The following is a 121,896-nucleotide window of genomic DNA, read 5'->3' on the forward strand; positions in this document are numbered from 1 at the left end:
ATTTTTTGTAATGGGTTATCTGGCTTGTATTGTATTTTACTCTAAACACATATTTAACCAATATCTATAGAAACTGTGCTAAATGCATAACTCATTCTAACGTGGTCATTTTCCCCATACATAATTCTCTGGTGGTTTATTTAGCAAATCAAAATACGCCAACTCAAACTGCTACATCTTCTTCTCAATGTCATTTTTATATCCAGTGAATACAATGGTTGGGACTTGTAGTATCGGAGAGGAACTCAGCATGTCCGTCCTCTGCCCAGTGTGCACGGTCCTGTAGATTTATGTATGGAAATGCATATGACTGAGTCTTGAAGAACCAGATGAAATTGTCTAAAAAGCTAGTGTCTTAAGAAGTTATGGAATTGGACTTAGATGTAAATAAGGAAGCGAAAGGAGAAGTTCCTAGAGCACAACTGATACCACTTTTGAGATAAAGGATAAAGCAGCAAGTTGAATATTTCTAGGATCGCCCCATTCTCAACCCGACACGCTGCTGGCGATGATGCCCGGCCACTTGCAGGCTGCCTCTCCCAAAGCCAGCGGGAGCCCTGGGCCACGGGCTGTGAGGGCTCACAAGGAGGATTTAGAAACAGTTTCCTTTACTGTATTCTAAGAGCCAAAGCCCCTGGCTTGAATGACAACCAGGGCCAGCATTTCTTCTCCTCTGTTTAGGCCCGCAGTGTGAAGGGTTCTGTGCTCACTTCACGGTCAGCCTCGCCCAGAAGGTGTTCCTGACGACTGTGGCACCTGTGGCCTCCCCCAAGGAGCTGGGCCCTGAGGGAGAGGACTCGCATTTGCCCCTGGTTTGCCACGTTAGTTTGATGCTCAGGCAGAAGTGATGGTGTGATTTGTGTTGGTTTTTCACGCAGCCAAACCTGTGGGAATACAGATGTGCGGTGGCTGAGATTTTAGTTTTTGGATATACTTGGATCCACTGTCTTCATCACCAACAGTGCCAGTGTTATTACTATGGTCTGCAAGGCTGGCACTGTGGCATAGCAGGTAAAGCCACCTGCAGTGCCGGAATCCCATGTGGGCGCTGGTTCAAGACCTGGCTGCTCCACTTCTTCTTCTTCTTCTTCTTTTTTTTTTTTGACAGGTAGAGTTATAGACAGAGAGAGAGAGAGAGAGACAGAGGGGTCTTCCATCCTCTGGTTCACCCCCCAAATGGCTGCTTTGGCCGGAACTGCGCTGATCCGAAGCCAGGAGCCAGGTGCTTCTTCCGGGTCTCCCATGCAGGTGCAGGTCCCAAGCACTTGGGCCATCCTCCACTGCCTTCCCGGTCAACAGAAGAGAGCTGGACTGGAAGAGGAGCAACCGGGACTAGAACCTGCACCCATATGTGATGCCAGCGCCACAGGCAGAGGATTAACCAAGTAAGCCACAGCGCTGGCGGCTGCTCCACTTCTGATCCAGCTCTCTGCAATGGCCTGGGAAGGCAATAGAACATGGCCCAAGTGCTTGGGCCCTTGCACCCACATGGGAGACCTGTAGGAAGCTCCTGGCTGCTGGCTTCGGATCGGCACAGCTCTAGCTGTTGTGGCCATCTGGGGAGTGAACCAGCAGATGGAAGACCCCTCTCTATCTCTCCCTCTTTCTCTAACTCTGCCTTTCAAATAAATAAATAAATCTTTAAAAAAATTACTCTGATCCTCAAGACGACACCACCCTAGCCGAAGGTGCCGCCAGGCACAAAGGAGAAGCTTTTCCCCACTGCCACGTGGCTTCTGCCAATGGCTCATGTTTCCAGCTACGGGAAGAAAACACCAGACTATCACCTCTTCTTATAGCTGTGGCTGCCCGCTCACGTTGTAGGATTGTCTGTACACAGGTTTATGGAGGGCCATGGTTTAAGGAGCTGGACTACATTTCAAGAATATTCATTCTTGAGGTTTGTTACTCCATAATGAACCAATATTCAAAGCACCCTGTATACAGTAAACACTCAATAAGAACTTGTTGAATGAATGAATATGCGTTACTGGGGAGATAGAGTTCTCTACTGTTGGTACCATTATTATTATTTTTAAAGATTTCTTTATTTATTTGAAAGGCAGAGATAGAGGGAGAGGGAGAGGGGGAGAGAGAGAGAGACAGACAGACAGACAGAGAGAGAGAGAGGTCTTCCATCCTTTGCTTCACTCCCCAAATGACTGCAACAGGCAGAGCTGGGCTGATCTGAAGCCAGGACCCAGGAGCTTCTTCTGGGTCTCCCACTCAGGTGCAGGGGCCCAAGGACTGGGCCATCCTCTGTTGCTTTCCCAGGCACATTAGCAGGGAGCTGGGTCAGAAGTGGAGCAGCCGGGACTGGAACAGGTGCCCATATGGGATGCCAGCACTGCAGGCAGTGGCTTTACCCGCTACACCACAGCGCCGGCCCCTGGCACCCTTTATTAAAAAACATCTGCTTTCCCCCTTTGCTGCCACCTGAAGTGTGAGAACGTCTGCTTTGCTTGTGGCCAGAGGGGGAGAGAAGGTGCAGATGTGTGAAACGGGTGTTAGAGGCCACACAACTTGGGGAAGGGAACTCAAAATGTGTGTCTTCTGTCTTTCCCTCACCATTTATGGAAACAACCTACCGAATGCTGGCTGACGCTCATATACTTGGTATGAATAAAGTCCAGAATCTTACGGTCCTCCACAGTCTGGCCCCAATGCCCCATGACAACCTTACCCCAAGTCCTTCTGCATCTCCCTTCCTGTGCTCGTCAAGCCGGGCTACCCCCCGCCCTCACACTTGTCTGGAAGGATTCTACACGTCCCCTCCCTTTGTCTCTGCTCTCCACTTCTCACGTTTTTTCCTCGTCTCCAATTCAGAGATTTTTCTCTTAATTCTGTCCGACAGAAGAAGATCCCAGGAGGAATCTCCGTGTCCTCCAAAATCCCACTGAGCTTACTCTCTGTGCCATTTGTTAGTCTCTATTAGGTATGCTGTATGTCAGGTAATTGTTTTCCCATGTGAAAGTGTCCTGGAGAACAGGCCTCTCTGGGTTCCAGCAAATGCCACCTGAAATTCTTGGAGGTGATGGTCAGAAGTTCACCTCCGTGTTTCTCAGCACGGGGCTCTCAGCCTCAGTGCTATTAACATTCTGTGTGGTAACTGCAGTGGGGCCGAGGCAGTGGGCTCCATCTGTGCCTTTTTGGCTCCTAAGCTGCTGTCCAGGAATCCCCACCGCTGTTTTCTTGAAAGCGTTCTCTTGCAGATTTCCTTCCACATAATCATCACAGGCTAAACTGTGCAGCCCTTCAGTTTGCCTTGCACGGATGGACGCACGGATGGACGTGACCCACCAGGTCCACTCTGGGAACATTGAAGGTGGAACTGCTGACCAGAGGAGGAACTCTGGACTCCAAGCATGGCTGACAGGGACATTTATAGATGAGCCTACCTCGGAGGATGTGGATTAAACTCCTGAGTGATTTGGGCTGGGGCCATGGCAGCCTTTAGCAGCCAGGAACTTCTGTGCTACTGTGCGTGGGCCCGTAGACTTCGGAGAATGCCGGTGCTCATTTGGAGAGCGGCTGACTTGCTGCTCTGGGTTGGCAGCTCACAGGATGCGGAGGTTTCCAATATCCATTAGCGAGACTGGAAATGTATGACATCTCGCCTTGTTAGGCTGTGGTTAAATTACGATTGTGGAATTCAAAACTGAAGCCTGAGAGCGAAATAAAACAGCGCGAGGCAGATTGCTAGAGCGGAGTGTCTCAAGATGTCAAGAGAGGCACAAATGCGATGTTCTCAGACGTGGGACACGTGGGATTGACAATCCTGAGGGCACAGTGTGGGTGGAGGCCATGGTCTTCAGTACCTCACGGAGAAATCATTCTCAAAAGAAGACAAAAAGTGCCCCCAAGTTGTTTTACGTTAACAACTGCATGCATTGCCACGTGACTTGACTCTATCCCACGTCCTCTTTCAAAATACAGAATTCTGAAGGACACACACAAAAGTTCGTATTTTCCTCCCCTTAAATACTACCAAGTTCCACGAGTTTGTGATTTGAAGGAGTTGCAGGAATTCAGACTAGCAGCTTTGTATATTCGGTCAGCTAGTCCTTTGATTGTTAGGTCACGAGGCAGGGACCTGTGTTTCCCAAGGAGATCGCTACCCCAACCAAATAGTATTCCAGCTCACTGCAGCATGCAGTGACCACAGTGTTTCAAAACTTCCTGAATTCCAATGTTGGAAGAACCAAGTTCAACAACCGCTTTCTAGAACCTTACGTAATTAGGAAAAGGGCAGCAGGCAGAGCAGGTGGGAGCTGGCGTTAGAGTTCAACAGGCAGCCACGGGGATTCAGAGGGTATTTTTTAAGCTCTAACTACTTACAGAAAGCAAAATAAAATCAAAGTTTTCTCTTTTTAAAAATATTTATTTATTTGAAAGGCAGAGCTGTATGTAGAGAGGGAGACACAGAGACAGAGAGAGGCAGATCTTCCATCCACGGCTTCACTCCCCAAGTTGCCGCAATGGCCAGGGCTGTGCTAGGCCGAAGCTGGGAGCCAGGAGCTTCTTCTGAGTCTTCCACATGGGTGCAGAGGCCCATGTATTTGGGCCATCCTCCTCCGATTTCCCAGAGGGAGCTGGATCGGAAGTGGAGCAGCTGGGACTCGAACTGCGGCCCATATGGGATGCTGTTGGCAGCTTAACCTGCTGTGCCACAGCGCCAGTCCCCAATCGACATTTTTCTTAGCTCATATTCCCAGTCAATACACGATCTCTTAGTTATTGATCAATAATGATTAAAAAACGAATATCCGTGGGGGAGACCAGATCCCAAGATTTTTAATGCATCCTGGGGCTGGTGCCATGGCGCACTAGGTTAATCCTCTGCCTGCAGTGCCGGGATCCCATACGGGTTCTGTCCTGGTTGCTCCTCTTCCAGTCCAGCTCTCTGCTGTGGCCTGGGAGGGCAGTGGAGGATGGCCCAAGTGCTTGGGCCCTGCACCCACATGGGAGACCAGGAGAAGCACCTGGCTCCTGGCTTCGTTCGGATCAGCACGGCTCTGGCTGTTGTGGCCACTTGGGGAGCGAACCAATGGAAGGAAGACCTCTCTCTCTCTCTCTCTCTCTCTCACTGTCTGTAATTCTGCTTGTCAAATAAATAAAAAATCTCTTAAAAATTAAAATAAAATCTTAATTTAAAATAAAAATCTTAAAAAATTAATATCTTCTTAATGAGGAGAGAATAGAAAGGAATTATAATTTTGAAGTTCCTGCAGCTTCTTGCTTCTAAGTGGGTAGAAGCTTGATTGAGCCCAAGTGTCTCTCTGTGAAACCACTCCAATGGAGACTGATCCTCTCTGGGAAGCAAATACCACGTGACGCCAGCTTCAGGGAGCTGAAACTCCTGCTTTGCAAAATGCAAGTGTTGTAGTACTGTGGTCAGAGCTAGTGTTTCTGCAAACGGCGCTTCTTTAGACTTTTCAGAATAACTTTCCCAATATAGATTTAGCGTGCAATGTGCCAGTACTTCATGGCTGTTTTCCCGCAGTTGGCGCATAGCTCCTCACAGGCCGTCCTGAGCAATGACCCCCAGACTGTAGGAAGCCCACGCAGAGCCGGCCTCCTTGTCACTGCTCCACTCTGCAGGGAGATCACTGAAAAAGAAAATACTGTAGGAAATGTAAGGTATATTCAGGTTCAGAAAAGAACAGGGATTGTAAGGCCGGCGCCGCGGCTCACTAGGCTAATCCTCCGCCTAGCGGTGCCGGCACACTGGGTTCTAGTCCCGGTCGGGGCGCCGGATTCTGTCCCGGTTGCCCCTCTTCCAGGCCAGCCCTCTGCTGTGGCCAGGGAGTGCAGTGGAGGATGGCCCAAGTGCTTGGGCCCTGCACCCCATGGGAGACCAGGAAAAGTACCTGGCTCCTGGCTCCTGCCATCGGATCAGCGCGGTGCGCCAGCCGCAGCACGCAGGCCGCGGCGGCCATTGGAGGGTGAACCAACGGCAAAGGAAGACCTTTCTCTCTGTCTCTCTCTCTCACTGTCCACTCTGCCTGTCAAAAAAAAAAAAAAAAAAAAAAAGAGAGAGAACAGGGATTGTGGATTTAAACAGAAACAGGTATTTTTTGTTTTTAAGATTTATTTATTTGAAAGGCATTCCTAAAAGAGAGAGAGAGAGAGAGAGAGATGGAGAGAGAGAGCAATAGACAGATGTTCCATCTTCTGGTTCACTCCCTGAATGGCTGCAACAGCCTGGGCAGAGCCAGGCCAGACCCAGGAGCCAAGAGCTCCATCTGTGTCCCTCACATGCATGCAAAGATCCAAGCACTTGGGCCATCTTCTGCTGCTTTCCCAGGCACATCAGCAAGGAGCTGGATTGGAAGAGGAGCAGCTGGGATTCACACCAGCACCCATAATAACTCATTAGGAGTAAATGTTCTAAGCACTCCAAATGAAAGTTACAACTTGTTAGATTGGATTTTTTAAAATGTGAACTCCAACTGTGCTTTCCACAGGAAACTCACTAACATATAAAGAAACAGACTAAAAGTAAAAGATGAAAAAATATACTCAGAAAACATTCAAAACAAAGTTGCAGTGTCTGGCCGGCGCCACGGCTCACTAGACTAATCCTCCGCCTTGTGGCATCGGCACACTGGGTTCTAGTCCCAGTCGGGGCACCGGATTCTTTCCCGGTTGCCCCCTTCCAGGTCAGCTCTCTGCTGTGGCCAGGGAGTGCAGTGGAGGATGGCCCAAGTGCTTGGGCCCTGCACCCCATGGGAGACCAGGAAAAGCACCTGGCTCCTGCCTTCAGATCAGCGCGGTGCGCCCGCCGCAGCGCGCCGGCCACGGCGGCCATTGGAGGGTGAACCAACGGCAAAGGAAGACCTTTCTCTCTGTCTCTCTCTCTCTCACTTTCCACTCTGCCTGTTAAAAAAAAAAAGTTGCAGTGTCTACAGTAATATCAAAGTACACATCAGAGGGGCGTTTTATAATGAAAAAGGGTCAGTTATTGAAGGAGACTTACTGATCCTTAATGAAAATATACAATTTCAAAAGTACATGAAGCAAAATCTTGCAGAACTGGAAGGAGAAACAAAGGGGTCTACGTTTATAGCTAGAGATTTTGGCACTCTGAATAACGTGGTAGAAGAAGAGTCAGGATGCAGACGCAGCCACAGTACAGACAATAACGGAATTGGCACAGGTGACTTATAGAAGGCTCCAGTCACCAACAGCACGGTACATGTTTTTCACAAGTGCACATGAAACATTCTCTAAGATAGATCAGGTATTAGGAAATAAGGTACGTCTCAATACACCTAAAACAAACGACCACAGTGGAATTAAATTAGGAAGCAATAACAAAAAAATACAGAGAGAAGCCACAAATATTCGGAAATTAAGCAAGTTTCTAAGTCGAACTTGGAAGGTATTTAAAGCAGAATTAAAATGAAAGTACAAGTTACAATTGTGGATCCAGGCTTTGAGGGACATTTATAGCCTTGTGTGCTTGTATTAGCAAAGAAAGATGTAATGTCAATCATCTTTGCTTCCGCCATGTCCAGCTGATTCTAGATCCTGCTCGTCCTACTCCTAAATAACTCTTGGTGAACTTTATGCCGTCATTCAGCCACACCTAATGGATTCCCGTGTCTTGAGTCTTGACTTAATCCCAAATCTCTGGTTACTTCTCAGCCGCATCTCTCACCACCCCTCCTCCCAGCATGCCAGCCGTACTGAACTTTTGAGTCCCTTCCAACCATCAAGCTCTCCTTTAGGTCTTCTCACACCATTTCCCTCTGCCCAGACCACTCTAACGCGCGACAGACTGTCATGCCTCGCCCCTAGTCCATCCTCCCCACTGGATTGAGGCAGCAGTGACTAGACTTGTAGATCTGGCTCTTAGCACAGTTTTTGGCACTTAGTGGGTGCTTAGCTTAACAAATGTGTGGCAAACGAGTGAAAGCCCACTTTCGTGGAGGGACCACCACTGGGTTTTTCACAGGTGGAGAAGGTCAGGATTTCTGGGTGACACCCTGCAGCACGGGCTTGTTCTTCCAAGAACAGCCCTGGATTTTTTGGGGGGAACCTTGGGGTTTCCCTGAAGCTTATGCTTACCCTGTCCAGCGAGCAGTGAAGTATTCGCAATACGAGGAGACGGGTCTGCTCTTGGGGCTTCAAGTTCCTAAAACTGCAGTTTCTGCACTAAATGCATCATCTGAGGTCTTCCTGTTACGCTGCTCTGGGAGGCCTGTCTTCATTTCAGCTTGCTGTGTTCCAAAGGATCTGGGTGATTACCCGCTGCCAGGAGCACATTCAATAGCGTGCCACGTGTCTGCGAGGAACGTGCCTAAAGCCGTGAAGCTACAGATGATGCCAGAATAAAAAAAGACAACCAACATGGGATTAACCTAAACCCCCAAGCTCACACTATCACTCCTGGGACATTTTTGCATACTTCAAAGAAAAATAGATGGTTGTTTGGCCTAAAGGAATAATGCCATAGCTTGCTCCTTTGATTTTTAAAATAATATGAATTCTCTTTTATTGATAATGCAAGTGATTTGTGCTCAGTGTAGACAATTTGGGTATTAAAAGGGCACATAGAAGGAATGGATTGCCCAAAATAGCACACCAAGTAGCCAGTGGTAATGTCTTGCTGCCTTTCCTCTCATGAGTTTTGTGCATGTAACACTGATGTAAATCTTCCTTTTCAAAATTCAACTATGTGCCTTGTATACTACCTTTTCTAGTGCAGTATAACTCTCCAAAGTGATTTTATAAACTCCCATTTTGTGAGTATGCTCTAGCTCTTTGAAACTGAGGAACCAGGGCCGGCGCCGCGGCTCACTAGGCTAATCCTTCGCCTGCAGCGCCGGCACACCGGGTTCTAGTCCTGGTTGGGGCGCCGGATTCTGTCCCGGTTGCCCCTCTTCCAGGCCAGCTCTCTGCTGTGGCCCGGGAGTGCAGTGGAGGATGGCCCAAGTGCTTGGGCCCTGCACCCCATGGGAGACCAGGAGAAGCACCTGGCTCCTGGCTTCAGATCAGCGTGGTGTGCCGGCCGCGGTGGCCATTGGAGGGTGAACCAACGGCAAAAAGGAAGACCTTTCTCTCTGTCTCTCTCTCTTACTGTCCACCCTGCCTGTCAAAAAAAAAAAAAAAAAAAGTAGAAACTGAGGATCCTGCTGCACGTCCGGGCAGTTCCGGGCAGGTTCTGCTGTTATCACTCACCGGGGATGAGCACAGTGAGGAGAGCTCCCGTGACCTCCCCTGCTGGACTCACAGGCAGACTTCACTTGGCTTCGGACCCTCTCTTGCTTTCTCAAGGACGCAGGGGCTGCACCTGGCCACTTTTTCTCCTGCTCCACTGCTGCTTCCCTGGCCCAGCACTGCTCCGTCAGCACAGGCGCATTCTGCTAACAGCGCCCCCTTCACCAGAAGCCTCGTCCCTCCCATTCCTCCCCAGCCTCTGCCCCTAGTTCTCCGCTTCCCTTGATGGCTAAGCTCATGGAAAGACTGATCTCTGCCGCAGTCCCCACTTCCTCACCTGCTATTCGCTGTGCCCACTCTGGCCAAGTGTATTTTCTACCCTTTATTTAGGCTGCTGCTTCTGAGGTTGCCATCTACCTCTGCTTTCCAGTCCACGTCTGTCCCGTCTTACCTGACTTACTGGCGACATGCGGAGCGCACACCCTCTCCCAGAAGCAGTCTGATATCCTGGCTCGCAATACCACACTTCTTGGTTCCCTTCTCACCTCCAAGTCTTTTGTTGGCTCTTGATTTGTCCAAAAAATGATGGTGTTACCTTAGGGTTAGTTCATGGACGCCGCCTTTTCCATACTTTCTCCAGGTGTCTTGTTAACTACCAGCAATATCCTAATGACTCCAAATTGACTTTTCCAGGCTAGACCCTTGGTCAGACTTGTAGATCTGCTTCCAGGCTAGACCCTTGGTCAGACTCGTAGATCTGCCCGCCAGTTTCTCCCTCTGGATGTGTGTCAGAGCATCTCAAACCCAGCCTTACCAAGACACAGGGAGTTCAGTCTCCAACCTGGATTACTGAGAGCTCGGTTTTCTGATTGCCCATTGTCATTCTTTAATCATATAGGTTGTTGTGTAAACTCCTTTGAATCCATCACATTTTTCATGATTAAAAAAACCCTTTTTGTTTTAAAAGAACATGATGGGACTCCAAAGGAACATTATTTTTCTCCCTGATTATTATAAGAATGTGACCTGCATGTGATCCCGTATTCCAGCGCCTCGCTGTGCAGTGATGTTGAGAATGGCCTTGCTCTCCTGACACTTGGAAACTCAGTAAACGGCAGGCAGGTCTGAACGCATCCGCGGGGCCATCTGGTCAATCTCCATACTGTGCAGCGGAATTACCAGTTAATTAAAACCAGTCCAGGCAAAAGTGAACCCACTTGATCTGGAAACCCCATCCCTCCCTTTTCTTATGAAGAAATTACACACCCTTGTTACAGAATTAGCTTTAGACATCTGAAAATTCCTCGGCTTACACAGATTCTTCACTCACTGGGGCCTCGCTTCGAACAAGGTGATGATGCACGTTCCAGGTCGGCAAAGTTTGAGGGGACTAAGTCTAAACGGAGCTGCCTATCCGAAGCATCATGGCTCCCAAACAAGATGGACATTTCTGCCTTCCCAGACACAGCAGGTCAGAGGTGCTGTAGGGGGGTGTGCGTGAGGGGAGGGGACGCTGGCTACTGGCCTCCCTGGCTACAGAAGCGCTCAGTCATGTTAATGTGTGAATGCAGCATTCACCAACCTCTGGGTAAAACCTGCCCGCTGTGTGTTAATGCTCCTGTAAAGCAGGGAAACTCAAAGCCATGTTCCAATATAAATACTTTTTGATAAAGTAGAACAAGTGTTCTGTTTCTCACAGCCCTGCAATTGAACTGCACTTGGAATCAGGTTAACTGGAGCTAAATTTGATCATTGTGTGACCGGATTGGGCACATGCAACCTGGGGTATTGAATATCCTATTTTATGTTGTTTTTACTCTCAATTTCATCTGCTTATTTCCTTAGGGGCCATGGGGAAATAGTAGGCAGCAAAGTAATGAAATGTGGTAAATCTGGTTAAAGAGAAATATGACCAAAAATGCTGTGTTCATCTCAGCAGCCCCGTGTGTAGTGTAGCTCAATTTGGTCTATAAAATACTAAAGCTAGTTCTTGGCGGGGGGGGGGGGGTGCTGAATTTATTGCTGGGGGAAACAAAGAGCTTACTAAATTTTATAATATAGAAAAGTTCTTTGCTTTATAGATATGCCATAAAAATCTAGGCCCTCATCATTCACTGCCGTTTACCCGATTCCCTGGGCCTCAGTAAATAGGCAGAGGGCTCTGCCAGTCCCACGACTTCCTCACCTACCCGCCCACGGCACAGCCCGGGGAGACTGAAGCGATCTTTGATCATGGTAAGTGTTGAGGGCCAGTGCTGGTGGCTGAGAGAAGCTTAGCCTTGTTTCTCAAGGAGTTCTCAGCGCTGCGAGCTGGGGAGATTTCTGGGCACTGGCCCAAAGCAATTCAGAATGATTCTCTGGGGACGTAGAGGGGAGAACTTCCTTCCAATGCAGCTGGCTCCTTGAAGGCCGTATCAAATGCCCAAGTGCCGTGAACCACCCCCAAATCTCACTTGCCTCTGAGTGATAAGAGCACCCTCCCTAAAAGAAGCAGGTTTTCATGAGAATGGTGAAGGAGAGGGAAGATGGAGGACTACTGATTTGCAGACAGGTGTTTGAAGGAGTTGTACGTACACGGAGACCACGGACACACATGAAAATCGCCACATAAGCACGTTTCCTATCACTCCATGGAAACAGGGCCCCACTGCTGAGCAGAAGCTGCGCCACGGGCCAGCGGCTGAGTGAATTGCATGAGGTGAGCTGGCCTCTCGTGCTATTGGAGTCTTCCAAGGCTGCTGGGTAAGGGCAATGCCACGCAGCCCTCACAAGACAGGGCCTGGAGCCCAGCAGAGCCCTGGAGACATCAGGGTGATTGGAAGGTTGAAGTGCTATGAAAGGCAGGGTGTAGGGCCAGACTCGGGGCGCTCAGCCTGCACGAAGAGGTCAGGAGGAAGTAGTGGGGGTGGGAAAGAATCATGGGAGCTCCCGCGGAGGGCGGGGTTGTCTGTGTGCATTCCCAGCTGAGAACAGGGTGCCGGGTGTGCTGGCGATGAGATCCCCCAGACTGGCTGGGGGTCCCCCTCTGGCACTGAGGCTTCCAAGCTTCCTTCTGCTCTTCCACAGGGCGCCCGCGGGCGTGAACCCAATCTGATTCCCACAGATACTTTCTCATGATTCTCTTATTAAGCGGGTCCGGTACCTACTGAGCAATCTGGCTGTGGCGGCTGCTTCTTGGCCTTGTTTCTACACTGTCCGGTGGTATTCGTTAGTTATTGCAGTGTAACCAATTAACGCGGGCACTCGGTGGCTTCAAACAACCGTGAATGCTTATGTCTTGCAGTTTTTCTGGGTCAGGAATTTCACAGTGTCTTGGCTACAGAAGGAGATGACGCAGCCCACAGGTAGCAGAAGGCAAGATTCGTGGGATCTGAGTGATGCCCCCAAGACACTGAGCCAAAGCTGCTTCCGTCTCTCTCTCCTTCCCGCTGCAATTTGAATGCGGCTCCCCAGGCTTCTCTGGGTCCCTTATGCTTTGGGGGAGGGGGCGCTTCTCTCTTCACTCTTTCCATTCGTCAGGTTTTTGTTGTTGTTACTGCTGAAATGCCCAGGACACGCTATTTATGACGGTAGGAGGTTTATTTTGGCTTCTTGTTCTGGGGCTTCACAGCCCAACGTCAGGCAGCTCCATGAGTTTGCATCTGAGTCCGAGGCAGCAGAGTGTCACAGGGCAAAAGGGAACACGTGTCTTAGTCCCTTACAAAGCCACTAGGATTTAATTGTAGGAGCTGCATCCTAATGACCGAGTCCGATCCAATCAGCTCCCAAAGGCTCTACCTTCAGACAACACCATTGCAATTAATGTGCTACAATTAATGTGCTACAATTGATGTGGTATTTTGAGGTTTAACATCCACACTTGTTCAAACTGTAGCACCTTTAAAGTTCCGATTACCATTTCCTGTTGCACAGTATTCCTCACGTTTGCTTTTCACATTACTATTCTGATGTGCTCCTGTTAATTACAGTTAATCTCGGAGTAGAGGCACACAACATACAACAATACGTCGGCTTTGTGTTGGTCACAAGTAGCTCCACCCTACAGCTTCTCCTGCCTCCCGCCCCTTTATTCGCATGCCTTTTTTCCAGCTCTTCATTATGTGGATAAATATTGAATTAAACTGAATTGTGGGCCGGTGCCACGGCTCAATAGGCTAGTCCTCCGCCTAGCGCCGCCTGCACACCGGGTTCTAGTCCTGGTCGGGGCACCGGGTTCTAGTCCCGGTCGGGGCACCGGATTCTGTCCCGGTTGCCCCTCTTCCAGGCCAGCTCTCTGCTGTGGCCAGGGAGTGCAGTGGAGGATGACCCAAGTGCTTGGGCCCTGCACCCCATGGGAGACCAGGGGAAGCACCTGGCTCCTGCCATCGGATCAGTGCAGTGCGCTGGCGGCGGTGGCCATTGGAGGGTGAACCAACGGCAAAGGAAGACCTTTCTCTCTGTCTCTCTCTCTCACTGTCCACTCTGCCTGTCAAAAAAAAAAAAAAAAAAAAAAAACTGAATTGTAAACAGAGTATAAATTATTTTTTCAGAACTCCCATAAATTGTAAAAATGAGGCCCAGAAGAAAACACACAACAGTAGGCCAGAGATTGCAGCTCGATTTGCTTTCTCTCCATAACCATTTCTAATTAGAGTTCTCTGATGGCCTCATAGGATTAGACTGTTTAATTTTATGCTATTGCAGGTAACATGTACGACTTATATTCTTCTTCTACTAAGCTGTGTGTATTCACGTTGGCAACCACATTTTCTGAGAATTCTGCTTATTTGTAGAAATTTTCCACTCATGCAGAAGTTAGAGGACTGCAGGCTTGTCTCGCTCGGGGGAGCATTCGATTTTGTCATCAACGTGATCTCCTCTCTCTGAAGGAGACGTCTCTTCTGATGAACAGATATTTTCCTCCACACACAATGTGCCTGGAGGACAAATCATTCCTTGTTCCATGTTGTGTACTTCCAAAAAAGAAACACATGGCGTTGAGATCACTCTCAATCTCTCCCCTGCACAGCAGATGTCCAGAGGAAGACCGGAACCTGCCTGAACGAGAAAAGCACCCCTCCAGGGGAGAGAAGCCCTCAGCGCACCGGACACAGGAGGCCCTGGTTCTCGGCACCAGTTACGAGGGCCACGCCAGCCGGGTCTCCCTTCCATTTTTCATTCTTCATTTTTCTTACTTTAAATAGACTGCTGGCTGGCTAGCCAGAAGGAAAGGAGGAGAAGGTATTTAAACTCAGACTATAAGAACACATTTGATTTTTGACCGCTCTCACCAGAAGAGAGAAAGAAAGGATAGGAGGAAAGTTAGAAAACCTGTGGGGTGGCTCAAGTGGGGTCGGCCGACATGCTGTGCACTGTCCCGCCCTCAAGGACAGACTCTTACTTTATTGAGCTCAGGGGGTTAGCCTCCTTTTTTGGTGACTATCAGTTTCGAGGAGTTTAGGAGGCATAGACATGTAAAAACTAAAACAACCAAACAAAAAACTAGCAGCCTACAGCCTGGCTTATAGCCCAAGCATTGCCATTTACTTTGTTGTATGATGCAAATTTCATAAACTCTCTGAACATCAGTTTTCTAAACCCAGAAACAAAAATAGCAATCTCATGATATCCTGAGGAATAGTAAATGAAAACGGTTGTGAAAGTTCCCCTTAATAATACAATTTTGTAGGTATTTAACATTTTATAATTATGTGTACTTTTTTTAGGATTTGCTATAAATACACAAAATTCAGTAAAAAGCTGTTATTTTCTAATCTTGAAAAGCAACTGTAAAGATTTGAAAACCTTTTAGATAATAAAAATATTCAGGGCCTAGAACAGTGCCTGCAAATAGTATAAACTCTAGTTTCTAACCAAAATTCTCATAAAAATAAACGACTTAAAGGCAGTGAATTTTACTATATTTATTTATTTTTAAAGATTTATTTATTTATTTGAAAGGCAGAGTTACAGAGAGGCAGGGGCCGGGGGGGGTCTTCCATCCTCTGGCTCACTCCCCAGATGGCCACAATGGCCGGAGCTGCACAGATCTAAAGCCAGGAGCCAGGAGCTTCTTCCGGGTCTCCCATGCAGATACAGGGGCCCAAGGACTTGGGCCATCTTCTTCTGCTTTTCCAGGCTATAGTAGAGAGCTGGATCGGAAGTGGAGCAGCTGGGACTTGAACTGGCACCCATATGGGATGCCAGCACTTTAGGCAGCGGCTTTACCCACTAAGCCGCTGCACTGTTCCCTTGTGTTATTTTCAAAGTAAAAGGAATTCCAATGTGCCTCAGTTGCTGACAGCTCATGAATTTGCCAGTATAATAAAACATGATTGACTAAAGCAGTATCACTATCCCTTTTTGTTTTTTAAATACGGGATTCGCCTATTAAGGTGTGTGTGTGTTTGACAGGCAGAGTGGACAGTGAGAGAGAGAGACAGAGAGAAAGGTCTTCCTTTGCCGTTGGTTCACCCTCCAATGGCCGCCGCCACTGGCGCACCGCGCTGATCGATGGCAGGAGCCAGGTACTTCTCCTGGTCTCCCATGGGGTGCAGGGCCCAAGCACTTGGGCCATCCTCCACTGCACTCCCTGGCCACAGCAGAGAGCTGGCCTGGAAGAGGGGCAACCGGGACAGAATACGGAGCCCCGACCGGGACTAGAACCTGGTGTGCCAGCGCCGCAGGTGGAGGATTAGCCTAGTGAGCCACGGCGCCTGCCGCCTATTAAGGTTTTCTAATCGTTCCTAGATCCCCTCACCCTGTCAGCAGTAGCAGATATGTAAGAAGGGTCGGGTGGAGAGAGTCACACACACACACACACACACACACACACACACACACACAGAGTGTGCTACCCTGCACTCCTGATGGCCGGCCCTCACGCCTGAGAACTCCTAGGACACCAGGGAACCCTGTGGTTGAAAATGTTTACTAAATCTTCGTTGTCAAACTCCACAGCTGCCTAAAAAGAATCAGATAAAATACCACATTGGGGCCTATTCATCTGAAGCACATTTATACGTTTTTTCAAATGTTTCTGAAGCACATGTTGCAATGTGGGAGTATATAAAACAATGGTAACTGAAATAATTCAGGTGCCAAACGGGCAGTATGTTTTCAATTTTGTAAGAATAAATATAGGCATGTGCACATACAAAGGGGTTTCTGTAAGGAGAAATGCCCTGGTGGTGGGGTTTGGGCTGATTTTACGTTTTCTTTACATTTTTCTGTATAAACTTTATAACTGGAGTGTGTACTAGTTATTTCCTAAGACACAGGGGCAAATAGTCCACCAAAACTGGCTTAAAACCAAAGAAATTCTTTCTGTCCCCGAGCCTGAAGAGCTGGCTTCCACGCGCCTCATTGGGACGCAGAGGCACGGGACCAGTCCCTGTCTTTTTGTGTTGGCACCCGTCTCGGGCTGCGGGGTGGAGGTCCAAGTTCGGCAGAGAAAGTGCTGCCTGCCTGCTAACAAAGGCCTCCTTGCTTCTCCTTGGCTCCGGAATGAGTTATGACCCCGCCCCCAAGCCTAATCCTGAACATGATTTAGCTCTCCTTTTACTTTGATCCTTAATGCCTTAAAGTAATGTTTAGAGTTCTCCTAAAGGGTTTTGGTATTTCTGGTACTATTTTAAGCTAAATTCTTGGGTGAGGTTCCTTGGATCACTTTGGGGATATGAATTTAGGCAGAAACCCATGGGGGGGGGGCTCTCGGGGATGCTCTCCCCCTACTCTCTGCCCCCAGGGACCTCTGGAAGGGAAGGAAGGCAGGGGTCGCCTCTGGCTTACCTTGGCTCTTCAGGCAGCCCATCAGGGGTCCAGCAACCACATGTGGTGCGTGAAGGCTATTGTGGGCAGCTCAAGTTAAAGCCCACCTTGAGCAGGCCCTGGGCTTCATTCTGGTCCCTTTACCTGTCATGTCATCACAACGACAGCTCAGTTTAGCATCTGGATTATCACGTCTCTTAACAAAAGTGGTTTTGAATTTTCTGCTTTCTGGTATAATTTTCCCTTAGGCTCTTTTTTTTTTAATTTATTTTTTGAAAAAATTGGTTTGAAAGGTACTGGTTCACTCCACAAATGCCTCTAACAGCTTGGGTTGGGCCAGGCCAATGCCAGGAGCCCAGAACTCAATTCAGGGCTCCCTCGGGGGAGTAGTTGAGCCACCACCTGCTGTCTTCCAGGAAGTGCATGAGCAAGAAGCTGGAACTGGGAGCAGAGCCGGGACTTGAACCCTGGCACTTCGATATGGGATGCAGGTGACCCAAGAGGCATCTTACCTGCTGCAGCAAATGTTCACCCCGCTGTTGGGTTTTGGGCTGGTAGCTCCTCATATCACTTGGTTCTCTGATGTTCTGTGAACTTCTAAACGTTGACCCAGCATTGTCATTTGCTCTCTGTGAAAAGAAACGACTAGTGCGTAGCCTGGCCTTGAATGCCCTACCCTTCCAATAGCTCTATCAAGGAGTTTTCAGGTTCTGAACAGACCAAGAGGAGAGTTTACCAAGTTTAGAAGAGAAGAGGAGAGAAGGAAGTGAGCCTGCTTTTGCTTCATGAACTTTCTGAATTTATTTCAGCATGGCACTATAGCTAAGGAGCAGAACTTGGAATTACTTGGAAAAGAAAATGTATATGCAATCCTTATTCTCAGAAATAAAACTATGGAGTTGCATTTAATCTAAATGATTTTACTGACACATGTTCCCCCTAAGTACAGCCTGAGATTTTATTTTAAAGCACTTGATTCATCTGCTTCAGAGATTTAAAGATGCATCGCAAAGTTATGTTGGTGGCGAGGTCTGTGGCCGTGTGCTAAACCAGAGGCAACTCTGCTTTGCCAGTTTTCTCCTTTACTATGACTGCGGATCAGAACAGGGTGCCAACTAAAACTGACTCCTCCTGATGCTCTGGAAAGAAGCCAGTGGAACAAAATAAAAATACTATGTGTATTTTTAAATCCCTGAATGTAGATAGCAAACTATCCCCTGAATATTTTTAAATTCAAGAATTTCATAATATAACGAATACATAGTAGTAGAAAGATGATCTTTGTGTAGTACAAGATACTAAGGAATTTTATTTTTTGGTGGAAGCTGGCAATTTTACTGTCAGAACACAAGAGGGGAAATACACATTTACTATTTAAAAATCAATCATCACTCATCTTCAAAAAACGTGATCAATTCAGATGATTGAATCTTTTTTCCTATTGATATTAGGTAGCAGCAGTTTCTAGAAATTTAACAAACCAGAGAGGAAATCTTAAAGTTGAAAAATCCTGTCCACTTGAAGTCTCACCAGTATTGCTTACTTCCTGGTTAAATTCAAGTGTTCATCCTTTTGTGCCACCTCACACGTAATCCTTTGATCTTGCGATCCCTGAAACACTGTCCATCTGTCCTCCCACCAACATGACTCTGAAATTAGATGAACCAAGTCACAACTGCTCGTAGAAGACCCCCGTGCTTTCTTCTTCCACACCTCCACACCTCCACACTCTCCTACTTCTTGGTAAGTGTTTGAATTGTGGTAGCCATTAGGAACCTCGGACTCCAATTCTGCCTTTTCTAGGGCTCTTTTCCCTGGGCTCGAAGGACCTGTCCTTGGCAGTACTCACCTCTTTAGACCTCTCTCTTCTAGGCTTCAGTGACATGTACCTCTGCTCTCCGATCTATCCTGTGGATCTTCTCCATCCAGCCTTTCCCCACTCCCTAAATGATGCTATTGTTTCCTCAAGATTGTCATTTAAATTCTGTTAGCCCACACTTCTAGGCAGATGACTGCTGAAACTTATCATTTCCTGGCTGGCGCCGCGGCTCACTAGGCTAATCCTTCGCCTGCGGCGCCAGCACACCAAGTTCTAGTCCCGGTCTGGGCACCAGATTCTGTCCCGGTTGCTCCTCTTCCAGTCCAGCTCTCTGCTGTGGCCTGGGAGTGCAGTGGAGGATGGCCCAGGTGCTTGGGCCCAGCACCGGCATGGGAGACCAGGAGAAGCACCTGGCTTCTGGCTTCGGACCAACACAAACAAACAAACAAACAAAAACAAAAAAAAACCTTCTCATTTCCCATGCGAGATTCAATCTATCTCTTGGCTACCTTTACCTGAATCTTCTGCTGATGATACCAACCCCATTTATGACACATACACCAGTTAAATTTTTCATGACACTCCCTCATTTTTCTGTGTCTTTGAAGGCAACACTCTCTTTGCAAGGGCTCAAGCTTGAAAATCTAGCTTCATTTCTGCTCTCACATTTGCATGCTCCAAGTACAGTCAGTTTCCAGAACACACCATTTCTTTTCTTTTTTCTTTTTTTTTTTTTTTTTTTACAGGCAGAGTTAAGACAGAGAGAGAGAGAGACAGAGAGAAAGGTCTTCCTTTTGCCGTTGGTTCATCCCCCAAGTGTCTGCTATGGCCGGTGCATTGCAGCTGGCGTGCTGCACTGATCCAAAGCCAGGAGCCAGGTGCTTCCTCCTGGTCTCCCATGCGGGTGCAGGGCCCAAGCACCTGGGCCATCCTCCACTGCCTTCCCGGGCCACAGCAGAGAGCTGGACTGGAAGAGGAGCAACCGGGACAGAACCCGGTGCCCTGACCGGGACTAGAACCCAGGGTGCCGGCGCCGCAGGTGGAGGATTAGCCTAGTGAGCCGCGGCACCAGCCCAAAACACACCATTTCTAAGTCTGTTCGAACTGTCTGATTTTTCCATTCTCTGCCTCCAGGTGGTTCACCACCCTGGCCCAGGACAACTTCTCAGTTTCATCTGTGGTCATTCTGGTTCCCACATAAGACACACGTTAGGGGGTCACCACCTGCAATGCTGGCATCCCATATGGGCACCGGTTCGAGTCCCAGCTGCTCTACTTCCGATCTACTTCTCTGCTATTGGCCCAAGTCCCAAACACCCATGTGGAAGATCTGGAAGCAGCTCCTGGCTTTGGATCAGCGCAGCTCCGGCTATTGTGGCCACCTCATGGGAAAAGAGTATCAACAAAGGGAGAGTCAGAGGACATTGTTATTTGGGTGAAAATGAAAGTAAGCGTTTTAGAAGAGCCCACTGATGACTTGTGGTTTCCGATGCCCACCCTCCCCACCTTGAATCCATTCCAGCTGGGCTTTCCCCTCCATTGGTCCCCAGAAACTGCTTGTAAGGGTCGTCACTGGCCCTGTGCTGCGAAGTCTGTCTTCTACGCCTGCTCTTCTGCATTTCAGTTAACAGTTCCATCCTTCTAAGTGATCATGTCCAAAGCCTTGCAGCCATCATACACATCTCTCTTTCTCTCGAATTCTTAAGCCTCAGAACGTATCCAGACTCATCCCCTCTGCTGCCACAAGTGGGCCCAAGTGTTACCATCGTCTGCCTGGATTCTCACCTGCTCTCCCAACCCTAACGCCAGTGCTCTTACCAGCAGCAGCCAGGAGAATCCGGCTGAAACCTACGTCAGATCATCCCGCTCTGTGACCCCAACTCCACGTCAGTGAGTTCAGAGAAATGCTCTAAACCCAGCCCGGTCCAGAGGCCCAGGGTGATTGGAGCTCGGGTCCCCTCTCCTCTGGCCCCTTTACTCCAGAACTCTGGTCTCCCTGACATTTCTGTGACATACAGGGTGTTCCCAAAGCCTGGAAAGCGAGTCCTTCCGCCATCCACGCCTCCCTCACCTGGAGCACACCTCTGCTCCGGCAGCCGACACTAACCACCTCCCTCACTTGGCTCTAGTTTTCCTCTTTTCATTTTACCTGCCACTTTATAATAGTTATATAATTTGCTTATTTGTCACATTTATTGTTATGTCTTCCTGCTAGACTGTAAGTCTGGTGTTGACTGAAATATCCCAAGCTATTACAATATCCGTAACAGTTCTTGGCACACAGAAAATGCATACAGTACTAAATATCTGTTGAGTGGGAGAACAAAAGACTTTGGGAATAAAAATTCAGAAAAAGGCCAGGACCCAGGCCAGTTCATGTACGTATAGCAGCAAACCACGTGAGGACTGGAACCACAGAATGAAAGGAATTTGTGATGTATCTAAGTCTTTCGATTCCTATATGAGGGGGCTTCAAAAAGCTCACAGAAGTGTGCACTATCTTCTAATTCCACTTTCCACAAACTTTCTGAAGTCCCCTTATATACAGGTACTCTGGTATGTGAAAGACGTCTATTTGAAACACTTTTATTGTTCATTTATTTAAAAGACCCTAAGTAGTACAGGATAGCATGAACGTTTGACTATGGGCTTGTCTAAATAAGACCAAAGTTGGCGAACTCAAAAGGCTTCCATAGCCTTGGCAACTCATGACAAGAGCCTAGGGTGATTACTGTCGCCATAAACAAGAGAGTCAATTTGTTAAGTCAACAACAGGAGTCACTGTGCACTTACTCCCCATGTAGGATCTTTGTCCTTAATGTGTTGTACAATGTGAATTAATGCTATAACTAGTACTCAAACAGTACTTTACACTTGGTGTTTCTGTGTGGGTGCAAACTGTTGAAATCTTTACTTATTATATACTAAATCGATCTTCTGTACATAAAGATAATTGAAAATGAATCTTGATGTGAATGGGATGGGAGAGGGAGCGGGAGATGGGAGGGGTGCGGGTGGGAGGGAAGTTATCGGGGGGAGAAAGCCACTGTAATCCATAAGCTGCACTTTGGAAATTTATATTTATTAAATAAAAGTTAAAAAAGGCATCAATATTGAAAGACCATAATAACATTCTTGAATATTTATAAATACTGACCATTCTTAAGTGTCAATTAATAATATATTGGCAGTGATAGAATAACACCAAATCATATGTAATTTGAAAATAGACAGTAAAAACTGGTTAGGAAGCTAGTTGGTCAAATGAAAGCTAAACACTGACAAGCCCAAATTTTTTCATCTTTTTTATATATTAAGCAATAAAGTACACAGTTGATTCTAACATGAAAATACAAATAAAAATTTACTGGTAAGCCACAAATACTGAGAAACTTAATATATGAGCAGTACATGAGAAGCATTTTTTACATTCTATAAATATGATTCTTAGCATTGTTTTGGCCCTTTGCCAACGGCCTTTTAATGCAATGACTGATTTCTTAATAAGAGTGTCTGGATGTATGAAAACAAAATCACTTATTTATGGTTAAAACCATAATGCTTCTAAAAATAATGTACATCTGGAATGTGAAGAATTTTTTGAGGGGGGAAAGGGATCTGTTCTGCATATAAATCATCAGATCTTAGACAACGAAGTAAAACTTAGCTTTCCTTAATTAGAATTATCTTGGCTTTCAAAATTGCAATTTTAAAATGAACCAACATCTTCACTGATTTCTCTAGTAAATCTAAGCAGAGAAATCTGGACAGAACCTCTTCTGAACATGGAATTTTTTTAAAGATTTATTTTATTTATTCAAAAGGCAGAGCTACGTGGGGGAGAGGGATCCTCCATTCATTGGTTCACTCCCCAAATGGCTGCAGAAGTCAGGAGCCAGGAGCTTCATCTGAGTCTCCCACATGGGTGCAGGGGCCCAAGAACTTGGGCCATCTTCCGCTGCGTTCCCAGGTACATTAGTGGGGAGGTGGATCAGAAGTAGAGAAGCCAGGACTCAAACTGGCGCCCACACAGCATAACGGCACTGCAGGCGGCAACTTAACCCGTTATGCTACAACGCCATCCCCTGAAAATGGAATATTAAAATCAACAATCAAGCTATCTACCAATCTATATTAAATCACATAAACATATACACACTTATACATACATGCATACCTTAAAAAACTTTCATTAGGAAAGAAGATAAAGCTATGTAAGAAAACACAATGATATTAACACTTTAGGTTTTGTCATGTAGGTTAACTTTAAGTAAAATACATACTATAAATCCTAAATTTCAAACATTAATGGGTCGGAGGAGAGGTTATCAGGATTATCTGAAGCACTGAAAGAGAATGCGTATTAACTTCAGCAGTGGGCTTATCTTTATTCTGCACAGCCCAGTACTAAAGTAAGTCCTCACCCTGTAAGGCATACTGCCTGGGGACAGGCAGGCTGGTTTTCACGTGCTGTAGGTGACCAGGTTGACCATATATGCACAAGTATTAGCATGGCTTTCACAAATATTTTCAATATAGCCTCACAATGAAACACCATTCTCTACCAGACCAGCTTCAGGAGGAGGACACACTCAACTGGTGAATACTTAAGTGTGTGTCCTGGGAGAATGGTGAAACAACTGTGAAGTTGAGATAATTCTGGAAACCAAAAATGCTTACAGTAAAGGAATACAACAAACTAGTCAACCAGGCACAAGTTCAGGAGCAAGAGTCACGTTTACAGTTTTGAAGTAGAGTCTGTGTTTCTTTTTACACTTAGCTGTAATGTTTAGTGAAGTGGTAGAGACTGAAAACCAAATTAAAAATCAAAGTTCAGCTTATACTTGGTCCTCTATGGCTCTTTTCATTCAATGAAGGATTGTTTCAGTGGAATCTTTAATGAAGATGTTTATTCTCTTTTAAATAGATTACAAAATTACATCATATTTTATAAACTAAATGTTTGAAAAAATAATACTTGTTAGGTAAGAAGCTCTATTTCTGTTTCTCTTTTTTTTCAAATATTCTTTATTTGTAACAAGGGCCGGAAGATCACTCTGGACATTTGCGTCAGTGAAAAATAGCCCTAAGTCTGTGCTTGAACCCAGAGCAGAGATGAGACCACCAGCCCTCAGGGCTCAGGCCTGAGTACACATGGCACTTCCCCACTGCCTGGCACACGGCACAGGCTAATGGCTATCACCAGACAGAGACATTTCCACTCCAGTAAACATCGAGTGCTACTGTGAGACAGGTTTTAAGTTTACTCAGGGCTTCCGTTAGTTTTCATGGGAAAACAAAAGAGAAATTAAGTGAGCCAACAGAGACGGACGCCTCCAGAACATGACGTGTGCACAGACTCTTCTTTACGGTATAGTGTACCTTACGCTAGGGGATATTCTGAAGTGTTATGGGTGAAATTATATGGTGTCCTGGTTTGCTTTAAAATATTTCAGGAAAAACACTGTGTATGTGAAGAAGAGATGAAACATGGCAGAACCTGAGCAACTGGTCTACCTGGGCAGTTGGTACTTACAGGTTCTTTCTACTGTTATCTGTCCTTTGGTTTGACAATAAATAATAATGAATTAAAGTAAATTTCAAATAAAAATACTAAGGGAAAAATAAACGTATCTTCACCTGTAACACTGCTGTTTAACTGGATATTTTGTAAAGATCTATACAAGACTATCTGATGTTGTTAAAATAGTTAATAGTTGGGAACACCTTAATCGTTGATCAAGATGCAAATAGTGAAACACACCACAAGACTCCAGGCAAACATTACAGAGCAAACTGTTGAGTGAAGGAGGTCCCACAGCAGCGCAGAGAGACCCACAGCTGCTGAGGGAACCCTCTGAGGAGCCTTCACCCAGTGTTCAGATGGCGTCTCTACAAACGGGAAATGCAAGTGGTTTTCTAATTTTTTCTTGAAACTAAAGTATTCAAACTTTTTATAGGAGTAGATACTGATCTTATAACTTCAGAAACTTTTCTACATCCTGTAGTTTTTCTCATTTTGTTATTCTTTCTAGCTGATGAAATTATTTTCTTTTACAAAAGTCATGCCATGTCTTAAGTGAGAAAGTGAGAAAGTGCTGTACTTCTAAAATAATATGAAATCCAGGATAGATTTCATTTATTTCTAAAAATGCAAAGGACAGTTTTTAAGGCCATACATGATTTTCCTTGACTGCTTACTGAGTACACTAAAACGTAAAATGTCAAAAACTATATAAAACAAAATATCATAACATATACAAGAATAGACTTAAATATCTTTTGGTTAATTCTAATCAGGCTGAAAATTCTATTAGTTATAGAAAGCAATATCATTTGGAAGAGAAAAGAAGAACATGTTTTCTACTTGGTTCTTAAAGAATTTGAATTGAAAGTATCTCAACAGTTCTATGCAAAACTATATTTGTAGATATTTCAGCATAGAACAGATAACAGAACAGAATAAAACGTAACTTCTAGATGCATGATTTTGTAAATTCAGTGCCATGAACTAAGCTTTATTCATTAAATTTCAAGTTTAAACTTAGCACAGCAGCACCTTTGGAGTAAATTTTAACTTAATGGTAAACCTCTGAAACATTTTAGGTTTACTTCCTTGGGTAAGAGTACAACAAATTAGATACTCTAGTAGCTGTCAGTTTCACACATCTAGGCAGTCTGCAGCTGCTGTGCCTCCACAGTCAGAAAAACGTCTCCTCAGGACGGAGGGGAGGAGCCCCGAGGTGGGACTTCTCTCCATGCCGGCCCTCTCGGGGATCGTTATGGCAGAGAACGGTTGCTGTGTCCACTCCTAAGTCGAGATGTGTACTGTTCCCACCACTTCTTACTTCCTTGCTGATTTTAAGGTTTCAGGGAACTTAAAAATTACCCTTTCTTATCAAGAGATCAGAGAGCTCCAAGTGTGGCAATCCCATTTTGGAAAATGTAAGGAAAAATTAATCAACAGATACCTGGTAGAAAATTTCTTTCTTTATGTCCATGATCTAAGCTTTAGGAATGATGCGAGATTTCTTAGGTTTTGATTTATCCAACTCATGTATCTGTATCAAAATGAGGAATAATATTTTATTAAAAAATAACTGTATTCATATATACTTATATTTATGCTAGGGTAGACATTCTGTTCTTTATCATGTTTCTAGATGATCTTGAGCCAATCTCTTAAATTTTCTTACTTAAAATGTTTTAATGGTTTAGCATATGACGAATAGTCCCCGGTTAAATTTTTTACCTGGTTCCTAGGAGAACTGGACTGCCCATAATGGGTAGTATTAGAGTGATGCTTCTTGGGTGGTTTTGAAGATTGTAAACGTAATTTCCTTTTAGGTCTGTGGACTGGTCTGCTATCAAAATCCTCAGTTTGATTTGCTGACTGTTGATGTAGTATCTGTGAATCATCTGTTTCTGTGTCTGATTCAAAAATATGTGGTTGTCTTTTTATCTTTAATGACTCATGGCCCTTCCCTAAGATTTGTGCTGTGTGTTTGCTTGTTAAATTTTCTTTTCCGTTCAATGGGAAGTTAGTAGCACTTTTTATCACACCTAAATTATTTGATATTTGAAATACTGCATTACTAGGTGGCTGCTTACTTTGATTTAAATGAACACTTGATGTTGCATTAGAAAAAGAATACTTGGTCATCTTTAGGGACTTGGTGTCTTTCTCTGGCCGAGGTGTGGAACTCTTCTGATTTACATTTCTTGCATGCATCTGAATGTTACTATTAGACCCTTTTTTAATAGCTGGACCTAAATTCAGCTTATTGTCCTGGATCATGGTAGTTTTAATTGAAAATGATTTATATTCTGTAACAGTGTGTTTTGTTTTCAGTTTGCCAAATGCTGACTCGTTTTTGTTTGTCTGTAACAATTTGGTTTTGAAAATTGGCACAAATTTAGGGGTGATTTTACTTTGGGAACTGAGATTGGTGTGGTTAGCTTGAGCATTTTCTCTGCTGGGCTTTGACATTTCCAAATGTTCTTGTGGTACCTGGTTAGACCCAGGTATCCTTCTCCCAGAAACAGCCTCTGGCTGAGAATGTGAAGCTGAGAAAATGCCTGGCTTTGGCTGGCTGCTCAAAAGTGCCCCCTTGTGGCCCACTGCTACTGAACATGGTGGAAGAGTTGGAGCCAGGGCAGGTGTTCTGGAAGTGGCTTGAGTCACACAAGTCCTGAACAGATGTTTAGTGGTCAAATTGGGTGGCTTGACTTTGTTTTCCTGAAAGGATAGAGATTAGGAAAATTTTAAAATGTAATAAATGTCCTTAATGGAAGGTAAAACATAAAATATTCATCACAATAAAAATGTAAAGTAATACTACCATACGCAGAACAGGTGAAGAAAAGCGAAACATAAATGGGCCTTCTGGTGGAAATGTGTACATTTTTTGACATTGCCTTCTTTTTGTAGTTTGGCCATCTTTTCAAGATAATGTTTTAAGATGAATGTATCTTCTAAGAGCAGTATCAATCAACAACTAACCTGTACACATAGCTTGCCCACTGGCCTCCAGAGTGTGGTTCTTGTGGCCATTTGGATAAATACTGCACCCTCTGGGGCTAGCACACGGACACTGGTCTCCTTGGAGATGAGGAGGTTGTGAGACCATGCCAAAAGAGCTATTAAGCTCTTCCCTCTGACAAAAATGAAAGAGAGTTTTCTCACACCCAACTAGGGTGTCACCTTGGAAACCCCTCTCCCTGGTGCACTGAACACAGCTCCCTGGCCACACCCAGCACACGCTTCTGAGTATTCAGTGAAAGAGCACACACTCCACTAACCCACTGTAGCACAGTTCAAAGATAAAGCTGTCAGAGGGGGAAAAAACCAAACCAACAAGGATCTCCACAAATGAGTAAAACTAAACACAGAAATTCTAGTAACAAGAATAAGAAAGACAACATAATGTCCCTAATGAACACAACACTTAAATACCTGAATGTGAGGATGAAGAGATTGAAGAAATGCCAGAAATTTATTATAGGATTAATCAGAAGTAATCATAAACAAATCCACTAATTAAAATATTCATACATGACATGAATGAAAATTTTCCTATGAAATTGAGATTTTAAAGCAAATGAAGAATTCAATAGATCAAATAAAAATTGCAGTGGAAGCCTTAACAACAGACTCGATGAGGCAGAAGAAAGAATATCTGAGTTAGAAGACAAAGTTCCAGAAATTTTACAATCAGACCAAAAAAGAAAATAAATAAAGAAGAAGAAATTAGAAAACTTAAAAACAGTGTTGGAGATTTATGGATACTATCAAATGACCTAACATATGGGTCCCTAGGAGTTCCTGAAGGCGGGGAAAGAGAGAATGGATTAAGCCTTTTTAGTGAAATAATAACAGAAAACTTCCCCAATTTGGAGAAAGAAAGGGATGTCCAAGTACAGAAAGCACATAAAAATCCTAATAAAACGACCAGAAAAGATTTTCACCACGACACATTGTAAAACTTTCCACAGTAAAACATAAAGAAAAGATTCTAAAATGTGCACAAGAAAAACACCAGATTAGTTTCAGAGGATCTCCAATTAGACTCACAACAGATTTCTCATCAGTAGCCCTACAGACTAGAAGAGAATGGCGAAATATATTCCAAGAGGAAAAAAAAACTGTAAACCTAGAATACTGTACCCTGCAAAGCTCTCACTTGTGAATGAAGGTGAAATGAAGACTTTCCATAACAATCAGAAATTGAAAGAATTTGTCAGCACTTGTACAGCCTTGCAAAAGATGCTTAAAGATGTGCTACACACAGAAAAAAAGAAACATGGTCATCACTATGAAAGAAGGTAAACACAGAAAAACTCTCATTAAAGTACAAAGGAAATCCAAAGTAAACAACAGGGATATTTATGGGAAAATTGTAGGTCCAAGTCATTACTTATCAATAGTCACATTGAATAGTAAATGGCTTCAACTCTCCAGTTAAAGATATGGACTGGATGAATGGATTAAAAAACAAGATCCATCTATTTGCTGCCTACAAGAAACACATCTCACCAAACAAAGATACATGCAGACTAAAAGTGAAAGGATGGAAAAACATATTCCATGCTAACAGAAACCAAAAGAGAGCTACTATAGCCATTCTAATATCAGACTAACTGGACTTTAACACAAAAACTGTTAAAAAAAGACAAATAAAGGCACTATGTAATAACTAAAGGCTCAATTCAACGGGAAGATGTGACTATAATAAATGCACATGCACCCAATTACAGGGTACCTGGCTATTTAAAAGAAACATTAACGGATCTAAAGGGAGACATAGACTCCACTACAATAGTAATGGGGGACTTCAATACCTCACTTTAAGCAATGGACAGATCAACCAGACACAAAATCAGTAAGGAAACAACAGAGTCAATTGACACTATAGACCAAGTGGACCAAATGGATATCCACAGAGCTTTGCATCCTACAGTTGCAGAATACACATTCTTCTCACTAGTGCATGGAACTTTCTTTAGGATGACCACAGGGCAGACCATAAAGCAAGTCTCAGCAAATTAAAAAAAAATCAAATCATACCATGTATCTCCTCAGACCACAATTGAATGAAGCTGGAAATCAAAAACTCAGGAATCTCTAGAACATATGCAGACCCATGGAGATGAACAACATGCTCCTGAATGAATAATGGGTCATAGAAAAAAATCAAGAGATTAAAAATTTCTGGAAATGAATGAAGATGACAATATAACACATCAAAACTTATGGGATACATATAACAGATACCACAGAAATAAAAATAATAATCAGAAATTACCACAAAGAGCTGTATGCCAACAAACTGGGAAACCTAGAAGAAATGGAAAGATTCCTGGACACATACAGATCACCTAAATTGAGCCATGAAGACACAGAAAACCTAGACAGAACAATAACAAAGATGAAAGTTGAATCAGTAATAAAGACCCTCTCAACAAAGAAAAACCCAGGACTAGATGGCTTTAGTGCTGAATTCTACCAGACATTTAAAGAAGAACTGACTCCAATTCTTCTCAAGCTATTCAAAACAATTGAAAGGGAGGGAATCCTCTTAAACTCCTTCTATGAAGCCAGTATCACCTTAATTCCTAAACCTGAAAAAGATACAACAGAGAAAGAGAAATACAGACCAATTTCCCTGATGAACATAGACACAAAAATCCTCAACAAAATACTAGCCAATAGAATCCAACAACACATCAGAAAGATCATTTACCTGGACCAAGTGGAATTTATCCTTGATATTCAAGGATGGTTCAACATTCACAAATCAATGAGATATATCACATTCACAAACTGAAGAACAAAAACCACATGATTATCTCTACTTTGATAAAATACAACATCCTTTAAGCAAATTGGGCATAAAAGGAACATTCCTTAGCATAATCAAGGCAATTTATGACAAACCCATGGCCAGCATCCTATTGAAGGGGGAAAAGTTGGAAGCATTCCCACTAAGATCTGGAACCAACAAGGATGCTCACTCTCACCACTGCTATTCAATATAGTCCTGGAAGTTTTAGCCAGAACCATTAGGTAAGAAAAGGAAATCAAAGGAATACAAATTGGGAAGGAGGAAGTCAAACTATCCCTATTTGAAGATGACATGCTTCTATATTTAGGGGATCCAAAAGACTCCACTAAGAGACTTTTTGAACTCATAAAAATGTTTGGTATAGTGGCAGGACATAAAATTAACACACAAAAATCAAAAGCCTTTGTATACACAATGCCACAGCTGAGAAAGAACTTCAAAGAGCAATCCCATTCACAATAGCTATCAAAAAATTAAATAACTCAGAATAAATTTAACCAAGGACACCAAAGAGCTCTATGATGAGAATTACAAAACATTAAAGAAAGAAAGAAAGAAATAGAATAAGACACAAAAAAATGGAAAAATCTTCCATGTTCATGGATTGGAAAAATCAATACCATCAAAATGTCCATACTACCAAAAGCAATTTAAAGATTCAATGTGATACCAATCAAATACCAAGGACATTCTTCTCAGATATAGAAAAAAGGATGCTGAAATTCATATGGAAACACAAAAGACCCTGAATAGCCAAAGCAATCTTATACAATAAACATAAAGCCAGAGGCATCACAATACCCGATATTAAGACCTATATAGGGCAGTTGTGGTGGAATGAGGTGAAAAGTTCATGGCAAGATGGCTGCTGAGTTGAAAAGATCATGCCAAGATGGCTGCTGACAACAGAAACTGCCTGGCAACAGGCCGTGATTAGATGGCTTCGGAAACCACATGACAACAGAGGAAACCACATGACAACAGAGCCTGACTAATGGCAGGCCATGACTGGATGGTTTCAGAAACTGCCTGGCAACAGGCCGTGATTAGATGGCTTCGGAAACCACATGACAACAGAGGAAACCACATGACAACAGAGCCTGACTAATGGCAGGCCATGACTGGATGGTTTCAGAAACTGCCTGGCAACAGGCTGTGATTGGATGGCTTTGCAAACTGCCTGGCAACAGGCTGTGATTGGTTGGGGCATAGACCGCCCCTTGACCGGATTGGCTGGTCTTGACTATATAAGCTGTTGTACTAACTGAAATAAACGAGTCTGCAGGCTGCTTGCCTCAAGCTCACTTTCACCTGACTCCTGGGGTCTGTGTGATGACTCCACGCCTCTTGCCCCTACCACGCTCCTCCTCTCAGAAAGGAATACACTGCAACATTGTTGAGAAATCACCTGCAACAGGCAGTTATATTCAAAACAGGCTAGTACTTGCACAAAACAGATGGATACACCAATGGAACAGAATAGAAACTCTAGAAATCAACCCACACATCTATAGCCAATGTATCTTTGACAATAGAGCTAGAATCAATCCCTGGAGCTAGGAGAGTCTCTTCAACAAATGGTGCTGGTAAAACTAGATCTCTGCATGCAGAAGCATGAAGCAAGACCCCTAACTTACACCTTACTCAAAAACCCACTCAAAATTGTTCAAAGACCTAAATCTACAACCTGATACCATCAAATTATTAGAGAAAATTGGGGAAACCCTGCAAGACATTGGCATAGGCAAAGAGTTCTTGGAGAAGGCCCCAGAAGCACATGCAATCAAAGCCAAAATTGACAATGGGATTACATAAAATTAAGAAGCATCTGTACTGCAAAAGAAACACTCAGCAAAATGAAGAAGCAACTAACAAAATGGGAGAAATTATTTGCAAACTATGCAACTGATAAAGGATTGATATCCAGAATATATAAAGAACTCAAAAAACTTAACAACAACAAAACAAACAACCCAGTCAAGAAATGGGCATTTTTCAAAAGAGGAAATCCAAATGGCCAACAAACACATGAAAAAATGCTCAAGATCACTAGCCATCAGGGAAATGCAAATCAAAAACCACAATGAAGTTTCACCTCACCTCCATTAGAATGGCTTTCACACAGAAATCAACAAACAACAAATGCTGGTGAGGGTGTGGGGAAAAAGGTACCCTAATCCACTGTTGGTGGGAATGCAAACTGGTACAGCCACTGTGGAAGACAGTATGGAGATACCTCAGAAACCTGAATATAGACCCAGGCATCCCACTCCTGGGAATGTACCCAAGGGAAACGAAATCAGCATATGAAAGAGTTATCTGTACTTCCATGTTATTGCAGCTCAATTCACAATAGCTGAGATATGGAATCAACCCAAATGTCCATCAACTGAAGACTGGATAAAGAAATTATGGGATATGTACACTGTGGAATACTACACAGCAGTAAAAAAAAAACCCGAAATCCTGTTGTTTGCAACAAAATGGATACAACTGGAAAACATTATACTTAGTGAAATAAGCCAGTCCCCAAAGGACAAATATATGTTCTCCCTCATCTGTGGTATATAGTATAGTTTGACACTATTTGTTGAACTCTTTAATAGGTATAAGGTTAATCTTATGTGTATAAAGTTAATTAAAAATGGATTTTAATAAAAAATAGGAATGGGAATAGGAGAGGAGGAAGAGGATTGAAGAGCAGGTAGAGTGGGAAGAATCACTGTGTTCCTAAACTTGTAATTATGAAATGCTTAATGTTTGTATTCCTTAAATAAAAGGTTTCTGGGTTAAAAAAAAGTCAATAGCAGGACCAGCACCATGGCTCACTTGGTTAATCCTCTGCCTGCGGCGCCAGCATCACATATGGGCACTGGGTTCTAGTCCCAGTTGCTCCTCTTCCAGGCCAGCTCTCTGCTGTGGCCCGGGAAGGCAGTGGAGGATGGCCCAAGTGCTTGGGCCCCTGCACCTGCACGGGAGACCAGGAGGAAGCACCTGGCTCCTGGCTTCGGATTGGCACAGCGCGCTGGCCATAGCAGCCATTTGGGGAGTGAACCAGCAGAAGATAGAACTTTCTCTCTGTCTCTCTCTCTCTCACTGTCTATAACTCTACCTGTCAAATAAATTTTAAAAAAAGTCAATAGGACCTCACAATATGAATTGGGGAGGGCATAATTCATTTACCTCTAGAGACAGTAACAATGTGTTTGTGTGTTGTGTGTTGTAGCTATTTGTCTTAAGACTCTATAAGGGACCTAGGATAAAGCTAAAAATTATCTTGTACAGCATCTCTGTCAAGATACAATGTGAGCAGAGACCACCAACCCCAGAACAACCCAGGTTAGGAAGTGAAGGTTTTCCCTCCTTTCTCTCATCCTGCTGTGACTGAGGGTGACTGGTATTCAACTTCCATTCCACTTTTCTGCTGTTTCTGGACTAGTGTGGGGAGCAACTCGGACTAGACTGTTACTGGAATTAAGACTTATTCTATGCATCTGCTCTCCCACAATATGGCGCTGGGAGAGGAGGAAACAGCTTCTACACAGCTGCCTCCAGTTCAACCAATAAACAGCAGGACCTGCTCCTGATTGGAGGAGAGCAGCGTACTCAGCGTGTGGGTAGCAGAGTTGGGATTGGTGGAAGAGGACTATAAAGGAGGAGAGAGACAACATGCACCAGGAACACCTGGAGGAACATCTGAGCAGCCCCCGAGAGAGCCGGCCAGCGGTGTGCCACTCCCCCGCGGAAGTGGGGAAAGTGGCAGGGGGAACCACCCTTCCACGGAGGTGGAAGGGTTGGTAGCCAACCCGGGAAGAACCAGCAGCAAACCCGGGGAGGGCCGAGAAGACAAAAGAACAGCGCAGGGTCCTGTGTCGTTCCTCCACGAAGAGGGAGAGCGACAGACTAGAGCCTGGAAATCTAAAATTGTTATTTTCCCCTTTGCAGCCAGAGTCTGGATATGATTTAGGACCAGCTAATTAGACACAAATACAGTTTTTCAAATAAACCAGTAAGGGAAATTCATACTTCAGTTGGTTTTGAAAATAAAAAAATAAAAAAGCAAAAAAAAAAAAGTAAATAAACTAAAGTTTAATTATCAGTGCCTCTGATTTTCAGTTGCAGGGTTAGCAGAAGCTCAAGCGTCCATTCATCAGCTTTGCAGTGTTGAGCGTGGAACTCAGGGCATCTGCTCCTTTGCCGTATTAGACCGTATTAGGCAAATGTTTCTACGTACTTCACCTTACTCTATAGCAGAAACATAAGCACTTAAGGATACTGCTAGAAGAAGGATTTTGAAATTTGATTGAAATTCCACCTGAAAGATGTTTTGTCCAAAATGATGGAGTTATCCTAAAGTGCCAAGATTAAATTTTTCCCATCTGATTAAAAAAGGATTTAAGAACTATGTTGAGATCGAATTTATAAAAACAAAGAATATGGCTGGCGCCGTGGCTCACTAGGCTAATTCTCTGCCTGCAGCGCCGGCACCCTGGGTTCTAGTCCCAATTGCTCCTCTTCCAGTCCAGCTCTCTGCTGTGGCCCGAGAAGGCAGTGGAGGATGGTCCAAGTGCTTGGGTCCCTGCACCCACATGGGAGACCAGAAGGAAGCACCCGGCTCCTGGCTTTGGATCGGCACAGTGCCAGCCGTGGTGGCCACTGGGGAGTGAACCAATGGAAGGAAGACCTTTCCCTCTGTCTCTCTCTCACTGTATGTAACTCTCTCTGTCTCTGTCTCTCTCTCTCTCACTGTCTAACTCTGCCTGTCAAAAATTTAAAAAAATAAAAAATAAATTAAAAAATGAAGAATACACATTTTTTGATCCTTGGGTTTCATAAACTTTAGTAATTTTTAAACAATGTACCTACTTCTTGAGATACCAAAAGAAAAACTTGCTCTAGGCAGATTCATGTAAGAAAATTACTTGCATTCAGACATAGAAATTGTCTAGAACATACGTCTTGAGTCTGAACTACATTTATGTTCACATCTTGTTTCCTCTTCATCTGTCTCTCAAATATATACATCTGGTGGAATAATTTCCAGGAGCTTTCTTTTTGCCCCCAGCCTCTCAATATATTATTTACTCAATTCTTTCAATTTTTAAAACAGCATAAATAACTCAAAGGGGTAAACCTCTAGGCTTATATTCAAAATTTATAAAAACACTACAAAAAGGAACTATGTAAACAGCAGATGAGATCATAAATAATTCATAGTACTTAAATATACTTAAATGATCAACAAACTAAAACTATGACATCACAAGCAGACAAAAATATGCTTTACTACACATTATTATGATTATGCTAGGTGTCATTGGCAAATGTAGCTTGGCTGACTTTTTTTTAGATTTTTAAAATGTATTTGAAAGACAGAATGACAGACAGAGAAGAAAAGACAGAGAGAGATCTATTTGCTGGTTCATTCCTCAAATGGCTGCAATGGCTGAGGCTGGGCCAGGCTGAAGCCAGAAGCCTGGAGCTCCATCTAGGTCTCCCATGAGAGTGGCAGAAACCCAAGAACTTGAGCCATCTTCAGCTGCCTTCCCAGAAACATTACGGGGAGCTAGATGAAAGTGGAGCAGCAGTGGCTTAACCCATTGCACTACAACGTTGGCCACACTGGTTGACTTTTAAGTTTTGAATTTACCTATAATTTATGTAACTTTATACATTAACATAAAACAAAAAACTCTAACCTGTTTTTTGACATGAATGGTATTGAACAGAAATCTAGTACTGTGGTAATGATGGAATGAAACTTGGGAAATTATCAAAATGACTTATCAAATGTGCTTTATATAATCTGGTTTGTATGTTACACCACTTTAGTGTGTTCTTTGCCTAAAACTGAACCAAAATTCAGTTAAGCTAAGATCTAACCATAGGCTTATAGGAAATATGGGGTTTAGGAGACTATGTTTGCTTTAAAAAGACATGACATAACAAGGAAACAATCAATCAAATCCAGATTATGGGAAATCCTCAAGGGGAAATGATGCAATTTTCTAGCAGTAACTGGCATAAATAAAAGGGAAAGGGAAAGGGGTTTGGGATGTTACAATAAAACAGACTTAAGAGACATAAAAACAAATGAAATTATTCAGTCCTTTTTTAGATTTTGATTTAAATAAAAATTTTAAATCTTTGAGATGAACTGGTGTGAACTGGTATTTTATTATATTCAGGGACCATTGTTAATTCTGTTAGATATAATGACATGTTAGGTAAATATTTTTTTTAAAATGTTCTTAAGAGATAGAAAGATGTATGACTGTCTTTACAGGTGAAATACCATCATAGCTGGGATTTGTTTGAAAACACTGAAGTTTATTCCACTACCCAAAAACATGTCAAGAGGGAAGATAGATGGCAGATGCATAGGCGTTTCTTATATGTATCTTTGAAAACTCCATAATTTATAAAAAAAAAAAACTACTTAGGTAAACACTCCTGCTAATATAATTCTTAAAAAAGTCTGCTGAGTTTTAAACACTCAAGAGAGGTTATAACGGCCTGGCTGTGGCCATTTTAGCCATAGCACTCCTTATGTCAGCCAAGGCCATCTGGTGCCTGCTTTGCTTTTGTCTTCTTGCTTTACCCAATCTTGCTACCTTCCCACCTTCTGCAGGTGTTACTTAGAAGGACAGCCACTAGCAACCATGTGCTTTCAACTGCATCTCAGAGTTCTATCCAGACCACTTAGTTTGTGACAAGAGCCATCATTGTCACCACTACTCCCTCAGCCCGTTTTTAATCTGAGGAAACTAAGGCATAGGAAATGAAATTACCTGCCTCAAATTATATTAGTACAGATACAAATCCAGGCAGCCTGTTCTTGGAGCCCGCTTCTAACCACAAACCTATAAACTTAGTTACAGAACTAAGAATCTAACAATATGGGATTCAATTCTAATTCTGCAATGAATTTAACGGCGTGGCTTTGGTTAAATTACTTAAATGCTTCAATTTCCTCTTCCACACACTTGAGAAAACAACTCTTTATCTCAGGGGTCAATTCTGATGATGTTATGAGATAATGCACATAAAGCAGTTGGCACACAGAAGGCACTCAATAGACTCAAGTAGGCTAACTTCTATTATCATGTTCAATCTGTCAGGAGGAAAACAAAGATCAGATTTTCCATTCTGAATATTTTTTGTTATTTTGCCTATACAAGGCAAAATCTAACAACTATTTTGTCCTGATTCAGTATTTCTGAAACAGATTTGAGCTGGAAATATGTGATGACATATCTTCCAAATCCCTCAGATTCAGACTTGACTAGCAACTAAACTTCAAAAAATGTTATGTCTAGTCAAAATGATAAGCTCCACTATCACAAAGATGTCAGTGGATATTTGTCCCCCTACACTCCCTTCTAAGGAAGTGGTCTTGCCTATAGTCCTGATAGCCAGGTTGTCACAGTTCTGTACTATGACAACTAAATCCACTGCTGGCTAGTGACTGATGCTGTGGCCCGGCTTGAAAGATGCCTGGAATGTTGAAGATACTGGCTCCAGATGAAACAGACAGCAGGGCAGCAAACCCTGAGAGCACGCCCTGAGGCACAGTGCGCGGACCACAGACAGCCGACACCACTGGAGTGGTGGAAACCGCGATGAGCAGGGTCCTTGCGAGCGTCCGAGCAGCCGACACCACTGGAGTGGTGGGAACCGCGATGAGCAGGGTCCCTGCCAGCGTCCGAGCAGCCGACACCACTGGAGTGGAGGAAACCGCGATGAGCAGGGTCCCTGCCAGCGTCCGAGCAGCTGACACCACTGGAGTGGTGGGAACCGCGATGAGCAGGGTCCCTGCCAGCGTCCGAGCAGCCGACACCACTGGAGTGGAGGAAACCGCGATGAGCAGGGTCCCTGCCAGCGTCCGAGCAGCTGACACCACTGGAGTGGTGGGAACCGCGATGAGCAGGGTCCCTGCCAGCATCCGAGCAGCTGACACCACTGGAGTGGTGGGAACCGCGATGAGCAGGGTCCCTGCCAGCGTCCGAGCAGCTGACACCACTGGAGTGGTGGGAACCGCGATGAGCAGGGTCCTTGCGAGCGTCCGAGCAGCTGACACCACTGGAGTGGTGGAAACCGTGATGAGCAGGGTCCCTGCCAGCGTCCGAGCAGCTGACACCACTGGAGTGGTGGGAACCGCGATGAGCAGGGTCCCTGCCAGCATTCAAGCAGCAGAGCTGGCTCAGCAATGCAGAAAACCCCTCTCGCCCATGTGCGTGATCTCTAGTGTGTTCTTGTGTCTGATGGATTTGGAAACCCTGTGCCAGTATGTGTGAATCCTTATGAAACAAAACACTTCCTATTCCTAAGTAATGGAGGGGTTCTCTTTTCCATGAATGTGTTTTTTTTTATGTATATATTTTTTTATGTATATATTAGTTGGATAGCACCACACAAAAGGTTTTATTAGCACGATCTCTATAACTTTAATGGAGCATTGACACTTTCCCAAGGAGAAGTCGTGGGGGATCATGACAAGCCATTGGTCTCCTACTGTCTGTTTCCACTGCACTCACTGGAGGGCTCTTTCTCTGCCTTTGGATAAAAATCCAGGCAGTCCCACAATTCTTCCTATCACTTTCAGGTAACAAAAAGTCCAGCTATGCACAATATCAGAAAGTTCAATTCATCAGGATAAACAATTCTAAATCCTAAATATACATGTGCCTAGTACTGAACTCAGAATACATAAGGCAAATGCTAAAAGCAGGAGAAACAGACAAATCCACAATCCTGGAAATTAGAACACACTTCATCAGGCAGTTAAGCTAGAAACACACACAAAAAGATAACCAGAAAATTCCTATGTTAGGAAATTAAACACATATAAATAATTCATGGGTCACAAGAGAAACATAGTGAAAATATTTTGAAATAAATGATAAACATTTAAAAATACATGATTTATAACATTCTAAAATGTTAGGTACGTAAATAACCTAATAAAAGTGCTTAAGACTGACATACATATACTATAAACTATTATTGAGAGGAACTAAACAAGACATTTAATATGGGGAGAAATATGAAATACTCATGGATTTTAAGCCTCAATGAGATTACAATCAACACTGCAACTCTGTATGTGTGTGTATATAACTTGAAAAACTGAAACTAACTGTATGGAAATGCAAAGATGAAGAATACCTAAATTGTTTTTACTAGATTCCAAACATTATAAAATTTAATGTTATTACAACATTGTTTATAATGAAAATAAAGTTTAAGATTAATTATAACAACTCAAAAATTAGTATTGCTGCAAGAATAAACAAAGACTACAGAAAGAGATTAAGTAGTTCAGAAACAATATCACGTATATAAAAGCACTTATGAGAAAGGTTGTAATGCAGAGTATTGAGGAGAAAAGGATTTTTCAATAACTATTGCTTGGACACTATGAGAAACAGTGACTTGATCAGCTCTTGTCCTGACGGTTGATATACAATGTAATACTTTATCCATTTTAGTATTTTTTTTTGTTCTAGTACCATTGGTTGAACTCTGTAATTAACACACAATTATTCTTAGGTGTTTAAATTTTAACTGAAAAGTGATCCCTGTTAGGAATTTGGAAAACATTATGCTGAGTGAAATAAGCCAATCCCAAAGGGACAAATATCACATGTTCTCCCTGATAGGTGACAACTAACTGAGCACCAAAAAGGAAACCTGTTAAAGTGAAATGAACACTATGAGAAACGGTGACTTGATCAGCCCTCACCCTGACTGTTGATGAGCAGCTTAATATGTTATCCCTCTTAGTATTTTTTTGTTTGTTCTACTTAATACTTTTGGTTGAATACTGTAATCAATACACAATTCTTCTTAAGTGCTGAAACTTAACTGAAAAGTGATCGCTGTTAAATATAAGAGTGGGAATAAGAGGGAAGAGATGTGCAATTCGGGACATGCTCAAGCTGACTTACCTCAAACGGTAGAGTTAGAAACATATCAGGGGATTCCAATTCAATCCCATCAAGGTGGCATGTACCAATGTCATCTCACTAGTCCCAGTGATCAATTTCTGTTCACAACTGATCATAATGATAGGACTAAGAACCAAAGGGATCACATAAACAAGAATAGTGTCTGCAAATACTAGCTGATAGAATAAAAAAGGGAGAGAACAATCCAACATGGGAAGTAAGATACACAGCCGACCCATAGAATGGCAGATGTCCTAAACAGCACTCTGGCCTCATAATCAGCCCTTAAGGCATGCAGATCTGGCTGAAAAGCCCATGAGAGTATTTCAGGCATGGAAAGCCAAGACACTCTGGGGAAAAAAAAACTAAATGAAAGATCTCCGCGAGTGAGATCCCAGTGGAAAGAACAGGTCATCAAAGAAGGAGGTACCTTTCTCTGAAGGGAGGAGAGAACTTCCACTTTGACCATGGCCTTGTCTAAATATGATCAGAGTCGGTGAACTCAGGGGGCTTCCATAGCTTTGGCAGCTCATGACAAGAGCCTAGGGTGATTACTGATGCCATAAATAAGAGTGTCAATTTGTTAAGTCAACAACAGGATTCACTGTGCACTTACTCCTTTTGTAGGATCTCTGTCCTTAGTGTGCTGTACATTGAGATTTAATGCTATAACTAGTACTCAAACAGTATTTTTCACTTTGTTTCTGTGTGGGAGCAAACTGTTGAAATCTTTACTTAATGTATGCTAAACTGATCTTCTGTATATAAAGAGAATCGAAAATGAATCTTGATGTGAATGGAAGGGGAGAGGGAGTGGGAAAGGGGAGGGTTGCGGGTGGGAGGAACGTTATGGGGGGGGAAGCCATTGTAATCCATAAGCTGTACTTTGGAAATTTATATTCATTAAATAAAAGTTAAAAAAATAACTATTGCTTGGATAAATAAATACACATATTAAATAAATAAATACACATATTTCGGTAACTATTGCTTGGATAAATAAATGCACATATCATCCAAAAATATGTGATTGTGCACAACATAATATTACAAAGCAATAGATTGTAGACCTAAATGTGAATGGAAAATAATGAGCTTTAGTAGATAATATTATAGTAAAACATCTTCATTTGGGGTAGAGAAATATTTTTAACAGGACACAAAAAGTATCAGTAAAGAGAAAAGCCTGATTCTCTGAGTATTAAGATTGCCAGTTAAGATACCACTAAGAGAGTAAGGAAGTACGTCATGCAAAGGAGGAAGATGATGTGACAGTACTGATAAAGAGGGCCTGGCATGTGCAAAGAACACATTTAACTCAGCTTTAAAAGCAGAGGAAAAGTGACAGAGGGACACAACAAGATATTCAAATGGCTGATATACACCTGAAAAGATGTTCAACCTCATTAATAATCAAGACAAATACAAATGAGACATTCTGGAAGATCAGCTGAAATAAAAGGCTGGCAATATTTACAGTGGGCAAGGATGTAGAGCAACATAAACTCTCCCACACTGCTTGGGGGAGAGTGGAAGTACAAACTGACCCAGCCACTTGGAAAGTTTGGCACAATATAGATGTGGAAATCTGTACTAACTCCAGTCCTGGAGTGCACTGGGAGGCATACAGAGGAATGTCTACTGCAGCAGTACTAACACCTCAAGCAGCACCAGTTCAAATATTTACCAGTAGTATTCCGATAAACTGCAGCATAATCATGTAATCAATTATTATACACGGAAATGAAAATGAGCTGACCATAGTTAAGGAGAGCAACACAGAAGCATGTCACAAACATGACACTGAGCAAAATAAGACAGCAGTTTCCTTTGCATAAAGTTCAAAAGTGAGCAAAATTCAAATAGATATTTAAGGGTGCAGTCTTGATTGATCAAAACAAAGAAAGCCAGGAGTAATGCCCACAGAAGTGAGAACAGTGGTTACCTTTGTTGGGGAGGGGCAGTTAGGATTAGGAAGATAAAAGCAGGAGGACCCTAAAGCCGTGGCAGTGCTCTGTTTTTTACCTGGTGATGGTTACATGGGCATTTGAGTATTATTCAGTAAGTTGTACATGATGTAACTCTGTGTGCTGCATAAGCAAAGATTTGAAAAATGCAGAGGGACAAAATCAGAAGAAAATTTTTCCCAAAGTTTTCAGCATCAGTAAAAATCAAAACTCTGAATATATTTCCAGTTAAATCTACATCCCTTTGTTCTGACGAACTCTAGGGTGTGGGCCAATCCCATCAGCAGACAGCCAGTTACATTAATTTCTTAATAAAGGGCCAGCACCGTGGCTCACTTGGTTAATCCTCTGCCTGCGACGCCGGCATCCCATATAGGCACTGGTTCTAGTCTCGGCTGCCCCTCTTCCAGTCCAGCTCTCTGCTGTGGCCCAGGAAGGCAGTGGAGGATGGCCCAGGTGCTTGGGCCCTGTGCCCGCATGGGAGACCAGGAGGAAGCACCTGGCTCCTGGCTTCAGATTGGCACAGTTCCGGCCGTAGAGGCCATTTGGGGGGGTGAAACAATGGAAGGAAGATCTTTGTTTCTCTCTCACTGTCTATTATTCTAGCTGTCAAATAAATAAATAAAATGTCTTAACAAAGGAGCCAGACAGTGGCCCACTGCCCCCTGCATACCTCAGATTCCAAAGAAGTCCCTACTTACTTACCTTGGTGAGTGGCATGCACCCTACTTTCTGCTTAAGTGAGCTCATACTTACAGCTCAGTCTTTCCAAATACTCTTCATCACGTTTGCTCCCTTTAGTCTCCAACAACCCAACTCATTTATGTCCTTGATGTGGGTGTAACATTTTAGTAAACAACTACTCTAATACTACAGTAATGAAAATGTCAGTGACAAATGTAAGGTATAATAATAATAAGTAGTAACAGTTAATGGAGGAAAAAGTTATTGCACAGTGCAGTACTCCATCACAGAAGGCAAGAGATCTAAGACAGACAGGTGCACAGTATGTCTTGGAGAACCAGATAGGACAAAAAGTCTCTTACCTGGAAATGAGGTTTAATTAGTTCCTGTGTGTAGTAGCATGGTTTATTTGTCATCTTTATGGGAAATCCACATATATGAGGCAGTTTAGATTTCAAATCTGAAAGAAAACTTTTCAACACAGTTTCCAGGTCTACCCTTGGAAAGAACTGTATGGGCTGGCTTCTGATGCAACTGAGAGGGTATCTAAACATTGGTTAAAGAACAATGTAAATTTTTCTTCTTACTTAAGAGATAGTAATTTTGATGGAATTAGAAAATTAAAATAGGCACATGTAAGGAAAATCTACTTATTTTTGTTGTTTTTCCCATACTGTCCAAAGTTAAAGTATTCCTTATAGTACCTCACAGCGATCTTTACTTCTTCTATTTTTAAATTTTATTTTTAGTTGATAAACAATAATTGTAAATGTTGGTGCAGTATAATGTGATGTTTAACATTCACAATCAAGGCAATTCATTGTCTTTAATATATAGCTTTCTAAATGCACTGGCAAATTAATACATTCAAAAAATATCTATAAGGAAGATACTATGGCCCTTAGAGATAATAAAAATAAATGTTCTAGAAAATAATGACAAGTTGTATCTCCAAAAGCAGTGAAAACCTCAGTATAGAGAACTCCAAAAGTAGTTTTTTGAGAGGTTTTCTGCTGAAAAATATTCTGAAGAATTGGAATGACATCTGCATCTAATGAAAGGGAATGACTGCTAAAGGTCAACCTCAGTTTTGCTGTGAATACTTGGGTTAGAAACGCAACTATGGAAAGGGAGCACTATGGCTCTTCCTTCTGCTTTCAAATTCCAGCTGGTCGGAAGACAAGAATAAGAGAGAGGAATGGAAAAATCAGGGCTAAGATTTGTTTCACATGGGCACTTGAGCTCTTTTTGTGTGTAGATTTTTAAAAATCCTGTTGAGAAAAATATTTTTAAAATCAGTGTGGTGCATTAAGAGCACATCAATCCTCTAAACTTTGTAAAATAAAACAAACTTCCAAAATGAAAATCTTTATCAATTCTTTTCAATGATATTGAAAATGCCACTGGAGGGAGCTCTTGGCTCATAATTGTTTCCTTTATATTAGGAAATTTTATTTATTTATTTATTTGTTTATTTTTTACTATTACAGATGTCAAAATTGCTGAAATAGTGTTTAAGGAAAAAAATTATGCTTATTAACTTCATCTTTAAATAAAAGCTGGGGAAAACGCTGAGCAAAACAAAAAACACGCACATGGATAAGAAATAAAAGAAAAGCAGTTTGACCTGGACATTCATGTAGAGAACGTTGAAATGTTGATGACTTGGGGATGGAAGCAGCAGCAGACACGCAGGTGGGCAGAGAGCATCTGCTGCAAGAGGTGTGTAAAGGATACGTAAAAGTCTTTTCTCCAATCATCTTGAAGTAGATGCTGCAGTATGTCTTAACATTTCCACAATCTTCTGGAAGTCTGTAGCCATACTGAAATTAAGCACAAAATTTAAGTCATCTTCAAAAAAACTGAACAGGTTAAATTACGAAAAACACAATCAAATGACTTCTAACATAATCTATATTTCTGTTCCTCACCAGGTCATCCCAGTGCATCCGTAAATCTTCATATGAGTGCAAAGGACAGTCAGTGGGGATGGTATGAAGAATATTTGTTATTTGTCCCATTTTCATACTATGAGAAATCAGAGTTGGTAAAATATTATAAGCCAATGCTTAAATATAGTTTGATAAACTACGTGATTTATAAAGTGTTCAAAAAATTCAGCAACTATCTCACTCTATATACAAAATAAATGGTTTCCTCCTACTTCCAAATACACGTTAAATCTTCTAATTGACAAACAAAAATTGCATGGACTTATCATATATGAAACGAGGTACTAAATATGTATACATTGGGAATGGCTAAAATCAAACTAATTCACAGGTATTACTTCACATAATCATTTTTGGGGGGTGAGACCACTTAAATATACTCTGAGTGAACTGAAATAATATAATACATTGTTATTAAGTTCCATGTTGTACAAAATAATACATTGTTATTAAGTCTCCATATTGTATGATAGACTTCAATTTATTCCAAGATTTTGTATCCTTTGATTAACATCTCCCCAGTCCATCCCCCACCCTAACCCCAGCCCTTGGTGACCACGATTCTATTCTTTGCTTCTGTGAGTTCAACTTTTTAGATTCCACGTATGAGATTGTGGTGTTTGCCTAGATTATTTCAATCATCGTAATGTTTTCCATGTCCATCCACGTTGTCACAAACAATTTTTTTTCAAGGTTGAATAGTATTTCATTATGTATACATACCATATTTTCTCTACCCATTCATCATGGATGGAGAATTTAGATTGATTTCCTATCTGGCCATGGTGAATAATGCTTTAATGAACATAGGAGTGTAATCTCTCTGACATACAAATTTATGTTCCTTTGGATATACACCTAGGAGTGGTATTGCTGAATAATATACTAATTCCATTTCAAAGTTTTGGAGAAACCTCCATTCTGTTGTCTATAATGGCTGTCCTAATTTATACTCCAACCAATAGCATGCAAGGGTTTCCATTTTCACCACACTTTCTCCAACACTTGTTGTCTTTCATCTTTTTGCTAATAGATATTCTAATAGATGTGAGCTGCTGTCTCATTGAAGTTTCAATTTCCATTTACCTGATGATTAGTGATGTTAAGCACTTTTTGATATACTTATTGGCCATGTATATATCTTCTTTGGAGAAATGTGTATTTAGGTCTTTTGCCCATTTTAAAAATCATGATTTTTTTCTTGCTTTTTAGTTGTTTCAGTTCTTTATATATTTTGGGTAGTAGCAACCCTGCTATCACTTCAATGTTTTCCTCCCAAACTCATGTTGAAATTAATTGTCTGTTCCATAGTGTAATGGTGAGCACTATGGACACTGAAATTAGTTGTCATTGTAACAGTACTGGGAGGTGTAACCTTTAAGAGGTGATTAGGCCATGAGGCACTACTCTCACAAATGGATTAAAACGTCTCTGGAGTTGGCTCCTTGTAAGGAGCTCCTTATCTCTTTTGCCTTTTGTCTCCCTATCTCCTCCTTTCTTTGCCCATTCACCATGGGATGACACACCAAGAAAGTCTTTACCAGGCATTAAATCTACTGGCATTTTGACTTTACATTTCCAAGCTTCCAGATACGTATGAAATAAATTCCTGTTGTTTACAAATTACCCAGTCTCTGATACTCTGTTATAGCAGCATTAAATGGACTAAGACAAATCCCTTACCAGACCAGATGTTTGGTTTGCATATATTTTTCCAGGTTTCTAAGTTTTTTTCTTCATTCTGTTGACTGTTTTCTTGGCTATTCAGAAGTTTTGGAATTTGACGTAGTCCCATTTATCCATTTTGCTTTTGTTACTTATGCTTTTTGGGACACGGTCAAAAAAAACCACAATCACCTCAACAACACTGCCCAGGCCGTTGTCATGAAGCTTCTGCTCTTTTCTTCTGGTAGTTTTCAATTTCAGGTCTTTAGGTCTTTAATATAGCCTGAATCGATTTTTGTATATGGCATGAGATAAGGATATAATTTCATTCTTCTGTACATGGATATCCAATTTTACCCACATCATATATTGAACAGTCCATCCTTTCCCAATTGCATGTTATTGGCACCTTGTTGAAAACCAATTAATTGATCATAAATGCATGGATTTTTCTCTGGACTTTTTATATTGTTCCACTGGTCTGTGTCTTTTTTATGTCAGTGCTATACTGTTATGATTATGAAAGTTTTGTAGCATACACTTTGAAATCAGGAGTGTGATACCTCCAGCTTTCTTCTTTTTGCTCAAGATTCTTTTGGCTACTGGGGACTATTTTTCTATTAAGAATGTCATTGATATTTTTGGCAGGGGTCACACTACATCTGTAGACTGCTTTGGGAAATATGCACATTTTAAGAATATTAATTCTTCCAATCCACAAGTGGGATAGAGTTCCATTAATTTTTATCTACTTCAATTTCTTTCATCAGTGTTTTGTGGTATTCAGTGTGTATGTTTTTCACCTCCTTAGTTACATTTATTAAAAGCCATTGTGGGGGCCGGTGCCGTGTATAGTATGCTAAGCTTTTGCCTGCAGTGCCGGCATCCAATATGGGCACCGGTTCATATCCTGGCTGCTCCTCTTCTGATCTAGTTCTCTGCTATGGCCTGGGAAAGAGTGGAGGGTGGCCCAAATGCTTGGGCCCCTATACCTGTGTGGGAGACCCAGAAGAACTTCTGGCTCCTGGCTTCAAATTGGCCCAGCTCTGGCTGTTGCAACCCTTTGGGGACAACTTTATTGAATTTATTAATTCTAACAGTTTTCTGGTGGAGTCTTCAGGGTTTCCTATATATAAGATCAAAAAGTCACCTGTAACCAGGGACACTTTTTTCTTTTAAATTAAATAATTTTTACAGAATACAAATTTCATATGTACAACTTTAGGAATATAGTTATTCTTCCCACCATACCTACCCTCCCACCCACACTCCCACCCTCATCCTCCTCCCTCTCCTCTTCCCAGTCCCATTCTCCATTAAGATTCATTTTCAATTAACTTTGTTCACAGATGACCAACTCTATACTAAGTAAAGATTTCAACAATTTGCACACACACACAAAACTGAGAACAAGTACCACATTAAACTCTCATAATACAACTCACTGAGGACAGAACTCCTGCATGGGGAGTTAGTGCACAATGACTCCTTTTGTTAACTTAACAATTAACACTATTATGTATGTCAGTGACCACCTGAGGCTCTTGACATGCCCTGCCTATGCTATGGAAGCATTTTGAATCTACCAATTCGACATTATTTAGGAAAAGGCCACTAGCAAAGTGGAAGTTCTCTCCTCCCTTTAGAGAAAAGTACATCTTTCTTTGATGGCCACTTCTTTCCACTGGGATCTCACTCACAGAGATCCTTCATATAGAATATTTTTTTTTGCTGCAGTGTCTTGGCTTTCCATGCCTGAAATGCTCTCATGGGATTTTCAGCCAGACCAGGAAGCCTTAAGGGCTGATTCTGAGGTCAGAGTGTTACTTAAAGCAATTGTCATTCTATGAGTCTGCTGTGTGGACTGCTTCCCTTGTTGGAACATTCTCTCCTTTTTAATTCTATCTACTATAACTACCCCACACTTGATCCTATCTCTATGGTCATTTTAACACTTAGTCCTATCTATATATTCACTTTAACACTTAATATGATTACTTTAACTCTTAAGATGACATTTTAATCATCCAGCTTAATGGGATTTGGGGGTCCTGTGACTAGTTTTTAAACTGAACCCTTAGAAGTTAGTCCTTAGGAATGTATGAGAAATATACAGCTTTACAGTTACAAACTTCCTCTTCCCTCTTTTATTCTCTTATTCTTTAACTTTTATTTAATAAATATAAATTTCCAAAGTACAGCTTTTGGATTATAGTGGCTTCCTCCCCCCATAACTTCCCTCCCACCAGCAACCCTCCATCTCCCGCTCCCTCTCCCATCTCATTAACATCATTCATTTTCAATTATCTTTATATCCAGAAGATCGATTTAGTATATATTAAGTAAAGATTTCAACAGTTTGCACCCACACAGAACATAAAGTGTAAAATACTGTTTCAGTACTAGTTATAGCATTAATTCACATTGAACAACACATTAAGGACAGAGATCCTACATGGGGAGTAAGTGCACAGTGACTCCTGTTGTTGACTTAACAAATTGACACTCTTGCTTATGGCATCAGTAATCACCCTTGGCTCTTGTCATGAGTTGCCAAGGCTATGGAAGCCTTTTGAGTTTGCCAACTCTGATTTATTTAGACAAGGTCATAGTCAAAGTGGAAGTTCTCTCCTCCCTTCAGAGAAAGGTACCTCCTTCTTTGATGGCCCATTCTTTCCACTGGGATCTCACACACAGAGATCTTTCATTTAGTTTTTTTTTTTTTTTTTTTTTTTTTTTTTGCCACAGTGTCTTGGCTTTCCATGCCTGAAATACTCTCATGGGCTTTTTAGCCAGATCTGAATGCCGTAAGGGCTGATTCTGAGGCCAGAGTGCTGTTTAGGACATCTGCCATTCTATGAGTCTGCTATATATTCTGCTTCCCATGAAAAGTGATCCCTGTCAAATATAAGAGTGGGAATAAGAAAGGGAGGAGATGTACAGTTTGGCACATGCTCAATCGGAATTGCCCCAAATGGTAGAGTTAGAAAAGTGCCAGGGGATTCCAATTCAGTCCCATCCAGGTGGCATGTACCAATGCCATCTCACTAGTCAAAGTGATCAGTTTCAGTTCATAATTGATCACAATGATAGAATTAAGAGTAAAGGGATCACATAAACAAGACTAGTGTCTGCTAATACTCTTTCTTACTAAGATCCATCCTCAATTGACTTTATACATATGATTAACTCTATGTTAAGAGTTCAACATATAGTGTGAAGAGAAAAAAAACAAACAAAAAACAAAACTGTTCCTTGACATTCAAGACAAGGGCAGCTCAAGTCATCCTTTCTTGAAGTGTCAATTTCACTTCTGCAGATTTTGTTTTAGGTGCTCTATGCATGCTCGCAAATCAGGGAGAATATATGGTATTTGTCTCTTTGGGACTGGCTTATTTAAGTATGATGTTTTCCATATTCATCCATTTTGTTGCAAATGACCAGATTTCATTTTTTTTTACTTCTGTGTAGTATTCCATAGTGTACATATCTCATAATTTCTTTATGCAGTCTTTGGTTTATGGGCATTTAGGTTGGTTCCATGTTTTAGCTATTGTGAATTGAACTGCAATAAACATGGAGATGCAGATAACTCTTCCATTTACTGATTTAATTTCCCTTGAGTAAATTCCCAGGAGTGGGATGGCTGGGTGATACGGCAGGTCTATATTCAGGTTTCTGAGGTACCTCCATCCTGGCTTTACCAGTCTACAATCCCACCAACAGTGGATTAGGGTACTGTTTTCCCACATCCTCACCAGCATTTGTTGTTTGTTGATTTCTGTATGAAAGCCATTCTAACTGGGGTGAGGTGAAACCTCATTGTGGTTTTGATTTGCATTTCCCTGACAGCTAGTGATCCTGAACCTTTTTTCATGTGTCTGTTGGCCATTTGGATTTTCTCCTTTGAAAAATATATGTTTAAGTCCTTTGCCCATCTCTTAATTGTGTTGTTTTATTGTTGTGGAGTTTCTTGATATCTTTATATATTCTGGTTATTAATCCTTTAGTTTGCAAATAATTTCTCCCATTCTATCAGTTGCCTGTTCATTTTCCTGAGTGTTTCTTTTACAGTACAGAAACTTCTCAATTTGATGCAATCCCATTTGTTAATTTTGGCTTTGACTGTGCCTCTGGGGTCTTTTCCAAGAACTCTTTGCCTATGCCAATGTCTTGCAGGGTTTCCCCAATGTTCTCTAATAATTTGATGGTGTTGTGTCATAGTTTTAGATCTTTGATCCATTTTGAGTGGATTATTGTGTAAGGTGTAAGGTAGGGGTCTTGCTTCATACTTCTGCATGCAGAAATCCAGTTTTCCCAGCACCATTTGTTGAAAAGACTGCCCCTGCTCCAGGGCTTGGTTTTAGCTCCTTTGTCAAATGTAAGTTGGTTGTTGATGCTTGGATTGATTTCTAGTGATTCTATTGTGTTCCATTGGTCTGTCCATTTGTTTTTTGTACCAGTACCAGGCTATTTTGTTTATAACTGCCTTGTAGTATGTCTTTTTTTTTTTTTGACAGGCAGAGTGGACAGTGAGAGATAGACAGAGAGAAAGGTCTTCCTTTTGCTATTGGTTCACCCTCCAATGGCCACCATGGCCGGCGCGCTGTGGCCAGCGCATCGTGCTGATCCGAAGCCAGGAGCCAGGTGATTTTTCCTGGTCTCCCATGCGGGTGCAGGGCCCAAGCACTTGGGCCATCCTCCACTGCACTCCCAGGCCATAGCAGAGAGCTGGCCTGGAAGAGGGGCAACCAGGACAGAATCCGGTGCCCGACCGGGACTAGAACCTGGTGTGCTGGCGCTGCAAGGTGGAGGATTAGCCTAGTGAGCCATGGCACCAGCCCTTTTGGTATCTCTTGAAATCTGGTATTGTGATGGCTCTGGCTTTGTTTTTTGTTGTATAAGATTGCTTTAGCTATTGGAGATCAAAAGGGTCAATTTCATTTCTTCCTTTCCAATCTAGATGCCTTTTATTTTCTTGCTAATTGTTTTGACTAGGACTTCCAGCACTATACTGAATAGAAGTAGTGAGTGTGGGCATTCTTGTCTTTTTTCTGATCTGATAAGCAAAGCTTTCAACTTTTTACCACTGAGTATGATGATAGTATTGTGCATGTCACATATCATCTTTATTTGTATTAAATCTTAACTGGAATTGTTACAAAAATTGAGCTGAATGGGTGCAAGCAACTGTCAGTTATAAGCACAAAACAATGGTAATAAAATGTTGCCAAACAAAGGTATGCCTAGTAATTGGTAGATTTTAGGGAAAAGTCAATTGAGAGTTGAATAAATCAGTCAAACCTACAAGTATCTTCCTTATCTACCTCTTCCTTACTAACCAAATTTTTATGTGAATGCTATTAAAGTTCTATTTCTTAGGAAAGTTACAATTTCATCTCAATAGTGCTGTTTATTAACAAATCATTTTTCTCCTGAAGATAATACAAACTTAAAACCTAGTACAGGGGGCCAGTGTTGTGGTGTAGTGGGTTGGGCCACTGCCTGTGATTCCAGTATCCCATATGGGCCCAGGTTGCTCCTCTTCTGATCTAGCTCTCTGATAATGTGCCTGGGAAAGTAGCAGAAGATGGCCCTAGACTTTGTGTCTCTGCTACCCACATAGGAGACCTGGATGGAGTTCCAGACTTCTGTTCATTGTGGCTATTTGGGGAGTGAACCAGTGGATGGAGGATCTTTCTGTCTCTCCCTAACTCTGCCTTTCAAAGAAAGTAATTTTTAAAAACTCAGCTCACATCAAATTATTATGAATCATTAGTTATACATTTATAAGGTTTTGTTAATATTATTGTGATAGTTATCATTTTGTAATGATAAGTCTAGAAATTTTACTGGTTTTTGAAACTAGATCTAAAAAGAAATTTAAGTATATAATTCCTTTAGTGACTTGATAAATTCATGCCTTGTGTAAGTATGACAATATTGTTGCAATGTATTTTTAAAATTATACTTCAGTTTTTAAAATTCACTAAATGATTTATACTTCTCATAACAGTGCTCAGGAGAAAAATAAGAGGAAACATTTTGAGCCCACTGTAGATACTATAAATTTAAATCTCACCTTGGCAAAATGTAGCACCAGCTGCTTAAGATGGAATGACTTGCAATGACAGCATTCTTGTTAGTAAGAAAGTCTTTTATAATACTCTGAGAAATATTAAACTCTTCTAGCTTTTAACAGAAATAAAATTTTAATGTATTACTCCTCAAAGAATTTGGCAAGGAAGAAAAAATATTTTTAAGAATACATATCTGTTACACAAATACAACACAGTTGGTTATAAGGTAGTTTTAACGACTAAATTACACTGAACCATGCACAACCACATCTCATGAAGTAATCAGTGCTTCAGTGCCCCCCATTTCTCTACTATACAGTATCAGAAGTATTCTACACCCTCCCTTTTATCCTTCTGATGGAAACTCTTATTTTATACTTATTCCAACTGTTTGTTTTTATTGCTTGTTAATTTACAGTAAGTAGAATCCTTCCCAAAGGAAGGGATCTACATTTTATAAGAATAACTTCTTAACTCAATTTGTTTACTTTTTTTTCCCCAAAGAGAAGGATGGTCTTTGGAGGGGAGAGAACAGAATTGATGTTCCATTCTCCTTTTACATTCCCTTCCTACTTCCTAGAATTTTTTCCTTGTACCTTGGGTCCCCTACCTACAGGGCCTTTAAGCTTCTATGTAGCCAGTAAGAGTTCTCTACTTCTGATTTCCTGGGAGGTATTTTGTTATAGTTAGTCAAAGACAGAGAGACCTCAAGCGAGGTGAAAAAAAAAAGTATTAATGTTAAAGGACCCTTATAAAGATTAGAGAGAATGGCTCACAATCCTTCACTTTCTTTTTAACCTATCATCGTAACATCTATTGAGAAATAATGTTCTAACTTCACTGCCTATTACTTTTCAAGGAATTCCAGCTAACCTGGCCAATTCTTAGTTGCCTGGACAAGTCAGTAACATTTTAGTAACACGCTTAACATTGTCCCCATTGACCTGACTGCTCCTTACAGGCCTGGATCTAGACCTTTCCCTCCCGCATCCAGTGATTAATCTTTCTTTATATTCTGGTAGTATTTCTTAAGACTAATGTAAATAGGGGAAAAAGAGAAGAAAAACATGAATATAGGAAGAGGAAGACAAAATATGCTGATTATATCGTGAGTTAAGGGGGCAAGAATACTCAGATAGAATAAAGACGCACAATGTCCTGTGCATAAAAGGTACATCTTTCACTATGATATATTACACTGAAGAGCTCAGCTGGCCTTAACTGTGTGAGGGAAATGTGGCTGGGGCAGGGATGGCTATGAATATCAGAAAAGAAATAGAAGCAAGTGGATGATCAGACTGAGGGAAACAGAACCTACAACAGAATTCAAAGGAGGCAGGTATCAGGTTCAAACGTAATTTATAGATTCTCACATATATTTACATCACTTGAATTTCTATCCTTTGGGGTGTTTACTATACTACTCATAAACTCAAGACAATTGAAGCAAAGATGTGGTACCAGTACCTATAGCCTATACTGGTCTTTCTCAGCACAGATTGTTTTACAGACTGGCAAGTTATCCAACTGTTCACCATACACCCTGGTATTTATTTACTTAACAAATATTTAGAAATGTCTTGATATGACCAAAATAATGCTGTTCAACAGTTGCTTAATAAATATTACTTCTTGCTTATAATGCTAAATAATTTAGACTTAGTTCTCCATAGGCAATACTGAGATACTAAGGATATTTAGGTCAGGAACCTTTGTTTTATGAACAGAACTCTTTTGAAACTGTGAGGAAGAATGAGATAATAAACTAGAAAGGGAAAGGCTAGAAAAAAGAAGGCCTGTATGGAAACAAGTTGAACAGTCTAGGCAAAAGAACGGGATCTAAATTAGAACAAAGGAAATTGAGGCAGAGAGGAGCTAATTTCAGAGACCAGTGTAGGCTCCTAGAGACTCACTAGATAGAGGAGGTGAAGAAAAGGGCAAAGATGAATGAAATCTGTAGGCAAAGTATTGCCTGTTGATGCCAATACCCAGGTGAGTAAATACAAACGAGGAATAGAACTGGAGTTGAGGAGGGTGACGACTTCGTTCAGTTTTAGACCTGAGTCTGAGTGCCACTAGTACATTTGTACCTTCATGTGAAAGCTTCTGAGAGGGGATAGAAGCTACAAATATGTAAGAATATTTGGGAGGTATTGATGTAGAGGATGAAGTTATTGGAATGGGAGCTTGCTAAGAAAAAGAAAAGGGGGCTGAAAATGGAACTGTAGGAAATAGCAACTTCTAAACTGATAAGAGAAAAAGAAACTTGAATAAACATTAGGAGAATATGGCAAATGAGAAATCAAGAAGGAAGCTGATTTCAAGAATGAAAAGGTGGGGCTGGAGCTGTGGTATAGTAGGCTAAGCCTCTGCCTCTGTTCATGTCTTCGCTGCTGTTTTTCTGTTCCAGCTCTCTGCTCTGTCCTGGGAAAGCAGTGGACCTCGAAGAAGCACCTGACTCCTGGCTTCAGATTGGCCCAGCTCAGGCCTTGCAGCCATCTGGGAAATGAAATGGTGGTGGATGGAAGGCCTTTTTCTCTGTCTCTCCATCTCTCTGTCTGTATCTCTACCTCTCAAATAAATAAATGTTTTTTTTTAAAAGGATGAAAAGGTGGAAAGTAGTGTTCCAAAGATTTCAAATTTGAATTCCCTCAGATATCTCTGTCTCTGAATTCCTAAAGCACTATAGTTTCTACATAACACTTATTCGGACACTGCACTGACAAGCACTGTTGTATTTTCATTGGTGGTGTCTAGGTATATACTTCTGTAAGGCTCTATGGGAAACATAAATTTGAACCAACTTAGGGCTAGGTGAAAGAAGCATGCTGTAGTAGAAAGAACAGAGTTGAAGGACAAACTCTAAGTCTTGAAACTTTTACTTAGATCAGCAATTTTTAACCTCTTTGTTTCAATTTACTTACTTATAGCAGCAGTATCTATAATTTTTGAATCTCTACTATGTGCCAGATGCCATACTAAACATTTAATGTATTTTATCCCATTAATATATTTATAGTCCCATGAGGTAGATATCATTATCTTGAATTTCTAAGAAACAAGAGTCAGTAATATTAAATAACACATCCAAAGAAATTAAATAACATGCTAATAAGTGCAGAACTGAGGGGCAGCACTGTGGTGTAGCAGGTAAGGCCACCGCCTGCAGTGCCTGCATCCCATATGGGTGCTGGTTCAAGTACCAGCTGCTCTACTTCCTATCCAGCTTTCTGGATGTTTAGAAAGCTAATTAACACATATCCTGGGGGTTGGTTGGTTTGCCCCACCATTCATTCTTCCTTCCCTAGGGCAGATCAGATAACTTAACCGACTGGTAAAACTGGGATGAATAACAAGTCAGAGTTGGCTCGACTCCTTCCTTTTCCTCTTGGGAACAGGCCTATTGGCAGAGCAGGAGTCTGTATTTCTTATGATCCTCCGGACACCTGAATTCCCAAGAGAGGTCTGGAATTTTTCTACTACTGCCTTAAGAAAGTGGGGGTAAATCTGCCTAATTCTAGGATCCAGATAAGGCACTTTGTCTTTTTTTTTTTTTTTAAGATTGTTTATTCATTTGACAGGCAGAGTTAGAGAAAGAGAGAGAGAAAGAGAGAGAGAAAGAGAGAGAGAAAGAGAGAGAGAAAGAGAGAGAGAAAGAGAGAGAGAAAGAGAGAGAGAAAGAGAGAAAGAGAGAGAGAAAGAGAGAGAGAAAGAGAGAGAGAAAGAGAGAGAGAAAGAGAGAGAGAAAGAGAGAGAAAGAGAGAGAGAAAGAGAGAGAGAAAGAGAGAGAGAAAGAGAGAGAGAAAGAGAGAGAGAAAGAGAGAGAGAAAGAGAGAGAGAAAGAGAGAGAGAAGAGAGAGAAAGAGAGAGAGAGAGAGAGAGAGAGAGAGAAAGAGAGAGAGAGAGAAAGAGAAAGAGAGAGAGAGAGAAAGAGAGAGAGAGAGAAAGAGAAAGAGAGAGAGAGAGAAAGAGAAAGAGAGAGAGAGAGAAAGAGAAAGAGAGAGAGAGAGAGAGAGAGAGAGAGAAAGGTCTGCCTTCCGCTGGTTCACTCCCCAAATGGCCACTATGGCCAGCACTGCGCCGATCTGAAGCCAGGAGCCAGGTGCTTCTTCCTGGTCTCCCATGTGGGTGCAGGGGCCCAAGGACCTGGGCCATCCTCCACTGCCTTCCCAGGCCACAGCAGAGAGCTGGACTGGAAGAGGAGCAACCGGGTCTAGAACCTGGGCACTTTTTCTAAAATCTGTTTTTCCTTCCTGGTGATAAATACTGTGACCATATATCTCAGTTCATGTGTGTTAGGCCAGTGCTCCAACAGGTTAATGTCTCTTTCACTCTCAGAATGTCTCATTTTGTACAATAAATCATATTAGCATTCTTTTCCTCTTTGTCAGACTCTAAATTGGTTCAAATTCAGGCTTAGAACGCAGAAGTATTGTGTAGAAAATTCAAATGTAAGGTGCAATATTTGTCCTCATGATGCTTACTCTAAAGAAATTTGTGTTGTAAAAATAATTCTAAAAAGATAAGTAAGTATGAGTATGTACAGATTAACACAAGGGTTTAATGAGAGTAGGTGATCACACAGGATTTGCAGGTTTCTCTCCAGTCCAAGAAATACACATCATGTTACCCATGTAGTTACTTAGCTGCATGTATTTACTTAGATCTCTACATATCCATGCAGGCAGGAAAGTAGATCTTTGACTTATTCATTGCCTCAGCATAATAATAAAAAAAAAAGAGAGAGAGAAACAAATGAATGGAGGACAGCCAAGACCTATACAGCCAATCAGAGGAGGCACAAGCAAAGGGAGGGATAATTTGGGCTGGTAATTCTCTGTCAGAGTAGGGGTGGAGTTGCTGTCCAGGGCATGGAAATACACTTAGCAGCATCCCTGGCCTCTACCTTCTAGACACCAATAGCAACTTCATCCCCTCCCCAACTATAATCATCAAAATCATCTCTCAACATTGCCAAATTTCTCACGGGGAACAAAATCATCCATTCCCCCCTCTGCTGGCCCCCTGTTGAGAACCTCTGGCCTGCAAGATAGAAAATAGCATTTATTGAATGACACTAATATGTAAGACTTGATGCTAGGTGCTTTGGAAATCTGCAAAATAAAAGACATCTACTAAGAAGACGAAGCAGTGCTTTTAATAGTTAAAGGTGAAAGAAGCAGCCAGAAGCCAGTGCTGAAATAGGCTAAGGCTGGGGAGAATCTTAGATGCCACCTAAAAAGATGTCTGAACAAGGGGATAATATGATAAGACCTGTGTTACACAGAAAGACTGCCTAACAGTTAAGATGACAGTTAGAATGAGCACATTCTGCAGTCAAGTACCTAGGCCTGAGCCCCACCTCTGCTCCTGATTCTGTCTTCCTGCTAAGGCACCCCGAGTGGCAGGAAGTGACAGCTCAAAAGGCAGGAGACCTAGACTGGCTTCCTAGCTTTTGGCTTCAGTCTGGCCCAGACGCAGCCATTGCAGGCATTTGGAGAATGAACCACAGGACAGGAGCTCTCTCTGTCTCTCTTTCGCCCTTCCTCCTTCCTCCCCCCCCCCAAATAAATAAATAGAATTATATTTCCTTTGGGGAGGAATATGTAGAACAATATAATATGTAAAATAGTAAACAAAATAGTATGGATTTTTGATAATAAAACTTTCCTTGCTATTAAAAGTTAAAACCTAATACATGTTAATAATCATAATAAACATATTCAGTATAATGAAATACAATAAATCATGAAAAACAAAATATTTGGTACCTCAGGTGGTGGCAGTCTAACTGTATAAGCTTCTATACTTAGACAAACTTGAGTTTCTGTTACATTGATGTCTAACACTGAAAATAAAATACTTAACTGTTAACTGTCTTGAATTATTAATCTATTCTATCAACTTAAGTTTTTTAGTAAAAAATCAACTTAATTCTTAAGTAAAAAACTAAGAATATATTTTAACACATATTAAAATTCAATTAATTACAACATTTGACAGTCTACACATAAAACATTAAGAGACAGGTATGAAACAGCACGGATATGCATGGGTCGGAGGGCTGAAGGTTACTGTAAGAAAAATGAGACAACCCATAGCTAAGAGGAAAACCCAACAAACTCTATATACAAGCTTGACATGACATCTATTATGTGGAAAAATAAAGAGGTTCACCCTCTTCCAAAATCTGGAGGATAGTACACCATGCTTCTTCTTCTTCTTCTTTTTTTTTTTTTTAAGATTTATTTATGGGGGCGGGCGCCATGGCTCACTAGGCTAATCCTCCGCCTTGCAGCGCCGGCACGCCGGGTTCTAGTCCCGGTTGGGGCGCCGGATTCTGTCCTGGTTGCCCCTCTTCCAGGCCAGCTCTCTGCTATGGCCCAGGAGTGCAGTGCAGGATGGCCCAAGTGCTTGGGCCCTGCACCCGCATGGGAGACCAGGAAAAATCACCTGGCTCCTGGCTTCGGATCAGCGCGATGCGCCAGCTGCAGCGCGCCGGCCGTGGTGGCCATTGGAGGGTGAATCAATGGCAAAAAGGAAGACCTTTCTCTCTGTCTCTCTCTCTCACTGTCCACTCTGCCTGTCAAAAAAAAAAAAAAAAAAAAAAGATTTATTTATGGGGCTGGCACTGTGGCGCAGTGAACTAGTGGATGGAAACCTCCCCACCCATCTCTGTCTCTCTCTGTAACTCTTTCAAATAAATAAAATAAATCTTTATTTTAAAAAAAAAATTCAATGAGTTGCACACACAATTTGTGTTTTGCTGTAATGTATTTTTCAATAAAAATGTAAAAAACACAAGCACAGGAGTGAGGAATTTTGCTCTCCTATTATGGCAATCTCTGTACCTGTAGTCTCACGGCAGTGTTTGGGGCTGACACTAAATTTAGATAATGACCCCACTCACTCAGAGCTGGAGTGCACTTACTGCCAGGGCACAGATAAAACACAAAACCAGGGTGAGGAGGGCACTCAGGCGTTAGCTGGCAGGTCTGTCAGATCCAACCATGTGGGCCACAGGCCAGGCTTGTAAGGCTCTGCCCAGATGGCAGTGAAAGCTACTATGACTGATGGATAATGTTCACTGTGTGCTCAGGATCCCCTCCAGGTGCTCTCTAGACTACTATTTAGAAACCTGTCTACCTGCAATACGACCAAGCAAATCAACGAAAAAATTATATTTGACCATAGAGTAACTCTATTTTAAATTATCTGTATCCCTTTATATGATCTTTCTATGGAGATGCGGGAGGGAAAAAAGAATCAAATTATTCACATAGGAAATAGAGGTTTGACTTACATTAGTGTTAAGGCCACTTTTTATGACATGATTCTAGAAAGTATACACTATAAAGGCTTACAGAGTTAAACCCGCTAGAAGTGAGGATTTGGAATAGCAGTTAAGATGCTGCTTGGCATGCACGCATTCCCTATCGAAGTGTGTGGTTCAACTCCAGGATCTTTCACTTCTGATCCAGCTTCCTGCTAATGCACACCCTGGAAGGCAGCAGATGATGTTTCAAGTACCTGGGTCTCTGCCACCTGTGTGAGATTAGACTGAGTTCTGGGCTCTTGGCTTTGGCCTGGTCCAGTCCTGGCATTTGTAGGTATTTGGAAAGTGAACCAGCAAATGGAACATCAATCAGTCAATCAACCTCTGTCTTTCAAATAAAATTAAAACACCTAAATTAATCTTAAAAAGAATTAAATTTCTCCAGTCATAATTTTCTTTAAGTAGATAAAATAAAGCTTTTTTCCCAGTTAAGGTAAGTGACATTTCCTCATATAGGTATATATGTTTTTTGAACCACAAGTGATTTCCCAGGTCAAATTCCGATTACTCAGTATTTGGTTAAATTCTGATATAACCTATCACTAAGATAAATGATTTGTAACACTGTTTAAAATAATTGTTAACTGTATTAATGTTTAAAGGTTTTATTTACTTACATATTTTTACTTACCAACAGCACTTTGCTTTCCTATCTGAGAAAGAAAATCTCTTCCTTAAAAAATTCATAGAGAATGTCATTTTATTATAACTCATAAATAATCATGATTGACAAATATAACCTTTTAGTGTGAAATTATCAAAGCCAAAGAAAATACTTTAAACTGCAATTGCTATAAAGGAATATCTGATGAAAGCTCAGAGGGAAAATATAAAAATCCAAAAAGTATCTCTTAATTAAAAGGACAGAAATAATCAATTCTTCCCTCAAATATTTGTCTCGTTATAAAATATTTAGAAAACAGCCAGACTTCAACGAAAATTCAGGATATCCTTTAAGTCCCAACAACATTAACAATGTATCTGCACTTATGGTGCTTCATAACATATTTCTTTGTATTACATAGTAAAAAATTTTAAAGAAACATTAGCAGCCCTCTGGATGTAATTCCAAAAAAGGAGATGACATTTATGTTGTGAGCTTCCTGAAGAATGCAATAGTTTTAAGAACGATTCCCTAAAAACAACACACCTTAAAATTAAAAACAGATGTACATAATGGAAGTGATATAGTTCAGAAAGTCAGTCACCTTGTACCAAGAGATGTCCAGCTCTATTCCAGGCTGGAGCAAGTCTGGCAGTCAATGAATATGAAAGGCAGTTTTGAAGAATTACAGGAATTACTCTTTGTGGAGCCTCTACCTAAAAACATTAAATGGAAAAATACAAGCAAATTTGGGGCAATTGCTGCATCACTGTAAACTTACAGGTAATAATAGCTGTACATAGATCACCAATCAGCAAAGTGGACCTTCTAGACAAAATTATAACCACTTCTATAGCAAATGTTATCTGGTTCTAAAATTAAAGAAATGATATTGACTCCAAAACCAGTACTACTGCCATGCTATTGTGGCCAAATTCTACAAGCTAACCCTGGCCCAGAAGCTTAAGCTCTGAGAGCTCCTATGCTAAGAATCTTCAACTTTGATATTCTGCTCCACAGAGAGGTACCCAGACCAAAATGATCTCTTTATATTTTCTATTATTGTTAACTCTGGCTCATCATCAGAAAATTATTACAGGCACACATGCAATGAATGGAGTGTTTGTCTCTATTTGTACAGAATTAATTTTAAAAATCAGGACTTTCACTTCTGATTATAAATAACTGGAACTAGATTTATTTTCTCACTTGAAATGTCTAAAACACTGGGTAATTTATATGAAACAATGGCTCATAAGATATTGGACACTAGGCAACAAAAGAGTGATACCGAAAAGACTGGCAACCAACAAGATGAGTCCAGTGATTTCTCCCGCTTACTGATTAGAATTTCCAGGCGACAGCACAGGGTGGGGAATCCAGGAAGACTCTGGCAATCTCCCCAATCAAAGAGACAGAGTTAGTGGTTCAGGGATGCCAAGGAAGCCAGATGAGAGCCACACAGAGAGCAAACCTGCCAATCAGCAGTCAGTCCCTCAGACTATTCACCCGAGTGTGGATTAGCACATGTACATGTGGAAACTACCCAAGGCTGAGGAAGCAACCAAGGCTCCTTGCTATATAAACATCCCTGAAAATATAGTCCAGAAGACAGCCTGTGCAAAAAAGACATCTGATAAAGTAAGAAACCCAAGGAAAACTGTCTCTATTACCTATTCCCCATTTTTGTACCATTTTGGCTTCTGGTAAATGTTGCCAGGATACCCCATGAATAATATATTATCAGGGGAAGGAATCAAAACTCTCCATTTGTCTCATAGAGGATTTAACTTAAGTTACCATCAGTAGGACTCCTAGCAGAACAATGAGGTTAACCTGCAATGAACATATCCCATAAGCCACCAAGGTCTACCTTAGAGGGCCAGGTGGCTTTCTCTTTAATTTCTGTATTACTTTATTCCTTGGTCTAAGGAATTACACAGATTCAGCAGGATCTATCACAACAGACTCAGGGAGAAGTCTGGAGTAATTCTATCATTTATAACCATCCCAGCTGGTGGCCAGAATGCCTTCTAGAATGCAGATGGTCACAACAGACTCAGGGAGAAGTCTGGAGTAATTCTATCATTTATAACCATCCCAGCTGGTGGCCAGAATGCCTTCTAGAGTGCAGATGGTTCCTGCATTTATTATTTCAGCTAAAATCAGAGCAGAGTTTGTATCACCTTTTCTGGTTGTGTAACCCCTACCGTAGGAAAAACTATTTTAGGATGTGTATGAACTATCAATCAGTTATACCTCTGGAAGCTCCCCTAGTAACCAAAAGGAGCCTCACTGATGAGATCTCTGCAGGCCACTGACAGAACTTCAAGGAGAAAGAGACAAATTCACAATTACAGAGAGATTTCAATAACTGATGCAAGTAGGCAGAAAATAAGAGAGAACATGGTCACTTAACACTGTCAGCTGTATGTCCTAACACCTATAGGATACTTGACACAAGAGCAGAATACACATTCTTCTCAACTGGACAAGGAACATTTCTATAAGACAAACAATGATCTGGGCCATAAATAAGTCTGAATATATTTTTTAAAAATTCAAATCATTCCAAACATGTTCTCTAACAACAAAGTTAGCAATTAATAGCAGGAAGTTCACTAGAAAATCCCCCAATATTTGGAAACTACATAATTCTAAGTAACTCACAGAAAATTTGGGAGTCATAATTTCTAACAAAAACAAAACATATGCTTAGGAGGAAATGGTTAGCACTGAATACTTCTACATTAGAAAATAATTTCTCAAATTAATTCCACCTTAAGAAACTACAAAAGTTACAGAAAAGTAATCCCAAAGAAAGGGGAAGAACTGAAATAGTAAGGACCAAAACAATAATCAACAAAAATATAAAGTAGTAAAACAGGAGAGAGAATCAGTAAAACCAAAAGCTTGTCCCTTGAGAAGATCAGTAACATCGCCAAACCTCTAGCTAACCTGATGAGGGGAAAAGGAATGCATGACACACATGATCAAAATGAGGAACTTGAGAGGTACCATCACTACAGACTCTACAGCAAAGGAAAATGAGGAGATATTATAAGCAACTATATGCCACAAGTTTGAACATCTTAATGATTTGGATATATTCCTTGAAATAGGTACCTTGAATAGCTCTACTTCTATTAGAGAAAGAGATGAAAAGGAAACAGGAAGAGGGAGAATCATTTGCCGGTTCATTCCAAGTGCTGGCAATGGCTATCCCTGGGCTTGGGCTGGGGCCAAAACTGGCAACTGGAGATGCAATGTAGGTCTCTCATAAAGGAAGTAGTAATCTAATTACCTGACTCATTATTGTTGCCTCCCAGGATCTCCCACACAGGAGGCAGGAAGCTGAAAAACCAAAGCTGGGAATTGAGCTCAGATACTCCAAGGTGGGAAGTGAGGAGTTAACCAAGAACCAGTCAAATCCCCTTTTGTAACATTTGTCAGAGTCTGTCCAAAAACACCATAATGTTTACATATCTATCAATTTAGACAGGTAGATGAGAAGATTAAATTCTTCAAGAGTATGCCAGCAAGACAGCAAAGGTGCCGCTACCAAACCGAGACATCTTCCATGATAAAGGATACAATTTTGTAGGGAGTGCTGAAACACTTAGGGTCCTAGTTCTAGACGAAGCACATATTTTAAATTTGGTTCTCATAGTTCATAAATTGTCTTTCCAAGATAACCAGAATGCTTAGATGGTCATCTCTTCAGCTCTGGTTCTTGACTCTAACCTCCTACCAAGGTAGACCCTAGGAGGCAGGCAGTAGTGATGGCTCAAATTGCTGGGTTCTTACCACCCACACAGAAGACCCACGTGAATTTGGTTTCTGGATCTTGGCTCCAACCCTGGCCCATCACTAGGCATTTGGACATTTGTGGAGGGAACCAGTGCATGGCAGCTCTCTGATGTGCTCTCTTTGTCCCTCTGTCAAATAAATTGTTAACACTAAAGAAAAAAATCTTTCGCCCATTTTTTATGCTAAATGTGCACAAAATTGTTTGTAAAAAATGTTTTTTCATATGTATAACAATAACTTATGAGAAAGACACTCCAATTTTTCTTGACAAAAGAAGTTGAGTATACAATCAATACAAGCAACATCTGGAATTATTCTCCTTTTAAAAACTTACCTTAGCTCCATATTTTTCAGTATAAGCATTAAGTTTTCCAGCTTTATAAAATGGTATCTATAACAAAAATTCACATTTATAAAAGGACTTAACATATATACACAATTAAATTATGTAATGCATTAAGATTTTAGGCATTATACATTGCAGCATACAACTCAGGTCATCATCTTGGCAGCTTCTATGCTATGGAGAAGAATCGATCATTCTCTCCTTGGCCCACGAGCCATGGGCACATTCTCAGACTAGGAAGAGCCTATCTGGGAATGATGTGACTCCAGAAGCCATATAAAAGAAAAAGCCAATACATTTCATATATATGTATTTAACACCTTTCTTAATATACCGTATTCTTAGACATGAATAAGGAAAATGGACATAAATGGAAGATCAAGTCTTGAACTTACTAATGAAAAAATACAAATTGAAGGAATATATTATTTTTAAACAAATTGGCAAATATTTAAAATCTGCTAATACTTAGTGTTCATGAGGATGTGGATAAACAGATTCTCTCAGAGACTGTTTGCTGAAACATAATTCAGTACAAACTTTTCTGAGAGCAACTTAGCAGTATTTTCATTACACGTTAAAATATGTTGTAAGAGTGGGTGTTGTGTTGCAGCAGGTGAAGCCTCTGTTGGGAGATTCTCATCACATATTGAAGAATTGGGGTCAAGTCCTGTCTGCTTCCATTTCAGTTTCTTAACAGTCTGTACCCTTGGAGACAGCAGATGATGGCCCAAGGATGTGGCTTCCTGATACCTGCGAGGAATTCCTAGCTCCTGGGTTTGGTTTGGTTCAACCCTGGCTATTGTGGGCATTTGGGGAGTGAAACAGTGAATGGAAAATCTCTCACTCTGTTACTCTCCCTTTCAAACAAACAAATAAAACTTTTAAAAATGTGCTTCGATACCACTTAATAAAAATGTAACCCCTCAAAACTACCAAATAAAAAGGATAAAATTTCAATGGTGTTTTCTTTCAGCAGTTTGTAACAGCACAAAACTAGAAACTCTGATTTGCATTAGAAAGTATTAAATAAATTACTAAATATCTATAGGACAAAATATTTCACAGCATTAGGAATGTGTTTTAAGAAAGATATTCAGGAGAGGCTACTTAAGGGGAAATAAAAGGCAAGCTTCAAAACAGGATATTTAATAATCCTATTTTGTACATATAAAAGATAACGACTTTTCTCTTATTATTTTTCCTAAGTCTAGGATATTTGAACTAGAACTCTAAAAGAGTATCTTCTTTGTTCCATGAAGTTTTTCAGGTAGAAGAGAATAAAATTAAGAGACATTAGTCTACTTGCTCACCAACAGCTCTCTTAAAAATAATATTAAGGACAAGAAAAGAAAATACTGTCATAAAACCAAGATGTAGGAGAAATATAAAGGAACTGAAAGTTTTGGATGATTTATCAGCATTGCCAATAATGTTCATTTCTCTTAATTCTGGGGAATTAAAAATCACACAAAAACAGGATTTTCAGAAACACTTTTGACAAAACTTCCAGGGTATGATTTTAAAATTATTGTATTTAAGATGGTTATTTTTTTATTTGAAAAAAGAGTTACAGAGAGGGAGAGAGGGAGGGGGAGAGATATATATATATATATCTTCCATCTACTGGTTCACTCTCACTGGCTGCAATGGCCAGGGCTAGACCAGGCTGAAGCCAGGAGTGAGAAGTTTCATCCGGGTCTCCCAGATGGGTGCAGGGGCCTAAGTCCTTGGGCCATCATCTACTGCTTTCCCAGGAGCATTAGCAGTGAGCTGGATCAGAAGTGGAGCACGTGGGACTCAAATCCGCTCCCCATGGGATGCCAGCACTGCAGGTGATGCCTTAACCCACTGTATCACGGTGCCAGCCCCTTAATGAAAACTTCATTACCATTCCCAACCAATTATCTATGGCCTGGGAAATATGTTTGTAGTTCTGATTTTGCTAGGGATTAAAAAATATTTTTATACATGAAATTTCCAAATGAGAAGAAACATTAAGTTACTTAAAAGAGTTGGAAATTTATCAAAATGTAGAACTTCTTCCTTAAGTGTAACTCCACATAACAAGATATAATAAAATTATTAAGCCCATGTTATTTAAAACTATGCAGTAACATTTTATCAATAGTTTTCATCTTAGTATTTATGAGAGACAAAATGAAATATTAAATTGTAACCACAAAAATGGATTTTAAACATCAGGCATTTCATAATCTGTTAATGGTGCAAAGTACAACATGAGTCACACTAATAAACCATCATCAATTTTATACATGCTACCTGAATTATGTTTATCAATATTGCTTCCAACAATTGATAATATTTCTTCAAATATTAAAATACTAACCGCCATCACCACCCAAATTTGATTTAACAGTCCTGGCACAGGTGATGTAAGAATCTCCTGATGCAAAAACAGCAACTGCCTGTGGAGATGAAATGTATTAATTCTTAAATTTCTTCTAGACAAGGATCTCTCCCCATACTTAGCACGTTGGCATGGTGCCATGGTACCTTGAATGCTGTAGGAACTTGGCCAACATTTGAATTAAGAAAAGCATGAACTTTCATATAATGTTATTAATATGAAATCTGTCACAGTATCTGAGTTTCCCAGTCTCTTTCATCCAGGAAAACTGCTCTTTTAAAACTCAATTTCTGTCCTAAATATAGACTTGACAATGTCCAAACACAGTGAGGATCTGATCCCTTTTAACTCATTTCTTCCCTAATCTCCCTCCTTCCCTCCCACCATCCCTCCCTTCCTTCCATCCACCCATCCATCCAGTGGCAGATAAGGGCCCATGAAAGCAAGAGTCTAATGATTCTTCTATTTCATCGATGACCAAAATTAGAACCATTGACTAGGATCTTTTCATTCAAAAAGGAAATTCTTCACAAATTACAAAGAAGCTGATAGTGGTTTTAGCTTAATTTTTAACAGCCAAATAAACTTTTAATAAAAATCACCATAGCTCAAATTACCATCATTTTGTTTCCAAGGTCAAGGAAGACAGGAAAATATAGTTGGAAACTTGAAAATTTTCAACATTAACCATCAAAGAAAAATGAGCATGAGTATGCAAGGGATGACTCCAAAATGCCAAGGCAGGCCAGTCTCTCCCTGGTGGCTTCATACTGTACTCAGTTACAGCAGGCACCACGGTGTTACAAGGCCTTTGTCTGCCACAGCTGGTCTCCTTTCTCTCTGTTCCAGCCTGTTGGATTAAGAAAGGCCCAATCCACGGGCATAGGCACTTTCAATGTGAGGCAAAAGCAGAAAATCTCACTTAAGATTTTCTACCTATTTTAGTATTTCCAAAAGGGTCACAGATATCATCAAATTACCCCTCTGTAGGAAGGATACAGGCTCCTTGTTGCATTTGGGTAGTAAAATACGCAATGGGGAGCAGTTTTAAAATAACAGGGAACTGGAAGATAACCAACTGTATGTTCCTTATTTCTTGTCATTAGTAATTTCATAGGAGTTTGTTTTCCTCAAAGAAATTAAGGATTTAATCTTCTCATGTATTCTACAAGTCCTTCTTTAAAAGCCTCAAACAATTTAAGGAACTAGTACATGGTGGGCACTTGTAATCATAGAATTATACTTTAGGTTTCAACCAAGATATTTTTCCAAACATTATCTTCAGTAAGATTATTTTGAGATAGTTCTTGAAGAAATAGCCTTCAATGTCTTATATCAAGCTGAAAATGAAGAAACTATACTAATAAAAATGTGTACAGTATATAGAAGTACCCCATAAACAGTACTCAGTAAATATTTATTAATGAGTAGTGTGGGTGTTTGGGCCTAGTAGTTAAGATGTCCAGGTTGTGGCACAGCAGGTGAAGCTGCCACTGGAGATGATGGCATCCTATATGAGTGCTGATTTGAGTCCAGTCCTGCTCCTTGCCAATGTGTCTGGGCAAGCAGTGGAGGACAGCCAAGCACTTGGTCCCTGACACCCATGTGGGAGATCCAGATGGAGTTCCAAGCTCCTTGATTTGGCCTGGCCCAGTCCCAGCCACTGGAGCCATTTGGGGAGTGAACCAGTAGATGGAAGATCTCTCTTTCTCTGTCTCTCTCTGTAACTCTGCCTTTCAAATAAATAAATACATTTTAAGGAAAAAAAATGAAAGATGTCCACATTTCACATTAGAGTACCTGGGTTCAATTCCTGGCTCTGGCTACTGACTCCAGCTTAGTGCTAATGCAGGCCCTAGGAAGTAGCAGTGATGGCTCAAGTAACAGGGTTCATGCCAGTCACATGACTGAGTATTTTGATTTAAAGAAAATATTTCTGAAATAGCTCTTGTACATTTTAAAAAGTTTTAAAAGCCTAAGTTATAAGGCGTAGTTTTTACCTGCACATCTTCATCTGTGTACTCCTCATCTCAGTATCTGTTACACCATTACTCAGTATGAATCTGACAGCACAGAGCTTTTGTAAATCTGGAAGTGTGACGAAGAACAGTAGCTGCTGCTTAGAATTACTCATATTTTCCCACTATGTGTCTCAGCAATCAGGCCTTTAAAAACAAAACAGCAATGAAAAAGTAGTAAACTATCTTATCCATAGGGTTTCAATACCAATTCAGCACATAATGTTTGATATTATAAGATAACAGAGGGGACAGTGCTGTGGCACAGCGGGTTAAACTGCCCCCTGCAGTGCCAGCATCCCATATGGGCGCCAGTTCGAGACCCGGCTGCTCTACTTCCAATCCAGCTCTCTGTTATGGCCTGGAAAAGCAGTGAGAGATGGCCCAACTCCTTGGGCCCCTGATCCACGTGGGAGACCTGGAGGAGGCTCCTGGCTCCTGGCTTCAGATCAGTGCAGCTCTGGCCATTGCAGCCAACTGGGGAGTGAACCAGTGGATGGAAGACCTTTCTCTTTCTCTTGCTCTCTCTCTGCCTCTCTGTACAACTCTGACTTCCAAATAAATAATCTTTTAAAAAAAGGATAATAGAAAAACTTTGGTAAATTTCACCAACATCACTGACATTTTAAGTTTTTCTATGATTTTTTGTACAGCTTTTAAGATAAACTTCATATAATATGAAATTTATCCATTTAAAGCTTACAAGTCAATGTTTTTTACTGTAGTCACAGAATCACACAACCATCAATGCAATAAGTATTTTCATCATGCCAAAAAAAAATTGTTTCAAACCTACAGTTCTGTAATACAAATAGGATAATTTGAGTACAAATGATACAAAACACCAGATACTTTTTATCAAATGCCTACTACAGCCTAGGTATTACATATGTTTCTACTATATTGTGTTTAACAAATTCCTTCTATAGTTCCTGATGATTCTTAAGTTTTATTTTGTTTTCAGGAAAAAACATTCCTATGGCAATAAACTTTCAAAATACAAATAAACACCAAAGTCTTCTGCTCTTTAAAATCATCTCTATAATGCTCTTCAAAGCTGAGGCATATATTAGTCTTCATATAAAATAAAATGTTTACTGTGATCACTAAATTATTACCCAGTTTTCTTTCCCAATAGGCTATCTGGTTCTAAAACTTCTATTTGGGGTACATTTTGCACAGCTGCTAGTTTACACAGTAATGTCTTTATTTATATTGCAAAAATCTGGAATATACAAATAAATCAACCTACTGATGATCAAATAAGCAAGCACACACAAATACTTTCAAGGAAGGTAACCTGAACCCTAGTACTTCAAATGTTTTAATAGTAACATATTTTTTCTCTTTAAATAAAACATAATCACATAGAAGTAGCCCCGGAATCTCAACCAAGACCAGCCTTCATTCTGATCACAAGAACACTGCCTTTATTATCAGAGGAAAAACTGGCAATGCCCTTTTGGCTCCAACACTTCTCCCTCACTCAAGAACCACAGTGTTTGATATGTTCTTAATTATGGACCACTTAGTTCTTTTAAAAGTTGAAGTACTCTTAGAATGATTACCACAAATTCATACAAGTGTTAACGTTAATCAAAATGATTTCTGGTATCACTCAAAATGAAAAAAAATTTCTTCCCTTACTCTGCTTTTATGCTGTTTTATATAAATCCTTATCAGGAAAAGCAATTTTAAAAAGTAATGTTTGCTGTTAAATTATACTTAGAAATAATTTGCAAAGTGCTCATCAGAAGAAACAAAAATCCAAGATGGACCTCAATATATCTCATTTTTTATGTTATTGAAATAATTGAGGGGCCGGCGCTGTGGTGCAGCGTGTTAAAGCCCCAGCATGCAGTGCTGGCATCCCATATGGGCACTGGTTCAAATCCCGGCAGCTCCCCCCCCCTTTTTTTTTGACAGGCAGAGTTAGTGAGAGAGAGAGAGAGAGACAGAGAGAAAGGTCTTCCTTCCGTTGGTTCACCCCCCAAATGGCCACCATGGCCAGAGCGACAATCCAAAGCCAGGAGCCAGGTGCTTCTCCTGGTCTCCCATGCGGGTGCAGGGCCCAAGCACTTGGGCCATCCTCCACTGCCTTCCTGGGCTACAGCAGAGCTGGACTGGAAGAGGAGCAACCGGGACAGAACCGGTGCCCCAGCCGGAACTAGAACTCGGAATACTGGCACCGCAGGCGGAGGATTAGCCTAGTGAGCCGCAGCGCTGGCCAGCAGCTCCTCTTCTGATCCAACTCTCTGCTACCGCCTGGGAAAGCAGTGGAATATGGCCCAATTCCTTGGGCCCCTGCACCCAAGTGGGAAACCTGGAAGAAGCTCCTGGCTCCTGGCTTCAGATCAGTTCAGCTCTGGCCATTGTGGTCATTTGGGGACTGAACCAGCAGAATGGAAGACCTCTCTTTCTCTCTCTCTGTAACACTGTCTTTCAAATAAATAACACTGCATCCGTGTGGGAGACCATGAGGAAGCACCTGACTCCCAGCTTCGGATCGGCGCAGCCCGCCAGCTGCAGCAGCCATTTGGGGGTGAACTAACGGAAGGAAGACCTTTCTCTCTGTATCTCTCTCACTAACTCTGCCTGTCAAAAAAAAAAAAAAAAAAAAAAAAAAAAAAAAAAAAAAGAAAGAAAGAATTGAGTTATGGAAATGATAAAGAAACACAACCCCTTTTATTACTCAAAAATCTCTTGTTAAAATGGTACAAAGTTCTAAGACAAACACAACTTAATCCACAATTTTAATTCACTTCATATGAAGTGTTTTAGTAGAGGGTATCAATAATAAAAAGATAACATATAGCTTGAGTTAGGACAACCATGTCTAAAGAAAACAGGTCAGTGACGTGGATCAAAATTAGTGAATTTTTACTTTTACCTTTAAAACATATTGCTCACTAAAATTAATTTTTTTTGACAGGCAGAGTGGACAGTGAGAGAGAGAGAGACAGAGAGAAAGGTCTTCCTTTTGCCGTTGGTTCACCCTCCAATGTCCGCTGCGGCCGGCGCATCGCGCTGATCCGATGGCAGGAGCCAGGTGCTTCTCCTGGTCTCCCATGGGGTGCAGGGCCCAAGCACTTGGGCCATCCTCCACTGCACTCCCTGGCCACAGCAGAGAGCTGGCCTGGAAGAGGGGCAACCAGGACAGAATCCGGCGCCCTGACCGCGGCTCCCGGACTTCACCCAGCGTCTCTTCCCGCGGCGCCCAAGGCGGGACGCAGCCCGAGCCCAGAGCCCTGCCCGCCCGCCTGGCTCCGCGGGGCTGCCCCAGGCCCTCGGCCACCTGCCGCCCTGGTTCCCTTTCCTGCCCACAGTCACGCAGGAATTGTGCGGAACACGTCCCCGAGGGCTTTACTCGGGGTACATACAGAGGAAAACCCGAGCTGCTTCTAAACACTGTCACACCAGCGCCCCACGGCGCGCGGCCTGCCCTCGGCCTCCCCTCACGCCCGTGCCTGCTGCTCCTCAGTGTCCGGAACCTGCGCCTCCTCGTCACCTGGCGAGGCGTTCCCAGCATGCCTCTGTGCTCCCAGCAGGCCTCTGTGCTCCCAGCAGGCCTCTGTGCCCCAGGCAGGCTTCTGTGCTCCCAGCAGGCCTCTGTGCTCCCAGCAGGCCTCTGCGCTCCCAGCAGGCCTCTGTGCTCCCAGCAGGCCCCGGTGCTCCCAGCAGGCCCCGGGCGCCCCGCGTCCTCCTTGTGCCGGATGACCGGATGACCGCACAGCACGCTCGTCGCCCTCTGCCGTCCTCGGGCACCACTCCCCGCGCTCCCGCGCTCCCGGCGCGGTTCAGGTGCTGGCTGCTGCCGGGTTCGAGGAGGAAGAGCCGGGGTCGGTGTTGCTGGGAGAGGAAGGCCGCAGCAGCGCGGAGACCACAGGCGGGCTCCCTGGGGCGGCCGCGTGTCCCTCGACCTTGCCGGTCTGCTCTGGGCGACTTCCGAAGCTGGGCTGACCGCCTGGACGCGCGGCGCGGAGAGGAAGCTAGGGCAGGTGCGGGCTGTGATGGGCGCCTCATTTGTTCCGTGTTTGTCGGGCACCTGCCGTGTGCGGGTGACAGAGCATTAGGCAAGCGGTAGCCCCCTCTGACTTTTACCTGGCAGTGTGAACGTTGATGAAATCATTTTTGTTCCATCCAAAATTGGAGCCGGGGTCCAAGGTAGTTTATTTTCAAGGACTTTCCACACGTGCGCCAAGCTTTGCGTACTTCACCAGTATGTACAGTTTTCTGAAACAAAGTTTGACATGCTTCAAGACTGTGACACCGGCCTATGTGTGGCTTAATGAGTTAAGCCACTGCTTGCAATGCTGGCACACCATATGGGCGCCAGTTTGAGTCCTGGCTGCCCTGCCTCTGATTCAGCTCCCTATAGTGCCTGGAAAAGCAGCCGAAGATGGCCCAAGGACTTAGGCCCTGGCACCCATGTAGGAGACCCAGATGAAGCTTCTGGCTCCTGGCCTTGGGAGCCATTTGGAGACTGAACCAGAGGATGGAAGATCTCTCTCTCTCTCTCTCTCTGTCTCTCTCTCTCTCTCAATAACTCTTTCAAATAAATAAATATTTTTAAAAAAAGACTAACAATTCAGACAAAATGTTCTGGACAGAGAGCTTCCGCAGCCACCATATCTCCACCAATGAGCCAGTGCCACATCTGCCTCAGGTCCCCCAAGTGAAACTTTGTATCCAGGTAGCTTATGTAATTTCCCTTTTTGCCTTTAAAAACTCCCCGGTGCCTCAAAGCTCCTTGAATATGCCCATAATGTACTATGGAATGTGTATTCCTATTGCAATGCTTCATCATTACCAAATATTATTCTTTGGAGAATATCTGATTATTTACATTGGCAGGGGTTGGGAGAAAACAGCTGGTAATCAAGAAAAATGAGCAAAACCTTAGTATGATAGATAGTGTTAGGTGCCTTGGGGAAAAATAAAGGAGGTTAGAGTGATAGGGAGTGTTAGGGAGAGAACTTTATGTTTAATGGATGATGTCTGAGTAAAATGTGAGGGCAGTGAGAATGATGAACTTGTGGATGGGGGGAGGGGAGTTGGGTGACAAGAGATGGACTCAGCCTACAAAGTCCTGAGGAAGGAAGGTAACTGGGGCTGCAGTAGGGCAGGGAAGAAGAAGTAACACAAGACTGGAGGACTCAGAAGCAGACAGTGTTAGGCCTGCTGAGCCACGTAAGTTTTAGCAGGTGCACCTGGGCTGCTGTGCACAGAATGGAGTGAAGGGGACAGGGAAGAGCAGTTAGAAGGCAATGGCAGTAAAGCAGGACAGAGGCAGTGTGGCTTGGATCCCAGTAGTGGCAATGGAAGTGGTGAGATGGGATTGGATTCTAGATATACTTTAAAGTTAGATAATGAGATTTAGATACAGGTTGGTGTGGAATCTGAGAAAGCCCTGCCTTTCAAATAATAATTTAAAAAAGAAGAAGAAGAGATGGCTAACATAAAAGCATTAAAATCTGTTTTCCCCAAAGGTTGAGTAGTTAGGGAATCATAGCATTCAATTAGTCTGTGTAGCCTCAGTATTTTATCTAAATTACTGGATTTCATTCATTATTCATTATAAAGCAGCCTTAACTGTTAGTGGGTTAACTAAATACAAACACTTGAATGTTATGATGAGGTCTTGAAAATTTCATGGAAAATGCATATTATGAAAAAATGGATTTCAATTTTTTCACACCAATAAACATCTTTAATTGTATTAATTATATTTTTCTATGAAGTTTTTAAGTACCCTTGTACTTAGCAGACGCTTACTAGATATTGTGTTTTCCAATATGGTACCTGAAGGGGTGGGATTTTAGAAATGGCAGCTCTTTTCCATTCTAGTAAATAATGTCAGCATCTTGATTGTGTAGGGGTCTTCCATGGTAGCTCTGGGGTCCATCCCAGAGGTCACTCCTCCCTTACCTCTTCCCTTTGGAACTTTTCTCCTTCCTTTTTAAAAAGATTCATTTTACTTAATGGCAGAATGAGAGAGAGGGAGAGACAGAGATCTTCCATCTGGCGGTTCACTGCCAGATGGCCACAACTGCTGGGACTAGGCCAGGCCAAAACCAGGAACCAGGAACTCCATCTGTGTCTCCCAAGTGGGTGGCAAGAACCCAAGTACTTGGGTCATCTGCTGCTGCTTTCCCTAGGTACATTAGCAGGGAGCTGGGTTGGAAGTGGAGAAGCTGGAACTGGAATGGTGCCCATATGGGATGCTGGTGTTGCGGGTAGTGGCTTACCAGCTATGCCACAATGCTGACCCCTCTCTCCCAACTTAACTTCTCCCCAGCCCCACCTCTTTCCTTGTCTCTCAGCATGAACTTCTTTCAAGCTCCCTTCTGGAGGAATCTGGGGGATGGTTTAGTTTGTGCAGCAGAACATCTGCAAGATAAGCTAGCTAGATAATTCTCATAACAAGTCTACCAGGTATAATTTGCTAAAAAGAGCCTAGATCTTTCTACTCACTTTGATTTACTTTTCTGATTGCTCAATATACATTTATTTTGCATTTACTAGAGTATTAGAGAGTCACTGATATTCTAGAGTTTAAATTTTAACATAGGAAGAGTAGATAATTAACAAATAAGAATAGTTCACTAGGGACTAAATGAAGGAGGGTAAGGAAAGGGACAGTGATGGGGGTTAAGGGGCCATGCTAGACAAAGAGGCAAGGGAAGTCCATTCTAATCAGACGAATTTTGAGGACAGAAGCAAATATGAGATTAAGTACATTCTTGGTAGAGATATGAAATGTACAAGGGCTTCAATAGGAAGAGTGTTGACATGCTTGAAGAATTCCAGTGGGGCAGGGTGGAAGAAGCAAGATAGTGTCTTAGGACGTGAGATTGGAGAGGTAGCAAGGGAGTGGTTGTGTGTGACCTTGTAGGTATGGTTTAATAAGAGAAAAATTATGAGATGTACTAAATTTAATGACGAGATTGGAGGATGGGAGGGAGGAGAGATAATATAATCATCTAACAGTTTTGGGCCAAACCAACCAAAAAAACTGCTCCACATTCCTAAATGTGTGTTGAAACCTTCACTCAAACCCCCAGTCAGTCAGTCACCAAGACCAGATGTTGGTAAGTGGCCATTGCATCTTGCTTGCAACACCACCAGTCAAGAAACTACAGCTCTTCTCCCAATCGACTATCTTCCTCTCTGAAAGTTTACCTATTTCGTGTTGTCCTGCCCTCTTATCTCTACCTACTGTGAATTTAAGGTAGACATCTTGTGCTTTCTTTCACCAATTTTCACTATAAAATATTCTTCCTTCTTAGATTTGGAAGACATTTTTCCAACAGGTACGTACCCTTTCTGTTGGTGGCTGTGGAAACTTGTCCCAGGACTGTCCTTTCTTCTGGCTAGAATTTGTAATGGTGCAATAAGTCCATTTATTTCAAAGATCTCTTGGTTCAAGTGTTTTGGTTTTACAGGTTTAAAAATTCAGTGCCATAGGAAGCCAGTGGAGGGTTCTGTACCTGGAAGATCATGATTTGACTTATGTTTGCTGAATCTGACTCCAGTTTTACACAGAGACCCAGAGACTTGAGAGTGGATCCGGGGTACCTGTGAGGAGGCTGCCACATGTGTCCAGGTAAGGGGATGGCTTTAGATTTTGTGGGACCTCAACATGATTATGGATGCCCTCTTTAGGAAAAAGAATAGGAAATTACAAGTACGGAATTAGTCAGAGGGTCTCCAGACCTGTGCAAATGAGGGGTCCTGAAGCTTGAGCTGTGTGGGTGTCCAGTTGGCTGCCTGAAGGTTGAGAGGTGCCAATCCTCAGAACAGAGTAGGAGCAGCAGGGGCAGAAATTGAATCCTAGACACATTCAGAAGAAGGGATTGGGGTCTGTGCTGTGGTGCAGTGGGTTAAAGCCATGGCCTGCAGTGCTGGCATCCCATATGGGCACTGGTTGGAGTCCAAAGGCTGTTCCACTTAGAATCCAACTCCCTGCTAATGTGCCTGGGTTAGCAGTGGAGGAGCCCAAGTCCTTGGGCCCCTGCACCCAAGTGGGAGACTTGGAAAAAGTTCCTGGCTCCTGCCTAGCTCAGCCAACCCATTGGGGGTACTTGGGGGTGAACCAGCAGATGGAAGATTCTCTGTCTCTCCTTTTCTCTCTGTAATTCTTTCAAATAAACACATAAATCTTTTAGAGAGAGAGAGAGAGGGAGGGAGGGAGGGAGGGGACCTCTCACAAACAAAAACAAAAACAAAAAAACCAAAGGAAGAGGGATTGATGTATCTCTTGACAAACTGGACATGGAGTGTGAGACAAAGATAACACCGTGCTGTGAGTCCTGTGTATCTACAGGATACACAAGTTAGTTTCTTCAACAGTAAATTTTAAAGGAGAAAGAGGGTAATGATTGAATTGAAAGACGACTTAGGAGATATTATCATTTAAAAAGGCCTCATTTTGATCATGATTTCAATAAATAAACTATAAAATTAATGTATGGCACAGTCAGAAATTTGGATACCGACCTTTTATTTTATTATAGAAGGAACTAATTTTCTAGCTGGGAATATTACTTTTTTTTTTTTTTTTTTGACAGGCAGAGTGGACAGTGAGAGAGAGAGAGAGAAAGGTCTTCCTTTGCCGTTGTTTCACCTTCCAATGGCCGCTGTGGCCAGCGCACCGTGCTGATCCAATGGCAGGAGCCAGGTACTTATCCTGGTCTCCCATGGGGTGCAGGGCCCAAGCACTTGGGCCATCCTCCACTGCACTCCCGGGCCACAGCAGAGAGCTGGCCTGGAAGAGGGGCAACCAGGACAGAATCCGGCACCCTGACCGGGACTAGAACCCAGTGTGCTGGCGCCGCAAGGCGGAGGATTAGCCTAGTGAGCCGCGGCGCCGGCCTAGTTTTCTACCACTTATAAAATCCTTATCTCAAAGACACATGCTAAACTGATATATAATGGATTTGTTCTAGAATGATCCATGGAAAGTGAGGTAATGATAAAGGTAAGATAGAATTGATCATATGTTGACAACTGTTGAAGGTGAGTAGAAATTCATACAATTACCTGTACTTTTGTGCATAAAATACACTCTCCTCTCTGCTTTTGTGTAGGTTTAAAATTTTCTATAGGAAAAGTTCTTTTTAAAAACTCTTTTTGGAAAACTTCTCTTTTCCGAAAGTAAGGAAAGTAAAGATGCAGTCCACAAATATGAAGAACATATTTACTTTTAGATGCATGTAATCTATAAGGTGTTAGTTTCTAGATCATAAAGAACTCACAAATTGGTTACAGTAAGACAAAGCATCACATAGAAAAATGTGCAGAAGTTGTGAACAGGCATTTTGCAGAAGATGTATGACCTTGAAAGTTATCTGAAAATATGCCAAACTTTATTAGCTATCAAATAAATCTAAACTAAGACCTTCATGAGAAAATAGTATTTGCAAAATACCTAGGGTATATAAAGAAACGGAATAGGACCTCTCCATGGTAATGCAAATTTAAAATAATGTGATTGTCTTCTAAAGTTGAATATTCACATTCCTTCAAACTCAGCACTTCCTTATTCCCCTAAAGAATCTCTTGCATGTGTGCACCAAGAAATGTGCTTGAAACAGCACTGTTTGTCAGATAAAATATACAACTGCAACAAACAAAACTTTCAAATGTTTAGTGATATAACACATAAGTAAATTGAATTATATGTACATAATTGGATAGTGGGAAGCACAGTAATGAACTATAGCTTTATGCAACAATATGGATGAATCTTTTTAGATCGAAAATGTAGACAAATTGTAGTTTGATGGTTTTTCAAAAATAACCATTCTTGCACACCAAGATCTATAAACAGAACATTGCCTTCCTCCCAGAAGTCTGCTCAATGCTGTCTTCCAACCACTTACCTTCTTTCTCAAAGATAACCACCATCATGACTTATAACACCAAAGATGAATTTTATTTGTTTAGAAAATGTACATTAATAGATTCATATAACATGGAACTACAATGGGTTCAGCCTGCACCCTGACCTTGAATTTGAAGGGTTTTATGTCAGATGGTACTTATGAGTGAGTGTAGTGTAAAGAGCTGGTCTCACTCTGACCTCAGAATCAACTCTTAAGGCTTCCCTGGTCTGGCTAAAAGGCCTGTTAGAGCGTTTCAGGCATGGAAAACCAAGACTCTGTGGCAAAATATCCTATACGAAGGCGAATCTGGAGCCACAGTGTTAAGAATAGAGAACACTGATGAGAGATATTTGGGTGAAATCTCCCTGGCCTGGTGATGGGCTGAATTTTGAGGATGACCCAGATGATTCCCAAGCTTCTGATCTGGGTGAGCTGATAATGGTGATACCATGAACTTTACAGACCCTGAACACTTTATAAAGTTAAACAGGATATTTGGAGTTTTCCTTATCAATACCACTTTATGCTTGTTTTGTTTTCTTGCGTTGGAGACAAAAAAGGATCTTAAAAATATCTTTAATCTTTAAACCTTGTCCTACAGTCGAACACTTACTGTTCTTATTGGCCTGCTCCTGTTCAACAGGGACCTACAAGGAAAACCTGCCTGAGAATGTGTTTACACTAAGATGTCCTACACACGAGCACCTTGTCATTGTCTGAAGTTACTGAGGAAAACTGCACACCTCAGCAGCAAACTGAGGACTTCGGGGTTCCCTTAGTGCTCAGACACCACATGTCCACTGTTCTCTGCTGCTGCTCAGCCTCTGCAATCCCAAGGATCAGAGGCCCCCCGCACTGGTATATTCTAAATATGCATGGGGGTAAAAGCACCTTCAAGTCACAAATGCTTTAAGATGAATAAAAATGTTTGAAATGTTAGGAAATTTTTTTTTTTTTTTTTTTTATTGCTAATAAATGGGGAATTTGAAATCAACTAAACAGATCTTTTGGGATAATTATTTAAAGGATATGAATATTGGGATTTTGGATACTTTCATTATGAAATGTTAAATGTTCAGATGCTGGTGTTATGACACAGCAAGTTAAGCTGCTGCCTGCAATGCTGGCTTCTCATATGAGTGTTGGTTTGAGTCTTGGCTGCTCCACTTCTGATCCAGCTATCTGATAATGTGGCTGGGAAAGCAGTTGAAGATGGCCCAAGGGCTTGGGTCACAGCCACCCACTTGGGAGACCAGGATTGAATTCCAGGTTCCTGCCTTCAGCCTGGCCCAGCCCTGGCCACTGCAGCCATTTGGAGAGTGAAACAGTGGATGGCAGATCTCTTTCCTTCTGTCTCTTCCTCTCTCTTTGTAATTCTGCTTTTCAAGTAAATAAAATAAACCTTAATAATTAAAAAATATTAAATGCTTGAAGAGATAACATATTTACCCTGAGTGAACATTACACAATGTATACATGTAACAGTATCACATGGTACCCCATAAAGTACAATACAAATTGTGCAGATTGTTGCACTGGAGCCCATTTGGCCAGGGAACCAGCCTCTGGTTGGAGTAACTGTCCCTGGCAGGAAGGACTTGCTCAGGGAGTCTTGTGAATGACTGGAAGAAGGAATCAGAAGAGGAATGGAAAGGCTAACAATGCTTATTTTTGTCCTAGACTGGAAGAAAGATTGAGAACTTTTTTTGAGAACTTCTTACAGTATATTTTTATATGAAGAACTTTAGTAGAATTGATTTTCTAAATGTTTACAAAAATTCCTTTTGTGTAAAGGAGGTCAGGAGGAGTTTGTAAATATTTGTGTTCCTCTAACTTCTCAGGTTTGCTTGTCTCTGGATTATTCTAGATTTACTTTGCCTTCGGGTACCTGCTGACACAGATATTTCCTTACACCTGTGTTTTAGAAGAAGGAGTCATGTTGGGTAATAATAATATGAGGGTACTTCAAAAAGCTGGTGAAAAGTGAAATGAAAAGACAAATTCATTTTGTGCAAAAACACTAAAATCCATGCATGGTTACTTCATATTATCCATTTGCCATGGATGTTTGAAGACCTGTTGTGGTTCTGGCTAATAGTTACTGACTTCTGTCTGTCTCAGGCAGTCGATAAGCAAGCAGCTTAGAACAGTTGACTGGCTCACAGTCATCATTTGATGAGTCATAAGACCAGAGTGAGGATCAACTCCTGGAGGTACTTGAAACTGGGACTAAAATCTGAAGCAGTTTTTTCATAGATTACAGGGGTAACCATGTCCTCAAGTGACTGGGTTCTCTACAAGCATTCATGGGGGAGATTCGGCTGCCCTGAGAATTGGTGGGGAAAAAATGTATAATCTGGTTCACTATTTTAAAAAAAGGTATAGGAAATGCATAACACTAAACACATATATTTTAAGAAAAGGAAGCTTCAAATCAATAATCTAAACTCCCACCTCAGGAAACTAGAAGAGAAAGAAATAGAGGGAGAGGGGAGAGGGGAGAGGGAGAGGAAACCAAACAAAAGGAAGAAAAAGAGCAGATACCAATGGGATTGACAAAAGGATACAGAAAATCACTGAAACAAGAAGCTGGTCCTTTCAAAAGATCGGTAAAATAGATAAATCTCTACCAAGACTAACAAAGGAGGAAAAAAAAAGAAGTCACCAATACCAATATCAGGAATTAAACAGAGGACACCACTATAGACCCTAGAGAGGTAACAGGGTTAATATGGGACCACCACTAGTGCAAACAACTCCACAAATACACAGGTTTGAAAACTCACATGAAAAGGACCTAAATATACCACCACTCATCCATATGAAATGTATAATCTGAATAGTCTTATAACTATTAAAGAAATTGAACTCATGATTTAAAATCTTAACAAGAAATCTTTAGGTTCATATGGCTTCACTGGAGTATTTTACCAAAATAAAGATGCATAATACCAATTCTACATAATCTCTTTCTTCCAGAAAAATAGGAGGGACTCACATGAACTTATTGCATAAAGTCAGTGTTACTCTAGTTGTGAAGCCAAATACAGTACATACAAAGAAAACAAGAGGTGGGCTTTTGGTACAGTGCTTAGGTCGCTAGCTGCATCCCATATCCAAGCGCCAGCTAATCCGTCTCTGATCCTGCTTCCTGCCAGTGCACATCCTGGAAGGCAGCAGATGACGGCTCAAGTACTTGAATCCCTGACACCTGCACTGGAGATCCAGATTGGGTTCTGGGCTCCTGACTTTGGCATGGCCCAGTCCTGGCTGTTGGTGCACATTTAGGGAGTGAACTGGGGCTGGAGGGTCTCTGTCTGTCTCTGTATTTCAAGTAAAATGAAGAAAAAAGCCCCCTATGTAAAAGTATCTCACAAATACAAATATTAAAATCCTTAACAAAATTTTATATATATAGTATATATGTAATGTATGTATATGTATGCACACACACATACACACACACATGGATAGAGAGACAGAATATATCACAGACAAGTGGGGTTTATTCCAACAAGACTGGTTCAATATTTAAAAATCAGTGTATTCAGTCACTGAAAAGGCTAAAGAAGAAAAGTCATGTGATCGTATCAACTGATGTAGAAAAAGCACTAGACAAAATCAATATTCACTCATGATACAAATTCACAGAACTGGATATACTTTCTCAATCTACAAAACATACAGCTGACATCATATTTTGTGGTATAAAACTGATTATTTTCCAAGATCAAGAAAAAGACAAGGATGTACACACCACTGTGATTCACTATAGTACTGTATATTCTAACCAATAAAATAAGACAAGAGAAGTAAATTAAAGGCATACTATTTGCTGTGGGGAGCAGGGCCCGTAGCCCGGGAGACAAATAAGTACAGAGACTATGGACAAATAAGTACTGAAACTACCGAGACTGGACTAGACCACTAAGATGATTAAGACTATGCATCTGATCTCCCACCATATGGCGCTGAGAGGGAATAAACAACTTCCACACAGCTGCCTCACCAATTCGACTAACAAGCTGCAGGAGCTGATCCTGCCCCTGATTGGAGGAGAGCAGCGTGCTCAGCGCGTGGGGAGAGAACGCCAGCAGAGTTGGGATTGGTGGAAGAGGACTATAAAGGAGGAGAGAGCCAACATGCAGGAGGAACATCTGAGCAACCCCTGAGCAACCCCTGAGAGAGCTGGCCGGTGGTGTGCCACTCCTCCGCGAAGTGGCGGAGGTGCCCGCCCCTCCGCGGAGGTGGTGGCGGTGGGGAGCGGCAGCAAACCCGGGAAGGGCCGGAGAAAGAGAACAGCGCAGGGTCTGGTGTCGTTCCTCCACAAGTGGGGGAGCGACAATTTGCAGGTGACGTAATGGTGTACTTAGAAAATCCTAGGAAATCTACAAAAAGCTGAGTTCAGCAAGGTCACAGGATATGAGAAAAACGTAAAAATCAACTGTATTTCCATATGTCAGCAATGAAAATGTAGAAACAAATAAGAAAGACAATACTATTTATAATCATTCCCCAAAAAGCAATACCTAGGAGAAAATATAACAAAACAAATATAAGGCTTCTATGCTAAAACTATAAAGTGTTGATGAAAAATATCAAAGAATATTCCTAAATAAAGAGATTCTGTGTTCATAGATTGGAAGATAGTAATCCTCCCCAAATTAAACAAACATGTTTAATAAAATTACTATTAAAATCTAAGCAATTTATAGACACATATATTTATAAATACAAGATTATTATAAAATTTATATGGAAAGGCCAAGGAACTAGATTATAAGAGGAGAAATAATAACATTGAAGGGAACACTCTACCTGATTTCAGGATTTATTGTTAGTTACCCTCATCATGATTGTAAGATGTTGGTAGAAGGGTAGGTGCATAGCTCAGTGGAACTATAGGAGAGAATTCAGAATTAGCCCCATACAAGTACAGTGAATTTTGACAAAGGTACAATGGAGGAAGAATAGTCTTGTCAACAAGTGGTTGTTGAGCAATTAGATATAAGAAAAATAACCTCTATGTAAGTCTAATGCCTTACACAAAAATGAACTCAAAATGGATTATAAACTGTACAAATCTTAAAACATTTGAGAAAATATTTGGAACCTGGGGCTTAGAAAGAATTCTTAGAGCACTAAATGCATGATCCATCAGTGAAAAAGGGATAAATTGGACATCTTCAAAATTAAAAACTTTTTTCTTTGAGAAAGACTAGGAAGATTGAAAGGCAAACTACAAACTAGGAGAAAGTGTTCCCCAACCACATATCTGGCAATGGACTCATTTGTGGTTAACTTATGACAAGATACTGGTAGCTTTGGGATCCGCAAGGAGGGAAGGCCTACATTTTCAGGAATGGAGAGTCCCTACCCGCACTTCCGGGAACGAAAAGTCTTTGTCAAGGTCCCCGCGGGTGCCTAAAGGTCAACCAACGAGGATCAGACCCGCCTCCACCTCTAACCCCCACGCCCTGTATCTATAAAAGGAGCCCTCCCCACCTCTGACACGCAACTTCCCCGGCCCCCAGCTCTGTTGGGACCGGTGAACCTCGCCTGGGAGTGGAATCTCAATAAAAGCCTATATATTGATTCATCTGGCTGGGAAGATTTGTTACGTGCCGGACACCTTCCAGATACAAGCCAATGAACCCATTGGGAGCTGAAAATATGAGTGTTGAAAGTGTAGTTAGTACATCCAACCTACTGCAGAGAACAGCTTAGCCACACAAGACTTTGCAGAGCACCCGCTGTTTAATTTCATGACTGCAAGGCCAGGGAGGATTGTACTGTGCATCACTAGCCTGGAAAAAGACCCAACTTCAAAACTGAAAGTATAGTTTCTGCTGAATGTGCAGCACTTTTACACCATCATAAAGTAAAAAAAGCAATAGTTTGAACCATCATAAGTCAGAAACCATCTGCCTATAAAAATGCTTCTTAAAGCTCAAGATTAAAAAGTCCATTATTTAAAAATGGACAGGCCAGCGCCATGGCTCACTAGGCTAATCTTCTGCCTGTGGTGCCGGTACTCTGGGTTCTAGCCCTGGTTGGGGCGCCGGTTCTGTTCCGCTCACTCCTCTTCCAGTCCAGCTGTCTGCTGTGGCGCAGGAAGGCAGTGGAGGATGGCCCAAGTCCTTGGGCCCTGCACCCGCATGGGAGACCAGGAGAAGCACCTGGCTCCTGGCTTCGGATTGGCGCAGCGCTGGCCATAGTGGCCATTGGGGGGACGAACCAACGGAAGGAAGACCTTCTAAAAAATGGACAAAAGATTTGAAGAGACATTTCTTTGAAGATCACATACAAATGTTAGAATATGTAACATAAACAACAGTGATGGGACCAAACGTTGGGGAGGGCAGGAAGCTGCGTCTCTCACACACCGCTGACAAGAACATAGCATGATACACTCTGGAAGGTGTTTGGCAATTCAGGATACTCTTACTAAGTGTCCCAGTGGTCACTCCTGGGCATTTATCCTAGAGAAATAAAACCTGTTTACATAAAAACCTGCGTATGATTGTTCACAGGTGCTTTGCTGTAATAGCCTGAAACTGGAAACAACGAAAATATCCTTCAGACGGTGATTGGTTAAACAAACTGTGATCCTCTGGCACCTACCTACCATGTAGCAACACTGACTAATGAGAAGGAACTATGAGTACACTTACAATGATGGATCCCAAAGGCATAGTACGCCAAGTGAAAAAGCCATCCTCAAATGGCCGTATGCCGTATGATTCCATTCGTATAACATTCTTGAAACGGTAAAGTTATGTACATGGAACACAGATGCCTGGTTGTCTGGGTCAGGGATGGTTTGCAAAGGAAGTGGGTGTGGCTGTAAGTGGGTAGCACCTGGGAGCCCTTGTGGTGCCACAACTGTTCCGACGTAGTGGTAGTGGAGGTAACACAAATCTACGCAAGTCCTAAGTCAGGACAGAACTGTACAGAATGTCAACTTCCTGGTTTTGATCCTGTGCTATAAATTAAGGTGTAACCATTGCAGGATGGGTGTGGGGTGCATGGCACCTCTCTATTACTTTCGCAGCTTCTTGTGAACCTGTGATTCTCTGAGAAGTAAAGGTTAAAGAAAGCACAGGACTTCCAGGCCATCATCTCAGCGTTTTCGTTTGCATTGGTTGGAGTGAAATAAAGCAGCTGTGTATTATGCGTGACTCAAGCCGAGTATCACAGTGCAAACAGTTTACCTTCTTAGCACTACTCAGTCCTTAGAAACATCTCTTAATACCAAAGTGTCACACTTGGGAATGTTTTCCTGGCGAGCACAAGGGGACGCACATGTATTTTTGGAATGCTTTTCTTCCTCCTGGGCTAGGGCTGCCTGCAGGCCCTGCCGACGCTCGGGCAGGAGGGACTCCGTGGTCACCCCGGGGCCAGGCCTTTTGCAGCCCACCACCACTGCGGGAGGGGCCCGCGTGCCCTGTCGAAGGAGCGCTTCTTCCCGCTTCCTCAGGACGCGGGAGCGGACGGCCGGGAGGCGCACACGCTTCCTCAGAGCGGCAGACTCATGCCCTACTTCGTACGGGAAGAATTCAAGTCCCCGGGCGGAGGTCAGGGACGCGACCCCGCGGTCCGCAGCGGGCATTTGGGACGTGTGCTCCGCGGGAAGCCGAGGGGAGGCTCCCGTCCCATCCAGCGTCTCCGCAACGTCTGCGGATGCGGAGGACGACCACTGACGGCCGCCCCTCACCAAACGCCGGCCACTGCGAGCCGAGGTCGCTACCCTCCCCGGGGAGAACCCTGTCCCCCACCGCGCATCTTTCGCCGCCGTCTGCGCAGTCTCAGCGAAGCCCCGCCCGCCCTCCGCGCCCCCCGCGCCCCCCCGCCGCCGGGTGACTGTGAAGGGCAGCTCCCGCAGCCAATCAGAACCTGCGCGTTGGGCGCGGGGCACGCTCGGGCTGGAGCAGAGGGTCGGCCGAGGGCGGAGCCCCTTGAGCGATAAGCTTCCTGGCCAATCCTCGGGGGCCTCGCGGCGCCCGCCCCTCCTCCGCCGCGCCACCGCCCTGTGTCGGGCGCCGGGCCGGGTGCGCGGGGAATGTCCCGGGCGGAGCTGGTTGAGACGCTTGCCCCGCTCCACCCGGTACGGCTGTGAGTGCAGGGCCTGGTCCGCCTCGTGCAGAGATGGCTGCGCAGTCAGACAAAGACGTGAAGTACTACACCCTAGAAGAGATTAAGAAGCACAACCACAGCAAAAGCACCTGGCTGATCCTGCACCACAAGGTGTACGATCTGACCAAATTTCTGGAGGAGGTAAGTTGGGGGGCCGGGGGCCGCGTGGCCGGGCTTGGGGGGCTCCCTGTGTCGGCGCCGCACGCCCCGCGGGAGCTGCACCCCTGGTCTGCACAGCTGAGCGCGCTCACCTTGGACGCACCGCTGTCCCGGCTCTGCACCCCTGGGCGGGCGTCTCGGGGAGCCCTGCCCACGGCCGCGCACCTGGGGACGCGCCGAGGACCCTCGCCTGCGTTCCTGCCGCGGGAGCCCCTGTAGCCCCCCGCCCCCCAGTCCTGCCTTGCTGCCAGGTGCTGAGCTGCCCTGCTGTGAGTAGGGTGAGAAGATCCGCTCTGTGCTCGAGTTGGGCTGCGCGGGGTCTCCGCTTTGGTGGGCTTCTCCCTCCCGCGAGCCGCTGGGGACAGCGCGCCGGGGTCCGGGCCGCGCTCCCTGCGCGAGCCGCGCCCGGTGCAGCTTGGCGGCGAGCACGGGCCTGCGGCTTGCTGAAGCCCAGGAAGAGGCCAGGGACCGGGAGTCAAAGTTCGGCGGGTGGGACCCGGGCCTCGTAAAGCAACTTGGCATGCCTGCAAGGGAGAACACTCCCTGTGGTCAGACGTGTTGTTTTTTATGAGATTATCCTTGTCACTGCCCACTCCGAGCGGTGCTTGTCCCTGACCATCTCTGGGACCGCATCACTCTGGGGGAGTTCGAGTCATGAATCTACAGGAAGAATGAGGGACCCCCGGCGCGGGCGCTCCCTTTCCCTGGCTGGCTCTCCAGGTGCCAGGTGCAGCCAGGTCTCCCACGTGGGTGCCAGGAGCCCAGTGACATCGCTGCTGCCTCCCAGGGTCTGTGCCTGTGGGCAGCTGGTGTCGGATGACTGGGTTCGGGACCAGGCCCTCCATGTGGGATGCTCACCGCCCAGCGGTAAATCTTAGGCAGCACTGACCCCCCCCCCCCCCCCCCCCCCGCTGCTTTTACTTCTCCCCAGCTTCCTCCTTTTCCCTTCCTTTGATGGGACCAGCAGTGTTGATTGCAGACCGACCTTGGGCGCAGAAGTGGGCCGTTCTCCTGACTCTCTCCCCTCGCCTTCCTGTCTTTCCCCTTTTGATCAGTAGACTCCAGCAGTCGCAGGGAGTCTTTGCGCGATAAGGAAAGCCCGTGTGTCTTCCCTGCATGACCTCGGCGTGGAAGGTTTTGTTCTTTGTGGCTCTGCAGAGCGTCGAGTTGTTGAGGGCTAGCAGCCTCCTCTGCTCTGAATCCGCCCCTCGCCCCGCGGCCCGGCGTCTCCCCTTCCTTCGAGTACCACGGCCGTCCCTGCACGCCCGCGTCCCTGTGGAGAGATCAGCCAAGGTCCTGCCTGCCACCTGCACTCTGTGCTCAGAGTTCATGTTTGTACAACGGGAGAGTGATGACAGTGCTCACTTCACAGTGCTCCCGGGAGAATCAAACCAAACAACCGCTAGTCAGTCACCCGCCAGGAGGGCTTTGATTCATTTCTAACCCGCTCCCGTGGTAGGGAGGGGTCTGGGCTGGGCGACATGTGCAGCTCGGCGTTTCGGGCGAGTTTCTGGGTAAAGGTGTAAGTGTGGCAGGTGATGTTGAAACAGGAGAGAAGGACACAGGTTGGAGTTCAGCTGTTGTGCAATGTGAGCTCTGCCCTCCTAAACTAAAGCTGTTTTGTTCAGGAGGAAGGGTAGGAACCTGAGAAGGAAGCTGGGCTTGTTATTAATGACGGGAGAAAGAGCAGCAGGTGTTGGGTTCCTGCCTAATACTTGCTTGGAGGCAAGATTATAAGCCTTATTGCCTGCATTTTTTTTTAGATTTATTTTATTTATTTGAAAGTCAGAGTTACACAGAGAGGAGAGGCAGAGAGGGGGGGGGGTCTTCCATTTGTTGGTTCACTCCCCAGATGGCCACAACGGCCGGAGCTGCACCAATCAGGAGCTAGGAGCTTCTTCCAGGTCTCCCACGTGGGTGCAGGGGCCCAAGGACCTGGGCCATCTTCTACTGCTTTCCCAGGCCACAGCAGAGAGCTGGATCAGAAGAGGAGCGGCCGGGACTAGAACCGGCGCCCATATGGGATGCTGGAGCTTCAGGCCAGGGCTTTAACCTGCTGTGCCACAGTGCCAGCCCCCGCCTACATATATTTTTAAAGGATTTATGTATTTATTTTACAGGCAGAAAGGGAGAGAGGCAGGAAGGGAGGGAGAGCCAGGGAGAGAGACAGATACCTTCCATCCACTGGTTCACTCACCAAATGACTACCACAGCTGGGGCTGGTCCCGCTGGAACCAGGAGTCTGGGACTCCATCTGGGTCTCTTTCATGAGGGTAGCAGTGGCCAAGTCACTTGGGTCTGTCTTTGCTGCTTTCTCAGGTGCGATAACAGAGATCTGGATCAGAAGTGGAGCAGCCAGGACTCAAATCAACACTCCCATTTGGGATGTTGGTGTCACAAGCAGTAGCTTAAGCCACTGTGCCACAGTGCCAGCCCCACCGTATATTCTGAGCTATACGTTTTGTCAGTCCTGAGTTCTAGTTTTTGAGTTTATATGTGTGAAATTGAATCTTGTCATGTGTGATTTTATTATGACCAGGCTTCGTGGCGCTGGATTCTGTCCCGGTTGCTCCTCTTCCAGTCCAGCTCTCTGCTGTGGCCCGGGAAGGCAGTGGAGGATGGCCCAAGAGCTTGGGCCCTGTGCCCGCATCGGAGACCAGGAGGAGACGCCTGGCTCCTGGCTTTGGATCGGCACAGCGCACCGGCTGTAGCGGTCATCTGAGTGGTGAACCAATGGAAGGAAAGGAAGACCTTTCTCTCTGTCTCTCTCTCACTGTCTAACTCTGCCTGTCAAAAAAAAAAAAAAAAAATTTTACTTATTTGAAAGGCAGAAGAACAGAGTTGAGCCAGGCCAGAGCCAGGACCCCAGAACTCCATCTGGGTCTCCCACATGGGTAGCAGAGCAGGCACCCAGGCACTTGAGCCATGACTGCTGCCTCCAGGGTCTGAGTCTGCGGGAAGCTGGATCTGATGCAGAGCAGCGGGGATGTGGCGTCCCAAGTGGCGGCTTAGCCCGCTGCACCGTCTCCCACACCCCCGATGGTTAAAGAACTCTGAGAGGAAGTCATCTGAAATGAAAATGTGGGCATTTAGGGTTGGGGGGAAAGCTGGTTTGCATTTTTGCCTCTGATTTGGGCAGCAGCATTTATTCCACTTCTAAACGAGCCGTGAAAGGGACCAAAGTATCACATGATTCATCCCTTTGAGTCAGTGGGTGTTTGATTTGTGAAATATCTTCCTGAGAATTTTTTTAAAAAAGATATATTTATTTGAAAGAGTTACACAGAGAGGGAGAGACAGAGAGAGATCTCCTTCCCGCTGGTTTACTCCCAAGATGGTCGCAGTGCCTGGGTTTGGAGCTAGGAGCTTCATCTGGGTGTTCAAGTGGGTTGCAGGGGCCCAAACACTTGGGCCATCCACTGCTGCTTTTCCCAGGCCATGAGCAGGGAGCTGGATTGGAACTAGAACAGCCAGCTCTTGAACCAGTGCCCACATGGAATGTCAGTGTCACAGGCAGCAGCTTAATCTGGTATGCCACAATCCGGCCCTGAGAAATTTTTTTTTTGGGTAAACAAATTTTTTTAATTAATTTATTTGAAAGGCAGAGTTACAGAGAGGCAGAGGCAGAGAGAGAGAGGTGTCTTCCATCCAGTGGTTCACTCCCCAAAGAGCCCCAAAGGCTGGAGCTGTGTCGATCCAAAGCCAGGAGCTTCTTTCTGGTCTCCCATGTGGGTGTAGGGGCCGAAGGACTTGGTCCATCTTCTATTGCTTTCCCAGGCCATAGCAGAGAGCTGGGTGGAAAGTGGAGCAGCCGGGATTCTAACTGGTGCCCACATGGGATGCTGGCAGTGCAGGAAGCAGCTTTGGGCTGGCTCCAAAGTTTTATAAAGCACAATTCTCCCCAAATCCCCACCCCCTTTACGTTGTTAAAATGGAAACTTGTTTCTGTGGAACATTTCCTAGTGGTCCTGAGATCCTGGAATTCTTTCTGCTGCATACAAATTGATGGGTTTTGTAGTCTTGGGCCGTGGTCTCCAGAGTAGGGAGGGTATGCTGTAGGAACTGTCTTGTTCCAGTGATCATGGCTGCTTAGATTTCATAAACCAGGGGTTCTGAGCCTGGGGAACTGTAGTCTTCCCAGGATCTGGGCAGAGATGTGAGTGTTTACAACTCATTGTCCTTAATTCTGAAAAACAGCAACACATTTTTACCCTTGATATGGCTGCCAAGTTAGGACTAAAAAATGCTACGTGCCTTTGCTTTTTGCAAGCAAGTGTCCTTTTTGTTTATTTTTAAAGACAAAAGTTCCTTCTATCTATCTATCTATCTATCTATCTATCTATCCATCCATCCATCCATCCACCCACCCATCCACCCATCCATTTATCTATCTGAGAGACAGAGCTACCATCTGCTCATTCACTCCCCAGATGCCTACAACAGCTGAGACTGGACTGGGCCAAAGTTGTGAGCCAGGTAGTCAATCCAGGCCTTTCACGTGGGTGGCAGGAACCCAAACCCTGGAGCCAACACCGGCCCCTCCCAGGGTCTGCAGTGGCAGGACACTGGAGTCAGGAGCTAGGTGTGGAACAGACACAGCCGCCTAAACTGGTGCCCTTACCCTATGCTACACAGCTGGCCTGCAAAGGGGTTTGATCCTATCCTGATCCTCATACTAAAAAACTGTGGTTGTCAAATACGCCTTTGATGATGTAAAATGGGGACATTATTAGTTTTTACTTAATGTATTGGTTTAGTAAATAAAGCTTAGCAAACGTGACATTGGTGGGAGAAAAATCTAAAGGGATCTCTGGTAAAGGTGGCCCAGGAATCTTAGGGGAACAGGACACAGAACCAGGTCTCCCAGGGCCACCTGGAGAAGGTGACTCTGGATCTCATGTATTTCTGTATTTCTACAGAATTTTTTGTTTGTTTTTGTTTTGTTTTGGTAACTGTATAGAAGAGGTTTCAAGGGACTATTTTGTTGTAAAATAGTAAAAAGAACACTCAAGATTACTAAGTTTTGCTTTTTGTGGTCTTTAAGGTGGGTGAAAATTGTAAAGAAAAGAAAGCAGGTTATGCAGGCCAGCCTGGGTGAATCACTGATTTCTAGTGGAGGCAGATGCTTATTTTTACTTTATTTTTTTAAGATTTATTTTATTTTATTTATTAGAAAGGCAGAGTTACAGAGAGGCGGAGGCAGAGAGAGAAAGGTCTTCCATCTGCTGGTTCACTCCCCAGATGGCTGCAACTGTTGGAGCTGTGCTGATCCGAAGCTAGGAGCTGGGAGCTTCCTCTGGGTCTCCCATGTGGGTGCAGGGGCCGAAGGACTTGGGCCATCTTCTACTGCTTTTCCAGGCCATAGCAGAGAGCTGGATCGGAAGTGGAGCAGCCAGGACTAGAACTGGTGCCCATATGAGATGCCGGTGCTGCAGACTGTGGCTTTAACCCACTGTGCCATAGCACCAGCCCCAGTGCAGATTCTTGTTATTGTAGAAATACTCCAGAATCATAGAAGACAACCAGAAAGTGCTGTCGCCTGGTTCCACCAGACTTCCTCGCCAGTTGGTTTAGGGTAGGAAGGCAGCTTGCGGCTTAGGCCTGTCGTGGAGGCAATGACCTCAGGCAGAGGGAGGAGATGGGCTATTGTGTCAGCTGCATGTGCTGTGAACACCGGGAGAAACAGTGTGTGCGAGAACACTTGGAAAGTGTTATGTCTAGAGGAGGCATTCTCATGACAATATTTTGCTGGAAGCTTTTTTTTATAAATTGTTATCTTCTGTTTGGTATGTCCAATGTTTATTTAGCGGGAACACATCCCAGAAATGATGATAACCAGTAAAAAGAAACAATTCAAAATTCAAGTATTCACCTGAAATATGTAAGTTTTCAGGAATCCATGCTATGCATGTTGGGAAATCCTAACTTTCTGCAAGATTTTAGACATGCAGTGTTACTGTTCTGAGGCAAAGAATGCTTGATCACCGTGAGGAACTGGACGGTGTGGAGAAGCGCCAAGGACAGAGTCAAGGCCACCCAGAGCCGTGCTCCCCAGCGCTGGACACCAGCTGTGGCCTGGCAGCCGTTTTGCGGGTGGCTCTGGACGCAGGCGTCTTGCTCACCGGTGAATTTTGTGCCCAGGACACTGTTGTGTGTTCTGCAGCTTTCCCTGCTGGGCTCCCTATAGAAGAGAATGTTCCCTCAGGAGGCCCTTGTTAAGGACAAGGATCCTGCCCGCCTCTGCTCCTCCCCCTTCACACACTCTGCTGTTTGGTTTCCTTGCTGAGCGGGACTCCTGGGTGAACGCACATACACACTCATGGCGCCCATGACCGCGCTCGCGGCCTCACTGCCCTGGCTCGGATTTATGCACTTGTGTATTGTTAGAAGAGGAAATGTATGGGGAGGTTCTTTTTAGCATCTTAAGGATGTAAATTCTTTTGCGTGTGGTTATGCTAATACCTTGTCCATCCTTTGAAAACCTTAGCTGTGGTCCCCAGTGCCAGTCAGGCTCCTTGTCCATCCTTTGAAAACCTTAGCCGTGGTCCCCAGTGCCAGTCAGGCTCCTTGTCCGAGACTTGTGAGCATCTTGGTAGCTCTGCTTTCTTCCTATTACCTCCGAACTTCGTTTTCGTGGGAATACCCACTTCAGTGTCTTCCTCACCTGGCTGCCTATACCGTTTCCCGAGTTCTAATCTGGGAACCAGGAGAACGAGCTGAAGGTTGAGCTGTAGGATCTGGCCTGTGAGCCTGTGGGTAAGTGGCTTTGACTGGGGACAGCAGGCTTCTCTGGTGATGGGGAAGGCCCTACCCCTGTGCGTGGAATCCGGAGAGTGTGTCTCTGGTCCTGGGGGCAGTCACGTGGGGCTGGGCACTGGGCCTGACAGCCTCGGGCTTACTCACGGTCCCTGATCCCTGGCGTGTGGTTTGTGGTGGAGAAACATGAGTTTCCAGGTTGAAAGCCGTGTTTGTCTCAGCGCCTGTGTGTTGGCAGAGCTGCGAATCACGCTTTGTGCAGCTGTGTCCAGCATGGGCCAAAATAGATGCAGCCTGCAACCCCTCTCCCCATTTTCCAGAAAGTGTTAAGCGATTGTCTTTCATTAATCCTCCTGCTCTCTAAAAACTGCCGGTGAGCTAAGAGCGTCCGCTGTGGACGCCTACTGAGCATCATGAGCTTTCGCATGGCCCAGTAGTTTGCCAGTGTTTAATCTTGTAAATGGCCCTCAGGCTGTGGTAGAAGTGGCCTCCTCCTTAAAGGCGTGGAAGTGTGGCAGGGGCAGGGGTTCCCTGCCACGCTGCAGTCACGGCTGGGAAGGAGCACCAAGCCCATGTCCTTAGCTGCTAACTGCGCCAAGGCAGGAGGCCTGGGGACTTTGAAGATAACCAGCATGGCTGGGAGGGCCAGGCCGGCCCCTTGCTGTGGAGTTGCTGATGTTTCCCTGTAGGAACAGGGGAACACAGGGAAGCTGTGATGCTAAGATCTGAACACAGGCAAAACCTCTGGGAGGCCACGGGCCACGCGGGGGCCTTGCTCTCCAGCTGTGGATATGGTAGCATGTTGCCTAGCAGAGGGTGGGGAAGCAGCCGTGGGCGCTTTTTAAGTGCAGAGAGGTCGGTGGTGTCCTCAAGGGCTCTGCGAGCTCTGGAAGAGCCTGCCAAGGCCTGTGAGCAGGTTCCCGGCCGACAGGCAAAGGCCCCTTGAATAGCTACCCTGCCTGGAAATCTGAGGAGCTCACTGCTGCGATGGGCAGATCCCTGAGTGGGCCCAGCTGATCTTTCCCCTGCCTTCCTCTCCCCCGTGGGTCTGTCACCACCTGCGGCAGCTGTTGGAGCATCTCTCTCTCCTGTGCTGTTAGCACTGGAGCCCTTGACCTGTCCCTCGTGGTGGCCACTGCAGAGTGAGCCCTCGGTATTTCACCTGTCCCTTGCAGCTCTAGTGACGTACGCTGAAACCACATAGAGGAAGAAAAATAAAATGGAGTGCATTGCTCTGCTCTGTTCCTTTCTTTGGCCTCCCCTGTGTTTACAATAAAATCCTATCTCTCTGCCCTGCTTTGAAAAGCTCTGGGTGCTCTGCCCCAGCCTGTGGCTCCCTCTCTCGCCACGCCCTCGCTCTATCTCAAACAAGCTGCACTTGTTCTGCCCTTCAACCTTGGTCCCAGTTCCCTGGTCACTGTCCTCTTCCCATCACGGCTCCATGTGTGTGCCGGCCCCCAGCCAGGAGATGTTCTGCCCTCCCTCTCCACCAGCCTTGAGACGAGTCAGTGTCTGGGGTTTTCCTTGGCTCTGTCCAGTGAGTGTGGGTTTTCTCCTGGAGCACACCAGGGCACGTGGCGGGCACTCAGTAAGCGTGGCCCCAGCGGGTGGGAGAGGAGGTTCCCCTGGAGGGGGGTGCGTGGGCCCCAGCCTGTTTTGCTCTCCTGCCTTCCTTGTGCTTACACACATACACACACACACACTCTCTCTCTCTCTTTCATAGCCCGCACACACACATATACACATGCACACACATGACATACACACATTGCACACACATGCACACACTCACGGCACACACATGCACACACGCACACACACACGACACAGACATGCACACACATGGCACACACATACACAACACACACTCATGGCACACACGCACACACATACACACACACCACATGCACACACATGACACATGCACACACACGGCACACACATGTGGCACACACAGCATATACACATATACACACACGACACATACACGACACACACACACACATGGCTCATGATGGTTTTTTGGGATGTGACTTCTTCCTCTAAAGATGTTTGTTGGGATTCTGTCCCCAAGGGTTTTTTGATTGTTTGTTTGTTTGGTGTTTTTTTTTTTTTTTTTTGACAGGCAGAGTGGACAGTGAGAGAGAGAGACAGAGAGAAAGGTCTTCCTTTTGCCATTGGTTCACCCTCCAATGACCGCCACGGCCAGCGCACCGCGCTGATCCAAAGTCAGGAGCCAGGTGCTTCTCCTGGTCTCCCATGGGGTGCAGGGCCCAAGCACTTGGGCCATCCTCCACTGCACTCCCGGGCCACAGCAGAGAGCTGGCCTGGAAGAGGGGCAACAAGGACAGAATCTGGCGCCTCGACCAGGACTAGAACCTGGTGGGCCAGCGCCGCAGGTGGAGGACTAGCCTAGTGAGTGGTGGCTCAATAGCCCGGGATTCTGTCCCCAAGGGTTTTAGCACTCAGCAAGTAGCAAGATGTAATTGTGAAAATCTGGATTGTGTAGTGGGGTCAGAAAGGGACCCAGGATGGCACTGAGTCAGAGTCCTGTTGCAGTGTGTAGAAAGAAGCAGGAGGGTGAAGGGTGAGGGAGGCACATTTTCCAGGCTCTACACCAAAGCCCTCCGGCTGCTGGCCAGTAGAGCCCTCCCTTCTCCTGTAGAGACACTTCTGCGGGCCCTCACTGCCTCCCCTCTCCTGGCCCTCCCCCCACAGAACTGTCCTCAGCGTGGCCAGGTGCAGTGCTGCTCTCCCGTCCCACAGCTGGCTTAGCCTCTCCGGAATCCCCCCAGCACTGCCTCTGCTTTTCTGTCCCTGTGTGGTCGAGCCCTCTGCAAGGGGTGTTGAGGCTGAGGTCACAGGTTACCTCCTCCCTTCTCTTCTAAACCCCAGGAATTCATCAGCGCCGCCCCCACCATGGCGCCTGTGCCGCCACTCACCGGTGCACGGCTCCCCTTGATTCAGCAGCAGAGTGTGGGGGACCAGGGCCGGCCCTCTTTGCCCTTGGCTTCCCAAGGCATCTTCTGGTTTCTTCCCATCTCGCCGGCTCCCTTCTGCCACCTCAGTGTTGGAGGCCCCAGGGCGCGGGACTTTCCACTCTGCCTGGAACCTCACGTCCGTGTCACGGCTTTAAACATGGGGTGACTCCTGGGTTGTTAAGTCCAGACCTAAAGCCCTTGCTCCAGAATGCTGCACTCATATTCCACAGTCCACTTCCCGTCTCCTCTCAGCTGTCTGATGCTCGTCTCACGTCTGAGGTGTGAAAAGTGGAACCCCCAGTTTCCCACCCGCATCCGTCCCCATTGCGGTTGATGGCTTGTCTGTCCATCCAGTGGCTCAGGCCAAGCCCTGGGGTCAACCCTGACTCTCTCTTAGACTTCACCTTCAGTCCACCGGAGCACTCTTGGCTTCCCTTGGGTGATGTGGTCAGTATCTGAGCAATCTTTGCTAGCCTTATTCCTGCACCCTGCCCTGAAGTGCCTCCTGCCTCACCTGTGTCTCTTGTCTCTAACTTTGTGTTCTCACTGTGACAGTGATGCTTTGCCAGGATGTGTCATTGTGTTTCTGTTTAAACCCTACACTAGCTGATTTTACAATGTAGGATACAGTTGCAGTAGTTAGGACACGTGGCTCGGGCAGAAAAACATACGTGGATCGGTGGAACATGGTGGAAAAGCTGTAAATTGACCCACACAAATGCTTCAAACTGATTTTCTTTTAAAAAAATATTTATTGGGAGGGAAGAGAGAGCAAGAGCTTCCATCTGCTGGTTTGCACCCCAAATGCCTACAACAACTGAGTTTGGGCTGGGACCAACGCTGAGAGCCAGAAACTCACTGAGGGCCCCCATGTGGTTAGCAGGAACTGTTACTTGGGCCATCACTGCTGCATCCCCGGGTCTGAATTGTTAGGGAGCTGGGATCAGGAGCCAGAGCTGGGCCTCAGATTCAGGTACTCTGATACAGGAGGTTGGCATAGCTTAACTTCTAGGCTGAGTGCCGGCCTCCCTCCAGCTTATTATCATTTATTTTTAAAATTTATTTGAAAGGCAGAGAGAAAGAAAGAGCTCGTATCTACTGGTTCACTTCCCAAATGCTTGAAGCCAGGAGCCAGGAATTCAGTCTGCGTCTCCCACATGAGCGGCAGGGACCTGACTACTTGGGTCATCAGCTGCTCACCCCCAGGCTGTGCAGGAAGCTGGAACTGGCAGTGGAACCAGACTCAGCCCAGTCACTCTGATAGGGAATGCAGATGTCCTAAACTATGTCTTTTTTAAAAAAATTTTTTCTTAAATAGCCATACATTAAAAAAAAAGATTTATTTATTTGAAAGGCAGAGATACAGAGAAGGAGAGAGAGACAGAGAGGGAAGGTGAGATCTTCTATCTACTGGTTCACTCCCCAAAAGGCTGCAACAGCTAGGACTGGGTTAGGCTGAAGCCAAGAGCAAGGAGCTTTCTGTAGGTCTCCCACATAGTTGTAGGGGCCCAAGAAATGTGGCCATCATCCACTGATTTCCCAGACACACTAGCAGAGAGCTGGATCAGAAGTGGAGCATCTGGGACTTGAACCGGTGCCCATGTGGGATGCTGGTGCTGCAGGCCATGGCTTTAACCCACTGTGCCATAGCTCTGGCCCCCTAAGCTGTGTCTTAGTCAGTAGACCAAATGCCCACCCTCTCTCCAAATGATTTTTTTAAAACCATATTTTAGTTTATTTGTTTCATTTTATTTAAAAGGCAGACACACACACACGCACACACACACAGAGTCAGAGACATCTACCATCTGCTGGTTCACTCTCTAAAAGTCCACAACAGGCCGGCGCCGCGGCTCACTAGGCTAATCTTCCGCCTAGCGGCGCCGGCACTCCGGGTTCTAGTCCCGGTCGGGGCGCCGGATTCTGTCCCGGTTGCCCCTCTTCCAGGCCAGCTCTCTGCTGTGGCCAGGGAGTGCAGTGGAGGATGGCCCAGGTGCTTGAGCCCTGCACCCCATGGGAGACCAGGAAAAGCACCTGGCTCCTGGCTCCTGCCATCGGATCAGCGCGGTGCGCCGGCCGCAGTGTGCTGGCCGCGGCGGCCATTGGAGGGTGAACCAACGGCAAAGGAAGACCTTTCTCTCTGTCTCTCTGTCTCTCTCACTGTCCACTCTGCCTGTCAAAAAAAAAAAAAAAAAAAAAAAAAAAAAAAAGTCCACAACAGCCAGGACTGGAGCAAGCCAAAGCCAAGAGCCTGGAACTCCCTCTGGGTCTCTCACATGGGTGACGGGGACCCTAGTAGTTGAGCCATTACCTGCTGCCTCCCAGGTTGCATGTTAGTGGGAAACTGGATGGGAAGCAGAGGAGTTGGGGCTCAAACCCAGCACTCCAGTATGGGTGAGGGCGCCCCAGCTGGTGACTTACTGCTGAGCCGAACACTCGCTGCTGTCCAGCTGATTGACAAAGATGTGAGTGCGGTTAGATGGAGGGAAGATAGATAACCTTTTTGACAAATGGTTTTGGGACAGTTGAACATCAGTTGTCAAGAAACATAAACCTCAACCTAAATCTCACAACATGTACAAAAATTAACTCAGGATGGATCATAGATCTAAATATAACATATACGCTGTCTTTTTAAAAGATATATGTATTTTATTTGGCAGAGAGAGAGAGAGATGTCTTGTGTCTGCTGGTTTATTCCCCAGGTAGCTGCAGTGACTGAGGCTGGTCCAGGTTGAAGCCAGGAGTGTGGTTAAACATCTGGCAGGGACCCACGTGCTTGGACCCACTGCTGCCTCTCCAGGCACAGTAGCAGGGAGTTAGCTTGGAAGCGGAGCAGCCCAGACTCGAACCAGTGCTTTCACAAGTGGGAGCTTAACCCACTGAGCCACAGTGCTGGCCCCAGCAGTAAAGGTTTTTGAAGAGAGTTGGCATCAGGTAAAGGGTTATTTGACACGAGAGTGGAAGCGTGATGTTTTACGACTTTTGCGCTGGAAAGCTGTTTCCCCAGATTCCAGTGTGAGCTGCTCCTTTGCTTCCTTTGAATATTCACTAAATATCACCTCTGCAAGTGTCTGAACCTCTGTTTAAAGCTGGAAGTCTCCCTGCCCCCTTTCCCTGCTCTGTCACCTCGAACATCCTGTGTGACTTACCGATTTATTATAGTTTTGCCTGTTGCCTTCCACTAGGATGATTCCTTCATGAATGCAGGATTCTTTTTCTGTTTTAATATTGGCCTAGCCCCGTTCCTAAGACAGTGCAGGCACCTAGATGGAACTGCATGGGTTTTTATTGATTGGATGAATAACAAAAAATTTGCGAGTATAAAATATTAGCAATTCAGTACAGCATGGCTGTTGGGTGAGCTTGAATAATTTCCTGACAGCTTGCTTTTTTTTTTTCTTGCCCTACCTTTATGTTTCAGCCCAATTTATTATTCCTAACACTGGACATAAAAGGGAAAAGAGACCTGATTACTTGGTATTGAAGGAGAGAAAGAAAAGATAGAGATGGGGCACTGTCCATTCTCTTTTCCTCCCGACTGTGGTCTCAGTGTGATTATCTGTTCTGTCACGTCATCCCATGGCCGTTCTGATTCAAGACTCACTGTGGGTAGAGGAGCTAGAACGACATCCTTTCTAGGCCATAAACCATCTGCCGCCGGCCCTCCACGCGGGAGGCTTTGCTGATTCTCATTAGGTTGGGTCATAAAGCAGGAGGCACTGCCCCAGCGGGGGCCTGGGCGCACTCTGTCACAGTGCTCCCTTCTCTTGTCTCAGGAGCAGCCCTGTCCTGGGGCCTTCCCTTTATCCCCAGGTTGTGAGATCGGAACTGGGGGCTTAGTACCCCCAAAGATCAGGGGAACAGCTGGGTCTCCAGGTAGCACCCGGCTTATTTTACGTAGTGAGGCAAGTTGAGTAATGTTGGGATCAGAGCTTGCTGACCAAACACAAACTTATCTGTGATTCACAGTACATCTTAGGACAAATATTTCCTACTTTTTTTTTTTTTTAAGATGTGTTTGTTTATTTGAAAGGCAGAATTGAGTTACAGAGAGGGAAAGAGATCTTCAGTCTGTTGGTTCACTCCCCAAATGGCCTCAATGGCTGGGCTGAGCCAGGCTGAAGCCAGGAGCCCAGAGCTTCTTCCAGCTCTCCCATGTGGGTGCAGGGACCCAAACACTTGGGCCACTCTCACCTGCTTTGCCGGGTGCATTAGCAGGGAGCTGGATCACAGGGAGCAGCCTGGTCTTAAACCAGCGTCTATATGGGATGCTGGCTTTGGAGGCAGTGGTTCTACTCACTGTGCACAGCACTGCCTCCCACCCCACTTCAGTTCTAAAATCAGTTGAGTTTTGCTCTCTCCTTCAAGGTGAGAGAATCCTCACAGCGTTCTGGCTACTGCTGGCTCATAGGCCAGCATCTGCTTGACCAGCCCTCACCCGGACTTGGCTTTGAGAACGGTCTCCTGTGGAAATGCTCGTCCTCCTTAGGATATTTCTGTTAACTTTTTTTTTTTTTTTTTTTTTTTTTTTTTTTACAGATAGAGTTAGATAGTGAGAGAGAGAGAGACAGAGAGAAAGGTCTTCCTTCCGTTGGTTCACCCCAAAATGGCCACCACAGCCGGAGCTACGCTGATCAGGAGCCAGGTGCCCCCTCCTGGTCTCCCATGGGGTGCAGGGCCCAAGCACTTGGGCCATCCTCCACTGCACTCCCGGGCCACAGCAGAGAGCTGGCCTGGAAGAGGGGCAACTGAGACTAGAACCCTGTGCCCATATGGGATGCCCGCGCCGCAGGCGGAGGATTAGCCTAGTGAGCCAGGGCGCCGGCCCCCTCCGTTAACTTCCGTCATTTGATTCTGTGGTTCAGCAGAATGAAGCTAGGTGATTGAATCCATAGCAGTTCCTTCGAGATGAAGGGTGTTGGTAAACCGGGCAGGGTGGGGGGTCCTCTGGCCTCCCTTGGAGATGAAGGGGTTGGTAAACCGGGGCAGGGTGGGGGGTCCTCCAGCATTTGGCGTTGGACTTGGCCTTCAGCTGCACACAGGACCCGGTGCAGTCAGTTGCTATCCGTGGACCTTGGTGGAGATGTAACAGAGAATGGGGTTGGAGGAGAAAGGTAACCGAGCTGATACTGAACCCCTCTCACATGTCAGGCAGCCTGTGAATTAATCACATCATTTAGTCGATGCGGGTGAAGAGGGTCTGATTGAACATTTCTGTAAGAGGTGTGGGAAGGGGTTATTTATAGAGTACTGGGAGGTGATACAAGCTTAGTAGCTCTTTCCACTTAACTTTCCTCCCCTTTTAGTACAGAAAACAAAGAGAAAAAAACCACACTTTCAGACTGTGAGATCTGGTGAAGGTGGCCTTGAAGCAAGAAAGAGGCCACCAGGGAGCACCTGGAGAAGTGGGGTGAGGGGGGCGTGCGGGAGGCGAGGTCAGGTGGACGGTGCACTGAGAACCTGCACTGGGATGTGTTCTAGCAGGCCCAGGCAGCTGGCTTCCTCCCAGCGTGCGCCTTGGTCAGGGGAGTTGGCCGCCCAAGTGCCTGTCCGGCGCTCCTCCACGGCTGGCTGTGCCACCCGACGCCCCAGCTTGCCCCTCGGTGAAACGGGGGTGGCAGCAGTAATGCGCCAGTCTCGGGCTTGCTGAGAGGGCCGACAGGGCTGACACGCAGCCCACAGCACCCTGCGTGCAGAGTGAGCCCGGGCTGAGTGTTCGCGGTGGGGTGCTGGGCCGTGTCTCCCTCCAGGCTTTTCCCCGGCTGCTCCAGTGGAAAGGAGAGGGAGTGAAAGCTGGAAGTTTGCAGAAAGCAGGGGAGGGGTGTGGGCCGTGGAAGCAGAGCTCTTAGGCAGAAACTCCAGGGCGTTCTCAGCCCGGTGATCCCCGCTGGAGCCTTGGCCCTCATCTGCTGGCTGCACAGCTGGCCTGCACCCTCTTCTGTCACGTGTAGCTGCTTGCGGGTGCTGATCTGTTTCGGTGCCCTTGCCTGGGCTTGGCCTGCTCTCCCAGGTTCCCTGCTGAACTCTTGCTGAAGCTTGCAGCCTCCAATCCTTGCCGCCTTGTGACCCTCCCTGGCTTTCTCCACTGTCACGCTCCAGGGAGTGTCCAGCCCTCGGTGACTCCTGCAGCTGGTACCTCCCTGCTCAGCTATTACTTGTCCACATGTCAGTTTCCTTACTGCACTCCTGCTCCTTGAGGGCAGGACCCTGACTTTCCCACCTTGGTGAGAGGGTGCCTGGGGGCAGGCTGGGGGGCCCTCAGAGGAGGTGTGAATGAGTGACCCAGCCTTGTGAGCCAGCTGGTGACTATCCTGTGATCCTTAGAATGTTCTGGAGTTGGGGTGTAATTCAGATGGTCTTGCAAGGGCACCATGAGAGGGTGTGAAAGACAGCCTGGGGGCTGACCCTGTGGCATAGAGGGGAAAGTTGTGCCTACAGTGCCGGCATCTCATATAGGCACCGGTTCGAGTCCCAGCTGCTCTACTTGCGGTCCAGATCTCTGCTATGGCCTAGGAAAGCAGTAGAAGATGGCCCAAGCCCTTGGGCCCCTGCATCCATGTGGGAGACCCAGAAGAAGCTCCTAGATTCAGATTGGCACAGCTCCAGCTGTTGCGGCCAATTGGGGAGTGAACCAGTGGATGGAAGACCTCTCTCTCTCTCTGCCTCTCCTCTTTCTGTGTAACTCTGGCTTTCAGAGTTAAATCCTTTAAGGAAAAAAAAAAAAAAAAAAAAAAGAAAGAGTCCATGCTACCCGCAGATGCTTGCTCCTCAGCAGAGCCGGGATGCAGCAGACACACGTCTCGACGGGCACAAAGCAGCTCTGAGGCCACCTGAGACTAGTGGTTTCCACAAGTGACAGAAGCATCGCATCGGCTGTTGTGCTATTTGATTCTAAATCTTATTTAAGCCGCTCGCTCTCCAGACTCTTGAGTTGTTTTCATTTTAAGCTTACCTATTGCAGATCATATTTAAGAAAAAAAATTTTTTTTGCCTAGTCATTGTTTTTGGACAAAATGTTGACCCACCTTTTTTGGCAGAACGAAGTATTTGGAATGAAGATCCAGTTCAAACTCCACAGTTGCTGGACTTTTGCTCTTAGGTGCTGACGGTTTTTTTTTTTTTTTTTCCTGATTGTGGTTGTTTAAGTTTGTCTTGGTTGCACCAACCCTACAGGGACTGACTTTGACCTGGTGCACACTGCTGTGTTGTTTGCCAATCTGCATCCCTCTTGGCTCTTTCTTGGGGACAGCCTCATGGCTGGATTGGAGCCATGTTGGAATGTGTGTGAGTGTGAGTGTGTGTGTGTGTGTAAGTGTGATCTTTCTTAGTTGACAAGTTCCAAGAAGACAGCAGTCACGTTGTTCAAAATATAAAAAGATTCATGTGACTCACATGTTCAGAAAGCTGGGCCCTGGTCCTGCTTCCCTTGTGAATGGCCGGCGTGGGGTGGCCCTTGTTTCTCTGGGTGCCATTTGCTCTGGGCTTAGGAGGGTGGGTGTCTCACCTTGAGCCTGCTGCTCTGAGTCCAGCTTTCCGGCTCACAGCTGAGGTGGAAGCTGTCAGACTTGGCAGGAAGCTGCGGCTACTTTATTCCTGAGGCTGGACCCCAGGCAGAGAGGAGGGGAGCTAGGTCATCCCTGCTGTGAGAGTGCCGTGCTGCCCCACCGTGTGCAAGACAGGGCAGTCCGTGCTCTGCTCTGCACTCCCTGTCCTCTCCCCCAGCTCGTTCGTCTCACAGGCGTCTCCCTCAGGGCCTCACCATGGTCCTTAATATCTGCCCCTCCTGCTGGCGCCCAGGCTTCACATCGTTCCGTGCACCCAGCCTCTCAGCCTGGTGTCTTTTGCTTCATTCAGACCAGTTTACCTGGCCGCAGGCTTTGCACGTGCAGCCAGCAGGTTGTCCGCCAGACTCCTGCTCCGCTTCTGCTCCTCCGTCTGCTCACTTGATCCTTATCCCGACTGCCCTACAGGGGCTTAGATTGTGCTTTAAGAGCTCTGCTTTTCCAGACCTCTACGCCGTTTAGTTGGATGGGCGCCTACTGTTTCTCTAATGATTGATACAGGTGCAGACAGCCGCCCTTGTGTTTTCAGGACTCGGAACTATATATTCATGTCTTTTGGACATTCCACGCTTTTGTGTGTTGTATTTTATGTTGTCTTGACTAAATGATTGCTGCAGTAACTAGAATTAGCTCAGAAGGACCCAGATAACTGTGCTTAAACAAGGTAGACGTTCATTATTGTGGCATCAACAAGCAAGCTTGGCCACTCGGGCTGTGGGATGGCCGTGCTCCCCAGGGTACCGGTAGCCCTTACCCTGGCTCCCCTGGGCATGCCCGTGTCCTCCTGGTCAAAGGCACTGTCCCTATTCCAGGGCACAGGATGAAGGAAGCAAGGAAGAAGACAGGGCAGAAAGGGAGGACTTCTGGAGGGTCTCCTGATGCCCCTGCTCACACGCCATTGACCAGAGTTTAGTCACGTGGAATTCCTAGCTGCAGGGGAGGCCGTGCCCAGCTCAATGCTCAGATAGTACGGAAGATGGATGGAGCAGACACGGGCATCTTGAAGCGTCTTCCCCAACTGACTTGGCTGATCAGCCGAGGGCCCTGCTGTGTGAAGCAGCTGGGGAAGTGAAGAGACATTTGATTGGCTGCAGACATCCACCACTGTAGGTTGTTGAGTAGGGTGTGACAGTCCACAACCCTGGAGGATGAGTATTCCAGCCGTGGCAGAGGAGCGTGGGCAAGCCTGGGTGGAAGACGGGTGAGGGGTGGGCGTGAGCAGGGCCAGCGGGTGGCTGCTGACGCAAACCGGACCAGAAGGCCTCTCTGGCTGCATTTACGGAACTCAAAGCTCTCCATGCACAGCATTGTCTAACCTTTGACTTTGAGGCTTTTAACTTGTTCTTCCAAAGCCACTAAGATGCAGGAGTTCTAGGGTTAAGGGCAACCACTGAACAGAAACGGTATTGTCCATCAAGCCTAAGAGAGCCTGCTTTATGTTAAAGAAGAGCTGGCAGAGTCTGGGCAGGGAATCTAAGGGCTGTGAAGTGGCTGTAGAGGCAGCAGCAGGCACGGAGAAAGGGCCTCGGAGCCTGTCTCACCCTGGAATCAATGTCTGGGCAAACAGCAGGTGCAGAATGCGTGGGTGAACCACAGTGATGTTGCCTTTGCGAGCCACATTTTCCTGCTCGGTTGGATTCTTGCCTTCACATGAAGAACTTGCTGTTTATTGGAGCCTGAATCAGGAGTAGCAGTTACATTTCTTTTGTTCTGCCAGTGTTTACAGAGCCATCCTCAGTGTGCACCATTAAATAAGACATAGAATTCCCCATAGAATCCCTAATCATCTGGATACAGTGGAATTTCAAAGAACCCATTGATTCTTTTATTTAGCATTTCTCTTTGCCATAATTCTGAAAACGATTTGATGCATCCCTCCCACTATATACTTTTTTAAAAGTCTTGGCTTCTTAACATACAGAAGTAATCCCAAGGTTGTGTCTGTATCAGTGTATTTACGCCGAAAGCTGGTGTGTGCTGCGTTTGTATCATTGTGCTCCTGTGCAGTGCCTTCTGCCATTTTACTCTGATTGGACTCTTATTTCCACATGAAAGAAGTTACCTGCAGTGCGCTTCTCTCCCTCACCACTGGTCATTACCAGAGTAGAGAAGACCCAGGGGTCAGACCATGAGATGTGCCTGGTGAAGACGTGGTGCTGGGCTTGGACTCAGGAGCAACTATGGGTGTGATATCCGTAGGGTGTGAGGTTGGGGTCAAGTTCTTCTCATGGCCTGGAGTATGAACCAGTGAATCCATGGGGGTGTGAGGTTTGGGCCCAGTTCTTATGGCCCTTTGAGCTCCATAGTGTTCACCAGGCCACCTCGGTGAGGTTCTCAGAACTTGGTTAGGAATGACGCTTCCTGAATGGCCTTGAAGGGGGCTGTGGGTGAAGCCACGCACACTGAGTGTCTTTCAGATGAACGCACATGCTTACAGTAAGGGTGCATTTGGGAAGAGGGAGGGTGGACAGGGTCATGGCTAGGCTGGGTATGTAGGTGAAGAGTGACAAGTTGGTGGTCAGCGTGAAGTGACAGATTGATTTTATTTATTTGAAAGGCAGAGTTAGAGAGAGGGAGCCACACATACACTGACACTCACAGATCTTTCACCTGCTAGTTCACCCCCCAAATGGCTGCAACAGCTGAGGTTGAGCCAGGCTGAAGTCAGGAGCCTAGAACTCCATCCAGGTCTTCCACGTGGGTGGCAGGGGCCCAAGCACGTGGGCCCTCTTTCAGTTACTTTCCCAGGCGCATTACCAGGGGGCTGGATAGAGGCAGAAGCAGCCAGAACTTGAACTAACGTTCAAGTGGGATGCCGGTGTTGCAGGTTGGTGGCTTACTCCGCTGCGCTGCAGCTCTGGCCCCAAGTGTGATGGTTTTTCTCAGCAGGTAACTCAAGAGTGTTTACCTGTAAATACTGGCTTAGCATGGCTGGGTAAAGATGAAATGAGAGCCTGTTTATTAGCATTGTCCAGAAGGCTCTGAACAGTGCTTCATTCATTCCGGATCTTTGTGGCTCAGTGAAGAAGAACTTATCAAGCTTACAGTATTCTTCCTCTTAAAGCTCTCATGTTTCTTAGGAGACCAGGGATATACCTTTTAGATCACGAAGCACCCGGCAGGCCCAGTGAGTGCTGTTAGCTGGGCTGACTGTCCTCCCTGCCAGGCGTCCGGCGTATCCACGCTTCTCTTGTGGCCCCTTTTCCTGACGGCAGTGATCTGTCTTTCCCTGATGTCATTCATTTAGTGCTTTGTCTTCTACCATATTCGTTTCCCTCTCATTTTTTGTGTGTGTTTGGTGAAACCTTGACTTTGCCAAATTTACAAGTGCAATCACAGCTGAATTTTCCATGTTAACTAAAGTGTAACTGGGGCAGGCATTGGGTGCAGCCAATGAGACTCTTCTTGGGATCCCATTTCCGAGTTCCTGGTTCAAGTCCCAGCTCCTCTGCCTCTGATCTAGCATCCTGCTGGTGCATATCCTGGGAGGCAGCAAATCGTGGTTCTAGAACTTGAGTCCTTGGCACCCATGTGGGAGACCTGGATTGAATTCTAGGATCTTGACTTCAACCTGACCCAGTCCTGGCTATTGCAGACATTTGGGGAATGAACCAACAGGTTTCTAGAAACTGTCTCTGCCTCTCCCCCTCCCCACTGCCTTTTAAATAAATAAGCATCAAATAAAAATTTTTAAATAATAAAGTAAGAAATGTTCAGGAGAACACTCAGACCTTTAGTGATTGTAAAAGAAGGACTAAGGCCATAGACCTCTTAATTTATATTAAAGTAATATGAGTAAATTGCTCTATATTACGCAAGCCCTGTTGCACTGTCATGATTAGGACAAGAACTTCTCCCTGTTTGTCATTCCCTAGCCCTGGCGGGATGGTCAGACAGGTCTGGCCTGTCAGCAGACTGTCTCCAGAGCCCTCTTGGTCTTTGGCCATCTTTTCCTCCATGCTGGCCTCTCCTGGGCTGAGTCATTTCACGCAGGCTGCTGCCTCCAGTGCTGAACTCCTGCCTGGAGATGAATGTGCAGCACAGTGACAGTAGTTAATGTATGCATGACAGTTACTGAGAGCCGATTTTAAATGTCCTCATCTCCCCCCAAAAATCACAGTTATGTGAAGCAATGGATATGTTAGCTTGATTCATTGAAATTTTACAGTGTGTACATATATAAAAAAACACACATTGTATATCATAAAAATGTATGATTTTTTTTGCCAATTGTACCTTATTAAAGCTGGGGAGGAGAATTAAGAAGGCTGCAGATGATAAGAAGGTGAGACTAGACCGCACTGTGACACGCGTGTTGCAGCTCGGGGCCGTGCACGTGGTGAATGAGCTGAGCGGCTCACTCTCCGCTGTCTAAGGAGAGTTGCTTGGAGTCATGCAAGCCTTAGTGGTATTACAGAGACCTCCAGCTATGGGTCAGTCATGGATACTCAAACTGTGAGGCTGTGTTAATGAGGGCCACCGGACTTTTCCATTACTTCTTTAACCCCAAAAGAATAGCATGCCTCCTTTATTTGAAAGGCAGAGTTACAGAGAGAAGGAGAGACAGAGACAGAGATCCTCCATCTGCTGGTTCACCCCCTCGATGGTTGCAACAGCCAGGGCAGGACCAGACTGAAACCAGGGGCCTGGAGCTTCTTCCAGACCTCCCACATGGGTGCAGAGACCCAAGCACTCGGGCCATCTTCTGCTGGTTTCCCAGCATATTAGCAGGGAGCTGGATTGGAAGTGGAGCAGGTGGGACTTGAACCGGTGCCTACATGGGATTCCGACATTACAGGTGGTGGCTTTCCCTGCTATGCCGTAGCGCCAGCCCCTTGCATGCCTCTTCTGGAAAAAATCCCGTTGATGTCTCACCTGCTTTCCCATGTCCCACATAAAACCATTATACACAAAAGATGATGAGTGGTTTTGATGGAATCAATTAGGCAGCAATTAAGTGTGAAATTCTGTGATCTGAATGGTAGGAACCATTACACTTCCAGGAGAGGAGTATGAGATGGACTGGAGTGGATGGCTGAGAGAGCAGACTCTTACCAGCTTCCGGGCTGGTTGGATGGGACAATCCCAAACCCACGTGCAGTGATCTGTGCTGTCTTACTTGTTTATCTGGGTACTAACTAGGAGAAAGAGATGAGCAGGACACTGAGGTCTCTGTCCCTAGGACTCCTAGAACATGAAGCAGCCCCAGGCAGGACCTGGGGCTATAAAGGAGCAGAGCGGGTAGATAGAGACCTGGTGTGGGGCTGTGGGGCAGGCGGCCTCACACAGAGACGTCAGGGAGGGGCTCTCTCGGCACAGCCTTGAGCAGACGGTGAGAGGGTAGGAGGCTGACGGGTGGAATCTGCAGGGCACGAGTGCTGGGTGTACTACGCGGAGGGCACATGGCGGGTTCCAGGTGGGATCGCTGCTGAGGCCGTTTGGCCGTGCCCAGTGAGCTGCAGAATACAGCCGAGACTGGGTGGGAACCCATCACCTCCCGTCTCCCAGAGACTGGAGGGTGCTCTTCTGTCTTTGACTTCTCTACCTTTCACCTCTTCCCCTCTGCTACTACCATCCACCCCAGATGGCCCTAGTGGTGCCTCTTCTACATCCCATAATCAGGGCCTGACAACAGAAGGGGGCTGATCCCAGGAAGGAGGGAGGGAGCAGCAGCCCAGGTGGACGACTGCGGGCGTCCATGCAGGAGGTGCTGGGTTGGTTTAGGGTTTGGGTGCTGTTGCTTTTGGGATTTCAATAGAGAGTGCAAAGGTGTGGAGGAGGCTGTTCTTGATGTGGGAGGAGTCTGGAGCTGGGAGAGTCCAGAGAGGTCCTCACCCAGCCGCACTCACTGGCAGATGGGTGTCACTCAGAGCACCGGAGAGCTGCTACTGGGAGAGGGGAGGGGAGGACCGTGGCCTGAGCCTTGTGTGCTCCTGGCTTCACACTCAGAGGAGGCCGGGAGGTTGTAGTAGCTTGGAAGGTTGGAGGGGAGCTGGGAGAGCCTCTTGAAGTCCAGCGAAGAGAGCGTTTCACAGAGGACAGACCCACTGTGGGGGAGTCTTTCCTGCCGTGAACAGCATCAGCCAGTTACGGTGTCGGAGCCGGCAGCCCGTGTGGCTGTAGAGAGCGCAGGGCTGCTCCCTGTCTTCCCAGCGGTGCCCGTGGTACTGGGTGGCAAGTTCACATCTCCTGAATTATACAGACTCTGCCAACCTTGAACCTTGTGAAACACATTTCCTGTTTATTTTCCTGGAAGTAACTCTGAAATTATAGATCCAGAAAATCAAAGCCATTTCCAGTTCTCAAATGCTGTCCCGAGCAAAGTGTGTCTGGATCATTGCTTAGAAATGGCGATTTCGCAGAAGCACACAGCAGGAATTACGGGCTCCGAGACACAGGGGCACAGTGGGTGTGTGGGGGCCACCCTGGGCTCTGTCCAGCAGTCGGCACCTTTGCACATTCGGCGTACAGACCTGACATGTGACCACCCTGGAGCGCCCCTCGCCCTGCCCTGCCCCCTCCCTCAGAAGTCCCGGCATCTGCTCTATCTCTCGCCCCTGACACCTGCTTACCCTGGGCAGTTTCCAGCCCACCCTGACTGCAGTCGCCCCTCTCCCCCTCTTACCCTGTGTGAATTTTCCCATCAGATCTGATTGTGTCCCCTTCCTGCTTAGATCCTTCCAGTGGCTTCTCATTGCTCACGGGACCAGGCATGCAGTCCTTGAAGAGGCCTGGAGACCCTGAGTGGCCTGGCTCCTCCACCCCTCCTGGGTGGTCCTCTCACAGTCCCTGACCACCCTGAGCCCTGCAAGACAGGGCCCTTTACACACGCCCCTGCCCCTCGTTACCTCTGGCTCCTGCCTCCTGTCTCAGCTCAGTGCTGGGGACCCAGTGTCCTCCTCATGCCCTGTGCACCTGAGTGTCAGAACACCCACCCTGCGTGCAGTCGCACGGTCACTTCGCGTTTGATCCCTGTGAGTTTACTGTCCTGTCAAGGCTTGAGTTACTCTGTTCCAAACGCTCAATTTTAAGGCTTTGATTTTCCTACCGTCACTGTAGGGCAGAGTGAAAATATTTCAGCATCAAGTAGTTAATGCTGTTTTTTTTTTTTTTTTCCAATGGTTCCTCTGCTTTAAAATTTTTCACCAGTGGTCAGCGAAGCCGCTGGCATCCAAGATGTTCCTCTCTAGTGTTTGCTCTTTCTCCTTAGAAAGTTGCCCGACAGGTGGTTTGGGCCAGGTGTGAGTCAGCGAGAGCCGGCAGACGGGTCCACATGCCCGTTGTTTCTGTTCTTGGTCCAGGATCAAGGCGAGAGGTTCACGTTCGTGCCTGTTTCAGGTGAGGGCTCATGTGTGTCTGTAACAGGCACTGTCCTCGTTCTCTGCTTTTTATATTTTATTTTATTTTATGAACATAAATTTCCAAAGTACAGCTTATGGATTACAATAGCCCCCCCCCATAACGTCCCTCCCACCCACAACACTCCCCTTTCCCACTCCCTCCCCCCTTCCATTCACATCAAGATTCATTTTCGATTCTCTTTATATACAGAAGATCAATTTAGCATACATTAAGTAAAGATTTCAACAGTTTGCACCCACACAGAAACACAAAGTGTAAAATACTATTTGAGTACTAGTTATAGCATTAATTAAACACCTAAGAGTAATTGTGTATTAATTACAGAGTTCAACCAATAGTTTTAAGTAGAACATAAAAAATACTACAAGGGTAAAAGTATCAAGTTCTTTTTTTTTCTGTGTATTTTGTTTGTTTGTTACATAGTTTTTTTTATTTAATAAATGTGAATTTACAAAGTGCAGCTTTTGTATTGTTGTGGCTCCCCCCCCAACCTCCCTCCCTCCCGTGGCCCTCCCCTCTCCCACTCCCTCTCCCATCCCACCCTTCATCGAGTTTCATTTTCAATGACCTTCATATACTGAAGATCAACTTAGTATATACTAAGCAAGGGTTTCAACAGGCTGCACTCACACAACCGCACAAGGTATAGGGTATTGTTGGACTACTAGTGTTGTTTTTAAGTTTCATAGTAGACACGTTCTCTGTTTTAGCACTTTCAAGGTCAGGATTCTGTCTTTAGGAACTTGTCTGGCTGTGACTCTGTATAGGGGCCAATTCGATGATTTTAACCTCCTTTGAAGATAGGCTGCAAAATTATGGCTGGGTTCGGGAGATCTGCCTGTTCTCACATTCCTTGAACAAGAGTCGACAGATAATGTTTAGTTTTCTTTCTACAAACCATTCGCTCATTTGCATATATGTATGCCCTGCTCTCTGGATGGTGAGACTGTGAGTGATTTTTTTTCTTTCTTTCTGCAGTGTAGGTGGATAACTTACTGGAGTCGGGGAGTAGGTGTGTAAAGGGGAGCGATTTAGAGAGCTTTGTGGAAAGCTATATTTAAGCACAGTAGGAGGAGAAACAAGGTAGAGAGCAGAGTGAGGGCCTCCTGGTGCCTTTTGTTGCCAGGAGAAGTTGAGGACTGACTGTGGGCAACCCTGCAGAGGAGGCTGGTCTTGCCTGCTTGCTGGACACGTGCAGGTGCAGAGGTGACTGGCTGAAGGTCGGGCTGGATTGAGCCAAGACGAAGCCGAAGCTCAGTTGAAAGTATTTACGGTCACTTAACTGGGTGCTGCTCCCTTACCTGAAAGCTCCGGTGATTGGGCGCCTGGCGATCATCTTAGGGAAAAGCCCTTCCCACATGCTGTGCCCGCTCATTTCGCTTCAGCAGCTGTGAGCACGAGTGTGCTTTTCCACCGCGAAGGCCCCCTTGCCTGCCTCCCCGTGTGGACCCCGACTCTACTTTCTGTCTCCGTTGCTCTCTGTCAGCGAAAGGCTGAGGGCAGCATCTCGAGCAGGTTCCCTGCTTCCATTTACCTTCTTCCCAGGAAGTTGGCTCTGCCGAGGCAGGGCTGGCCGTCCAGCAGGCACACCTGGGCTTCCCGAGGGGCAGGGCCAGCCCAGGCCAGGCCCGCGTCCACTGGGAACTGTCCTCTCAGGCCAGTACAGTCGCGGGGAAGAAGTCACAGGCAGAGGACACAAGAGAAAGTAGCCCCAGGGCAGATGAAGGGGAGCAGTTCAGAGAGCTTTGGGGGAAGGCCAGATGGACGACCCGAGTGTTATGGAGGCTGCCTGGTGCTCGCGCTGCCGTACGAGGGACACATGGAGACGGGGTCTGTGGCACCAGCACAAAGGACACTGGGTACAGGGCAGTGCATCGCTGTCACCCACGTGATGGACAGGTTACTGTCACCCAGGCGTCGGGAGGCGCCTGACTGGTTGAGTGAACTGGCTTTTTCCCTAAACAGCACCCTGGAGGGGAGGAAGTCCTGAGGGAACAAGCCGGGGGCGATGCCACTGAAAACTTTGAGGACGTCGGGCACTCGACAGATGCCAGAGAGCTGTCCAAGACCTTCATCATCGGGGAGCTGCACCCGGTACGTGCTGCGGGGAGCGGAGGGTGGACTTCTGCCCTGGTCTGTGAACATGCGTATGTGCAGGTCATACATCCGTAACTGAAAAATGAGTAAAGTGATTCCAGAACACTGTTTCTGTCGTCAGTCGGTCGGCCCAAAGCTTCTTCGCGTTTCGCTGGTTGCCTTTCTCATGGGCGTTGTCGGTCTGAGGCCTGTAGCCCCGCGCCGTGTGCGTCTTGGGGAGGCGTGTCTCAGTCGCTGCAACTGCACCGAGCGTGAATATCAGAATGTGGGCGTGCCAGCCCAACACAAGGCTTTTTCTTTTTTGACCAGAGTATTTTATTAAGAAACCTTCTTTTACTCTCCTTAGTCCTAAGCGATGTTAAATACGAAAGCTTTGCCTTTGTGAAGCTGGCGCGGTGTCCCCTTCAGCTCACTTTACCCCAAACCTGGAGAATGTCAGGACTGAGACCCACTTGGGGGGCTTTGAGAAGCAGCTGGCGTTTCCCTGCCTGCTGGGCTTACCTGCGCCAGCCTCTGACAGCCTCAGTTTTTGAGAGCAGCCTGAGATCTTTAGGAGCCTGCCTGTGGGGGACTGCAGATTCCCCTGAGGGTAAACAGAGGTGTGTACACATCTCACAGGGAGTTTGAGAGGAGAGAAGGGAAGAATTAGTCTTCGGCAACTCTGAATCAAAGATCACGGGTGTAGACACTGTGAATCAAGGTCACGTGTGTCGACACATCGATATGTAATTACGGCTACCATGGTTGCTACTGGGAACCTCGGAACTCTGGAGAGAAAATGCCTCAGCGCTTAATCTGCTACTAATTTTTTTCTGTCAAGCAAGGTGAATCAGAGGTTGTATTTACCAGTCACATTCTGTCCCCAAAATGCTAATCACTGAATGATAACTGAAAAAAAAACCTTAATAAATAAAAGCAAGCACTTTGAAAATGATAATTTTTGCAGATGTTTTTCAGTTCTCTAATGTGTTTCTTTCTTTTTTTTTAATTGCAGGATGACAGATCAAAATTGAGCAAGCCTACGGTAAGTGTGACCATCTCAGGTGTCCCCAGAGAAGGAGGTGCTTTCATTGTATTTAAAACTTGTCAAATGAGGCCAAAGGTCTTTGCTTTCCTGTCTGCAGCCAGCTCAGGTCTTCCCAGGTTGGGGGGGGGGATGGATGGACAGGTGTGGGGTCAACATTTTTATTAGTGTGAGCAGTCAGTATATTCTGTGTGTTACTGATGTAAGATCCTCAGTATTTAAACAACTTTTTCATCATAATTATCAATCAGTACCTTTTGAAGAGCTACTTTTAATGAGCATCAAGGTGCTTCTCATCTGAAAGGTTTAACGCAGGTCTGCTTTTCCAAGAATTTGAAATCTGATGGTGTAAGCAGTTACTCCTTAGGTCTCTGGATGCCACCGTGTGGCCTGCACTCTGCTTCTCTGTGGCACAGTTGGATGTTTAGCACACTTTTATGCTCTGGCTCACTAGCCCCGCTGAGCTGACCGTGTCACTTATTTTTGAAGATAAATTCAGAATCAGAATTGAGAAGAAAAATGCCAGTTGGCAAAAATCATTCCTGGTGTGGAATTAAGATTTGCTTGAGACCAATGGCAGGAAGGCAGTGTTCCTTTTTCCACATTGGTGCATACTCCTGGTTTTGTCAGAGAGCTCACTACAGCAAAACCTCCACTATGCGTGTGACAGGAGCTCCTGAACCCATCTCACAGGGTGTGTTTAACCCGCAGCACTGCCAGAGCCGTGGAGCCAGGAGCAGGAGTGCGGGGTCCTGCTCACCGCAGCTGGCAGACAAGCAGTGAGAGTCTGGGCCAGTGCCCTAGCACAGAGCAGTCTCACTTGGGTTTTCCCTTCTCCTGTTCAGGGCTGGTGATAGGTGCACCCTAGGAAGATGGACAGTAGCCTTTAGGATCTGAATGGCCCCAGCAGCCATTGCTGTTGGTTCATTTGACTTGAGTATTTTTTTTTTTTTTTTTTATAAAAAGATGTATTTATTTATTTAGAAGGCAGGGTTATACAGAGAGAGGGACACATACACACACAAATTTTTTTTTTTTTTTGGACAGGCAGATTTAGACAGTGAGAGAGAGACAGAGAGAAAGGTCTTCCTATCCGTTGGTTCACCCCCCCAAATGGCCGCTACAGCCGGCGCTGTGCCGATACCAAGCCAGGAGCCAGGTGCTTCCTCCTGGTCTCCCATGCGGGTGCAGGGTCCAAGGACTTGGGCCATCCTCCACAGCCTTCCCGGGCCACAGCAGAGAGCTGGACTGGAAGAGGAGCAACCAGGACAGAATCCAGTGCCCCAACCAGGACCAGAATCCGGGGTGCCGGCGCCGCAGGCGGAGGATTAGCCTAGTGAGCCGCGGTGCTGGCCTAGAGAAATTTTTCCATCACTGGTTCACTCTCCAAATGGCCTCAGCAGGTAGGGCTGGGCCAGTCTGAAGCCAGAGGCCTGGAACTCCATCCAGGTCTCCCATGTGGGGGCAGGGTCCAAGGACTTGGGCCATCTTCTGCTGCTTTCCCAGGCCATAGCAGAGAGCTGGATGGAAGTGGAGCAGCCGGGACTCCAGCCAGCACTCATATGGGATCTGGCATCATAGGCAGCAGCTTCACCCACTGCTCCACAGTGCTGGCCCCCAGCGCTCTTTCAAGGTTATTTCTTGGACCGTGCACGTTCTGCGATGCGTGGGGAAAAGCCTGTGTTTTCTGTCAGGTGTTCGGTGTGCTGACCGTCTTGCGGGCAGTCACTCAGCCAGAGGCAAACAAGGATCTGGTAAGGTTCGTTTTGCAGAGCACAGAGCTGCTGGGGCACCAGCCACTCCTGACCGTGGCGCCCACCAGCAGAAAGCACCTGCAGGTCTCCTGCCACAGCTGCCTTGAGTGGGAAGATGGGCTCCTTCCTTCCCCATCAGCACTGAGGACTTGTGCGCTGTAACCCGTACTCCGTGGTAACAATTGTCCATGACCGTTTGCTGTTCTCCAGTGATACTTATTTTTCTCTTTTCAAGTGCCTGTTGCTTTGATACATAGAATATTTTGAGGACAGAGCAAGCTTACCTGCTAAATTCTGGAAATCGAGTTTTCACCATCAAAGAAAGCTTTCCTGACAACATTAGGATAGAATGAGCGGCTCTCTGCTTATAGAAGACATTGGTTTGCTTCATCATTAGTAGTTGGTATTTCATGGTATTTCATGATATTTCTATACTGTCTGGGTATAGACAATCTCAGTGGAATTGTGATAATCACACTAACTTGTAGAAGTAGATATTTTTATTCTCTTCAAAGATTATATAGCTGGACCAACTTCTGAATATTTTATCCAGAAAAAATTCCTTTATTTTGACTTTTCTTAAATTAGACCTAAGGTAGGGCAAGAGCTTGCTCTGTTTTGAGAGATCATAAGCAAATAAAATGCGGGAAAACACACAGCCAGTTCCCTGGGTTTCCAGAAAGAAGGACTGTCCTTGGATGTTTTCCTTGCTGTGTATCCATATAACCATCCGTCTGCCTGCAGGCTGAAACCTGTGCACCTCCGTCTGAGTTTTCAGAATGTTGCCTGGTTACAGTATGTGGTTGAATTCCGAAGTAAGGTGCACCAAAGATTGCCCTGAAACTGTCCAAATGAAAGCATGCTATGAAGTTGCCAAATTCAGACATTTGTGTACATAGGAATTACACATTTTGAAACAAATATACCTGTATGCATCAAATTTGCTTCCATAGTGAAACCCTTTCTTGGTTATAGTGGTCACAGTTTTGATATTTTATTTGGCACTCACAGAGCCCCCAGGAGAGGCACAGGCTTGTGAAAAGCCTGGTGTTCCAAGTCTGGCACCACACCAGTCTTGACAGTGGTGGTTTTGTTTTGTTTTTTGTTTTTTTTTTTGACAGGCAGAGTGGACAGAGAGAGAGACAGAGAGAAAGGTCTTCCTTTGCCATTGGTTCACCCTACAATGGCCGCCGCGGCCGGCGCACTGTGGCCAGCGCACCACGCTGATCCAGTGGCAGGAGCCAGGTACTTATCCTGGTCTCCCATGGGGTGCAGGGCCCAAGGACTTGGGCCATCCTCCACTGCACTCCCGGGCCACAGCAGAGAGCTGGCCTGGAAGAGGGGCAACCGGGACAGAATCCGGCACCCCAACTGGGACTAGAACCCGGTGTGCTGGCGCCGCAAGGCGGAGGATTAGCCTAGTGAGCCGTGGCGCCGGCCGACAGTGGTGGTTTCTTAAGCAGCTTCATAGGCCCTGGTTTTCACAGGGAACTCTGCTCTGTCATCCCAGGCTGTTAGATATCCTGTACTTCAAGTGACTCTTGACTTGCAAAAGCTTTTTGGGCTTTGCACATCTTTTATTGAGTAGATCATAATTTATACTGACTTATATGACTTTTATAAGTCATATGAAACCGTTCCTGATTTAATTGTTCACCCCTCCCTTTTTTTTTTTTACTGCAAATTGAGCCCCTCGAGGTCATAGAGTGAACAGGTGGCTGAGCCTGTCAAAACCCACAGTCTTTTCTCCCCCTTCAGTGTTGATGTGTTTGATAGCCACATCCCTGAACTGAAGCTTGGGCTGCTGAAAGTGATTGAGCTTTTCATCAAAGAGCGAAGCAGTCATTCATCCTAAGTTATAGAGCCGATAGAGCCAAGAAGATCATCAACAAAGTGAGAGGCCTTTTTTATTTTTTCAAGTTCAGCTCCTTAGAAGGTCCTCGTTGTTGCTGGTGGTGATGATGCATAGCCGTGTTTAAACGTCACAGCCGTGTTTTAAGACTGGCATTGAGGTAGCTGCAGAAGCCATGGAAGGCAAGGCTAGCTGAATCTCCATAGTGTCAGCCTGTTGGTAAAATGTGTAACAACGAACTGTGTTTGTGTTTGCCTCCCTTTCCCGTTTCAAGCTTAACTTTGTGGTGTGACGATAACACAGTGTCCTTCAGTGAGCGCTTTGGTTTTAGAACTCACAACGTCCTTCCTCTAAGTTAAATAATGTGCTTGCATATTTTGATTGTTTCTAGTAACCTTCATTAATTTATACAGTGTGCATTGTTTGATAAACCGTCCTGCAGTAGTTCTGAGCACTTTCACAGACCCTCTGATCTAAAGTTGGATTGAATCATTAATGCACGTGAAGCTTTTTTGTAAATGACTTGTTTTTCTCCCCTACCGTGTCAGGAACCTTAAAGGCTGTGTTTCAAGGTTGGTGGGTCACCTGCTGCTGGCTTGCTCTTGCCTCCGGGGCTGCCCCCTCCAGGCAGTTTCTCACTGTGCTCTGCAGACTGCAGCTTGCCCTGGCTGCTGATGTCCATTGTGTGCTCAGGGAGGCCGCGGGCAGGGGCTCCCTGAGGAGGCTGCCTTACTCTTGGCTGCTTCCCTTTTCAGCGCTAACACTTGTGCTGGTGTGAAATGCTTCCTAACATGGTTTCAAGTCCAGAAAAGCGTGTGTTTGGGTAGACCTTGGTTTCTCGGCTGTCAGGGGAAGTTTTCCAGAGCCCCTGTAAGTTCACTGTGTGGTACTCAAAAGAAGAGCTGCTCTCAGAAAGTGCTGGAAGGTAAAATCAGGGCTTCTTTATTTGGAGGTTAGACAGTGCAGCTGGGAGGAGACAGGCCAGGCAGGCCTCACTGGTACTGTCTGGCCAGGGTCCAGGGAGACCGAGGAAGGTCTCTACAGTGTTCAGACGTGAAGCGAGAACTCTTATTTATTTTGATGAATGTGTATTGAATACAATACAGGCACTTTTCTGTCCTACTTGGTTTTAGTGAAATAGCTACTGTTTTTATTGAGCATTTCATTCATGCATTTGTGAACGAAACTGCTCCTCGACAGAGATGATGAAATGATGATGTGTGTATACTTGAGTATCTGGTTTCACTTTCGCTGTTAAAAGTATTTAGATGCCTTTTGTGTGCAAGGCACTTTACGTAGCATATTCACTTTTAACATTCTCAAGTTATCAAGGTTGTTTTCTTAAATAATTTCAATATAGCTAATTCTTAAAATTTTGTATTCTGAAATTAGGCATTTTAGTGCAAAGAAATTCATGATGTGATTTTCCCCTTTTAAGGGGATGTGCTGTATAAGATATTGGGACCTAATTTTGAAACACGTTTTTAGTCAGTGGAATAAATGTTCACACATTTCCCTGAGACCTACTGCATTTTTTTGTCCTTGTGTTCTAGGAAACTCTTATCACCACCGTCGATTCCAATTCCAGGTATGTTGGGTTTTCTTTGGAAGTGGTGTTGTGTTGAAAGGCTTGTGAGTCACCTCCCCAAACCTGACCCTCTGCTTGGGTTCCTACCATGCCTGCACCTGGCAGTCAGCCTCTTAGTTATGTCTGTGGGCACCTACACTGGCAGCTCAGGTGGTACGTGATCTCCACAGCAAACCCAGTCTCAACCCCAAGGAACACACAGAACAGAGTGAGTCTCTCCCCCCACGGCACCCTTCAGAGGATCCATCCCACGGCTGCTCTGTTAGTCTGTTCGTCTCGTTTCCTTCTGCATTTGATCCATGGTCAGTTTCTTAACCTGTTCTGATTACAGTTCCCTAAGCTGGGCTTTTATGAAGTTGGCCCCAGAGTTGAACCCAACAATCCAAGTATAGCATGACTCACTTGTTCTTGAGGTCAGATTTCTTGATATAGTCCAAGCTCATATTAACATTGGCAGGTACCATATTGACTTACATAATAGCTGTTTTTTGGACGCAGGCTCAAAACTGCACCCTTATGTTTCATCTTGTCAAATTTAACTGCTCCCTCCTGTTAGTGTTCTGGGAAGGCCCCCACTGCAGGCAGTATTTCACCTTACTCTTTATCAACACTCCTGGTCCTCCCTAAAGGGAAACTGAAAAGCCTCACTAACCCCCACTCTGGCGAAGCTGTAATCATTTTGCATTTCATATCTTTATGTTGGACTTGATATTTGGATAGGTTGATATGTAAAGAATATTTAAGGGTAGAAAGTTTATGATGTTTAGCTGCAGGGCATGCTCAGCCTCAACCAAAATGAGAATAGGTCTTCATGATCTCAACTGAGTGCCATTTAAAAGTCTTCACTCACTTATGGAGGGAATTCTCACGTTTGTTCCCTGTGATACAGAACCTGGGGTTATGTCTTTGAGATCAGTCGCTCCTGCTGGCCAGTATCTCAGCGTGAAGTCTACAGAAGCAGTTGAAGTGGAGCTGGCAGGGCAGTGGTTTTTGCGTGAGGCCAGCAGGTAGCATGATGGGCAGTGTTCTAGGGCATCCTGTGCCCACCCGGCACTTTGAGCAAATCCGCATTGTCTTCAGCCCAACTGGTCACAGAGGCAAGCAGCACACGCCGTGGCGGTGTTCTGTTGGCAGGAGCAGGTGTGGTGGGTCCCCGAGTTGCACACCCTGCAAGCCTGACTTTCCTGTGTCTTTGCAGCTGGTGGACCAACTGGGTGATCCCCGCCATCTCCGCCCTGATCGTGGCGCTGATGTATCGCCTCTACATGGCCGACGACTGAGCCCCTGCCCAGCAGCCCGTGCAAGAAAAGACGGCCTGGGACAAGGGGCAGAAGCAGCCTCTGCTAATCACTCAGCTGACAGAAACCTTCACCTGAGAAATAATTGTAATATGTCTGTTTCCCTTTCTTCCTATGTTAGAAGCAAACAAGAACTGTTCTGTTCTTTCTACTCTTGAACTTTGCTATGTGCCTTTTTATCCATCGACTTTGATGTTTCTTCACGATGTAATTTACGTATTGTAAACATGATCTTTTAAAAAAATATATCTGGCTTTTAAAATATACCTCCCGTCTGTTTGGTATTTACTCGTCTTTAATATTTGAGTCTCTGCTTGTTTAGCAGAACCGTTTAATGTGCTGGGCATCCAGCCCCAGGTAGTGTGTGCGACTCAGGTGAGGCCACAGCCTTCCATCTGCCGTTAGCATTTCTTCCAGAATTAATTGAGTTACCAAGCGGCGCATGCTTCAGGTGTAATTTCTCTTTCAAGGAAATTAAGAAAGTCCCAGGAGTTGTAGTTAAAGCCTTCTAATAATTATGCAACTGAAATAGAAGCGAAGGCCACCTGCAGGATCTGTGAAAGAGACCCCGTATCC

The 121,896-nt window shown here is 44.7% G+C and overlaps 2 protein-coding genes and 1 long non-coding RNA gene across 6 annotated transcripts; 2 read left to right on the plus strand and 1 right to left on the minus strand.

The window, feature by feature from the left end:
- Positions 1–15,904: 15,904 nt before the first annotated feature.
- On the minus strand, positions 15,905–72,502 carry C10H18orf63 (chromosome 10 C18orf63 homolog). 3 transcript variants are annotated; one of them, XM_051851098.2, is made up of 14 exons: positions 72,242–72,456; positions 68,844–69,008; positions 66,823–66,901; positions 64,461–64,517; positions 60,921–61,032; positions 60,344–60,385; positions 58,148–58,224; positions 52,379–52,488; positions 44,611–44,707; positions 44,417–44,502; positions 43,042–43,225; positions 25,986–26,972; positions 25,705–25,794; positions 15,905–17,543 (listed from the first exon to the last, which is right to left on the minus strand). In XM_051851098.2, exons 2-13 carry the CDS (start codon positions 68,975–68,977, stop codon positions 25,738–25,740), a joined length of 2,022 nt encoding a protein of 673 aa, XP_051707058.2. In that variant the 5' UTR covers positions 68,978–69,008; positions 72,242–72,456; the 3' UTR covers positions 15,905–17,543; positions 25,705–25,737. The 3 variants fall into 3 exon arrangements, with proteins under 3 accessions (XP_051707058.2, XP_069906152.1, XP_051707057.2); XM_070050051.1 differs by lacking the exon at positions 15,905–17,543 and adding an exon at positions 21,878–22,818 and having other exon boundaries at positions 72,370–72,502; XM_051851097.2 differs by lacking the exon at positions 15,905–17,543 and adding an exon at positions 21,879–22,818 and having other exon boundaries at positions 72,242–72,455.
- LOC103349401 (uncharacterized) lies at positions 72,455–79,722 on the plus strand. The gene is made up of 3 exons (XR_007921406.2): positions 72,455–72,859; positions 76,307–76,467; positions 79,392–79,722. It is a non-coding gene; the product is annotated as an uncharacterized lncRNA (long non-coding RNA).
- A 6,986-nt stretch (positions 79,723–86,708) lies between these two features.
- CYB5A (cytochrome b5 type A) lies at positions 86,709–121,586 on the plus strand. Of its 2 annotated transcripts, NM_001171263.1 has the most exon segments (6): positions 86,881–87,025; positions 113,673–113,801; positions 114,799–114,828; positions 118,983–119,006; positions 119,988–120,022; positions 121,221–121,266. In NM_001171263.1, coding segments are annotated over 4 exon segments (297 nt in total). In that variant the 5' UTR covers positions 86,881–86,896; the 3' UTR covers positions 118,992–119,006; positions 119,988–120,022; positions 121,221–121,266.
- The last annotated feature ends 310 nt before the right edge of the window (positions 121,587–121,896 follow it).

Source organism: Oryctolagus cuniculus, chromosome 10 (assembly GCF_964237555.1).
Source record: "Oryctolagus cuniculus chromosome 10, mOryCun1.1, whole genome shotgun sequence".
In the NCBI taxonomy this organism is placed as follows: domain Eukaryota; kingdom Metazoa; phylum Chordata; class Mammalia; order Lagomorpha; family Leporidae; genus Oryctolagus; species Oryctolagus cuniculus.

What these genes read in the sequence shown, in the direction of transcription:
- C10H18orf63 (XM_051851098.2), bottom strand. Translation starts at nt 68,977, where the DNA reads ATGAGTAATTCTAAGCAGCAGCTACTGTTCTTCGTCACACTTCCAGAT. An exon ending in ACACAGATGAAGATGTGCAG is followed by an intron (nt 66,902 to 68,843) that starts GTAAAAACTACG and finishes TCATCTCCACAG; the next exon opens with GCAGTTGCTGTTTTTGCATC. An exon ending in AGGAAAGCAAAGTGCTGTTG is followed by an intron (nt 58,225 to 60,343) that starts GTAAGTAAAAAT and finishes TTTTATTTTCAG; the next exon opens with TGTTAGACATCAATGTAACA.
- CYB5A (XM_017343659.3), top strand. Translation starts at nt 86,897, where the DNA reads ATGGCTGCGCAGTCAGACAAAGACGTGAAGTACTACACCCTAGAAGAG. An exon ending in TGACCAAATTTCTGGAGGAG is followed by an intron (nt 87,026 to 113,672) that starts GTAAGTTGGGGG and finishes TTCCCTAAACAG; the next exon opens with CACCCTGGAGGGGAGGAAGT. An exon ending in ACCGTCGATTCCAATTCCAG is followed by an intron (nt 120,023 to 121,220) that starts GTATGTTGGGTT and finishes GTGTCTTTGCAG; the next exon opens with CTGGTGGACCAACTGGGTGA.